The 142447-nt window shown below is 42.1% G+C and overlaps 10 protein-coding genes across 18 annotated transcripts in view; 5 read left to right on the forward strand and 5 right to left on the reverse strand.

The window, feature by feature from the left end:
* Nucleotides 1-8008: 8008 nt before the first annotated feature.
* Nucleotides 8009-13078, reverse strand: tmem176l.1 (transmembrane protein 176l.1). The gene is made up of 7 exons (XM_031786767.1): nucleotides 12937-13078; nucleotides 11569-11767; nucleotides 11342-11455; nucleotides 11036-11092; nucleotides 10627-10851; nucleotides 8576-8698; nucleotides 8009-8424 (listed from the first exon to the last, which is right to left on the reverse strand). The coding sequence occupies exons 2-7, from the start codon at nucleotides 11740-11742 to the stop codon at nucleotides 8359-8361; spliced, it is 759 nt and encodes a 252-aa protein (XP_031642627.1). The 5' UTR covers nucleotides 11743-11767; nucleotides 12937-13078; the 3' UTR covers nucleotides 8009-8358.
* Nucleotides 13079-13201: 123 nt separating this feature from the next.
* LOC109902038 (1-phosphatidylinositol phosphodiesterase) lies at nucleotides 13202-15751 on the reverse strand. Of its 2 annotated transcripts, XM_020498092.2 has the most exons (3): nucleotides 15411-15751; nucleotides 15181-15268; nucleotides 13202-14331 (listed from the first exon to the last, which is right to left on the reverse strand). In XM_020498092.2, exons 2-3 carry the CDS (start codon nucleotides 15234-15236, stop codon nucleotides 13488-13490), a joined length of 900 nt encoding a protein of 299 aa, XP_020353681.1. In that variant the 5' UTR covers nucleotides 15237-15268; nucleotides 15411-15751; the 3' UTR covers nucleotides 13202-13487. The 2 variants fall into 2 exon arrangements, with proteins under 2 accessions (XP_020353681.1, XP_020353685.1); XM_020498096.2 differs by lacking the exons at nucleotides 15181-15268; nucleotides 15411-15751 and adding an exon at nucleotides 14462-14732.
* Nucleotides 15752-25179: 9428 nt separating this feature from the next.
* On the reverse strand, nucleotides 25180-39901 carry LOC116353108 (uncharacterized). Of its 5 annotated transcripts, none has more exons than XM_031786761.1 (8): nucleotides 29919-30068; nucleotides 28554-28958; nucleotides 27136-27334; nucleotides 26905-27018; nucleotides 26597-26653; nucleotides 26187-26411; nucleotides 25762-25884; nucleotides 25180-25610 (listed from the first exon to the last, which is right to left on the reverse strand). In XM_031786761.1, the coding sequence occupies exons 3-8, from the start codon at nucleotides 27307-27309 to the stop codon at nucleotides 25545-25547; spliced, it is 759 nt and encodes a 252-aa protein (XP_031642621.1). In that variant the 5' UTR covers nucleotides 27310-27334; nucleotides 28554-28958; nucleotides 29919-30068; the 3' UTR covers nucleotides 25180-25544. The 5 variants fall into 5 exon arrangements, with proteins under 5 accessions (XP_031642621.1, XP_031642622.1, XP_031642624.1 ...); XM_031786762.1 differs by adding an exon at nucleotides 27857-27910 and having other exon boundaries at nucleotides 28554-29948; XM_031786764.1 differs by adding an exon at nucleotides 27833-27910 and having other exon boundaries at nucleotides 28554-29948.
* LOC109902037 (ubiquilin-4) lies at nucleotides 31822-38133 on the forward strand. The gene is made up of 11 exons (XM_020498091.2): nucleotides 31822-32260; nucleotides 33226-33377; nucleotides 33480-33631; nucleotides 33765-34027; nucleotides 34345-34503; nucleotides 34605-34830; nucleotides 34995-35134; nucleotides 35263-35346; nucleotides 35503-35618; nucleotides 35876-36056; nucleotides 36272-38133. The coding sequence occupies exons 1-11, from the start codon at nucleotides 32114-32116 to the stop codon at nucleotides 36422-36424; spliced, it is 1773 nt and encodes a 590-aa protein (XP_020353680.1). The 5' UTR covers nucleotides 31822-32113; the 3' UTR covers nucleotides 36425-38133.
* Nucleotides 38688-40882, forward strand: LOC109902041 (ragulator complex protein LAMTOR2). The gene is made up of 4 exons (XM_020498101.2): nucleotides 38688-38900; nucleotides 39067-39229; nucleotides 39492-39581; nucleotides 39767-40882. Exons 1-4 carry the CDS (start codon nucleotides 38833-38835, stop codon nucleotides 39821-39823), a joined length of 378 nt encoding a protein of 125 aa, XP_020353690.1. The 5' UTR covers nucleotides 38688-38832; the 3' UTR covers nucleotides 39824-40882.
* Nucleotides 40776-46524, forward strand: LOC109902040 (ras-related protein Rab-25). The gene is made up of 5 exons (XM_020498100.2): nucleotides 40776-41038; nucleotides 44080-44275; nucleotides 44956-45149; nucleotides 45617-45697; nucleotides 45976-46524. The coding sequence occupies exons 1-5, from the start codon at nucleotides 41002-41004 to the stop codon at nucleotides 46101-46103; spliced, it is 636 nt and encodes a 211-aa protein (XP_020353689.1). The 5' UTR covers nucleotides 40776-41001; the 3' UTR covers nucleotides 46104-46524.
* Nucleotides 46525-47879: 1355 nt separating this feature from the next.
* Nucleotides 47880-56636, forward strand: LOC109902036 (ras-related protein Rab-11A). Its single transcript, XM_020498090.2, has 6 exons — nucleotides 47880-47941; nucleotides 48148-48204; nucleotides 51311-51506; nucleotides 51961-52154; nucleotides 53132-53212; nucleotides 54956-56636. Exons 2-6 carry the CDS (start codon nucleotides 48165-48167, stop codon nucleotides 55093-55095), a joined length of 651 nt encoding a protein of 216 aa, XP_020353679.1. The 5' UTR covers nucleotides 47880-47941; nucleotides 48148-48164; the 3' UTR covers nucleotides 55096-56636.
* Nucleotides 56637-56889: 253 nt separating this feature from the next.
* On the reverse strand, nucleotides 56890-70138 carry LOC109903671 (RNA-binding protein MEX3A-like). The gene is made up of 2 exons (XM_031786768.1): nucleotides 69363-70138; nucleotides 56890-65702 (listed from the first exon to the last, which is right to left on the reverse strand). Exons 1-2 carry the CDS (start codon nucleotides 69784-69786, stop codon nucleotides 64576-64578), a joined length of 1551 nt encoding a protein of 516 aa, XP_031642628.1. The 5' UTR covers nucleotides 69787-70138; the 3' UTR covers nucleotides 56890-64575.
* Nucleotides 70139-84247: 14109 nt separating this feature from the next.
* LOC109902034 (lamin-A-like) lies at nucleotides 84248-114177 on the forward strand. 3 transcript variants are annotated; one of them, XM_020498088.2, is made up of 14 exons: nucleotides 84248-84497; nucleotides 89797-90027; nucleotides 92081-92472; nucleotides 107692-107848; nucleotides 108294-108419; nucleotides 108720-108893; nucleotides 109129-109254; nucleotides 109449-109669; nucleotides 109831-110167; nucleotides 110353-110460; nucleotides 110652-110771; nucleotides 110960-111016; nucleotides 111372-111575; nucleotides 111811-114177. In XM_020498088.2, exons 3-14 carry the CDS (start codon nucleotides 92117-92119, stop codon nucleotides 111844-111846), a joined length of 2022 nt encoding a protein of 673 aa, XP_020353677.1. In that variant the 5' UTR covers nucleotides 84248-84497; nucleotides 89797-90027; nucleotides 92081-92116; the 3' UTR covers nucleotides 111847-114177. The 3 variants fall into 3 exon arrangements, with proteins under 3 accessions (XP_020353677.1, XP_020353678.1, XP_031642632.1); XM_020498089.2 differs by having other exon boundaries at nucleotides 84296-84497; nucleotides 89892-90027; XM_031786772.1 differs by lacking the exon at nucleotides 84248-84497 and having other exon boundaries at nucleotides 89299-90027.
* A 99-nt stretch (nucleotides 114178-114276) lies between these two features.
* Nucleotides 114277-142447, reverse strand: part of LOC109901729 (platelet endothelial aggregation receptor 1) — a 39745-nt gene continuing 11574 nt past the window's right edge. The window contains exons 2-23 of one of the 2 annotated variants that reach the window (XM_031786770.1): nucleotides 130755-130865; nucleotides 130396-130497; nucleotides 130194-130294; nucleotides 129914-130006; nucleotides 126716-126962; nucleotides 120991-121096; nucleotides 120677-120813; nucleotides 120230-120442; nucleotides 119878-120052; nucleotides 119575-119695; nucleotides 118943-119106; nucleotides 118487-118589; nucleotides 118122-118268; nucleotides 117847-117978; nucleotides 117563-117691; nucleotides 117286-117411; nucleotides 116813-117022; nucleotides 116521-116627; nucleotides 116269-116392; nucleotides 116047-116109; nucleotides 115577-115780; nucleotides 114277-115082 (exon numbers count right to left, since the gene is read on the reverse strand). In XM_031786770.1, coding sequence (XP_031642630.1) covers nucleotides 114940-115082; nucleotides 115577-115780; nucleotides 116047-116109; nucleotides 116269-116392; nucleotides 116521-116627; nucleotides 116813-117022; nucleotides 117286-117411; nucleotides 117563-117691; nucleotides 117847-117978; nucleotides 118122-118268; nucleotides 118487-118589; nucleotides 118943-119106; nucleotides 119575-119695; nucleotides 119878-120052; nucleotides 120230-120442; nucleotides 120677-120813; nucleotides 120991-121096; nucleotides 126716-126962; nucleotides 129914-130006; nucleotides 130194-130294; nucleotides 130396-130497; nucleotides 130755-130861 — 3054 coding nt within the window. In that variant the 5' untranslated portion in view covers nucleotides 130862-130865 and the 3' untranslated portion in view covers nucleotides 114277-114939. The remainder of the gene's footprint in view (nucleotides 115083-115576; nucleotides 115781-116046; nucleotides 116110-116268; nucleotides 116393-116520; nucleotides 116628-116812; nucleotides 117023-117285; nucleotides 117412-117562; nucleotides 117692-117846; nucleotides 117979-118121; nucleotides 118269-118486; nucleotides 118590-118942; nucleotides 119107-119574; nucleotides 119696-119877; nucleotides 120053-120229; nucleotides 120443-120676; nucleotides 120814-120990; nucleotides 121097-126715; nucleotides 126963-129913; nucleotides 130007-130193; nucleotides 130295-130395; nucleotides 130498-130754; nucleotides 130866-142447) is intronic. The other variant, XM_031786771.1, reaches the window with a different exon arrangement.

Genomic DNA, 142447 nt, shown 5'->3' on the forward strand with positions numbered 1-142447 from the left:
CTCCCTTATGAAAGAGACCTTTGTCTCAATGGTGACTCCCTGCTTAAATAAAGGTAAAATACACAACAACAACAATGAGGAAAAATTCCAAATTTGCTCAAATGGAGTTGACATTTTCAGATTTTGTATACAAAAAGCATTACAAGAAAATTGACGTCTGGATTTTGTACAAAGTAATGGTTCTCAAAATCAGGTAAATTGATAAACACACTTTTTTTAACCTCAATGTCAACCTGCTTTGACATCGCATTGTTGTTGTTAGCTGTATAGATTATGGATTTTGGATGTTTTCAGTGTATTTTGAACTCTTTCAGACAATGCAATAAAGAAAGAGCACTAAAATGACAAAAGTTAACTTGAGTTAACTGATTTACTTTAACATGTTAAACGGTATAAATAAGGAGCGCTAGCTTCTCTGTTCTTTTCACCGACCTTCTTCCAACGACCGCTGACCAACGTATGAAGAAGAGACGTGTGCGCCTGCAGCAGTAACACCCCAAATTGATGGCTCAGAAATAGGAAATAATTATTTTTAACACATTTGAATTATTACGCTTAGGTAGGCTAAATTACCTTTTTACCGAATGGCATTGCAGAATTAGCTATTTCATATCTAGAAACATTGCTACTGCTATGTTTACACTACCTTTTCACATGTGAGGAGAATAACACTATTTCGCCACCACATGTGAACTTGAAATTCCACGTGTGAAAGTTAGATTTTGACATGGAGTCAATGTGAAACTGCAGCAAATAAGATTTTCACATGTGAATGGTTTCCACGTGTGAACTTCCATTTCCATATGTGAAAGTGAGATTCATGTGGTGTTCTTACATGTGAAACTGCACAGAGTTTGACTGACAGCTGACTCAGGCACCAGGAAGATTAGTTGGCATGATACCCTCAATGCAGTTTCTAAAATGGAGACAGATGTTGTAACTGCAGGCAATAGATATTAGCGAGTGTGTTGCCCTTTTAATTTGGGTTTGGGTTAGGGGTTAAAACTGAATTTAAATAAACTAATTAGGCCCTAATCTATGGATTTCACATGACTGGGAATAAGGATATGCATCTGTTGATCACAGATAGCTTTCAAAAAAATCTAGGAGTGTGTATCAGAAAACAGGTCAGTATCTGGTGTGACCACCATTTGCCTCATACAGCGCGACACACCTCCTTCGCATAGAGTTGATCAGGCTGTTGATTGTGGCCTGTGAAATGTTGTCCCACTCCTCTTCAATGGCTGTGTGAAGTTTCTGGATATTGGCGGGAACTGGAACATGCTGTTGTACACGTCGATCCAGAGCATCCCAAACGTACTCAATGGCTGACATGTCTGGTGAGTATGCAGGCCATGGAAGAACTGGGTCATTTTAATAACAAATTATTTTCAATGACAGCCTAGGAACAGTGGGTTAACTGCCTTGTTCAGGGTTAGAATGACAGATTTTTACCTTGTCAGCTCAGGGATTCAATCTTGCAACCTTTCGGTTACTAGTCCAATGCTCTAACCATTAGGCTACCTGGATGTATTCTTCTTGCCAAGAGAATCAACTTTTTTGCCAAGAAAATCCACTTTCACTTGCATATATGCATTATGATTGTTTAAACAGTTTATGTTTTGTGCAGTACAGTACAATAATGTACTGGGTGATAGGCTGTCTGTGTGCGTGTGATTTAACGTGTGTGCGTGTGATTTAATGTGAGTGCATGTGAAAGGATATCCCTACCGGCCAAACCCTCCCTAACCCGGGCGACGCTAGGCCAATTGGGCGTCGCCCCACGGACCTCCTGGTCGCGGCCGGTCACGACAGAGCCTGGGCGCAAACCCAGAGTCTCTGGTGGCACAGCTGGCGCTGCTGTACAGCGCCTTTAACCACTGCGCCACCCGGGAGGCCTGAGTGCGTAAGATGTAATGTCAGTGCCTGCGATATACGAGGAGCAGGGAAATACATTAAGTGGAGTCAGGAGGAACATTTATTTTTTATATTAACTTATACAAAGATCAGCTCTGTGATAATAAATATATGAGACAACATACTATGATCTCCCCTGTATTTGAATACGTCTGGTCTAGGCCTTCTGGGAGGAAAGGGTTTACCTTAATCCTAAACTCAACCCAAACAAATGAAAACTGGAATTATTTGAAAGAAATCATTCATACGGTGTCTTATCCATGGTTATTTTTCATTTGGTTTCCAAGGTGTAATATTCAAGGCACGTGGAAGGTTTATTTATGTACATTTGACCAGTATTGTCTTTGCAGAATAATCCTGTAGCAACACGATTTGAACGTTCAGTCCATAATGTTGCTTGATCGGTAGTTAGGCTATTAGCTGGACAATGTGCAATACTGTTAATATAACCATGTGTTAGTGTGGTTTTTGAGTAAATTTTCCTGCGGCATAGGAACATTCTCAGCAACAAAAGAGTCCTACATCTGTATGAACTAGTTAGATATAGTACCATCATGTGAATTTTTTGCACATATGCGTATAGCACTTGAATGTGGGTGGCATCTACCAAATCTGGTGTTGGATTTTGGGCTTGTCATTCCTTAAATGTTTTACTGGGCTTTACTAGACTATCTATTACACAAACTGTTATGCAGTTTATTCAAATTGAAGCAAGGTAAGAATGATGATATTGATATTACATCAATTTCCTCTCCTTTGATTTCCTCTTCTCTTCTCTAAAGACAATATTTATCATAGATCCTGCTGCACCCTGTGTTCTGGGATTGTAAACAATGTGCAGAATGGCAATGATATTTATATAACCCAAGGTTGTTACGCAGAGTGGAACAGGGGAACCCAAGATCAGACTCAGACGAAGGGACTTGGATGAAGTAACCAAGGTATTTATTAAAACACAGGGGGAAGATGGAGTGCAGGCCAGGGGAAGCTCGGGCGGGTTGCAGGAAACCGGGTGCAGAGGCTGAGGCTGGAGCGAGAGGGGCTGGGATAGGGTAAGCAGGTCCGGAGGGGAATCCAAGGGAGCAGTAGAGTGGGGAATCCAGGACAGAGTAACAGGATGACGAGACAAGACGTGGAACTGGAGACAGGGACCAGAGTCAGAGTGGGCGGAACTGTAGCGGCGATGAAAACAGCATCAGGCAAGAAAACCAGGATAACAGGATCTAATAGTAACAAACGGCTGGACGCGTGGACTGACTGAGCAGCTATTACGATCTGGCAGTGTGGAAGTGGCAGGACTGAGTATTTGTAGAGGTCTTGAACATGGAACAGGTTGCAGCTGGTGGGGATCTGCTCTGACTCCAGCACACCTGTCTCCGCCCACACACACACACACACACACAGACACACACAGACAGACAGAGAGGGAGAGAGAGAGTACTGGGGGAGTGGCGGCAGGTCAAGGAGACACAGGATGAGCAGTAGAGGGCGTTGCAGGAGCAGATGTGACAAAAGTGTCATTTATTTTTGATTTCACTGTTATTCTGTAATGGTAATGGTTACTTTTGTAATGAGGGCCTTTTCAAAATTATTTGAATTCCTTAGTCACACGACTGCAAAGCCTAGTCTCACTGATCTATTCACTTTGTATGTACAGGTAACTGACAAAATAAAGGAAACACTTGAGTAAATGAGGGCTACAAAGCATATTAAAAGCAGGTACTTCCAAGTCTGGTTCCTGAGTTAATTGAGCAATTAACATCCCATCATGCTTAGGGTTATGTATAAAAATTCCCGGTTGGCCATTATTTTGGCTACCATGGTTAGAAGTGACTGAAATTGGGGCCTCCTGAGTGGCGCAGTGGTCTAAGGCACTGCATCGAAGTGCTTGCTGTGCCAATAGAGATCCTGGTTCCAGTCAAGGTTCTGTCGCAGCCGGCCACAACCGGGAGACCCATGGGGCGGTGCACAATTGTTCCAGCATCTTCCGGGTTCGGGGAGGTTTTGTCCGGCAGGGATGTTCCGGTCCCATTGCGCAGTATTGACTCCTGTGGCAGGCCGGGCGGTCGCCAGGCGTATGGTGTTTCTTCCGACACATTGGTGCGGCTGGCTTCGGGGGAAGCGGGCAGTGTGTCCAGAAGCAGTGCAGCTTGGCTGGGTTGTGTTTCGGAGGACGCACGGCTCTCGACCTTCGCCTCTCCCAAGTCCATACGGGAGTTGCGGCGATAGGACAAGACTGTAACTACCAATTGGATACCATGAGATTGGGGGTAAAAAATAAATAGAAGTGACTGAAATAGGGGTCTGAAGTGGTGCCTGAGACAGCGTTTTCCACTACCATCAACAAAACACCAAATTATCTCATTTGTTGTGGAAGAATGGTGTCGCATCCCTCCAATAGAGTTCCAGACACACTCGAATCTATGCCAAGACGCATTGAAGCTGTTCTAGCTGCTCATGAAGGCCCAACGCCCTATTACAGTCGATTGACGCACCCTTGCATCACACGGTGACATAATTTTGAATATTGTGTTTATGCTAGAGACTTACAGCTTTATAATAGTGGCTGCAGCTTAATCGCCTCTTTCTGCCGACATAAAATGTACACTTATTCCAAATCATGGGGCTTGTGAAAGTGGTCTTTTTCTACACGTGAGAGGATCTGGACAAGAAAATCATCACAAAATTGTGTGTAAAACCCGAACCATTTGAGAAGTCCCCACCATTGAAAGAGGAGACTCTCATGAACAACAGTGTCGGATGTTTGGTTCTATGACATCAACAAGCTTTACGTCTGAACTCTCTGCTGTGGACATCCTCATTTCAAAAAGGTCTTCTCACAAAACCAACACTCTCATGAACACAAAGGTGTCGGCTGTTCTGCTCTATGAGCCACACAAGCTTCAGGGGAGTCATTTGAAGATAACCCTGTACTGGGCTGTAAAAATGGCAAAAGGTGCATTGGGGGTAAAATGTGCCACGAATAATGTGACCAAACATGGGTCGAGATTATTTTATTAATGTGTTTTCTTATATTTCTCAGATATAGGGCCACTGGCGTACCGGACACCCCTCCACAGTTACAGGGATTCTTTAAAAACAGCTTTATTGCAGTAGCAACATCAGGGAAACTGGGCAGAAGGTAGTGGTTCTTCAAATATTTCAGTTCTGCAACATCTTTAATTGGGTCTCTTATTCTCTTTAATTGTGGCGTCAACACGTTACAGAAAGAGATTAACTGTAGAGGATGCTCTGGGACAGGTCGTCTGGATACTGGACAGCCAATCAATTGGCAGATACAAACAGATGATCATTTTTAGTGGACAACAGTTGTTGAGGGCACAAACAAAAAAATCTGTTTGCGATTTTCTTCATACTGGTTAACCGGGGTTTGAGTTGTGTGGTTGTAATATCAACAGTCCTTTAGTAGACCAGAGGAGTCTCTCAAGTTGGATTTAATCTAATTGACTTTGATTGCAGGCCATTTGTGTATACTATTAGCCAGACAAAACCTGCTGAGATCAACAATAAATAATGGCTACATTTATCCTCAAGCTGAATACTTTTTTCCTCATTGTTAGGCTATTTGATGTGTAATTTTTATAAAAAGTTTATAAATAGCAGCTAAATAAAATATATAGCTATAGATAGTAGGCTACTGTCGTGGAAACTCAGTACTGAGAGAGATTTGGTCATTTCTTCAAACAGTCATCTTTATTTAATATAGATTCATTATTGCAATAATGAGGCTGGTTGACCCCACACTCTTGCGTTTTGGACCGAGTAAACTAACCTTTACACAAATGCAGAGTACTATATATAGCTGACACTAACGATGCTCAGCCATGGTTGGTTCAACCCCCCTCATGCTGACCAAGGAGCATCATAAGTCACTCTGGGTTCATCCTGTTGTTTTCTGCATCTGGGTTGTTGTCTTAACCCCACCCTGGCTTAGCTTCCCAGATGCAAGGATGATTTTGAGACAATGAGGGATTTTTCTACTCCTAATCTACAGTTGAAGTCGGAAGTTTACATACACCTTAACCAAATACATTTAAACTCAGTTTTTCCCAATTCCTGACATTTAATCCTAGTAACAATTCCCTGTCTTAGGTCAGTTAGGATCACCACTATATTTGAAGAATGTGAAATGTCAGAATAATAGTAGAGAGAATTATTTATTTCAGCTTGTATTTCTTTCATCACATTCCCAGTGGGTCAGAAGTTTACATTCACTCAAATAGTATTTAGTAGCATTGCCTTTAAATTGTTTAACTTGGGTCAAAAGTTTTTGGTAGCCTTCCACAACAATAATTCCACACACAATAAATTGGGTGAATTTTGGCCCATTCCTCCTGACAGAGCTGATGTAACTGAGTCGAGGTTTGTAGTAGGCTTCCTTGGTTGCTTTTTCAGTTCTGCCCACAAACATCCTATAGGATTGAGGTCAGGTCTTTGTGATGGCCACTCCCATACCTTGACTTTGTTGTCCTTAAGCCATTTTGCCACAACTTTGGAAGTATGCTTGGGGTCATTGTCCATTTGGAAGACCCATTTGCGACCAAGCTTTAACTTCCTGACTGATGTCTTGAGATGTTGCTTCAATATATCCACATAATTTTCCTACCTCATGATGCCATCTATTTTGTGAAGTGCACCAGTCCCTCCTGCAGCAAAGCACCCCCACAACATGATGCTGCTTCCCCCGTGCTTCACGGTTGGGATGGTGTCTTCGGCTTGCAAGGCTACCCCATTTTCCTCCAAACGTAATGATGGTCATTATAGCCAAACAGTTCTATTTCTGTTTCATCAGACCAGAGGACATTTCTCCAAAAAGTACGATGTTTGTCCCCATGTGCAGTTGCAAACCGTAGTTTGGCTTTTTTTATGGCGGTTTTGGAGCAGTGGCTTCTTACTTGCCCAGCGGTCTTTCAGGTTATGTCAATATAGGACTCATTTTACTGTGGATATAGATACTTGTGTACCTATTTCCGCCAACATCTTCACAAGTTAGTTTTACTGTGCTGTTCTGGGATTTATTTGCAATTTTCGCACTAAAGTACCTTCAACTCTAGGAGACAGAACGCGTCTCCTTCCTGAGCGGTATGACGGCTGCGTGGTCCCATGGTGTTTATACTTGCGTACTATTGTTTGTACAGATGAACTTGGTACCTTCAGGCATTTGGAAATGGCTCCCAAGGATGAACCAGACTTGTGGAGGTTTAAAAAAATGTTTCTGTGGTCTTGGTTGATTTCTTTTGATTTTCCCATGGTGTCAAGCAAAGAGGCACTGAGTTTGAAGGCAAGACTTGAAATACATCCACAGGTATGCCTCCAATTGACTCAAATGATGTCAATTAGCCTATCAGAAGTTTCTAAAGCCATGACATAATTTTCTGGAATTTTCCAAGCTGTTTAAATGCAGTCAACTTCGTGTATGTAACTTCCGACCCACTGGAATTGTGATACAATGAGTTATAAGTGAAATAATCTGTCTGTAAATTATTATAAAAATGACTTGTGTCATGCACAAAGTAGATGTCCCAATTTCAGCACCATGGACAGAGGTTGGTAGTGGCTCTCTGGCTGACGCATTTTATGTTTATTGTAGGGAGTGGGGGCCCACTCCAACCTTGCAGGGGTCCAGAGAAACTGCGTCGGTGTATAAGACAGGCACTTCAAAACCTTATTCCTGACAATTTATTTTTGGACCATCTGTTTTGCCATGTACAAATGTGTTAATAAATGTGTTTCTATGGGTTATAGCAGTCCAAATTCAATGTTTCATCAAATATATATTTTTTTTTTATACCGACAGGGTCCTCAAATTCAAAATCAAGTGGCTAAATTATCAATTTGATGACCATTATAAAACAATTCCATATATTAACCTAGTAGATAAAGTGTCACATTATGCTGGTGTTTTCTTTATTTTGGCAGTTACCTGTATATACCTCCAAGAAAACCTATGAGCAACCAATGGTTCATGTTTGTATGGGAATGACTGCCAAAAAACTGGAGACAAAAGAATAAAAGATAGTAAGAAATAATCAAAATTCAGAAGATTTAAAAAAATATATACAACAGTCAATTCAGTAATTAACTTGATATAGTCCCCTTTATAACTGTCCTTTCAGTTTTGGAAAAATGACAAATACAAAACGCATGAAGACATACAATCAGTGTCAGTTGTCATTTACACAAAGCAAAGTCACAGTAGGCGTTACAGTAAATTAAGTAAGTGAACTATATGTACTACATACTGTATGTATAACAACAAATGTGTGGGTGTGGAGGTGGTTGTATGATGATCCATTTATGAAGAATACATTTGATTCTATTTATTTATATAATCCATGTGGAAGCAGCACCACTCTTTAATCGTCCATGACAAATTTCCCCACGTGGTCAATAAAGTATATCAGATCAGATCAGTGCTCTTTAAGCTGCAGGGTTAGTGGTGACCTCCTCCAGCAGAGGCTTATACTGCTCCAGGTCCCGGATGTTCTGCAACATATCAGAGCAAAGTTACACATTACTTGGCAGGACACAACAAACATTACCTTGGTTGTGTGTCTGTGTGCACCTACATATCCGTATTCTACTTCCATTTGTATGGCCGTTGTATTCGCTCTGTTCAAGGGTTCTCTGTTCATACCTCTTTTCCCTCCTTTCCATTCTTGTACAAAGCCTTGAGACCCAACACCGCAGAGCTTATGGTGACACAAAGCTGAAGAACTGCAAGGACGATGAGCACAATGTCCAAGGCATTCATCAACATCTAATGGTAGAACAAACACACGGAGGAGGATTTGAACATATTGACAGTTGACTGGATTGTTTAGCAAGATAGTGGTGTTGGTGAACACTGGAAAATAAAGAAACAGACTGGCATACCAGCTATTAAAATGTGCTTTAAACATGGTACCCACTATCTCTGTTAATGGACACACATGTTCATTGCTAAATTAAGCAGTTTGATCCATCTAATCAAATGTTCATATTCAGTGCCTGGCGAAAGTATTCGGCCCCCTTGAACTTTGCGACCTTTTGCCACATTTCAGGCTTCAAACAAAGATATAAAACTGTATTTTTTTGTGAAGAATCAACAACAAGTGGGACATAATCATGAAGTGGAACGACATTTATTGGATATTTCAAACTTTTTTAACAAATCAAAAACTGAATAATTGGGCGTGCAAAATTATTCAGCCCCTTTACTTTCAGTGCAGCAAACTCTCTCCAGAAGTTCAGTGAGGATCTCTGAATGATCCAATGTTGACCTAAATGACTAATGATGATAAATACAATCCACCTGTGTGTAATCAAGTCTCCGTATAAATGCACCTGCACTGTGATAGTCTCAGAGGTCCGTTAAAAGCGCAGAGAGCATCATGAAGAACAAGGAACACACCAGGCAGGTCCGAGATACTGTTGTGAAGAAGTTTAAAGCCGGATTTGGATACAAAAAGATTTCCCAAGCTTTAAACATCCCAAGGAGCACTGTGCAAGCGATAATATTGAAATGGAAGGAGTATCAGACCACTGCAAATCTACCAAGACCTGGCCGTCCCTCTAAACTTTCAGCTCATACAAGGAGAAGACTGATCAGAGATGCAGCCAAGAGGCCCATGATCACTCTGGATGAACTGCAGAGATCTACAGCTGAGGTGGGAGACTCTGTCCATAGGACAACAATCAGTCGTATATTGCACAAATCTGGCCTTTATGGAAGAGTGGCAAGAAGAAAGCCATTTCTTAAAGATATCCATAAAAAGTGTCGTTTAAAGTTTGCCACAAGCCACCTGGGAGACACACCAAACATGTGGAAGAAGATGCTCTGGTCAGATGAAACCAAAATTGAACTTTTTGGCAACAATGCAAAACGTTATGTTTGGCGTAAAAGCAACACAGCTCATCACCCTGAACACACCATCCCCACTGTCAAACATGGTGGTGGCAGCATCATGGTTTGGGCCTGCTTTTCTTCAGCAGGGACAGGGAAGATGGTTAAAATTGATGGGAAGATGGATGGAGCCAAATACAGGACCATTCTGGAAGAAAACCTGATGGAGTCAGCAAAAGACCTGAGACTGGGATGGAGATTTGTCTTCCAACAAGACAATGATCCAAAACATAAAGCAAAATCTACAATGGAATGGTTCAAAAATAAACATATCCAGGTGTTAGAATGGCCAAGTCAAAGTCCAGACCTGAATCCAATCGAGAATCTGTGGAAAGAACTGAAAACTGCTGTTCACAAATGCTCTCCATCCAACCTCACTGAGCTCGAGCTGTTTTGTAAGGAGGAATGGGAAAAAATGTCAGTCTCTCGATGTGCAAAACTGATAGAGACATACCCCAAGCGACTTACAGCTGTAATCGCAGCAAAAGGTGGCGCTACAAAGTATTAACTTAAGGGGGCTGAATAATTTTGCACGCCCAATTTTCAGTTTTGATTTGTTAAAAAAGTTTGAAATATCCAATAAATGTTGTTCCACTTCATGATTGTGTCCCACTTGTTGTTGATTCTTCACAAAAAAATACAGTTTTATATCTTTATGTTTGAAGCCTGAAATGTGGCAAAAGGTCGCAAAGTTAAAGGGGGCCGAATACTTTCGCAAGGCACTGTATTTTACTTAGAACAGACCAGGGACACCTTCCTCACATGATGAATATCATTAAAAAACTTCATTGTAAAGCACTCACCTGTGAAATCTGCTTGGCATCTTTGCATTTCGCCAAGAGTCTATCCCTCTCCGGATCACTGGGGGGTTTTGTCACCTGGCCGCCATAGTAGTCATTTTGCCAGTAGTAGTGGTCATCATTGCAAATCCACCAGAAATGGTAGTTTGCCAGGTCTACAGCATACAGCACAATTCCAGTAATGGCCAGAGCTGCACCTGACAGGTTCATCAACACATTGATGCCCACCTAAACACAATCAGGGAATATAAAACCAGTTTGACTCAACTGAGTCAGTACTAGATGTCTCAGATATTCAGTTGATCATTATAATTCAGCTGGATCAGATTGAATGATTGTTCAATGGAGGAAGGGAATGAGGCTAAGGAATGACAGGAAAGAGTTAAGGTATGTGCATCAGTGAACAACTCACCAAGCAGGGACTGGGGAACTTCTCTGCCAAGATACACATGATGCCAACTGCTATAAACTAAGGAGAAGGCACACATATCAAAATCAAATACGAACAACCTAAACAAACGACACATTATTTGTCCTAATAAATAAAACATTTTGACATTAACTGTGCATTTTTTTTAAAGACTACTTAAGTGTGGGTCAGCAGTTACTTATATGTTTCCTGGTTTTGTTTACTGTGGTTATAACTGCAAATGAAATCCTGTGTTTGCATACTAAACATGATGACATGGTAAACGATAACAAAATAAAGTAAGCTTACCACACCACCAAGCCAATAAGGAACCCCATTCCATCGCAGTAAGCTAGTATAATCAGTGCTAACAAGGATCGCTCCCAAGCCAATGTTGAGTACTCCCACCATGATCTGTATAGTCTGTTTAAATAAGAAAATAATAATTTTAGAAAACTCTCACTTCGGTTGACAAATGCAACCCATTGATGATAGACATGTATGCTGTGGTGTGTGTGTTATTTTAGTTCACCCACCCCCAGAGCTGACTGGGAACTTGCTTGGAGCCTCCTCAGTCCCTGGGACACAGAGCATGCTGGGCTGTAGCACAAGGTCCCAAGTATTTGACACAGCAGGGGCCAACTGCTTCCTTCTTTAGAGTTCACTGTAAATACAGTCACCCCTCCACCTTTGGTCACAGTCACTGACATGCTGGCCACTCTTGGTTACACAGCTCTAAAACAAAAGGCAGAACAATCATCTTAATGTTAAAATAAGTGTATGCCTTATACTGTAAGTCATGATGTTAAAAGGTGCACATTCATTCCAATAACATCTGATGAAGTCTGTGTTGTATCTGTAGATGCAATACATTCTCAAACGAAATGGATAGGCCTTAAAAAAAAAGTTGTATTGTACCGCACTGAATTTGCCCTAAATAAAGGCTATCTTACTGTCATGGCTACAGTGTGTATTGGGTAATAGTGACAAACAGGTTCCATCCCATGTGGACAACATTAAAGTGAATCTACCCATTATTTTGTTGCTCTGCTTTACTAAATTGCAGTTATCTCTTGCCTCATTGAAATATGATAGGAGATAGGGCATGTCATAAAGTGTGGTGATGAGTGGGTGTAGAGCCTCTGCTACACATGAGCAGGAAGTGCACAACATAAAACAGCAATTGTATTACCATGTTGCTCAATTAACTAATGAATTCAATCAATTCAGTACAGCACAAATTTCTGCAGTACTTTACAGTAAAGCATTTAGGCTACTGATTGTTTATTTAGATATGCGGGAAACTCACGTCATCCACTTACAATGTATAGCACCCACCTGGGCGATGCCATCAATGGCAGCCATTTTGAATTAGAAAGCACTCCACCCATTTTGTACCAAGTAGGCTACAGGTATTTACAAATAGTGTTTATTTTTAGTTAGCAGCAGAAAGTACACATACCATATAATGTCCCAGTAAACCAGAGTAAACAGTAGTGTAAAATACAGTACTACCAAGGAGTTATACATCTGTCTGTCAGTGGTGGAGTTCGTTTTGAATGTCCCGGTGCCCCGGGTGTGTAGAGATTTCACATAAGGATCAATTGAATGGTGTAAAATGAGCAAACTCTGCCCCCCAGGCCCACCCAGCCATGCAAAACAAACTCAACCATTGGGTGTTCCCCAATCAAATCCATCCCCTGACTCACGAGAGAATGTAAACCATGACAAATGTTTGCATAGATTATAACTGCTGAACTTTGCAAGTGTGAATTGTTTAATATAATCTATTTATTTACATCATTTCTTTTTGAGAGCATGAAACAACTACACACATACTTAAGATTTAAATTCACTCAAAACGTATAATTCTACAACACAAATTTTAGAGAAAGTGAGCTCACCCGTTCCTGCAATTGAGATGGACACCTTTACAGATCCTGTGCAATCACAGTGCTTGTTGTGCAGTTTGGTTTCCTTACAGGGAAGTAGCTGGTAGGGAAGGCTCAGCCAGTCTCAGCTAGTTCCCAACAGGCCCTCCTCCTCACATTAAAGAGATCCAGGAAGTTAACCATTCCCTCACTGAATCATAAACATATAATGGATTCCTGTCATTTCCTGCCATACTGAAGAACCTCCCCACCACACACACAAAGTAAGGACTCAACAGTTGTTCTTTGCCATTTTAATGATTTTCGTTGTTTTTAATACAGCAAGCAGGGGCAAAGTACAAAGACGTGTAGTGCTAAGTCTTCATTATTGTTGTTTAAGAGCGCATGCCAATACTACGTTCCAATCATTAAATTCTTTACTTTGTCAGTCTTCTATCTCGCTCCTTTTCAATATGAGCACAATTAAGTGTAGTATGTGTCATGTGTTGTTGCTGCACTTAATCTAATTGCGTAAACTAACATTTCAGAAAGCAATATAATCATGACTTCCATGGGTGAACACTTCACCAATCATTGATCTTGATGACTGTTTGAATGAGGTCGATACCAGGAAAGTCCATGGCAATCACCCCGAAACATACACTGCTGTGGTCCCTGGAGAACTGTCTAAGATACTGATCGAGCCATGGGTTAATCTTTTCAGCCACCTTCTTGGGAGTTAGAAACATGCCCAACAATGTGCCAATGCCAGTGCCACTGGAGTAGCTCAGAACGATATAATCCCCACCACAATCACCTGAAGCTTGTGTCAAGTGTTTCACTATTTTGTTCTCCTTGTCTGCAATATGAGTAACTTCATAGTCACCTTTGCTGTCTGTTTCCAAGAGAGGAATGCCCAGCTTAAAGCTGGATTTCTGTACAAATATCATCTTTCCTCTTGCCTCAGCCATAGTTGGCATGTCAGACTTCACCCATACATCTGTATCATCAATAATCATTTTTCCAACCAGCTCCTCAACATTCTCTTTATCAAACAAATCAGGCTTTACTCTAACGAGAACCGCCTCACTTCTGAATTCAGACAAAAATGCTCTGATCGTGTCAAGGACCTCATAGAACGACTTGTGTTGGTAGACAACCCAGTGCATGACATAGAGTTTGTTTTCAAAGGCGAATATCCTGAGGTCCAGATAGCGTATGCCGGCCCTCAGCTGATCCCCCAAATCCCAGGCCTGACACTCTGCCGCTGGGCCTCCATAGAGAGCCATGGTGTCATGGGTACCAGGTATGGTGATGTCAGAGATTAATTTGTCGTCATCAATAGCCTCCATCCAGCCAATCTTGTAGGATTCTGGGAGTAGGAGTCCTTTGTCATTGAAGAAGAGGTCCTTTCCTTGGCAAAAACCTCTAAAAGTAAATCATACAACAAAGGATTGACTCATTTGTCATCGAAATATTGGTGTTAGAGGGTTATGAATGGTGTATAAACTCAGTCTAAAAAGATGTCACCTTGCACTTTCCTGAGCAGTGTACTCACTTTACCAACGTCACCTTGTTCTGCAATTAATGTCGTAGCATTTATCAAAGGTCATCAGCTAGATAATAGAGACTGAAATGTTGGAGGCTTTACTCAGGTACCATGCTGTTTCATTCACAGATGGGAGAATATAATCAGCCAATGGAGCATGGGGTTGGGGGTGGTAAAATATTGAAAAGCCAAATAAAGAAACTATGATAAAAAAATATTAATATATTTTTTTAAACAATCAGTCCAGACTATGCTTACTTTTTCATTAAATATCTGTGTATCCCTGGGAATTACGTCATTGCACCAAAGCCATATGTCACGTACACTCGGGGTCGCTCATTATTACACACACCTGTCATCAGACTCACCTGGACTCAATCACCTGCCTGATTACCTTATATAAAATCACTCCCTTTAGTTCAATCCCTAGGCGTTAACGTTTCATGTCGGTATGCCACTCCTGTTTATGTCCATGTTCATTTATACACTCGCTGAACTTGCTTCCCAACTCCCAGTGTACACGTTACACCATATGTATGGTATACCACAAAAAAAACATGAATTGACTCACAGCATTCTGCTCACTTTTCATAAACTTTATTTGTTCCATTAAGTTCAAACTAAAAGAAGAAATGGTAGTTTCAATTTAGAGTGGACAATGTAAACCCCTACAATACACGTTATGGAATTAATGGGGACTTATTTTAAATACCTGTAGCCAAACTTACACAAAAAGCAGTAACATGTAGAGGTGGCAAAACAGAGCATTCTCAGCGGTCCTCATGGTCACGTTAAAGGAGGAAAATATGCAACAACCTGCCAAAAAAAACAAGAATAATATAATGCAAATCCAAAAATCATACTCCTGATTTCCTATATAGCCTACCTTTTCTAGATGGCTTTCCTATACCAAGACTGAAATCAAATGTTTCACCTGGCTAAAGACTGGGATACTCACATACAGCTCTGGCGTAAGGAGTTTCACACAGGTGCTGGTGTTCTGACCTCTGCAGATTGGCAACAAAATTATAGCATACTGATGAAGGATAGGTGTGGCCTCGTAGTGTTTACATACTGTTTTTCCTTTGAGAAAGATAAGCAAACTTTTAAAAAAAACATCAAATAGTACATTCTCCCCTTTGATCTGCGTCACCAATGTGAGACGAGCGTCGATAGCTAGGTTTCCAGCAAATTGGCAACCGATTTTCACATGAATATTCTCAAATACACAAAGAAAGATATGCACATTTTCCCACCAGTGGTGTTTCCACCAAACAGGCTTGTTGTGGATAAAAGTCCATACGTGGTAATGTAGTGCACACAAAATGTACTTTTTCGCTTAAAGCTACAATATGTAACTTGTTACTGTCATTCCCATTGAAAGCAAGTCTACGATGTTTTACATGTTAGTCATTTCGCATGCAAAGACTTAAAGTAGTGAGGGCATTCTTTTTCCTACTAAGAAGCGGTAGAACAGTTTTATGTGGGCTATGGCTCCCGGTTTTAAGGTTCGTTTTTGCGTCTTTTACTTTCGGTTTTGTAGGCTACTCCAGCTTCAAACAGCTGAAAATTCTATATTTTTGGTTATGGGAAAATATATATTTCACAGCAGTTTAGATCACGTGTCTAACTCATTCCACGGAGAGCCGGGCTTTCGCTCCACCCTTGTACTTGAATAACTAATTAAGGTTTGTAATTAGAATGAAACTCCCTTGACCTGGTTGTCTAGGTCTTAATTGAAAGGAAAAAACAAATACCCGCAGACACTCTGCCCTCCATGGAATGAGTTGAACACCCCCGGTTTAGATAGTATGCCTACAACGATTATCTACACCAGGGGATCCCAACCCCCCTGCGCGCGCGCAACATCCAAATGTACTTTCATATGATAGTTATTATATCAAATCAATATTTGCGCATAAAGGCGCGTAATTAATTTTACCGACACAAAAAGATCCCACCATGTCCAATGAACAAATTATCTGTTGGCGTTTATAAAATGTATTAAAAAAAACAAAACAAGATATGACGTTAGGTAAAATGCATTAGGGTCGTACAGTGCTTTGATTTAGTTATTAGGCCTAATAGGCTGTTATTCACATTCTAAACCTAATTCTCATGTCATTAAATAATTAAATGAATGCATGTGGGATTTTATGCTCATTACCACACAAAAAAACCTCAAATAATTTAAAGGGCCAATTTGCAGTTAAAACAATAACAAAGTAGACACCCCAACTCTGTAATGGTATGGTAAAAAAGCTGAGGGATGGGCCAGGAGAAATATAACCACTCTCACATTCATAAACATGATGGTGCAAGGACTGACCATCCATGATATTAACATTTTCTTTTCAACCAAGTTTTTAGAATGCGGTGTTTGTTTACATTTACATTGTTTACAAACATTGGAGTAAAACAATCTTATGTTTTGGGTTTTGATAGGGTGTCATAGTTGAACTAAGATCATGAGGCATAAATTATATTCTTCAAGAATCAATTGATATAATTAATTCTTAAGTCCAAAAATCTATGTAGCAACTGCGAATTGCCCCTTTAAATATTATATTTTATATATAAAGTATTTGCCCACTTTTTTCTCAGCATTACAATTTTAGATTTGGCAGTATAGGACCAATGATTTATATCTGGGTTTATATACATAAGTGAGTAGCACACATATATTTTGGTCAAATGCAATGACACCCCCACACCACTAGACCTCAACGTTGCAAAACCTCAGGTAATACTGCTTTCATCTCAGTTTGAGAATCTTGTTCGCTGGTTTTGTGATGTAGCAAAGATTGTTTGATATATTGACAAGATAGTAAAGTGACCGCTATAACAATGGAAATACATGTCCTCGAAGATGGAAGGCGGGCGATGCGAGAGCAGGTGGAACCACTCTAGCCAATGAGAGGGCCGACACACGTGTGAACAACAAGCCATAGATTTAGATTGAGGACTCATCTTTGTGCATGTGAGATTATAGTGTCTGTGACAGCCATCTCCATTTTAATGTAGTAAATTATCTTCTTCTTCATTGGCTGATTGCTCCCGACTCATAGGAATACCCACCTAGTTGACCGCTTTAATGGTAGAAGCCCTCAATGGCAATGTCCATGCTTGAATGAGTCCTCTATCTATCTCTATGACAACAGGCCCAACTCCGATATCAAGTCATTTTTTTCAAAGTTGCAGAAATGCCACGTCCGTATACCATTGCGAAACTTCTATTTGATCAAATAATCCTCACATAGCAAATAAAATATACACATTTTTGTTGACAAAATTCGACACTCAATGGCCATACAAACAAATCTTATTTTCGTGGACGGATTTTGGGCTGAGTAAAACCTCTCACTTCGCCTCTTCCTCTCTAGATGTAGCGAATTTGAAGAGGAGTAACGATGGTGGAGAACAGCGACACAGATCCCACTGTGGACCATGATCTTGGTCACAGTAAAAACTCTGAAAGATAAATAGGAGATAGAGATCTCGGAGTATTCTTCTGTCGCACAGGTTTTCTAATTTACTTACACAGTTATGCAAGTCATGCTGTGGCTAACAAACATAAATTGAAGTTAGCTAACCAACTTGTTAACTATTGCAAAGAATTATCCCAATTTCCTGACTAGTAATCTTTCTTTTCACCTTGTCCATTTCCTTGAAAATCGGTTCCTACTAGCAGTTTGACTCGTGTTTTGCACAATCAGCACTGTGTAAAGACATATATATATATATATATATATATATATATATATATATATATATATATATATATATATATATATATATATATGTATGTGTATATATATATATATATATATATATATATATATATATATATATGTATGTGTATATATATATATATATATATATATATATATATATATATATATGTATGTGTATATATATGTATGTGTATATATATATGTATGTGTGTATATATATATATATATGTGTGTGTGTGTGTATATATAGCAAGCATGAGCTAGCTAACGTTAGCTTGTGAGTATTTTGGCTACCATGGTTAGATGTGACTGAAATAGGGTCTTCCTGAGTGGCGCAGTGGTCTAAGGTGTCACTAGAAGTCCAGGCTCTGTCGCAGGCGGCCCCGCCTGGGAGATCCATTGGGCGGTGCACAATTGTCGCAGCGTCGTCCGGGTTAGGGGTCGGTTTGGACGGCAGGGATTTTGTTGTCCCATCGCGCACTAGCGACTCATGTGGCGGGCCAAGCGCAGTGCACACTGACACTCGGACAGTGTGTCAAGAAGCAGTGCAGCTTGGCTGGGTTGGTTTCGGAGGACGCACGGCTCTCGACCTTTGCCTCTCCAGAGTCCGTACGGGAGTTGCAGCAATGGGACAAGACTGTAACTACCGATTGGATACCATGAGATTGGGGAGAAAAAGTGGTAAAAACAACAACAAAATAGAAGTGACTGAAATAGGGGTCTGAAGTGGTGCCTGAGACAGCGTTTTCCACTACCATCAACAAAACACCAAATTATCTCATTTGTTGTGGAAGAATGGTGTCGCATCCCTCCAATAGAGTTCCAGACACACTAGAATCTATGCCAAGGCGCATTGAAGCTGTTCTAGCTGCTCGTGAAGGCCCAACACCCTATTACAGTCGATTGACGTACCCGTGCATCACACTGTGACATCATTTTGAATATTGAACAGCTCCCCGTGTGATTATGCTAGAGACTTACAGCTTTATTGTAGTGGCTGCAGCGCAATCCCCTCTTTCTGCCGATATAAAGTTTGCGCTTCTTCCAAATCATGGGGCTTGTGAAAGTGGTATGTTTCTACACATGAATCCTGACAAGAAAATCGTCACAAAATCGGTCTAAAAAAAAAAGCATTCTAAAATGCTCATTTAGAAGAGGTCTTCTCACAAAACCGAGACTCTCATGAACACAAAGGTGTCGGCTGTTCTGCTCTATGAGCCACACAAGCTTCAGTGGAGGCATTTGAAGGTAACCCTGTAAAAATTGCAAAAAGTGCATAGGGGGTCAAATGTGCCACGAATAACACGACCAAACATGAGTAGATTATTTTATTTAAGTGTTTTGTTATATTTCTCAGATATAGGACCACTGGCGTACCGGACACCCTTCCACAGTTACAGAGAGGGTTAAAAAACGCTTTATTGCCGTAGCAACATCAGGGAAACTAGGCAGAAGGTAGTGGTTCTTCAAATATAGCACTTCTGCAACATCTTTAATTGAGTCTCTTATTCTCTTTAATTGTGGTGCCAACACGTTACAGAAAGAGATTAACTGTAGAGGATGCTCTGGGGCAGGTCATCTGGATACTGGACAGCCAATAAATTGGCAGATGCATTGTTAGGCTATTGGATGTGTAATTTTTGTATAAATAGCAGCTAAATAATGTATATAGCTATAGGCTATATAGGCTACACTGCTAAATGAAACAATCCATAGTAAACTAGTGTTTTGAGGGTGGACTGACTGTGTGTTATTTGGCATTAATAGACAGACTGGTTTTACACCCAACAACTTTCTATCCAAGCTGGGAGAGAGCACGTGGACTGCTCATGTCATGCAGGTTCAGGTAGGATATACAGGACAGTTGTATGTCTTTTTAAATAAATTGGTTGCTGATTAGTATTCTGTTGTATCGAAAATAAATGTTAAAATCTGCAATGTTTAACCTTTTTACACGTACCACGTACGGGTGTGATCATTCTATAGTGGTCCCTGTTACGTACGATCAAACCGGTGTGATTAGAACACTTATTTAGAAAGTCCATTTTCGATTGACGCAACAATCAGCATTTGAGCTGGCAACACTTTTTTTCACAGAAACATTTTGCACAAACACAAAGTTATGTCCAAAATGTGACCAGTTTATTTTTGGATGCAATGTTCAGACATTCACCGAAGTAGCTGGAATTTTACACAATCTTCAAACCAGAAAATGTAGGCCACATTTGTCCTAGCACTAACTGAGGAAAGATTGACGTAACAAAAGCGGTCATATGTTTATACGTCTCAGCTGATAGAAACTACAATATGAATTAGCTAATAGCAATTACTATTTAGAATTAATCACATCACAGGTGAGCTCACCATTGATCTAAATAATTGAGTAAAACACTTTCTAGAAACCGAAAGTAATCCGATGATGGGTAGTTTGTGCCCACCTGAATGTTTGTTTTTTCTCATCAACCAAAGATAATAAGAGGAGACAAGATGAGTTTGGTCTGTTTACAGTATGCATGTTGAAGGGGGTGTGTCGTCTACCATCATTCACATCCGGAAGTGTACCCGAAAGATAAGTGGACCATTCCTTCACCTCAAAACATCTTTGGTCACACAGAATGCATTGTATAATGTCAACAAACATGGTAGCTGGCAAATAGCTTAGCTCATTATAATCAGTACAACCTTCAAAAAAGTATTTTACACACATCATAGGTGTCCATTACAATATATGCAATAATCGGAATGCATTATTTGTCACCAGTACTTGTGAATAAAACTGTAAAAAAAGAAATGTCCTCTCACTGTCAACTGTGTTTATTTTCAGCAAACTTAACATGTGTAAATATTTGTATGAACATAACAAGATTCAACAACTGAGAAATAAACTGAACAAGTTCCACAGACATGTGACTAACATAAATGGAATAATGTGTCCCTGAACAAAGGGGGGTCAAAATCAAAAGTAACAGTCAGCATCTGGTGTGGCCACCAAGTATTGCAGTGCATCTCCTCCTCATGGACTGAACCAGATTTGCCAGTTCTTTGCAGTTCTTGCCTGCAATGACAACAAGCTCAGTCCAATGATGCTGTGACACATCGCCCCAGACCATGGTGGATCCTCCACCTCCAAATCGATCCTGCTCCAGAGTACAGGCCTCGGTGTAACACTCATTCCTTCGACGATGAACGTGAATCCGAACATCACCCCTGAAGAGACAAAACCGCATCACGTCAGTGAAGAGTATGTTTTGCCAGTCCTGCCTGGATCAATGACGGTGGGTTTGTGCCCATAGGCGACGCTGTTTCCAGTGATGTCTGTTGAGGACCTGCCTTACAACTGGCATACAAGCCCTCAGTCCACCCTCTCGCAGCCTATTGCGGACAGTCTGAGCACTAATGGAGGGATTGTGCGTTCCTGGTGTAACTCGGGCAGTTGTTGCCATCCTGTACCTGTCCCGCAGGTGTGATGTTCGGATGTACCGATCCTGTGCAGGTGTTGTTATACGTGGTCTGCCACTGCGAGGACGATCAGCTGTCCTTCCTGTATTCCTGTAGCGCTGTCTTAGGCATCTCACAGTACGGACATTGCAATTTATTGCCCGAGCCACATCCTTGCAGCATGCATAAGGCACGTTCACGCAGATGAGCAGGGATCCTGGGCATCTTTTTTTTGGTGTTTTTCAGAGTCAGTAGAAATGCGTCTTTAGTGTCCTAAGTTTTCATAACTGTGACCTTAATTGCCTACCATCTGTAAGCTGTTAGTGTCTTAACGACCGTTCCACAAGTGCATGTTCATTAACTGTTTATGGTTCATTGAACAAGCATTGGAAACAGTCTTTAAACCCTTAACAATGAAGATCTGTGAAGTTATTTGGATTCTTACAAATTATCTTTGAAAGACAGGGTCCTGAAAAAAGGAGTTTACATACATACATACATACATACATACATACATACATACATACATACATACATACATACATACATACATACATACATACATACATACACACAGTTGAAGTCAGAAGTTTATGTACACCGTAGCCAAATACATTTAGCCTCAGTTTTTCACAATTCCTTACATTTAATCCTAGTAAAAATTCCCTGACTTAGGTCAGTTAGGATCACCACTTCATTTTATGTCAGAAAATAGTAGAGAGAGTGATTTATTTCAGCTTTTATTTCTTTCATCACATTCCCAGTGGGTCATAAGTTTACATACACTTAATAAGTATTTGGTTGCATTGCCTTTTAAATTGTTTAACTTGGGTCAAACATTTCGGGTAGCCTTCCACAAGCTTCCCACGATAAGTTGGGTGAATTTTGTCCCATTCCTCCTGACAGAGCTGGTGTAACTGAGTCAGGTTTGTAGGCCTCCTTGCTCGTGCATGCTTTTTCAGTTCTGCCCACAAACATTCTATAGGTTTGAGGTCAGGACTTTGTGATGGCCACTCCAATACCTTGACTTGTTGTCCTTAAGCCATTTTGCCACAACTTTGGAAGTATGCTTGGGGTCATTGTCCATTTGGAAGACCCATTTGCGACCAAGCTTTAACTTCCTGACTGACGTCTTGAGATGTTGCTTCAATATATCCACATAATTTTCCTACCTCATGATGCCATCTATTTTGTGAAGTACACCAGTCCCTCCTGCAGCAAAGCACCCCCACAACATGGTGCTGCCACCCCCGTGCTTCACGGTTGTGATGGTGTTCTTTCACTTGCAAGCCTCCCCCTTTTTCCTCCAAACATAGCGATGGTCATTATGGCCAAACAGTTCTATTTCTGTTTCATCAGACCAGAGGACATTTGTCAAGAAAGTAAGATCTTTATCCCCGTGTGTAGTTGTAAACCGTAGTCTGGCTTTTTTATGGCGGTTTTGGAGCAGTGACTTCTTCCTTGCTGAGCAGCCTTTCAGGTTCTGTCTATATAGGATTCTTTTTACTGTGGATATAGATACTTTAGTACCTGTTTCCTCCAGCACCTTCACAAGTTCCTTTGATGTTGTTCTGGGATTGATTTGCACTTTTCGCACCAAAGTACGTTCATCTCTAGAAGACAGAATGTGCCTCCTTCCTGAGCGGTGTGACAACTGCGTGGTCCCAAGGTGTTTATACTTGTGTACTATTGTTTGTACAGATGAACGTTGTACCTTCAGACGTTTGGAAATTGCTCCAATGGATGAACCAGACTTGTGGAGGTCTACAAATTTTGGGATTTCTTTAGATTTCTCCCATGATGTCAAGCAAAGAGGCAATGAGTTTGAAGGTAGACCTTGAAATACATCCACAGGTATGCCTGCAATTGACTCAAATGATGTCAAATAGCCTATCAGAAGCTTCTAAAGCCATGACATAATTTTCTAGAATTTCCCAAGCTGTTTAAAGGCACAGTCAGCTTAGTGTATGTAAACTTCTGACCCACTGGAATTGTGATACAGTGAATTATAAGGGTAATAATATGTCTGTAAACAATTGTTGGAAAAATTGCTTGTGTCATGCACAAAGTAGATGTCCTAACCGACTTGCCAATGCTGTAGTTTGTTAGCAAGAAATTTGTGGAGTGGTTGAAAAACAAGTTTTAATGACTCCAACATAAGTGTATATAAAATTCAGACTTCAAATGTACATGCAGTATGCGCCTTCAGTAGAAACGACAACACGATATACAGAAAAGAAGGAACTTACTTTGATAGGAACTCACATATGTCCAAAGTTATTATTTGTAAGGAAAACAACAAGTTAGGCAACGGGAGCGCCAGCAAGAACATTTTCCAATTCTTGCAAGACTGAGCAAATATATGCATACATGATTTGCACAAACATGAGTGAAGTGCGGTGGGCTCTCCTTGAAGAGAAAAGTTTATCTGGCTCAGTAAATCCTCAAACATAAATAGTACACAACACTGAATGTGAATTAATGAGGAGGCTTAACACACCTCTATTCAAAATGTTGTTAGAAAATACAACTGGTTTGAAAATAATCTGAAACTGACAAGTTGAAACACAGCCTATAGATAATTAGTAGGCAGCGCGTGTTAACTGTTCTGTTGTGTAATAATCACATTTTGGAACAGTGAGTGCATTCTGACATCACATGCATAACACAACTCAAGCTGGAGCGACTGTTTCACACTCACTGTGTGAAAAGGTTAAATTTCCAACTTTAATTACATTGTTGCCACCAGCCAGAATGTTAAATCATGGCAGCCTTGCGGCACTGTGTACAGCTTTGTGAAATGTTAAGCTTAACATGAGAAAATGACAACCAAATAGGCCTACCAATAAACATGTATCCATTTGCTAAAGCAAAGCTGTACGCTACATGCCCTGGCACCACAGAAACCCTATCATGAATCCGATAGGCAACCGCATAGATATGTCTCAATTTCAGCTCCATGGACCGTGGTTGGTAGTCTAATTTTTGTGAGTAGCTCTCTGCCTGATGCATTTGATGTTTATTGTAGGGAGTGGGGGGCCCACTCCAACCCTGCAGGGGTCCAGAGAAACGGCATAACGCCAGGGTATAGGACAGATACTTCAAAACCTTATTCCTTACGATTTATTTCTGGACTGTTTGTTTTGCCATGTACAAATGTGTTAATGTTTCTATGGGTTATAGCAGTAAAGGCCAAATTCAATGTTTCATCAAATATATATATTTTTTATATACCTACAGGGACCCTCAAATTCAAATGGCTAAATTATCAATTTTATGACCATCTTAAAACAATTGCATATATTAACTTAGTAGATATTGCGACCTATGGGCTTAGACCTTAAGACACTGTTTTCTTTATTTTGGCAGTTACCTGTTTATGCCTCCAAGAAACACCATTGGTTGCTCATAGGTTATGTTTGTATGGGAATGACTGCCACCTGATGTCAATGTTTAGTAAAACTGTTTTGAAACTGTATTTTTTTTAAGGGAGGGAGGGGGGACGACAACAGAATAAAAGATAGTAAGAAATTATCAAAATGCAGAAAAAAATTAATATACAACAGTCAATTCAGTAATTTACTTGATATAGTCCCCTTTATAACTGTCCTTTCAGTTTTGGAAAAATGACAAATATGAAACGCATGAAGACATACAATCAGTGTCAGTTGTCATTTACACAAAGTAAAGTCACAGCAGGCATTACAGTAAATTAAGTAGGTGAACTATATGTACTACATACTGTATGTATAACAACAAATGTGAGGGTGGGGAGGTGGTTGTAGGATGATCCATTTATGAAGAATACATTTGATTCTATTTATTTATATAATCCATGTGGAAGCAACACCACTCTTTAATCGTCCATGACAAATTTCCCCACGTGGTCAATAAAGTATATCAGATCAGATCAGTGCTCTTTAAGCTGCAGGGTTAGTGGTGACCTCCTCCAGCAGAGGCTTATACTGCTCCAGGTCCCGGATGTTCTGCAACATATCAGAGCAAAGTTACACATTACTTGGCAGGACACAACAAACATTACCTTGGTTGTGTGTCTGTGTGCACCTACATATCCGTATTCTACTTCCATTTGTATGGCCGTTGTATTCGCTCTGTTCAAGGGTTCTCTGTTCATACCTCTTTTCCCTCCTTTCCATTCTTGTACAAAGCCTTGAGACCCAACACCGCAGAGCTTATGGTGACACAAAGCTGAAGAACTGCAAGGACGATGAGCACAATGTCCAAGGCATTCATCAACATCTAATGGTAGAACAAACACACGGAGGAGGATTTGAACATATTGACAGTTGACTGGATTGTTTAGCAAGATAGTGGTGTTGGTGAACACTGGAAAATACAGAAACAGACTGGCATACCAGCTATTAGAATGTGCTTTAAACATGGTACCCACTATCTCTGTTTATGGACACACATGTTCATTGCTAAATTAAGCAGTTTGATCCATCTAATCAAATGTTCATATATTTTTACTTAGAACAGACTAGGGACACCTTCCTCACATGATGAATATCATTAAAAAAACTTCATTGTAAAGCACTCACCTGTGCAATCTGCTTGGCACCTTTGCATTTCGCCAAGAGTCTATCCCTCTCCGGATCACTGGGGGGTTTTGTCACCTGGCCACCATAGTAGTCATCTTGCCAATTGTAATGGTCATCATTGCAAATCCACCAGAAATTGTAGTTTGCCAGGTCTACAGCATACAGCACAATTCCAGTAATGGCCAGAGCAGCACCTGACAGGTTCATCAACACATTGATGCCCACCTAAAACACAATCAGGGAATATAAAACCAGTTTGACTCAACTGAGTAAGTACTAGATGTCTCAGATATTCAGTTGATCATTATAATTCAGCTGGATCATATTGAATGATTGTTCAATGGAGGAAGGGAATGAGGCTAAGGAATGACAGGAAAGAGTTAAGGTATCTGCATCAGTGAACAACTCACCAAGCAGGGACTGGGGAACTTCTCAGCCAAGATACACATGATGCCAACTGCTATAAACTAAGGAGAAGGCACACATATCAAAATCAAATACGAACAACCTAAACAAACGACACATTATTTGTCCTAATAAATAAAACATTTTGACTTCAATCCTCCATTTTATAAAATAAGACTACTTAAGTGTGGGTCAGCAGTTACTTATATGTTTCCTGGTTTTGTTTACTGTGGTTATAACTGCAAATGAAATCCTGTGTTTGCATACTAAACATGATGACATGGTAAACGATAACAAAATAAAGTAAGCTTACCACACCACCAAGCCAATAAGGAACCCCATTCCATCGCAGTAAGCTAGTATAATCAGTGCTAACAAGGATCGCTCCCAAGCCAATGTTGAGAACTCCCACCATGATCTGTATAGTCTGTTTAAATAAGAAAATAATAATTTTAGAAAACTCTCACTTCGGTTGACAAATGCAACCCATTGATGATAGACATGTATGTTCTGGTGTGTGTGTGTGTTATTTTAGTTCACCCACCCCCAGAGCTGACTGGGAACTTGATTGGAGCCTCCTCAGTCCCTGGGACACAGAGCATGCTGGGCTGTAGCACAAGGTCCCAAGTATTTGACACAGCAGGGGCCAACTGCTTCCTTCTTTAGAGTTCACTGTAAATACAGTCACCCCTCCACCTTTGGTCACAGTCACTGACATGCTGGCCACTCTTGGTTACACAGCTCTAAAACAAAAGGCAGAACAATCATCTTAATGTTAAAATAAGTGTATGCCTTATACTGTAAGTCATGATGTTAAAAGGTGCACATTCATTCCAATAACATCTGATGAAGTCTGTGTTGTATCTGGAGGATACAACTTTTTTTTAAAGAACCAACTATCTATTTCGTTTGAGGATGTATTGCATTGTACAGCACTCTGAATTTGCCCTAAATAAGGGCTATCTTACTGTCACTGCTACAGTGTGTATTGGGTCATAGTGACAAAAAGTTTCCATCCCATGTGGACAACATTAAAGTGAATCTACCCATTATTTTGTTGCTCTGCTTTACTAAATTGCAGTTATCTCTTGCCTTATTGAAAGATGATAGGAGATAGGGCATGACATGAAGTGTGGTGATGAGTGGGTTTAGAGCTTCTGCGACACATGAAGGTAGTGAACAACATGAAACCCCATCTTCTGGGAAACACACATCATCCGCTTACAATGTATAGCACCCACCTGGGTGGTTTTATTTCATTTCACCTTTATTTAACTAGGTAGGATAGTTGAGAACCAGTTCTCATGTACAACTGCGACCTGGCCAAGATAAAGCACAGCATATTGACACAACACAGTTACACATGGAATAAACAAACATACAGTCAATAATAAAGTATTTTTTTAAGACATCAATGACAACCATTTTGAATTAGAAAGCACTCCACCCATTTTGTACCAAGTAGGCTACAGATATTTACAAATGGTGTTTATTTTTAGTTAGCAGCAGAAAGTACACATACCATATAATGTCCCAGTAAACCAGAGTAAACAGTAGTGTAAAATACAGTACTACCAAGGAGTTATACATCTGTCTGTCAGTGGTGGAGTTCGTTTTGAATGTCCCGGTGCCCCGGGTGTGTAGAGATTTCACTTAAGGACCAATTGAATGGTCTAAAATGAGCAAACTCTGCCCCCCAGGCCCACCCAGCCATGCAAAACAAACTCAACCATTGGGTGTTCCCCAATCAAATCCATCCCCTGACTCACGAGAGAATGTAAACCATGACAAATGTTTGCATTGATTATAACTGCTTTACGTTGCAGTGTGAATTGTTTAATATCATCTATTTTTATACTATTTTGTAATTACATAATTTATTTTTGAGAGCATGAAACTACACAGATTTAAATTCACTCAAAACGTATTATTCAACATATATTTTAGAGAAAGTGAGCTCACCCGTTCCTGCAATTGAGATGGACACCTCTACAGGTCCTGTGCAATCACAGTGGCAGACTAGTCTGCTTGTTGCGCAGTTTGGTTTTCTTACAGGGAAGTAGCTTGTAGGGAGGGCTCAGCCAGTCTCAGCTAGTTCCCAGCAGGCCCTCCTCCTCACTTTAAAGAGATCCGGAGAGGTTAACCCTTCCCTCACTGAATCATAAACATATAATGGATTCCTGTCATACTGAAGAACCTCCCCACCACACACACACAAAGCGAGGACTCAACAGTTGTTCTTTGCCAGGTATGGTGATAGAGATTAATTTGTCGTCAACAATAGCCTCCATCCAGCCAATCTTGTAGGATTCTGGGAGTAGGAGTCCTTTGTCATTGAAGAAGAGGTCCTTTCCTTGGCAAAAACCTCTAAAAGTAAATCATACAACAAAGGATTGACTCGTTTGTCATCGAAATATTGGTGTTAGAGGGTTATGAATGGTGTATAAACTCAGTCTAAAAAGATGTCACCTTGCACTTTCCTGAGCAGTGTACTCACTTATCCAAAGTCACCTTGTTCTGCAATTAATGTCGTAGCATTTATCAAAGGTGATTAGCTAGATAGAGACTGAAATGTTGAAGAGAGGCTTTACTCAGGTACCATGCTGTTTCATACACAGATGGGAGAATATAATCAGCCAATGGAGCATGGGATTGAGGGTGGTAGTGGTGGTAAAATATTGAAAAGCCAAATAAAGACGCCATGATAAAAAATTAATATTAATATCAGTCCAGACTATGCTTACTTTTTCATAAATATCTGTGTATCCCTGTGAATTACATCATCGCACCAAAGCCATATATATATATATATATATATATATATATATATAAACAGACATTTCTCAGTGGTCACGTTAAAGGAGGAAAACATGCAACAACCTGCCAAAAAACATGAATAATATAATGCAAATCCAAAAATCATACTCCTGATTTCCTATATAGCCTACCTTTTCTAGATGGCTTTCCTATACCAAGACTGAAATCAAATGTTTCACCTGGCTAAAGACTGGGATAGTCACATACAGCTCTGGCCTAAGGAGTTTCACACAGGTGCTGTTGTTCTGACCTCTGCAGATTGACAACAAAATTATAGCATACTGATAAAGGATAGGTGTTGCCTCGTAGTGTTTACATACTTTTTTGAGAAATATAAGCAAACTTTTTAAAAAATAAAGTCAAATGTTACATTCTCAGCTTTGATCTGCGGTCACCAATGTGAGACGAGCCTCGTTAAGAACGTCGATAGCTAGGTTTCCAGCAAATTGGCAACAGATTTCCATATGAATATTCTCAAATACACAAAGAAAGATATACACATTTTCCCACCAGTTGTGTTTCCACCAAACAGGCTTGTTGTGGATAAAAGTCCATGCGTGAGGATGTAGTGCACACAAAATGTACTTCTTCGCTTAAAGCTGCATATGTAAATTGTTACTGTCATTCCCATTGAAAGCAAGTCTACGATGTTTTACATGTTAGTCATTTCGCAAAGACTTGTGGGGAGTGCATTCTTTTTCCTACTAAGAAGCGGTAGAACAGTTTTATGTGGGCTATGGCTCCCGGTTTTAAGGCTCATTTTTACGTCTTTTACTTTCGGTTTTGTAGGCTACTCCAGCTTCAAACAGCTGAAAATTCTATATTTTTGGTCATGGAAAAAATATATATTTCACAGCAGTTTAGGTCACGTGTCAAACTCATTCCACGGAGAGCCGGGCTTTCGCTCCACCCTTGTACTTGATTGACTAATTAAGGTTAGTAATTAGAATGAAACTCCCTTGACCTGGTTGTCTAGGTCTTAATTGAAAGGAAAAAACAAATACCCGCAGACACTCTGCCCTCCATGGAATGAGTTTGACACCCCCGGTTTAGATAGTATGCCTACAATGATTATCTACACCAGGGGATCCCAACCCCCCTGCGCGCGCGCAACATCCAAATGTACTTTCATATGATAATTATTATATCAAATCAATATTTGCGCATAAAGGCGTTTCCACCGCCATTTCTCGCGTAATTAATTTTACCGACACAAAAAGATCCCACTATGCCCAATGAACAAATTATCTGTTGGCATTTATAAAATTGAAGCCTACCGAAACATCCTGTTTCCATCACAGCTTTCATTAATATTTAAAAAAAACAAGATATGACTTTAGGTAAAATGCATTAGGGTCATGCAGTGCTTTGATTTAGTTATCAGGCCTAATAGGCTGTTATTCACATTCTAAACCTAATTCTCATGTCATTAAATCATTAAATGAATGCATGTGGGATTTTATGCTCATTGCCACACGAAAAAACTCCAATAATTTAAAGGGCCAATTTGCAGTTAAAACAATAACAAAGTAGACACCCCAACTCTGTAATGGTATGGTAAAAAAAGCTGAGGGATGGGCCAGGAGAAATATAACCACTCTCACATTCATAAACATGATGGTGCAAGGACTGACCATCCATGAGTTAACATTTTCTTTTCAACCAAGTTTTTAGGATGCAGTGTTTGTTTGCATTGTTTACAAAAATTGTTTTATATTTTGGGTTTTGATAGGGTGTGACAGTTAAACTAAGATCATGAGGCATAAATGATATTCTTCAAGAATCAATTTATATAATTCATTCTTAAGTCCAAAAATGCATGTAGCAACTACAGATTGCCCCTTTAAATATAATATTTAAAGTATTTACCCACTTTTTTTCTCAGCATTACAATTTTAGATTTGACAGTGTTGGACCAAGGATTTACATCTGTGTTTATATACATCATTGAGTAGCACACATACATTTTAGTGAAATGCAATGACACCACCACACCACTAGACTTCAACGTTGCAAAAACCTCAGGTAATACTGCTTTCATCTCAGCTTGAGAATCTTGTTAGCTAGTTTTGTGATGTAGTAAAGACTGTTTATTATATTGACAAGATAGTAAAGTGACCGCTATAACAATGGAAATACATGTTCTCAAAGATGGAAGGCGGGCGATGTGAGAGCAGGTGGGAACATTCTAGCCAATGAAAGGCCCGAAACGAGTGTGTACAACAGGCTATAGAGATAGATAGAGGACTCATCTTTGTATGTGCGATTATAGTGTCTGTGACAGCGCCTTTGAGGCTATCTACATTTTAAAGTAGTAAATTATCTTCTTCATCGGCTAACTGCTCCCAACTCATAGGAATCCCCACCTAGTTGACCGCTTTAATGGTAGAAGTCCTCAATATGGCAATGTCGTCCATGCTTGAACGTATATATGATGAGTCCTTTATCTATCTCTATGATAACAAGCACAACTCCGATATTAAGTCGTTTTTTTTTCAAAGATGCCACGTCCGTACACCATTACGAAACTTCTATTGATAAAATCCCCCACATAGCAAATAAAATATACACCATTTTGTTAACCAAATTTGACACTCAATGACCATACAAACGAATCGTATTTTCGTGGACATATTTTGGGCTGAGTAAAACCTCTCGATTCACCTCTTCCTCTCTGGATGTAGTGAATTTGAAGAGGTGTAAAGATGGCGGAGAACAGCGGCACAGATCCCACTGTGGATTCCAACGTTGTTGAAAATGCTGCCTCAGACGGGACCATGATCGTGGTCACGGTAAAAACTCCGAAAGATAAAGAGGAGATAGCAATCTCGGAGGATTCTTCTGTCGCACAGGTATTCGCATTTATTTACACAGTCAGTTATGCAAGTCATGCTGTGGCTAACAAGCATACATCGAAGTTAGCTAGCCAACTTGCTAACTATTACCTAGCTAGTTTACGATGTTAAGTGGGAAGAATTATCCCATTTTCCCAACTAGTAATCTTTCTTTTCACCTCGACCATTTCCTTAAATCGGTAGTTTGATTCGTGTTTTGCACAATCGGCAATGTATAAATACATATATAACAAGCATGAGCTAGCTAACGTTAGCTTGTGAGCAAGCTAGCCAGCTACGTTTGTCGCTGTCAGTCTCATCTAGCTAGCTAATTTTAGCTGCGGTCAGGCTAGCTGATAACCGGCTAGCCAATGGAGGCTCCGGCCATTGGGAAAGCCAATTGGGAAACTGGTGAGTATAATTTGTGGAACGTTCCAACAGGAAACAACGCATACAGTAGCATGATCAATTTAACTAGCTGCCAAATAGCCATCAACTCACCACGTAGCTTATTCTTAATGTTTATCCACCAGAGTGAGGACAGACGTTTTTCGGAGTAAATGTGGTGAGTGAAAAAATTTGTGAAATAGCCCACACCCTACCCGGTATCTTATTCTGCCGATATACAACTTTGTATGTGTTGTTTGTGGGCAACCTTGTTATGGAACATATTCATGTTGGAAGGTTCCACAAATTATACCCACCCTCTGGAATCTGGTCGTAATCTTACGGCTAGCGACACTGTTAATGCTGTATTTGGTGACTTCCTAAACCATTAACATTTGACCTCATGGTTCTTATAAAACTAAAAGCGACAGCTAGTAGATTCACGTAGTTCGCTAGCTAACGATAGATTTCGAGATAGCTAAGCCAATATAACTTTAAAAAATGTTTTACCAACATTGAATACATTTGGGTGTGTATCTATCCTCTTTATTCCCATTTGTCTTCACCTGCCACTTCATTCTGTCTCTTGCATACAGTTTAAAGAGGAGATATCCAAAAGGTTTAATGCCAAGCAGGACCAGCTGGTGTTGATTTTTGCTGGCAAAATCTTAAAGGATGGAGACACACTGAACCAACACGGCATCAAGGACGGACTCACTGTTCACCTTGTCATCAAGACTGCTCCCAAGTAAGACGATTTGCTTGCCCACTATTCTAGTAACCCCATTGTATGTGTGAGTGATAGATAATGGGAACATTTAGGTTGATAATGACCTTGCTTTTTCTCCAGGACCACAGTTGGTGGCACATCCCAGTCCTCTGCATCCAGCTCTGGGACCCCCCAGGCCAACAGCAGCATCAATCCTAGCGCAGTGCCCAATGCCAGCACAACACCAGGCACTGGGCCTACCCCAGCCTCCACACAGCCACCCAACTTACTGAGTTAGTGACCCAGTCCCCACTAAACCATCTCACAGAAAGACGACCATATCGCCTTACACCTACTCAACATCCACACAACTAGGCATTAACCTATATCCTTCCAGTAATCCACCGCCCCCTTGTGTCTGCATAGGTGGGTTTGGTGACCTATCTAGCCTGTCAGGCATGGGCATGGGCTCAGCCAACTTCATGGAGATGCAGCAGCAGATGCAGAGACAGCTGATGTCCAACCCGGAGATGCTGTCTCAGATCATGGACAACCCTCTGGTGCAGAACATGATGTCTAACCCAGACCTGATGAGGCAGATGATTGTGACCAACCCTCAGATGCAGCAGCTGATGGAGCGTAACCCTGAGATTTCCCACATGCTCAACAACCCTGAACTTATGAGACAGGTCAGGTCTGGTGCTCAGATGGGTCCTTTGCCCAAGGTGTAATAGACTTGGTTTTGGGTTTTCATTGTGTGTCTTGTCTTTACTTGAATCCCTCTAAAGAACCAATGCTTGAAGAGCATATTACTCCAACCATTTTGCTTTTTTATGTAGTTAGCTTGCAATGTAGTTTAAATGTAAAAAGGTGTCTATGTAACATTGCAAATGTACATAGGCCCAAACCCTTAAACTAGACCGCACCACTCTCAAAACGGTGGGTGGAATGGATGTGAGGAGGCTCATGCGCAGATGCATAATGTTAACTCCCTTCCTCTCTTCAGACCATGGAGTTGGCAAGGAACCCAGCCATGATGCAAGAGATGATGCGTAACCAGGACCGGGCGCTTAGCAACCTGGAGAGCATTCCTGGGGGATACAACGCCCTCCGGAGGATGTACACAGACATCCAGGAGCCCATGTTCAGTGCCGCTAGAGAGCAGGTAGCTATTATTCCTGCGAATACCATATGTAGACAATCGTCTTGAATCAAGTCCGGTTGTGTGACTTAGTCCACTTTCCTTCTTTTTATTTTCATCCATAGTTTGGAAACAATCCCTTCTCTGCTTTGGGGGGCAACTTAGACTCTGGCGTGCAGCCCTCTAGAACAGAGAACAGGGAACCCTTACCAAACCCATGGGGACCCCCTGGAACATCCCCCTCAGAAAGCAGGGGGACTGGCGCTTCCACGACGACAACCTCCTCCGCTGGCGGGACTGCACCCAGTGCCTCCAACCCCCTGGGCATCAACGCCTCTGGGCTGGGCAATGGTAAGACCACTACCTCAGAAGAAGCACTTTCACCTTTTAGTCAATCTGCAAAACTATATTTCCCTTTACATCTGTAATAACATACCACCCTTGAGTATAACCCTTGTTTTGCTGCTTAGCTGATTCGTCTGTTTCTCTCATTCCACTCCCTATAATCTGTCCAGGTGTGTTCGGTAGCCCTGGCATGCAGAGTCTGATGCAGCAGATCTCTGAGAACCCCCAGCTCATGCAGAACATGCTGTCTGCGCCCTACATGCGCAGTATGATGCAGTCGCTGGCGCAGAACCCTGAACTCGCCTCGCAGGTCTGCACAACTTTATCCTTCTCTGCAGTAGGATTCAGAAGTCCTGAATCATACTGATAAGATGAATATTCTAGGCTATTTTGTGTGACGAGTAGAATCATTGCTTAATCCTTTACTATTTTCCTCAGGCAATGCTGAACAACCCCCTCTTTGCCGGAAACACCCAGTTACAGGAACAGTTGAGGCATCAGATGCCGGTCTTTCTCCAACAGGTCAGATTTCTGTCTCTAGTTATGCACTTTAGTTCCACATAGTGACAAAATAAGAAAAAAAAGAAAGATGACAGAGTGTTATGGAAGGCATTGAGTTTCTAACTGTGACTAAATGGAACATCATTTGGATTGACCAAATGGATGGTTATTTTACAGATGCAGAATCCTGAGTCACTGTCCATGATGACTAACCCCCGGGCCATGCAGGCTCTCATGCAGATCCAGCAGGGCCTGCAGACCCTACAGACGGAAGCCCCCGGGCTCATGCCCAGGTACTGTACCATCTGTTATCCAGTAGATGTTTACTGGAGAGACTCGTGCTTTATACATTTGATTTTCTTGATGATGCCACTTTAACTTCTTTGGGACAGTTTATCTTTAAAATGGTGTGAAATACTTGTATGTTTGATTTTTAATTATGTGATTTTCTGTTTTGAATTTGGCGCCCTGCACTTTCACTGGCTGTTGTTGAGGTGGGACGCTACCGTCCCGAATATCCCAGAGAGGTTAACTATGGTTCTTCTCCTAGTTTGGCTCCTGGTGAGATCCCAGTGATTCCTCCAACCACAGGAGGCAGTGTGGCCCCAGAAAACCTTCCTCCCCCAACACAGGGCTCAAATCCCACCGCTGCCACTAACCCATCCCAGCAACAGCAGCAGCTCATGCAGCAGATGTTACAGATGTTTGCTGGGGGAGGAGGCGGCTCATTGGTATGTCATTGAGCTGTAAACACAATTTCTGACTTTCTACTTGGTATTGTCCAGTGGGTTAGCATTAGCTTTGTGTTTCAACTTGCTTCATTGACCTAAAACCAATTAATACTGGCACTGAGACTTGTCTCCTAACAGTCACTCAAATAGGACCCTCGCAACATTTTTCATGCGGGCTCATATAAAAATGACTTTGGCTATGCTCCCTTTCATAGACCCTAACCCCGGAGGTGCGGTTTCAGCAGCAACTGGACCAGCTCAGCGCCATGGGCTTCATCAACCGCGAGGCCAACCTGCAGGCCCTCATCGCCACGGGGGGAGACATCAATGCTGCCATTGAGAGACTGCTGGGCTCCCAGCCCTCCTAACTCCCTTAGCCCCCTGAGATTACCGGGAGAGAAGGGTTAGGGAGGGGGGGTGCTGGAGTGGGAGATGACAAATGAACACAGTCCATCACAGTCTGACAAGCCCCTCAGATAGACTCAATTGAATTCCAATTACTATTCATCTCTTTGGCTGATCTGTGAATCGTAGGAAAGATATGGGGGCAGGAAGTGGGTGTTCAGATTCAAGTTTCTATTGGAGAGACCTCATATCAACCCTGTGGAATGATGACATCGCTGCAAAATGACGCCACCACTAACATGACTACTTCCTCTGTTGACTATGGGAGACTATTTCTGAAATGACTGTGCCCATTTGCTGGAAATGCATGAGGTTGCCAACTTAACCCATCTTAATGGATTGTGTTTAGCCGGTAACGAGTTGAAATTTGGAGGGATGTGAGTGTTGAAATCATAGAATGAGGGATTCCTCTGACCTTTTATTTTCATGAGAGCCTGCTTGTTTTTACTTAATTTCACTCTATCATGCCTGATTGGCTAGTATTTATTATAGGAGCTGTAGAAGTTACCTTCTCTTTTCTTTACCACTCACCTTCAGTTTACCTTCTGCTTTAAGAATTTCTTGACATTTTGATGTGTTCCTTCAAAACTGATACAGGCTGTTGGACTCTCTGTTTGAGCACTATAGCGCCCCTGGTTCAGCTGTTTGCTTACACTTTCAGGTTTTTTGGAAGGGATGATTTTCAGATTGGAAGGTCAAGCAAGGTAGCTTGGTTAGCTCTGTAGTTAATGCTACATTGAGTCAATGAGTGCTATTTAGTGTAAATTCTTCAACAGTTTAGGCTCTGGTTAAGTGATCAGACTTAATGTTTTTAATCTGAACAATGATAAAAATGCAGACACCTTTTACGTTAACCATTTTGTGTATTTTCATACAAGCAGTGGTGTAGTGCCTGATAAAAATGTATGTATTGGTTTCAGCAATATATTCCAAAATAATTTGTTGAATCTATAATGACAAAGTGTACTAATGGCATAGAGAATTATTTTTCTTAAACCCATACATATTAGTTGCAGTACCTACAGTTAAAGAAAATCTGTTCAGCTCTGCCTTTTCTTGGAGTCCCTTCACTCTGTTATCTATTCTAATAATACCTTTCAAGAAATGTGCTCAAGTGTGGTGGTGATTCATTTAGTTCAAAAGCATGGTCTACACTAGTAGTCTTCACTCCTGATCCTGGAGGGATGTACCCTATGCTGAATTCAGATGATCAATCCTTCTCAAAATGCACACTTGTTCATCACACCTCAGATTTAAAAGCACTAGACTGGACTGCAGTGAGAAATGTGGTGGAAACTCCATTTAGCCCAAGCTTATGCCAATCCACACCCTTTTGGCAAAGTAAAATTGAAATTGAGTGCAAGCCCAGCACAAACACATCTGATTCAGCTTTTCATGATCTTGATGAGTAGTTAGTGTTGTAGACTAAGCCTGTTCACACTGACTGCAACCCTCTTGGACCAGGTGTGTGATTAACACTAGTCTACATTGTCTATGTTATGAAATTACATGAACTTGATATGGATGATTTGTTCAACATGTATGGGATTTGTTGTGTGTAGTCTGAGAGGTGGGAAAGTTAGTGGTGACCATGCATATTTGGTAGCTCATGAAAGGACCAAGCTTGAAAATATAAATTGTGAACTGTAATAAACATTTAAGTATCTTAATGGAAATTAAGCTGTTTTAACATTCACCAGAGTGGAGCTTGGATTCGTTTATGTTCCTCCATGATGACCAAATGAATAATAAGCATGGATATCTTAGATCTTCAATTTATGATAATTTCATATAACTTTGAAGATCCTGGACTAAAATGGTGGCTAAAGGAAAGCTGTGTAAGTTATAAACATGATGGGCTAGCTCAGTCTCATCAATTATGCTTGGGTTGTGAAGTTTAAAGCAATGCTAGTGTTAGACTCATCCGGCCTCTGCAAAGAGATTACTCGGGGTAGCTATTAAGAATTTTTAACTGATATGCCATTTTGTTCCTTTCAATAATGGCAATTAGCCACAGTCAGGATAGTGCAGTTAACTCTGTTCTTCTAATACAGATTCCCCCCCAGTCCTCTTACTCAGACAAGTGTTTAACATCTCAGGAGCAACATGAAAAGGATATACATTCTATAATTGGGGCAGATCTGAGCTGAAAAGGTGCACTTTGAATATATTATTCCAGTGACCGGTTTCAATCGTCTGGAACGCACCCACAGCCATTCCCATAATGCATTACTATTTGTATCAGGAAGTTGAAGGAGTCAGCTGACTGGATTGTGTTGTTGTAGAAGAAGTCACTGAACTGGATGATAAAAACACTTCATAATTTCGCCTAAATTATTTCAGTTGCTGCAAAGTATTGCTCACTCCAACCATGTTGCGGCCAAAAGCATTGACGCAAGTTCTCAGCCAGGCAAATACAAGCGGAGTACAAAGCACACTGTAAGTACTGAGTGGCAGAAGCACGTGAATATAGCGTTATTTTCTTCTAACTACCTAAATCGGTTAATTATTTGTTCTTAAGATGACTTGTAACGACAGCTACCTACATGGAGGTAAGTCTTAGCTAACACTCTCTGGCTAACTTATTTACATGTTCTCCCCGCAGATTGTTAAATAATGAAGGGTCTCTTTTGGCTTACTCTGGCTATGGGGACACTGACGCTCGAGTGACCGCTGCCATTGCAAGCAACATCTGGTCGGCCTATGACAAGAACGGGCATCAAGCTTTTAACGAAGATAAACTGAAATTCATTCTGATGGATTGCATGGTTAGTTTGAACTATATGGTCTAGTTACCATGCAGGAACAACATGTTTGTTACATCATTCTGCCTTGCGTTGGTTATCCATTGAGTATCACAGTCAGAGGCTCCAGAGAAATTAAGCTGTATGCCCGATAACGTTAGTTAAATAGTGGTAGAAAAGATTGACCTAGGCTATTTGGCAGCTTGGGAGGTAGTACCACCAAAGGTCAATTGAAATTCAATGTACATGCATTTTTATCAATTCCTTTCTTATCTTATCTTTGCAGGAAGGCAGGGTGGCCATCACACGGGTAGCTAACCTACTGCTGTGCATGTATGCCAAAGAGACAGTGGGCTTTGGAATGCTTAAAGCCAAGGTGAGGAAGAATACTTTGAGTGTGGATGACATTGGTGTGCAAATTGTGTTGTATTTGAAATGACAAAACACCAATGATTAATTCCTGAAGAGAACAGGTATGTATGTCATTTAAAGAGCCATGAGCACAGACCATGTCTGCATACCATACTAAGCATATATCTCCTGTCTGTATGGTATTTCTAGGCTGAAGCGTTGGTACTGTACCTGGAGGAACCTTTAACCCAAGTTGCGGCATCATAGGGGAAGTCTGGCTGGAGTGTTGTCTTCAATTTTGTCTCCCGTGATAATACATGAACACTTGTTGCTTATGTGAATGCTTCACCTGGTCTTCATGAAACGCTGCAGTCTGTGTATGAATGAACTGAGTATTTGTCTTCTGATTACTGTATTTATACTCCGTATGCTCTAACTTAATGCTTGAGGTTAGTAATTTGGTCGTTTGTGGCATACAGTTCAAATGTCAAGTTCACACATTGTGTAAGGCGGGCTATGTAAATCTTTAATGAATTTCACTGCCTGTAAGAGGACTCCTTTCTCAACTGCTGAAAATGCTGACACATTAACTTTAAGGCATTCGCTGTTTACCCTAGTCAGAATATTACATTTGTCTGTTGCCACGCAATAACATTTATGATATCCTTTTGTAACAGGCTATCCATAAACTCTGTTTTTTTTTTCAATGAAAAATCAATATGTATTTGTCTTCAAAGATATGAAATACATAAAACCATTTGATTCATGTTAGATTTTTAGTTCCAGGGGTACCAAGGAGTTTTTTGCAGAACACAGACCTAATATTGCATTACCTTGTCAGTTGTTTGACAGTATTGTTATTACTGATATATATTTGTGTTTGTCAATTCAGAACTTTATCAATACTGTTTCTAGGTCCCTTTTGCTGTTACTTTGTGTTCCTGGTTTGAGATGAACAGAACCAGGGGTTTATTCATTAGTTGCATACCATAGCAAAACGTTTTGCAATAAATTAGGTTCTATTTGACAGGTAGGTCCTGTGAATACACCTCAGAGGAAGCAATGGTTGTCTTTCGCCATGTAAAAGGGATAGGGAAACAGTAATTTCCTGAAGACAATCATTTGGTTTGTCCAGCAGGTGGCATGTATCTATTTTTTTCATACAGTTGCTCATGTGGTTGTCCTACCTGTTCAACCTGCCATAGACTTACACCAAGCCACTCCCCCAACCTCCACCATTCCTCAGCAGAACTACCTGATGACACAGCGGAGCAAGTTCCTTGTAAACAATCTAGGTTTCTATTAAACGTAGAGGGGGACAGGTGACTTGCGTGTTTGTGCGGCTCTTTTAAATCTGAAGATTAGGGTGAGTGGCTTCTGGGGAAGTGTCATCTTTCCTTTCTCCCCTCACACTCTTGAGAGCTGGACCACTGAAGGTGTACCTCATGGGTTCAGATGAGGCCTACAACTTTGTCTTTAAGGGTGAGTCCTTGTTCTTTCACATTTAACAGATTGATGTTCTACATTTACATAATGTAGCACACACTCTTATTCAGTAGTGATTGCATACATGTTCAGACTTTTTTGCTTACTGGTCTTTTATGGGAATTGAAATCACAACCCTGGTGTTGCAAGTGCCATGCTCTACTAACTGAGCCACCATGATGATATAATGTATATGTCAACAGAGTGACTCTGAAACCTACTTTGTTTGTAGCTAGTGCAGTGTTGCTCAGTACAGACAACCATTGAATTATGTTACTTGGTGTGTGTGTGCTAAGGCTAGAAGCTAAGTGCCAGCACAGTATCAAAAGCACACCGTAGATTGTTAGTAACACATCTACCACACAGAAATGATGCAGGTCACTCCCACCTGTGTTGAAATTACAGAAAAAGTCTAGGGTGTGTCCTGAAACAGGGCTGTAGTACAGGGCGTCTCAGAGTAGGAGTACTGATCTAGGATCTGTTTAACATGTTAGGTCATGATGAATATGACTGTATGAACAGATCCTAGATCAGCATTCCTACTCTTAGACGCTTTGTGGATACGAGCCCAGGTCTAGGAGTTTTAGCCATTACTTTTAAGAATGCATCTAACCTTGAGGTTCATTAATATGCTACTGTTGGTATTTTACAAGTCAAGACAGTGCTACTTCAAGAATGTTGCTATTTCTATGAACTTGAATGCTATTTCTGTATGTAACTGAATACATTCTTGACCTCCAACTGTTATTGTGGTGAGTTTCACAAGCTTGTCAATATCATTCCATGAAAACACACATTCCTGAATATTTGATCCTATCACTCTTTCCATTATGTCTATAGTCACACCAGAGAAGCATGTGTACTGTTTCACTACATGACTTACTAAGTCCTATATGCTACAGGCATGGTAGAGGAGGTGGTGATGTGCATGATGAGGTGAAGTGATTTGTCGATTAGGGAAACAAGAAAACCCAGTTAGTTGGGCCAGGGGATGTTGATGAAGTTAAATTTTATGTTTTCACTGAACCACATGGAAGTTTCTGCCATTCATTCTGGAACGAAGGACTAGGCCTACTTCTACTATAGCTTTATTTTTGAAACCATCCAGACATCATGAAGTAAAATCTAAATGAGTCCCTGCTTTGATTGTCTAAACGTAAATGAAGCTTTTATATGTAAATAAGTTCAGGGAACTGCTCAGTCATAAATCAATTCAAGTAAATCTGAATTATTATTAAATGAGGAGTTTTTTCCCGAAACTTTACTTAATACCTTTTTGCCTCAGAACAAAGTCAAACCAGGCCAGTAAAGTGCTTCAAGGCCTCTTATCCTATTTGCCTTGGAAACCAGGGATATTGTTTGCATAAGAGGTTACTGAGTATGGGAGGGGGAAATGGCAACATTTTCATCTCACCTAATAAAAAAACAAAAGCAGAACAATGATCTGCCAATGCCGTGAACAATTACCCAAAACAAACCAAAGTAGAACATCTCGTAAACGTTCTTTCCTGCTGCCTGTTTTACACCTCAGGTTAAATCTAAACTGGGTTCGGAGACCAGAAGCTGGATAGTTGCTTTAGAATGTAAGTCTGGGAACATGAACAGGCATGATCCCAACATTTTTGCTTTTGACAAATGTCTTATTGCCTGTTAAAAGCTCTGTAGCATAAATCAGCATGCAGGGAAGATAATCAATACTTGCTAATCTTATCCCCACTAGTGGTTTGGAGGGCAATAAATAGAATATGCATTAAAGGTGACCGTACTGAATAAACATGTCACTTTTTTTTAACCTTCTGCACACTGCCGTTTATCACATTCTTGGTTTCCTTAGATCTTTCTTGCTGGTGCGCCATGGAACTTGGATGCTTATCTTGTTTCAGCTCACATTCTCATGGTTGAGATTAAAGCAGAAATTGGTGTTTGGCTCAGCTCAGTCAGCTGTGTTGAAATCATGGTGTCATTGTGACATGTGGTCATATTTTCCTATATGTTTGTCAAGTAGGCCAAGGCTGGCTTTCTGAGTCAGCTGCTCACACTCTAGAAGCAAACACATGAGTCACTGAAACATATAGGGGGGCATCATTGTTCCTTGTACCTCATCTGTTTGGACTCAGTATTGCTCACAGCAAGATAGAGGGAAGTATCAGTGTGAACTGTACCACCTGATTTTATTAGTTGCTTCCTCTTTTGAAGGCCTGTTTCACTACAGGAAATTCCCCAAGAGCAATGCAATAAATCCACCCCCCCCCCCCCCCCCCCCCCACGACTCGCTGGTTCTCCTTTGGTTCTCTTCAACAACTGACCCCTCATCACTGTTAATACTACATATCTCTTAACCTACACAGCGTGATAATAACATATTAGCTCCCATTTCCTAGATGATAATTAACACGAACAAGCATGATCATTTATTTTAAAGACACCTGAGCCATGATTTTGATGCTACTTCTCAGATGGTTTGTTCTACATTCCTCACTTAACATAATTGTCCCAGTAACTTTTTGCACAGGTGTGGTGCTGTTTCTGTCATAGAACACGTTGTGAAGAGAGTAGTAATGATATAATGAGCAGCAGACTAAGACTGAGGGTTTAGGGTAGGGTTTAGTGATATTGAGTGGGCTGTTTGAGGACACACCTAGGCCTCACCTAAGAGTTATGCTATTTGCAGAAAGTTCAGGGAGCAGCCTTATTGTAGTTATGAGTTGGTGTTAATCAATGGGATGACATGAGCTAGATTCTAACAGTAAAGAAAGAGAGACATTGAAGAGTCATTGTTTTAGTGTGAAAAAAAACATTACTTACTCTCATTATTGTAATTCCATATGTTGTGCCCTGAAATGGTACCTTGAGGTTCTACACCTGATACTATTGTGCATCTGCACTATGGCAATATAAAGTGTTCTACATCTAGGATGAAACACCTAGTCCCCTTCATTCACATAATAGAGACTCACGGGGGATGTAAAGCACATATTAAAACATGTTTCTGGTGCACTAGAACTCATGCCCTCCTCTCCCCCATCTTTCTTCTCCAGTGGTTCTCATAGGTGAGTCTGGCGTTGGCAAGAGCAACCTGCTCTCCCGCTTCACCAAGAACGAGTTCAACCACGACAGCCGCACCACCATCGGGGTGGAGTTCAGCACACGCACAATTCAACTGAAAAGTCTCATAATCAAGGCTCAAATCTGGGACACGGCTGGGCTGGAGCGGTACAGGGCCATCACCTCTGCGTGAGTTATCTGGGTGAAACTGTGGACCCACGTACACACATACAAAGGGACCATTTCTCACTATTGTGTGGGCATCTTGGGTGGTATTATAGGCCCAAACACTCCACGTGGAGAGGCACTGGTTTTACACTTTGCCCAGCTAGCCTGGAAGAATAAACAGCAGGTTCACTGTTCCAGTCATTTACTACTTGTGCATTTTGGTCTAAATATCTATTATGGCTGGGCATTATTCAATACACATCCAGACCCAAACATTTTTCTTCTCTGACTTAAGGAATTCCTGACTTGTTCTTTTGTAAAGACTCTGGAAGGGTTAATGGCATGGAAACACATTTCAAAATAATAAAACTGTGTCCATTCAATTTAATGACATGGAAAATCTGAGGATATGTTATACCACAGCAGGATTAATTCTTCTCTGTCAAGAGTTTAGTGAATACTTTACTGAATAATTCCCTCATGCACATTTCCTTCCCTAGAAATGTCTTTCTGCAATCAAAAACCAAGTCTATTAGAATATTACAATGCTTTTGTCGGTTCAATGTATCGTACTATGGAGGCCTACATGGCATTTCAAGAGAAAAATGGGATATGGATACTCAGAGGGTATCACCCATCACATACTTTATAAATATGAATAAAAACATCAGGTTACATATTTTTTCATATTTTCTCCCTAGTTATTATAGAGGAGCTGTCGGAGCGCTATTGGTCTATGACATCACCAAGCATCTGACCTATGAGAGTGTGGAGCGCTGGCTTAAGGAGCTATATGACCATGCAGACCCTCACATCGTAGTCATGCTGGTGGGCAACAAAACTGATCTGGGGTCAGAGCGATCAGTGCCCACTGAGGATGCCAAGGACTTTGCAGGTACAGCTGCCAGGACTCTGACACCATGAATATATCCTAGGATAATAACAATGACTCCATTGTAATAAACATAATAAATTGCATAAACTTCAAAATGTTGTTCCCTTATATAGTGAATTGTGGTTTTGCCTTGTTAATATACTAATATTCACAACAGCCAATAGGCCAATAGCCTTTATTGGTCCAAATTTGTAGCTTGAGCAGTGCTTGACTTGGGATCTGAGTACCGCCACCACAAATGTTCTACTGCTTGAGCACCTGTTCCTCTTATAGAACATTAGCTCAAAGGTATTGTTGAGCTCCTGCACCTACTGTAAATATAAACAGTATCAGCACCCAAAATGAGTACCAGAACCTATTTCAGTCCATGTCAAGCACTGGGCTTGAGTCACTAGTTCATCCCAAATTTGACAAACCTACATTTTGAGAAAATACTCAGTAAACACTACCTCTCTTGCTCTATGCAGAAAAGAATGGCCTATTGTTCTTAGAGACATCAGCCTTGGAGTCCACAAACGTTGAGACTGCATTCCAAAATGTCCTTGGAGGTAATTGACTTTTATATATTTACAGTACCAACCCTATTATTGATTTGTTTGTTTTTAGCTCTCTAGCTAATCTTGTTTTTTGGTGTAAAAGTAGTGCAATCAATACTCAGTAATTAATCAGTTAAACGGAGTGGAAAGTTGGCATTGCAGAACAAAATGCTTGTGCCACGTTTATTGCTTTGTGTAAGCAGTTGTCACTGGCAGTTTGTGGTCAATGTTTTTTTGTCACTGTTTGTTGCACCAGAATTCACACTGTTTTCCTGTGCCTCTTCCATCAGAGATTCACAGGAAGGTGAGCAGTAAAGAGGTGACCCGGGGGTCCATTAGTGCCGTGTCTCTGGCCAGCCCCGTCCCCAGAGCTGCAGGCGACCCTGAAGAGAAGAAGCCCTGCTGTAGGAACCTCTGATGGGACAAACCACCCCCTCATGTGGAATAGAGCACTCCATCTTCCTCTAGTTAGTGTGCCCAAAGGGTGCAAGCCTGATTGAAAAGAATGATGCTGAGCAAGACCACTCTGATGTGACATAGTTACATGTTGGCAGACAGAATGAGTTTTCCATTCCTAAAGATTATGTAATGTGTATGTACATGGCTGGGGGTACATTTCCCCCCCAAAGAATCCAGCAATCATTTGAATATAAAAATATATCAAACAGCATTTTTGTGTAAACTTCTAAGATTCAACGTTGCTTAGGATGATTTTATTTTTAAAGGTAGTCAACTGATGTACAGAATATTTGCATTTTTAGTGACTGTGAGGTTGGACAACATGTGCCAAAACCATGTTTTTACACAAAGCTTGATTAATTAAATTTGCTGTCACTGTTGTTTGTGCTCTGTTTACTTAAAGTACAGTTACATGTCATTTTTGATCTTTTGCTTTAATTGTTCCAAAACTGCGTATTCTTATTGTGGTGTGATTTTTCAACAATACAGGAATATTTTTTTGCACTCAAATGCCAGGTTCATTATTACTTGCCTTATAATTATCACTTTTTACATTTTATTTCCTTCACAATAATAGCCAATTCATCATAATAATACATCTGCCAATAAGTACAATACACAAATGGCAACTGATAGACAACATAATGGAATAGCCTACATTTTCCATCTGTGAGGATTACTTTTGATTATAATGAAGATATCCCATTAATGATCAGACATTGACCATATTGATCTCATAAGTCGCCCTTAGCTAAACCTATAATAATTCATTTAATTTGTAAAGTGCTTTTTTTTCAGACCCAAGGTGCAAAAAAGCCTGCAGTTCAAGTGCTGCAGTGCTGTGATGTCATTACGATACTGTGCTAAGGATCCATTAAACCTGAGGGTCATGGTGCTTTCAAGACAGCTGGGAACTTTGAAATAATGTGGTCAAATCCTGACGTCGGAGCTGTAGAAAGAGGTCCGAGTTCCCGACCTGGAATTCCAAGTTGGATGACCGTTCAAAAAGATTTGTCCCAGTCAGAATTATTTTTTCCTGAGTTTTGCATTTGTATTTATTATGGATCCCCATTAGCTGCTGCCTACTACTGTGGTCCAGCAAAATTAAGATAGTAATACATTTTAAAACATTAAAATACATTCATAACATATTGTGTGCCCTCAGGCCTCTACTCTACTACCACATATATATAACACAAAATCCAAGTGTATATGTGTGTGTATAGTGCGTATGTTATCGTGTTTGTATGCATGTGTCTATGTTTGTGTTGCTTCACAGTACCTGCTGTTCCATAAGGTGTATTTATCTGTTTTTTAAATCAAATTTTACTGCTGACCTGAGTTACTTGATGTGGAATAGAGTTCCATGTAGTCATGGCTCTATAGTACTGTGCGCCTCCCATAGTCTGTTCTGGACTTGGCGACTGTGAAGAGACCTCTGGTTGCATGTCTTGTGGGGAATGCATGGGTGTCCGAGCTGTGTGCCATTAGTTCCCAGTTTTCTTGAACGCACTGATATCCGAAGTCGGAGATTTCCGAGATCCGAGTCCCCAGTTGTTCTGAACGCAGCATCAGCATACCTGGAAGGCTTGAGACCGAAGACGTCACCCAAGAGGCGATGAGTAGGATCAATGGAGGCAAATCATGAATAACAACAAAATAGACCAATCACAGGAAAGCCAGTGACCGGTATCTGTCGTCGATTGGGTAAAGGGCGGGGCTAGAAACTCGATGTTACGTCGCTCGGAAATGGCAAATTACAAGTGGTAGGGAAGAGGAGTCGAAAGTTTGTGAAAGGTAGTTTGTTGTCTTTTAAAATTTCACAGTCAAATATGAGACCTATAGTCGAATAATATATTAGAGACGTTGATATAGTGATAATTTACCTTTTTGACCTAGTTGTTCGTTCTACCGAAGCGGTCGGTTGCGAGATAAATGGTCAAGAAGTTTTGTCGAATTGAACAGAGAAACCACCACGGGTTTGAACATTTCACATTCCATAGGTAGAAACGTTGAAGAAATGACGAATAGAGAAGACGAATATGACTATCTTTTCAAAGGTGAGTGTGTTTACGATACTTTACTAGGACATTGCCATGTCGTGAGTGTAGTCATTTCGACCTAGAGTCGGTTCAGCGCCACACCGATTTCAATATAATACATTTATTTTGTCGCCGCTTCCGCCCTGTCAAAAGTAATCGGACTGTGTTGCTGCAACTACGTAACGAGCGCTGCCAAAATCAATTCTCAATGACATAAGGTAATGCGTAGCAGTTACAGTAACAACTTCACTCGGAATTTCTGTAACTATTGTTTCAATTCAGTAGAAATATGGATACAACTGTGTAGTAGGCTAGTTGATTGCAACAGCACTCACTGCACACAGACATTTAATAAGCACCATGTAGCTATCCCGAGTGACATCTGTTTAGTCATCTTGTGGTGGGCCTATGACGCAATCATCAGGAGAGGAAGTATTGGTCAACAGGAGTCATATAGCCCACTGATTATGGCAGGATGACACCTCAAAATATATTTACTCAAACCGATTGCCCTAAGGTGACCAGTGACCACATGGTTTAGCCTTTAAGCACTATTCTGTTTGTAGGGATTCCATTGACCTGGTGTCGTGATGGGTCACTCTGGGTATAGAGAAAGCGGTCATCTCCATGATCTGTTTACATCTGAATGAAGTGGAGTAAAGATGACCTTGGCCAAATGATACCTAATTCATCTAACCGATAGCATAGAGTGAAAGCTTATTGTCCCCTTCTCAACATGACTTGTCTGGTCCTTGGGTTCTATGTTGTCTAGTCGTACCTTTCCCAGACTTTTCTGTGCACATGCACTGTAGCCTATTGTTTGGCCTACATTTGTAAGAATACAGCAACAATTGGTATTTTACAATGATAGTGGATACTTACTGCTCCCCTGTACTTACTTACACTAACTACTTTCATTGTGGGTTGTTTCTGTCCTGGACAAGGGAAATAAAGAGCACAGTGTCCTTTGTTTGTTTGGGGTTCTACATTTGAACATGCGTTGTCAAACTGGAAAGACCTGCATGATTCAAGTGAGTGTGTGTGTGTGTCCCTATACAAAAGGGCTCTGACAGTAGGGAAGATGAGCGTAACTTCACTTTCAGATAAAATACCTTGGTGCTGGCCAAATAGCACAATTATCTGAATTCAGTGCTACACAGCTAGAATGCACTGCCCCATAGAGCCTAAAGTGAGGACTGTCAGTAGGCCACATAACCAGTAGGTTCCTCCCCCTCCAGTTTCCTGCATTTAGTTTCTTTCTTTACTGCACCCTCACTGTTTAGGCATGAGTCAGTCAGGTGAGTGGTTGAATCACTGCTTCCGACAAGGAGCCTGTAGATGTTGCACAGCAAGTTGACCAGCTTTCTTGTTTAAGTGACTGAGTGCTTATTTAAACAGAGTGCTCTCTTTACAGATAATGAAATGCTTTCTTGTTGATTTGACTTCTAGATAAGATAGACCTACTTAAAATAACTTCCTTATACTGTATTGGGAAATAGAATTTAGATATATCTTTTTTTGTACCCTGTTACTCCCTCATTTTGTGGTATCCAATTGGTAGTTAGTCTTGTCTCATCGCTGCAACTCCAGTTACGGACTCGGGAGAGGCGAAGGTTGAGAGCCGTACATCCTCCGAAACACAACCCAACCAAGCCGCACTGCTTCTTGACACAATACCCACTTAACCTGGAAGCCAGCCGCACCACTGTGTTGGAAGAAACACTGTGCACCTGGTTACCGTGTCAGCGTGCACGGCTCCCGGCCTGCCACAGGAGTTGCTAGTGCATGATGAAACAAGGACTTCACTGCCGGCCAAACCCTCCCCTAACCCGGACAACTCTGGGCCAATTGTGCGACGCCCCATGGGTCTCCCGGTCTTGGCTGGCTGCGATAGAGCCTGGACTCAAACCTAGAATCTATAGTGGCACTGCGATGCTGTGCCACTCTGGAGGCCAGAATTGAGATTTTTAAGGAATAGGGACTAGACTGTATAGGCCTAAGCTATGTGATGATGGCATCCAATAATGAAACAATGGTTGTAGCTTTAGAACTCTGAAATGCAGCCTACACAATACCGTAGCCTAAATTGGTGATCTTATGTTTCTGGTGACAAGTACACTAAAAGTTGCATAATGCTTTTGTTCGTTCCTCAGCCACCGTATTATCACGGTTACCAGATAGGCTAGTCTAATGGAATTGTAGTTCAGAGTCCTTCTTGCAGCTGACAAGGATATTCTTGGAACTACAAAGTCACAGTTCTCATGTTACTAACTTATATGGAGAGTTGCCGATGAATTGCCTGTGGAACAAGTTAACTTTTGTTAGGTTCTCCTAGCTTGAGTCAGTCGGCGCAATTGTCAATTGGTAGGCAGGTTTCTACCTGTGTCTGCTGCACCACTGTAGTATTTTCATGTGATGAGCTTTGCCTACATTCTGTGGGAGATGTGTCAATAAGGCCTCGTCAACACACAACCAGTTCCTATTTCCTAATAACAAGGTGGTGAGCTTATGAGTTTAGGATTTTCCTCCTGACTCACCTGGATTTCAGTTCTTGTAAAATCCTCTTTCCCAACACACCCCCGTTTATGTTTGGAAATGAATGGGTGTCAAAATGGGAACATGTGCCAAATGTTTCATTGCTCCATAAGGGCAGGGTTCAGAGGTGGTGCTGCTAAGTGAATAGTCTGAACTTCACAAGGCATCACCTTCTTGGTCAATTAAATCAATCTTTGGTCATTCAAGACAATACTTAGCCTAGGCGCTCCCTCACAAAGTTTGAAACTTCATGTCATGGGTCTTTTGTCTATAGCAAAAACAAGCCAGATGGCCTGTGTTTTGCACAAATATTGTTTATTGAACTACAGTCAAGTACAGTCAGGCCCTCTCAGTAGACCGTTAATCACTAACAGAGCAGCAGACACATGGCACAATGCAATTAGACCCAATCAGGAGCTGTCATCTCCCATGATTGTCTTTGTCAGACCTGTTTTACCCCCACTGAGTGTTCCTATTCTGACATCGTAGGAAACAAGTTGTCAACACCTGTACAGTGTGTAACATATTGTATCGTTATTCTGGTGGTGTCTGTCTGACTCATGCCCTCGCTCCTCTCTCTGTGCTCCAGTGGTGCTGATTGGGGACTCTGGAGTGGGGAAGAGTAATCTGCTGTCCCGCTTCACCCGTAACGAGTTCAACCTGGAGAGCAAGAGCACCATTGGGGTGGAGTTTGCCACTCGCAGCATCCATGTGGAGGGCAAGACCGTCAAGGCCCAGATCTGGGACACAGCAGGACAGGAGCGCTACAGAGCCATCACCTCCGCGTGAGTATTAACACAGCTTGCACGCATAGAGATTTTTGTTTTGTGTCTGTCTGCCAGGTATCTTTTGACATATTTGCAACATTTAGACAAGCAGCCCAATTCTGATCTTTAGTTAACTAATTGGTCATTTGACCAATCCTGTAGATCTTTTCACAAATGAGCTCTGAAAGATCTGATGGGATTGGTCAAATGACTGACTAATAGAAAAAATATCAGACTTGGGTTTCCTGTGTAAACCCAGCCATTGTGGATGTTTGTGCGTACAGAACATTCCAGCCTACTTCTGATAATTTACTAATGTTCTCATCTTGTTGACAACTTTGAGTCCTTTGCTTATGATGTATGCAATAGCATTTCATGTAGGGAACGTCAAACTAAATCTACCACTCCATTGACTCAGCCAATGCTCAGCTGCTCCCAGTAACACTTAGTTCTTCTCCTGTCCCCTGGGTAGGTACTACCGTGGGGCAGTGGGGGCTCTGCTGGTGTACGACATCGCCAAGCACCTGACGTATGAAAACGCTGAACGCTGGCTGAAGGAGCTGCAGGACCACGCTGACAGCAACATCGTCATCATGCTGGTGGGCAACAAGAGTGACCTGCGCCACCTCAGGGCCGTGCCCACGGACGAGGCCAAGGCCTTGGCAGGTACCCTTACATCAACTGGTTTTTATAGCTACTTGATCTGTTTGTGTTGATTCTACTACAGCATTACAAGCCAAGGGGACAGTACAGGAGTTGTTTCTCCCTCAATAATTTTTACTTTTTTATTTGCGATAGCAGTGGATATAAAGCGATGTGGCAAGTTGAACAACATAATACAATTTTTTTGATAAGTATTACCATAATATTGCTTTCCCTATTGGAACAAGGGCATTTCAAACACATTTAAATAATCTGGGCCTGGGGAAAGTGATGTACCTGATCCTCTCAGTGGACAAGGGAATGCCCTCCACTCTCTGTCACTGTCTACTTCCCACTTAGGGCTGCTCTTTGATGTGGAGACAACAGAGCTCCTATCAGGCTGCCTCTGTCAGTGATTAACAGCTGTTTCTGGTTCTGAATGCACATCCCCAGCAATTGAAAAAAAGCCAGTTGAGTTGGCTCCATTATGACTTGTGATTTTAGCTACTCTACACACTCCAATGTGACATTTCCAGCTTATCACACTTATCATTTGTAGCTCTGCATAATGGTTCAAGTGTTTACTTATGACCTTGAGTCTTATTTCATGCATGGAATACACTTTGACTTGTAAATTGCTCTTGATAAGAGTGGCTATATATGAATGAATGGAATTGTTCTAGAAGACGTCATTGTGTAGAGTAAACAAGCATGCCATGTGATACCACAGGCTCTCGTTCAATTTCTGTTATTGATTTGTCACCAGGGTTGGCTCATGCAGCACGACTACGAAGGGTCATCGACATCATGTCATGTTTATCAGTTAGCCTATTCTGTGGTGGCTGTTGAAAATAGCCTCATTGGTGACGTATAATGGCTGGATGGCTGTTTTTATGAAGTGCCTAGTACGGACAATGAATAATACCAGAGGTATTTTTTTTTTTATTTTTATTTTTTTTAAATATATATATATATTTTAAAAAATTCTCCACTTTCCACAGAGAAGCATGGACTGTCTTTCCTGGAGACCTCAGCGTTAGACTCCTCTAATGTGGAGCTGGCTTTCCAGACCATTCTCACAGGTTAGTGTACACTGCCTACCATATACACTAGAACTGCTTGTGAATTTAACAAGGGGCGGTTCCATCGTTACGGAATTACACTGCTACTCCGATTTTTCACTTTAAAATGGTTGCCAAACAAAAACCATTGATTACATTTTTTTACAGTAAATTATTGGAACAACTGCAGAATTATGGTAAAATCTCCCTCAGTTTTATTCTGTTACCAAACTTTGTATCTACACAGTTCTTCCTGTAAATGTGTTTTTGTAACATTTTCGATGGAAATTGTTACATTTATTTTTTATGTATAGGGTTCTATGGTTTGTTCAACTTTGAAATCAATGGTCTTTGTTTGGTATACATTTTAAAGTGAAATTGCCCCAAAGCAGCCCTGTAGTCACCCTGTAGTGCACACAGAATCATGCCATCTTGTGAAAGAGCTGGCCTACTCTAACACTTAAAAGGCTTAAAGAGTCACTTGTCCACGTAAAGGCCCCCCCTTCACACATCATCTTATATTAACGGCCATACCAAACGTTCCTTTAGTGTATATATACTTATTTATTTGTACTCAGAGCATTGTAATCCATTTGTTCAGCGGTGACTCATCTTCCACCAATAGATGGCAGCAAAATCCAGGTTATTACGAGGCCTCTACTGTAAGATTACTCTGCAGTAAATTGAACAGTACCTGACATTTTTATTAAGGTCAAAAGCATCTGTAATTGGCATGCTCAAAGGACACTCAGACAATCACAGTTTGTGTGATCCTCAATCAGATCTGATGTTTGTCAGGAAACCACTAAAGCATTTATTTTGGGTCTGGTTGCAATATGTATATTGGAATGCAAATATGAGCTTTCCAGATGTCTCATCGTTTTAGGAAGACACAATTTAGTCCCTCATACCCAGAACAACTCACATTAAGTACTTCTACAAGAGCAACTTACTGACGTATTAGCCACACCTTAGAAAGGCCCTTGTTAATGCGTGGCCGCTATAAAATAGAAAATGAGCAACGGCCAACTCAAAAACCCAAGAGTGTCTGAGGAACAAGCCTCTCACTGAGGCCTTCAAATCAGTTGATAAATGGCTGTCGGCATGCTCCCTGCTATTTGTGTTCTGCTTTCCCCCTCCACATACAATTCCCACTGCCTGCATTTGTACAATTAGTCATTCTACTCTTCAACAAATTTTTCATTCATAGAAACTTGAGCTAATGATGGTTCTAATTAGCTAATTTAAGAGAGGAGAACAGAGTGCATAGCAGTGCTCAAACACAGCCATGTAGGAATTGAACTAGAGACTCCCTGACCTGTGAAGCATGCTGACTGTAGCTAGTCATTGAAATACCAGATCAAGGGTTAGTTTAGGTCATCTTGTCTGCTTGTTTTCAAGCTCTTGCTAATTTAGAGGCGGGGAAGTGACTTGGGGATTCACCATCAGTCAGTGGCATGTATGAGTCAGTCTGAAGTTAGTTTTGCGTGCCAGACTCGAGTAATCCTAGGGAAGGTGCAGAGTTCAGTCCCTAGGAGCCACAGGGTGCTGCTGGTTTCTATGACAACTTGTCTCCATTTTATGTTTGTTTTGGTATTTATTTACACAACCCTGGAAAGTGAAATGCTGTTAGGTCCCCATTGCATTACCATCTTGTTGTGAGTTTTGTATCCACTGTAGTGTTTGACGAAACACGCTCCTTTCTCATCACCTAACAACCCAACAGCGACTGTGTTCTCACTTGTCTCTGTCTGTCTCCTGCAGCCATCTACAACATCGTGTCCCAGAGGCAAATGACGGGCCGCAGCGACACCGACTTCTCGCCCAACTCCAATGTGGTGCCGATCACTGTGCAGCCCACGCAGAACGCTGCCAAGTCGAGTGCCTGCTGCCAGAACAACTGAGGCCTCACCACCGCCAGGGAGAGTCAGGGACAGACAGGTAGACGGGGAGGGAGGACTGGGAGATGAAGAGAAACCTAGAGACAAGGATACAGGCAGACAGAAACAAGGGGAGAGATACGGGGGGGGGGGGGGCAACCAAGTGTTTCTGTAGCCTCTTTGCATTGTTTCTTCTGTGAAGTCTGTCCCCATTTAATTCAATAAGCTTTATGGTTATGCCTTGACTTGATCAGTTTTAAATATGAAAGAGGACATGATTTGAATTAATTTACATGAATTGAGAAATTGAGCGTGTTAGGGCATGGTCCGCCATATCTTTACACAGTTTTTGTCTCACTCATTGTGAACTGATTTCCCCCCCCCCCCCCCCCCCCCCCCATTGTCAGCTCAATTTAATAAGCCTGTGAACACACCCAATTCAATAGCAAAAGGGCAATAAGATTCGGCAGCGAAGACCTGACTTCACTGCGAAGACCCCCCCCCCCCCCCACTATATTGAGGTCTTCTTTGACCAAAGGGTTTGTGCTAACATGCAACACTGGGTGGGTTTGATCTGAAGCTGCTTACTATATATGAAGGGTGTCCTATCTTTTTGTTCTTGATTTCACTGGTAATCAAATCCTTTTATGATGGAGTTATTAAATGTAACTACCCTTGGCTAATGGGGAAACGAGGAGTTATGCCATCTCATCCCAAATGTACCTGGTCGAATGTCAGGCCAATCTAAACTGCACAAAATGGGGGTCCGTGGAGAACTTTTCATGTCCATTTTATCAGTGCACTTCGACTTCCCTTTTGTCTTTACACAGAATAAAGTTTGCTCTTCTGATGAAACCCATTACAAAGTACTTTGTGCGCAGCAATTTCTCACATCGGCCTTTCTTCTTTGCTAACAAACCAGTCTTGCCCCTTTACTGCCGTGAACCATCCTTTTTTTTCTGGTTTAACTGAATTGTCATTTTCCCTGTGGCTGTGGAGATATGGGAGGGTGATGAGGGGATATTGGTTGTAGTGGTGCTGGTCATATACCATGGTCTCAGTGGAGCCCTCCCTGCTCTCCTGGATGGACGGACAGCTCATGTTGCAAGAGATGGGTAGTAAGGACACTCAGCCTTGCCCGCTGCTGGGTCTCTGATGTACACAAGACGGCTTGTTTTACTGTAAATTAACTCCATTGTAAACTGGAACAGTATCATGCCTTCTGGGATATCCCATAAGAGTATCCCAGGTCTCTTTGTATGGTTTTATTTAATCTTTTCTGGGTGAGTAGTTCTGTCATGTTGGTAAGAGTAAGCACTACGGAGGATGCTAGCCCTTATAGATCTGATAGATTGGCAAAAGAGGGGAGGTGTGGGGAAAGTTTCAGGGTGCCATTACCACAGCCAAAAGGTCAAGTGTGAACAGTCATTATCCTGCTGAGTTTTTTTTTTCGCCCTTGTGACATTCCCAATAGTAAATTGGGTAGTAAAGGTTAGGTTTTTAAAAATGTTAATTCTCATGTGTATATTTAGATTGCATATGTATAAATAAATGTAATTTCTTAAGTCTTGCTCCTTATTTTATGCCTTATGTGCCTACTTTTCATTGAAAAATGGCATACTGTGGAGTTACTGTATGGTAATTGTTTGCCATTTCACAACTGCAACTTTTTTAAATACTCATGAGACAAAGCAGAGCATCCATCGGAAATGATTTCATTTTTGTTTTATTAGAAACATTTACAATACATCTTGAATCTTTGAAAAAAAAAACAGAAACCAAAACTAATATGGCGCAGATACAATAATAAAATATCAAATTATTCACAAAAACATGTGCTAAGAAATAAACCTGCAATATCACATGCCTCTTGCGGGCATGACACACTGTAACAGTTCAAAGAAGACTTTATTTTATCAAAGTGACGGCCAGCCACATGGCAAACCCCCTCTCACTGATCACAGAGAAACCAGAAACTAAAGCCAGGAGATGCTGACCCAAAACTAATGCACTAAGACCACTATAAGACCGGTATGAAACACTTCTACGGTGCCGGGAGAATCTGAAGAAACACTACCAAAGACTGTCAGACTGCGGTGGCCCCTTCAGAAGAAGAGGACGACGTGAAGGTCATTTCAGTCCCCCTGCTTCAGTCAGTTGTGGCGGAAAATACCGTCCTGACATGTTGAATTGTACGACAAATATTCACTTTTAACTACGTAGTTTTGAGATTAAATACATTTTTAGGTTCATCCATATGTGAAGGAATGACAATCAAGCTTTCCTTCCCTTTTTATAGAACTGGGATGAGAAAATGAAAAGGGTAAAATACTGACCGTGTCACATGGGGACAGAAACGGCCTCTCTTTGCTTCACCTGAAACACATGTCCTTTTCTGTTTTCTGAAGGGGCGCCAACTATGAAAATCTACAAGGAACAACCAGCCCCAGACCCCTTGTGTTAAAACCAAACACAAAGGATCTGTGGTGTTTATCCAGTCTAGGTGACCATACAAGATACATGCAAACTAGTACGGATATGAATGTGTGTGTGTGTGGCTGGTTACCATAGATCTACTACACAGTGTGCCTATGTGCTAAACTATTGATCACTCAGCTCAGTTCTCAGCCTGTCGTGTTCACAAAGAAACTTGAGCCCAATTTTCAGGTAATCATTCATTAAGGCTTTGATGATGTCCTCTCTTGCCTTTCCAATCACAAAGGGTCCCAAGTAGTAGACATATGAATGTGTTTATCTGAATGTGTTTAACATGTGCCCCTGTGGGACATCTGAATCACTCGTTCTCAGCATTGCAATCACAACTGAAGCTGTGTTAGCATAAAAAGTTAGAGATTAATAAAAGCAAGTTAAGACTCCAGAGGAAATGTGTAATGGGGCCAGTCAGTATGGGGTTAGTCAAAGGGGAAAAGGTAAGCAGGCAGCATAGAGAGAGTGCTGATGCAAGAAATACATGTGTAATTGAGGCACAATATTGATGCTCAGTGACTAAAATACCTCCAAATCCTAAAAATATTATATTATTTTCTGTCATAATTCCACTGTGAATGCACTGATGTTCTTTTAAATAGTGCATATCGGAAGTTAAAATATAAGCTATGGGGAACCCACATCAGCTTATATTTCATTTACAATGAAATACAGTGTGGAGGTGAGTCCATAACTTTCATAAATAAAACGTATTTTATTTTTTTAACCGTTAGTAGAAACCAACTTTCCTGTGTTTAGAAATATATTAACTTCTTGTATTTTTAATTAAAAAACAAATTTCTTGAGGTTACTCATAAATATGTTTTCTTCATTTTAAGATTTTCATAAATAACATCCTGAAACTGACTTATTCCCCGTCTTTCTATGAAATAATAACCCATGTTAGCAAAATAGATTTAAGAAACTGTAATAATATTCATTTTTAAAGTTGCTTTCTATAAATGTATGTGGAAGAACTCTATAGACTGCGGTGAAACCTTCTCACAAATTCTTTCCAGCTCACTTTAAAATGTATAAACCAAAAGGTAAAAAGAGTGCAATGGTCATTTGTTTTACATTCAAATGCATTACTTGCTCATCTTGTGATTATGATAGGTCAGAATAATTGCTTAAGTGCATCAATTTAAAGGATTTCCTATCACTCCTTGAAAGGGGTGCTATTATTGTTATACATAATGCATAAAGAGTTGTACATTTGTTAAAGAGAAGGAAACTGTTCATAGTTTTTACGGTTACTTTAATAATATTATAAAGAACACTAACAATTGAAAAAAAGTTAATGAAATAGACATCCCACCAAGAGTTCTCATCGCCATCTAAAGGAAGTGGAGTACTTCATATACTGGGTGACTGGGTGCATATATCAAGCTATACCTCATCTTATAAGACAGTCATTATTTGAATTTCTATATCAATTACACCTCAAGGTAAATATATGGAATTAAATATATGTCCATCTTAATTTCTTTAAAGCTTGATGAAATATGTTAATGCCATGGGATCTTGATTTTACTCTTATGTACTGTACTAAACTTCAGCTATCATACTTCAACATGGAGAATAAAGTTAACTAGAAACAATATTAAATTAAAACCGCAGTATTATTTTTGAACTCTAACAAAGGTACTGCAGGGTATTTGTGTAATCTTAACAACTTTCTTATGCATTATTCAACTATTGTTCAGTCTGGGGTCTTTGAGACAAATCTAGCCCTTCAGCTGAAATTCAACATGAATTTGAACAGAATTGTAAACAAAGACAAATCTCTAACCCTTATTTTTCTCATTATGTGTCCCTGCCCCATACTGAAGAAACATAAACTTCCTAAGACAAGTCTAGCGTTTTCATATTAAGAGCTGTGACGAAGCAAAACTTATTGACATCATTATTCATAAATCTAAGTTGGCAATAATACCAATATAAATACAACTTAAGAGGGTGATGCATTAGGACTGGTGTCTTTGGGCAGTGATTGGGCAGTTGATCACTGAAGCTACTGTAGCATAAAAAAAGGACCAAACTGAAACAGGATGTCTTTATTGAGACAAGCTCCATTTCACAGATATTGACTGAAGCTTGTATGCTGTATGACTTTTGACAAAACTATCACTAGCGGGTTATTAAAAACAAAAGCTGATTAATATTGTATTGACCTCAGCCACCTTCATCAATAAATCCAAACTATGATAAGGTCGAAATGTGTTAACATTCGTAGAATTGTAAGCTTACGATTAGCAATATAATTTCTATAGATGTCCTCGAACCTCTTCCAAGGTTTTGTTCTTTGGCTACCATTTGACCTTTTATTTTAAATCAGCTAAATGCTGGATAATGACTACTTATAACAGACAGCATAAAGAAATAATTAAATTGTGCCATCAAATCAGCTACATATGTTTTGGAACCAATCTAAAAACTGAAATATATTCTCATGATATGCTTATGGTAACTATAAACGTTTCCCCCTAAACATGAATAAATACAGAGTAATACATGTTAAATAAATGCTACTTTCCCAAGTGATGAAAATGTTTGGCTCAATGCATTGGGCATCAGTATAAGTTCATATGGAAGAGGTCTTAGATAGATCCTATGGAAATAATCCAACCTTCTGTCTTGCCATTGTGTCTACTTTAGTGTGTGATTTAAGTTGTTATGACTTCCTGCTTTCGACAGACAGGAAATGCCTCAATTGTTCATGTTATGTTCCTGAAAAGCATTGTATGTTTACACTGAAAAGCTTACTTGTACAATGCAATTGGTTTCTTCCAAATAATAGGTATTGTGATCTCAAAATTCCACAACTCTTCAGGTTGCACTGGTGTTGGCACACCCTGTATTTGAGGTATACTTGCAATGTGCAGTCTTATTAATATTCAATGTTAAAAAGACGGGATTAAGCAGTCAAAAATTACTAAAAGCAAGACGTAGGAAAGCAACAAAAACATGCTATTGTGCCTGAAACTGTTACTAATTAATTACATTTCTCATCCTACATTGGCATAAATCCATATGCATTTTTAGAAGATATTAACCAAAAATGGAATAATATTCAAATGAATCAAGGTTGCGTTATGGATGGTGCTGAATTCTATGAATTTACTAAACTGGCTCTTTTGTTTACTGTTGCAGTATTGACATTATTGCTTTTCATCCTAATGTACATAAAACCTGATTCATCCAAAAGGATCTAGGAATATTTTAGAACACATGTCTTCACATATTTGAGAGAATGTATTGGTATATGTCAGTGGAAACATCAATACAGCCCTGTATTCATCATTACAGTATGTGGTATTGTGGTATTCTTATCTATATATTTGACTTGATGAAATGCTTAAGTTTATTAGATCCATACATATAAGTAGCCTATCAATATACTTCTTTATGTTTAAGGATGAGGGGACATTATATATATATATATATATATATAAATCAAAGTGATCTTAAAAGTCCATAAACAAACAAATTCAAAATGATATTTTCACCTTGTAAAAATAATCAAAATCCCACTTATATAGCAGGCATTTGACTGGATGTAAATTACTGATATATATATATATATATACACAGATGTGCAGAATCCTTTCTCATAAAGCACAATGCAAATTTCTCCCACAGCCTCTAAAACAGTGAGACTCTCTAAAAAGCCCTCTACATTAAACCAGTGCAAACTCAACCAAGTCATCAGTACTGACTGAATGGATGAGAGGTCTCCCATAATACCACTACTACAAGGAATAACAATAATTATATTATAAAAACATGATAGGGAAACCTTATGTGCATGTCTTTCAAAATCTATAAAGAAATATTCACCATCAGTGGTCGGTTTGGTATTAATTATATGTGTTTTCTTATAATAACGTGCTTTACTCTATATTTTAATGTAAAGGGTTTAAGAGCCTAATTTCCCAATTCCATTTAATCCCACCCAACCCGGTTGATTCACATTCTTTTCTGACAAATAGTTACGTGAATGTTTTTTTAAGGGGCAATACTATTGAAGGCCTACTGTATGTCACTAAACTTTCATGCCAAAGTGAAAGCAATATTTATCTTTTAATAGAAAATATTCAGGCTTAAAACAAAATAAAAAATAATAGAAAATACTATATTCAGTTAACAGCGTTATACTGCCTTGAAATTGTCATTGACAGTTCAGACCAAACCACTGTGCAGTTCTCCCCATTAATAAATAGTCAATTAATTTCTAAATATGTAATAGAATTTAGATGCTCTGAAAGTACAGTTCTATTTCTTCACAGTCCATGGACAACAGGAGTGGTCTGCTGACAATACAATGGGGGAAAGGGGGGCTCTGTTGCTGCCTAGACTAGGGACAACAGTCTATTGTAACTATTCATTATATTTTGATGGACAAAAGTTGAGCAAAAGAGTTCTCCTGAAAAAACAACTTAATAGAGCGATCTGATGCAGTGTTAGTGGGAGACCAGCTGAATCACCAGCATATCCTTGTTCACCTGCCACCACCAGCAAACATGAGGCAGCAGCCTTCTAACTACCCCTCTCACAAAGACTAGATCTGCAGGTTCTCTTTTCTTTGAGAGCAGCCTTCTCTCTCTCTCCACCACAAAAAGCCCCCCTCTTATCATCCAACGGCTCTAATCCCCCCTCCCTCCCTCTGAAATCCCCAGGCTGGGGCTAAGGCAGAGGCAAAGGGTGTGTAATTTGATTCAGCATGAGTGGTGGCTAAATGGGGCGTTTCCTCCGCTTTCCTGTCAATTACAATCGTCTGATTTCATTCTGAAGGCCCAGTGCTAGCCTGCCATTGGCTAAGCCTGTGTGTCTGTGGTGAGTGGGCAGCTGCAGGATGTCCCATACAGACAGGAGATAAAGGGGGGGGGGGCTCTCTATGGAAACTTCGATCTGCACTCACTCTGTCACAAAGGCCTCCATCCAAATTGGGGGGGGGCGATGAACTCCAAGTGATCAGACTCCTCGTACTCTTAAATGATATATGTCTGCATGTGTTCATACCCTTATCTTATTGAGAACACATGGAGACATCTAGTTCAGTGGGGCATTTCAAAGAATTGGATCTGTGTGTCCGAATTGTACACTAGGTAATTACTGAATCTACTGACACTGTAGATATCCTTTCTTTCTCCAAAGTCCCCTCACTCTCATTTCAGAGCTGGCAGCCTGTTCAGTTGGTCTCTTTCTTTCATATGCTGCTTTTTTCCTGAGTGTTGGGACAAAGGAGGCCCCTCTCCCCAGTAGGGATAGCTCAGAGCAGCAGAGAAGGAAAGAGGGAGGGGGATATGGAAGGAGGGGTCCCATTTGCCCAGCTGCACCCAGACTGGACCTTCTGTGCCTGTGACAGAGGGGTGGGGCGGTCAGCAGCCCACGCCGGGACTCTGTCTCACCCCCCCCATTCAGCACCAGGGTCGCCACATGGTCCGCACCTGGACCGGCCAATTTGCCTAATTATCAATGAGTCTCTCCGGGCCGTGTCCGAGCACTCCGGGCCCACGCCACCGCTGGGCCCAGACAATACGCCCCACTCAGGGAGGCAATGCATTCTGGGTCAGCTGCAGTCATTACTACCTTCAACAGCCAACGATCGAACAGTAAGCGGGGGGGGGGGGTAGGCCACTCCCAAAGAAAATAGAAAAAGAGGGGGCTATTCAACACCTGCTTCTGCACAGCTCTGATAATTAGAGGCCTCTGAGCTAAAATACAAAGCTGCTGGACGGGGGTGGCGAGGGAGCTCTGTGGATGGTGGTACTGTATTCTAGGAGCTTTTTGCCCATTTAGGCACACTCTATTACCAATTCAGAGAACAGCTCAGTGTTTTCCTCAGCTTCTGTCCACTCTAATGGCTGACGCTCTAACTGCGCAAACCTCAGAGAGATGCCTGTCAAAAGTGGCTCTCGTTTTTGTCCTACATCATTCAGATAACAGCTAAATTACCACGTAAGACAATAAAGTGGGTATAAGTTGGCTTTGAAACTAGTCCGTCGGGGAGACGGATCTCCCAAATTAGCCAACTGGACGAATTCCAAGGCTTTTGACCTCACAAATGAAATCAGTGCTTAACACCGGCGAAAGAAACATGCTTTTCAAGTGCCACGAGGAACAGGCATCGCTGAAACTTTTCACCAAACTGCAGTGATATTTCAGCAATACAATGTGTAGCATTCATTCATTCACCTCTTTGTGAAAAAGGAAATCTGTAAGACATATCTGCATAAAGAAAGGCGTTTGTCTGCTATTCTGTCCCATATTGTTACCATTCTAACAGGTGTTTAGGGAGGACTACCAGGTATAACAACGAGCTTGTAAAGGGACACAAATGTCAGAAAGATGACAATGATGGAATAGTCTGTCCTTCGATTGGAACACATTTTGACTTTCAATGACAATATCAAAGCTTGTTCCATTTTTTCGAGCCACATTGAGGGATTTGCCTTTTCATCAGCTACGTCATTTTTCTGGATGATTGACAATCATTAATCTGACTATCCGAAACTAAGACGATTATAAGGTGCAATGAAAGATTCAATCTTTTTCCTTCTGTTTGATTTTGACTTCCCATATCATTCAGGTACAGATAAGATACCAGGGAGTTAAACTAAACCTCAATGATCACCTCCTTCCTTTTCTCCATATAAAACCACTTCATGGTAAAATAAATCTGAATCGTAAAATGTTCACGTTCCTACTACTCCGCCCATACTGTGATTCGTGAATGAAAAACAGCAGCAGTAAAAAAAACTGAAAAAATGCTAGGTACTATACTTTTCTTATAAACAAAACTTTTATAAAATATATATGTATATATATAAAAGAAAAAATTCAAAATATTTCTTATACTTTTTAGTAAAGCAAGCAGTGCCTTCTAAAATATCTGCTTGTTTTTTTAAAACATTTTCTGAGAAAAGAAAATTATAATAATAATAATAATAATAGTAAATAATTGTAGAACAAACACTGTGATAAAACGAATGTTAAAAACTGACGTGGTGTTTTTTAGGAGAATATTCGGATAGCCTGAGAGACCAGGGTGTGGCACACCGGGCACTCTGGATGGTTGAGCTCACAGATGCGGATGGCACACTCCATGCAGAAGAGGTTGTGGCCACAGGGCACCAGGGCGGCCGTCACTTTGCTCTCGAAGCAGGTCATGCAGTCCCGGAGGATGGCTGGTGGCGAGTCTGGTACAGGGAGGCGTCCAGGGAACCCTGCGCCCGAGGTTGGCTCGCTGTGGGCACGGCGGGCCTGGGCATGAGGAGAGCCAGACAGAATAGTGATGCTGGTGCCCGAGGAGTTGCCGTTGTTCCCTCCACAGGGGTCAGGAAGGCCTGGAGAGAGTCTGGTCAGGGGCAGGGGCAGGCCTCCAAAGCTCTTGGAGCGCTGCTGGGCATAGAAGGCCACCTGTTTTGGGTAGTCTGGGTCTCCCCAACTCTGGGTGCCCTCTGAGCCAAAGTAGGAACAGGGCTTCTCTCCAGGGCTGTTGAAGTTGCCCTTGCTGTAGATTACGCCACCTCCTTCTCCTCCAACCATGGCATCTGAGAAGTTCTGGCGGAAGCTGCTGGTCAACGGCTTGCGCTGGCCCCCCTGCAGACCCCACACCTGCTGCAGGCGGCTCTCCAGACCCCCGGAGCCTACTGGGCTGCCGCCATCCGGCCCCAAGCAGTCATTCTCGTTGTTGTGGTCATGCAGACCTCCCGTTCGGAATGCAATGTGCGCCTCGATCTCCTCACGGGCCCTCTCGGCGTTGCTAGGTGATCCTGTGATCTCGAAGACGGGGTCACGGTCTCGGCTAGGGGTGACGATGTAGGTGCAGGTTTGCTGTTGGATGCGTTTGATGGTGGAACCCTTGGGCCCCACCACCAGCCCCACCACGCGGTAGGGCACCCTCACCTGGATGGTGGTTTGGCCCGGCAGGGGCGCAGGCGGGGAACCGCTGAAGGACACACCCAGCTTGTTGCGGGAAGCTCGGAGCATGGAGAAGTGCTCGGCGGCAGAGATGATCTCGCGCCGGGCCAGGGCCACATCCTCCTTTCGGCCCGTGATGAGAAACACAGGCTCCTCGCCCCTCACGGGGGTCTTGATGTAGGTGTTGGTCTTGGCCCGCAAGGCTTTGATCTTGCAACCTGCAGAAACAAAAGACAACGTTTTTAAAAAGCCAAGGACACAATTTTTATGCAATTTTCTGATACACTCATCAAAGATGAGGAATTTGGAATAGCTAAGATTGTTTCTACTACATGGTAATGCAAAGCAATTTTTTATGTTTTTTTCTTCTTCTATGGAAACAAAGACAGAATTTATAGTTGACCTTTGACATACCTTTTTAAAAGATGGCAAATGTTGGTCTAAAATGCTCACAACTTCAGAGTTTTTAGACAGTCCAGCAATGTTCACTAGTCATTATCCCCTTTACAACATTTTACATCATTACACTTTTTTCCCCCATTTCTGCCAAGATTATCATTACTAAGTTACATGTTTTCACATGGCATCAAGTCTCAATCTGCTGTACAATCTGAAATAATTGAAGAGACTGTTGACCTCAAAATAGAACACCCCATTATTTGATTTCCTATATCTAACATTGCTAAACAGATGAGTTATTGTACCCATTTCCAAAGGACATCAGAACTATTCTGTGCTAAGGCTACAGTTATGGATGCATTCAACAGTGTTGCCACGAACAACCTGCCCCCCTCTTTGAACTGACAAGTCTGGTACCTCCGGTCCACACATACATCATTTTTGGGTCATCTATTGCAGTGCATATGTTCTGATTTTGATCAGTGTGTAAAAGCTGACAATATTAAGTGCTTTTAGCGAGAGTCTAGATTTGAGAGAGTACAGGCTATATCATGTCAAATTACCTTCGGCTCTAATACTGAGACGAGGTAATAATACAAGAGGGGAATAAAAAATGAGTAATTGTAGAGTAGGGTGGTTAAGAGCTCTTGAGGTCAAGAGGGATATGGTAAACACAGCCGTACACTGTATATTACACCAAACAGGAAACGGCATGCAACGCCCCACTACGGCAGCCTGTGGTGACATATACGCAGGTGTGCAGCTACCGTTCTCATTCTGAAATGCAAGTTTATGTTCCACCCCTAAGAATCCCTGAGTGTCTCCCCTTAGCAGTGACTTTAAGAGGCTTATGTATGTCCGTGGTCTGGTAACAATAACTAGCAATTTATTCAATGGTCAGGTCTCAGCTCGTCTTTCTGAGTAGCACTACAAATCACAGCACACCATTACATCAGTAGCCTAAACACGCTTTACTTTACTTTCTTTATTAAAATGATGTTTTACCAGGGACAGTACACATTAATCAACATTACTATAAAAGTGCCCATTTTAGCCAGCCTGCTTATTTTCAACTGCAGTCCCTGGGCAGGGACTTTAGCAGTGTGGATCAAATGTCTGAACACCTCTAACCGAGGGAGGTGTGCTTCCCTAATGCTACTAAATAGCCCCACTTACTAGGGCACTAACTTCAGAAGCCTGGATGGCACTGACTGAGTGACTCAGTGAGGCTCTGAGGGCTGAAGAGTTCAAACTACATTTATTATTTATTTATTGAGGACGATGGCGGTCGTGATATTAGTTGGGGTTCAAGCATGATGGTGTTAGATGGAACACTCAGGCTTTATAATATGTATGATAGTTATTTAACATATATGTATGACAGTTATAACTCATGCAATAACCACAATGTTATTATATTAAACCATGTGTTAACTTAGGATAGATGTAAGGTTTTGTGATCCTTTGTAGCAGGAAGGTGAATATTTAAGTTGAGACCAATAGGCGACTTAAAACTATGAACAGAGGAGACAAAGAAAAGGACTCCACTGGAACCTTTACAATGATCATTCTAGATCATTCCACAACTGTATGTCATGTCTTTTATTTGGAGAGCATGCTTTCCAGTACTGTGTGCATTGTTAGTGGCGCATGCACAGCAAACCCACCCTTGACCTAAAGTCGTAATAATTACAGCCCTAGACGACACAAAAAGCATCCCCCGGAATCATTTCAAATGACTTTGACAAAGGAGAAAATGATAACATTCGCCTCTCCAGGACGGGACATTGACTTGCCAGATTCACCAGGCAGTAGTCGACCCTGGGAAGGAGGGCATTGAATGTGAACTAACTAACGAGGCCCTGAATCAAAAGAGCTCATCCCCAATCCCCCAAATCAGTACTTCTCAGTCAACACAAAGCCCTCTGCTGCACTTGTGCTCACTGGATCCACCCTCCGGCTGTCTTCAGTTACCCTATTAAAACACTTCAGAGTAACGAACAGGAGACGCACAGGAAGATGAGGGCACTTAACGGCACAACAAAAACCAGATCCCCACATCTGTGGAAAAAATAGAGTTGAAGCAAATGGTCTCTGCTGCCTTGGACCCACTTGACATTGTGGGGACCTGTGGATTTGTGTAACCCCAAAAACATGAATTAGGATCCACTGGCTGAATTGGTTTCCCTTACCCCCCCCCCCCCCCCCCCCCATTAGGTGAGGGAGTCCTTGGTTTGGGTGTGACTCCCTTTTAATGCCCAGTGCCTCTGACCCACCAACAATCGACCCATCCATTTATCCCTGCTTGTTTAACCAACCCCTCTGTATCGTTTGGACTCATCACAACAGAGCCAGTCAACAATAGGTGCAGTCAAACAAAAACAACCATGTAGCACAAAGCAATAAGTTGCTGGTTCTGAGAGTTGTACAGGTTACAAGCAATCTGGAGAATCAATATATTACAGTCTGATAAATAGGCAATTTGAGTTGATCACAATAACAATATGGGCAATAGGTTTTAAAAAGGCAACATATTTTGTTATTATTTGTTCTTATTTTATATCAGAAAATATAAGAACCACACAACATTCAACTGGACACGTTGGTCCAACTTCTGGCTGAGTCACGCTTCGATTCCTATGATCATCCCAAGTGTCTACTGGTAACACTGCCTAATAAGGTACCCCTCCCCTCACTTTCACACCTTTGTTTGACAGCTGCTGTCATTCAAGTTCATGTCGAGGTCTTCGACAATTACTCAATACACAGATAAATCCATCTTAAATCTGGGAATTCACTTTTAAACTGCTCAAGAAAAGAGAATATAAAGAAACACACTTGCCATTGTCTAATTGTGTCACTGGGGCAGTCAGCAACAAAAACAATTAACATAATTTGAATTTACGAAACCGAAAACAACAGCTTGAAAACATCAATCGTCACTCAAATACAAGCTCTATTCGCAATAAAGAGAGTAAATCATTTGTAAACATTTCAGGGCGAACGAGATTCCTCCGTTACCAGCAGCACGTTGCGTTTTTTTTAACAGTCTCGCGCGTTCAGACGACAAAGGAAGCAAGTGCTATCCCTGCCTGAAGTGTGCGTCTGTGAGCTGACATTGATGGCTGGATGTAGAATAATGCGCCCATGAGGTAACGGTTACAGTCCTGCTTTGTGTCTCTCCACGTTTGAAATTCACTAGACAGACAATAGAACTGAGCCTAGTTGCAACAATGTTGCAGTTTCTGCCACTGTGTGTTAACTTGAAACAGATTTGTTACCATGGCCAAAGAGTGGTAAGGAAGCCTGTGTAGAAGAATACAACAAAAAATAACACCACTCCCTTTTCTATATCAATAACACCAGCTAACGTAACAGTTATAGAGCGTTATCAAAACACCCTACAAACTACAGGGAGACACATTAAGCTCAGAACTGCAACATAACTTTCAATAGGAACATTTGGTTGGAATCTTTACCTTGTCTCCCCACTATTTCGGCCACATGTTCTGAGCTGGGCACGGGGACGCATTCTGTTATGTTGCAGCCTCGTCCTTTCGTCTCACTTGAAGAACCCTCGTACAGGACACATAACTTGTTCTTCCCTTGCAAAAGCCCTGTGTCACCAATACCTACGCCAATATTATTGGTATGGTTGTGATGGTTATTGTTATTGTTACTCCGATCCTGTACTCCCGTTCCAGGAGCCCCACCACCGTCCTCGCCTTCACCAAGCCCCAGTAGAGACAGCTGGCCCAGCGCGACCCTCAGGGCACGGGAGTCGTCTTCTTCCTCGTCGGGTGGCACTAGGAGACCTTCGCTTCCGTACCCGGAGCCGGCTAGATCCCCGCCGTAGCCCCCATTTTTCTCCATGATCCCTGCTAGAACCAGCAGGCTAGGCATGGCTAACAAAAGAGTGTGAGACAAAGACAGGGGAAAGAGACTGGAGAAACAGCACCCGTGCCGCCTCCCCGCCCCCTCCTCCTTCCAATTCTGCCTCTGCGCTAGTCCCTCCCATAGACCTGCCCCTCTCTCTGTCTGCTATAGGCCTACTTGCAATACAGTATTCTCTCAGCTCTAGGCAAACGGGACACAAGGCCGTCTGAACGGAGAGGGGCTAGGCGATGCATCACTCCACCCCGTCTGGTACACAGTCCCCTCCTTGCTGAGACAAAACGCACCGCCCTCCCGTTATACCATTCCGTCTCAGGTTCCCAAGCCTGTGGCATCTTAAAAACCAACCCCCGCGTTTTTCCTCACGTATGGAAAAAAATATAAAAAATATTCCCTCCACCTTTCCTTTGTCCATATCAGCCATGCGTTAGATCCAAGCAACGCTACTCATTCCCCATCCCTGCAATGCAAGACAGCAACGGTATTTTTACTGTAGGCTACTTGTACAAGGATGCATGGGCTATAGTTTAATAATTCCCCCTCAATAAAATGTCAAAAGTGGATGCATTTAGGATTGTTTCCCGATTCAAGTTACTATTTGGGCACCATAGCGTACTGTTTTTGTATATTGCCAATGTTGTATTATCTATGGTGGGACGTAGTAGCCTACTGAGGGATAGATGGACTTTGGATGGAGTTTATTTGTGAAACCTTAACGACTTCGTTCAATGTATTGGGGAGGATTTGCGTTATTCTGTCTATCGAGAATGAAGGAGTTAAGTGACATATTTCGGGGTTCCGCCCACCCCACTCGTCGTGGGTTGCGGCAGGTCACCGCGTTGTTGTCTCGGGCGCCGTTGCGCATGGGGGCTGTAACGTAGGAGGAGGGGGTGAGGAGGAGAGGAGAAAGGGAGTTGTCAGACAGGCGTTGCAGACCCTGTGCAGCAGGGATCTTTAAAAAAAATGTCCTTACATATTTCCCGTAAGCAGAGCTCTTGCTTGCATCATTTCTTGCCTGGCGCGAACAAAGAACCGCGTTTGCCTCGCGAAATCTACATACCAAAATGTCCTCTAGAGAAGCCACGCCTGGCGGCATGGTTGTATAATAACACAAAGACACATGTGCTTAGTAGTAATAATAATAATACAAATAATAGTACAATTGAATAATACAATCTATCTCCAGTGTTTTAAGTTAAAATGTCTCCAATGTCTCATTTCACAAGTGAACAATACAAACTCTCAATAGTAAATTGGAGCGGAACAGTAGTCAATATCTAATGTAGCCTATAGTGCCTGTCGCGGGCGCAGTGTGGGTGCGCATGGCAGTGTTGTGGCAAACTGTGGGGGGCATCACTGCTTGTTCTCTTACCAACCACGATACGGTTCATTTGATCGGTAATTTACCGTTTCCATTACTTCTTACTGTGCACTTCGCATAAGAAATTATGTTATCTTGCTGTTTCTGGTGTCCTTCGAACTAACTGTGGAAACCTTGACGTTTGTCACCAAAGCCACCCTCAAATGGGTGATATGTTCAGCACTGACAAAACTATAGTTAGCCTAACCGATTATGAATATCATCGAATGATTTGATGCTCTCATTGTATTATCAAAGTGGATATGGTTTGGCTGGACTGGTTTAACCAGATTATTTGAGGACTTGAACCCCACTGAGTGAGTTCAATTAATCACTTGTCACCATGTACTGTATGTGGCTGTCATGCATTACATTACTGATAACAACAACAACTCTCCTTCATTTGGGATGTGACAGACTGGGTATGTGATCGGACAGTCTGCCACTAATTTCATGGGCACAAATCCCTATACAATAACTATACCTAATAATGTGGTAATCCAGCAGTATTACATGTTCATATTGAATGTTTAGCCTAATACATTGATAAAACACTCATTTATAACCATGATGATGTTTACGCCGTTTTTTACAACCATTACAATTTGAGTATGTATGAAACTGAGAAACAATTACTCAATAAATCATTATTTAATTAATTATTTATTTAGTTATATGCCATTTATTTAACAGGGACAGTTCACATGAATCAGTAAATGTTCCAGTGTTCACATTAATGTACTGTAAATGTACCTGAGTCTGCAGATGAGCTCATTTTTTCATCCATAATCTCTGCAATTAATTTGTAAATAGTTCAAACATTTATTTTTTAAATCCCTCAACTTTCTCTTCTGTTCACATGAGACACTGACTGAGTCACTACAGATGAGTAGGCTATGTCATGTGTTGAAAGACACTGTCACAACAAAGGTCAGTTCAGGTGTACCTGTGCATAAAATCATAGTCTAGAGAGTCTAGACTCTGACACCTGCCCTGGGTGCTAATCAGAAAGGGGTGCTCTCCCAAGGCTGGCCCATGAGGAGAGGGGAACTAATATGTACAAAGGAATACAGGATTAAAAACCCTGTATTAGTCCACCTCACCCCAATGCCTCTATGACAACAACAGCACCAACAGCCGGATTGCTGGGGATGAATAAAGGACTGGGGGAGGGGGTCTGTATCCCCCTAGCACAGCAGAGAGGCTTGAGGGCTGGGGAGAGTGTGAGGATGGGGGAGAGGCTTTGTGGCAGACGCTGGAGAAGGAACAGCTTCTCAGTGACACACAGAGCCAGTGTTGTCCAAGAGGTCATCTGCCTCCATTAATGGGGTCTGCAGGGAGCCTAAGTCCCAATCAATAAAGAGGACAGATCAGGGATAATCTTTCCCCCCCACCCCAGTCGGTCTGGGTGTCTGGGGCTCTGGGTTATGGGCCTGTTTGTGATGATACTGTATTCCTTACATTATTTCTCTCCATAAACCTACATTTAGGGATCCTGATCTGACCCCAGCCAGTACAAGTTTCACACAGTATGCCGCTAAAAGGTCAGGCACAGCAGGCCTGGTTTACATCCAGATGTTATTACCTAGTAGTTTGAGTGTACAAACTCATCAGCTGTGCGTGTATGGAGGATGCTTGATAAAACCCAGAGTGCTGAGGTCATGTTACATGCCCACATAAAAAACTCTCAATGATCTTGACCATCTGGCTGTTTGATTATGCCTGTCTCCCTTCTGCACCCTCTGAAAGGGAAGCTGCATCTGTGGGGAGGTGCTTTGGTTTACTGTGCCACAGAGACAGACAACAATCTCTTTGTCCAACAACTCATGCAAACACCGTATCCACCTATGGACAGTGTCTGTCTTTCAAAGTGGACTTAATGGAGTGTAAAGACATCTTTAAGAAACCCCCAAGGGGCATCCCTTTGATTTTCATGTCCAGATGTCCTTTCATGACATGTTTGGTGCCCCGCTGTCTCCTGAATGATGCTATGAGCACAATGGAGATGTTGGCCTGGCGCCAAATGCTGATGTCATACAGTGAACCAGCACATGTGGATGACGTAACTCCTCCTGCATATGATGACACCATGTCATATCTTGCACTAATGTCTCATTCTAAGCTGAATATAGCCTAAAATGCCCTGCATTGCATCAGCTTTGTGCAGACAAGACAGCAATAGAATCCTCTGTAAGAGGATCAGTTTAATATTGCAGATTATTTCACATAAACCATAATCAGTTATCTTGACTTAGACAAACATGACACTTATCAATATGTTATTCACTTAAACCTGGTCCTTACTGGTTTTATTTGCCTCTTTGACTTTATCCACATGATTGTGTTTTTTCCCTGAACACTCTAGAAGTTGTCAATGAAACGGCAGCATTTTCTCAATGAACGGCAATCCATAAATACAGCCCCATAAAACTTCTTTGTGAGTGAGGCTGTTAATGTGTTTCTCTCACTACAAGGCAAGCTCCATTTACTGAATGTGAGGGAATGTGTTTGTAACAGGAGAGTGGTAGGATTGGTGTGACAAACATATCCACACCAAGGTTTATTCAACACCCTCTTTCACTATTAAAGGCATGATCCTCCCCAACAACTCCCTGGACAGGCATACACTCACTCACTCACTTTCTCTCTTGCACACACACACACACACACACACACACACACACACACACACACACACACACACACACACACACACACACACACACACACACACACACACACAGGCTTATGGAGATTGGGAAAACTGGTCTCAGCTGGGAATATGAGTCAGGTGGCTATGACTTCATCGCTTTTCTTGGGTATTAGGTCACCCCCCCCCTCTCTCTCTTAGCAAACTGATCACATCGATGCTCAGCAGGTAGTGACACACCTAGTGATGAGTACGGTTCACCTCACCTCATGTTTTCCGCTCTCTCTTGACATCACCCATAAGAGACTGAAGTCAGATTGATATCAAATATGGCCTATAATGAATTACAATGTGTAAAATAGTTTTCCTTTCAAAAAACAGTAATGAAATATGTTAAAAATAAGTTTTTCTGTGTTTTTTGTATACATATTTTTTTCACTGACTCTATGCACACTCACTAGACTCTCACCACACACACACACATCCACATTGACGCCAAACACACACAGACAGTTTTTTATACTCTTTCACACTCCTCACATGCGCTGCTGCTACTCTGTTTATTATCTATCCTGATTGCCGATTCACTTTTACCCCTACCTACATGTACATATTACCTCAATTACCTCAACTACCTCATACCCCTGCACATTGACTTGGTACCGGTACTCCTTGCATATAGACTCGTTATTGTTGTTTTATTGTGTTACTATTTTCCTTGTTTTATTTAGCACATTTGTATTATTACTTATACATTTTTCTTACTTTTAACACTGCATTGTTGGGAAAGGGCTCGTAAATAAGCATTTCACAGTAAAGTCTACACATGTTCTATTCGGCTCTTGTGACAAATACAATTTGATTAGATTTGAAATGTTTCGGGAGTACCTCAACAACAGAATGGTGTGGGCATATACTGATCATAAAGAATATTATTGACAGTAGACCACTGATTGGCCAGCTGAGGATGACATCATTCTCTATGAGGAACTAGCAAGCATTTTTTTAAATGGTCTGTTTGAGATACAAGTGTTTTTTCCCACTTTATGCTTTCATTATTTGGGGTTATGAGTTAACAGAACAGAGTTAACAGAATATAAAACATTTAAATGGAGACTTTCACTGGACAGTTACCAGTTGTCACAGGCGTCGTAAGAAGGAGACCAAGGTGCAGCGTGGTGAGCATACATTTCTGTTAATTAGGTAAATGTCGCCAACAAAACACAGACATGACAATGAAGCTTAACTTAGGCTATGATGCCTCTAACAAAGTAAACTACCCACAAAGACAGGTGGGAAAAAGGGTTACCTAAGTATGGTTCCCAATCAGAGACAACGATAGACAGCTGTCCCTGATTGAGAACCATACCCGGCCAAAATAAACAAAAAACAAAAACATAGAAAATCGAACATAGAATGCCCACCCCACCCCACCACACACCCTGACCTAACCAAATAGAGAAATAAAACGGCTCTCTAAGGTCAGGGCGTGACACCAGTGGTGGAAAAAGTACCCAACTGTCATACTTGAGTAAAAGTTAAAGATACCTTAATAGAAAATGAATCAAGTAAAAGTAAAAGTCACCCAGTAAAATTGTACTTGAGTAAAAGTCTAAAAGTATTTGGTTTAAAATATACTTAAGTATTGAAAGTAAAAGTATAAATAATTTCAAATTCTTTATATTAAGCAAACCACACTCCAACACTCATCATTTACAAACAAAGCATGTTGGTTTAGTGAGTCCGCCAGATCAGAGGCAGTAGGGATGATATAGTATGTTCGGTTGATAAGGGCGTGAATTGGGACTATTTTCCTGTCCTGCTAAGCATTCAAAATGTAAAGAGTACTTTTGGGTGTCAAGGAAAATGTATGGAGTAAAAAGTACAATATTTTCTTCAGGAATGTAGTGAAGTAAAAGTAGTCAAACATATAAATAGTAAAGTACAGATACCCCCAAAAACTGCTTAAGTAGTACTTTAAACTATTTGTACTTAAGTACTTTACACCACTGACAGTTACTTTAACCTATTGTACTTTTTCTGGTCTTTTTCTGTGTTTTTTCTAGGTGAACAAAGTCATAATGCCTAACAAAGCAGTGTGTACATACATAGAAAGTTGGGTTACAGATGTAACTTTGGTTCTCTGAGTAGAATAAGGGGCCGCCAAATGACCTATGGGAACTCCTTCACCTTCACGGGATGTGATTTAGATGCTTAACATCAAATATGTATACATCTAAAGTCACGCCACACCCTTACTGTACCTACGTGACCTATCACTATAAAAGGCAGTGTGACATACTGTCGATTACATCACTTGAACTCCACGGAGGTGGAGGAACGACATGAAAGCTTGGTGACCCATTACTCTACTCAGAGAACCAAGGTTACATCCATAATCCACCGTTCTCTTTCATTTTCATAACTGGTCACCAAACGACCTATGGGAAAGGCTGTACCAAAGAGATCTTTCGAACAACAGAGAGGGATGACTCACCATTTAACTTATTCCAGATGAGTCCCTGGGATGTCCTTATATCCCCCACAGGATGCAACATAATATAATTACTCAACAGGGTAACACAAAATTTCAACTGTGGTATACAACCGTATACACACGCAAGCTGAAAGCTAGAACTTACAACATGAGGCTTCAATTGGGTGCAACAGCACCAAGACTAGACGACCTCTGTATTCATTTTCTCAATGATGGTTGATAAGTACAAGGTTCACGGTATGTTCACTTATCTGTGTTCAAAGAGCGTGCAGTGTCCAGAACCACAGACGCCACTGATGATGTGGACATAACATTGAGTCTTTAGTTCCTCATGAAAGTCATGGTTGTTGCCCAACTTGCAGCAGCACACATAGAGTCCAGTGAAGCCCCTCTAAACAGTGCCCATGAAGTGGCTGTCTGGAGTTGGTCTACTTGCTGCAGCGTGTGATTTTGACACTGCATTGGTAATCCAATGTGCCAGTCTCTGCTTCCCCTTTGGTGTTAGCCCGATAACACACAAAAAGCTGTTCTGTTTGACAAACAGTTCTTGTTGTAGCAAGATAGGCACTCAATGCCCTAACCGGGCAAAGTGAATGCAACTCACAACTCTCCTGTGAGAAGTGGGGAGGTGGGTGAAATGCTGCTATGATTAAGGGCTGGTTAGCATGTGATGATGAAAGCACATTAGGAAATAATACTGGTTTTGTCAGTCTTGAATGAGAGCTCGCATAGCTCAAGTGAAGAGTGGCTCAAATGGTGGGCTCATAAGTGATAGTAGGACAACACCTGACTCCCATGAGGGTACTGAAGGAGCCTTGGGGGGCCGTAGCCTGTGGGCACCTTTCATGAATTGCGATACTAGAGGGTGTGCCCATGATGATGCAACCGCAATCTGGTCATGACCCATAGAGATGGCTTCCATATACACCTTCAATGTAGATGGGGACTTCCCTGCAGTCATAAGCTCCTGGAGGAAAGTCAAAATGACAGAAATTGGTCAGGAAGATGGCGATTCTGTATGGTCGACACATCACCTCCTGAACACGTTCCACTTTTAGGAATACAGGGTTCACGTAGAGCAGGCCTGGGCAATTCCAGTCCTTCAGGGGCCTGATTGGTGTTACACTTTCCCCCATCCCTAGCAAACACAGCTGATTTAAACTAATTTCATTTCTAACTGAAGATCATGATTAGTTGATTATTGGAGTCAGGTGTGTTAGTTGGGGCTGAATTTGCCTAGGCTTGGCGTAGAGGATGCTCTGGCTGCCTGAATTGTATCAATTACCAAGGAGGGCAACACTGCAGCTACAAGGCGGTCACATTTGGAGGCCACACCCACAACTTTAGTATGCTGGGTTTGGGGTGCCAAAGCTTGCCGTTCGCTTGTGACAGGAGGTCCGCTCGAAGAGGGAGTTCCCATGGTTGGGAGGTTGTCAGCTATACAAGGTCTGAAAACCAGTGCTGCTGTGGCCAATGTGGAGCAACAAGTAGAACTGACTCGCTCATGAGACTGATCTTTCTCAAGACCTGAGGGAGCAAGAGAATTGGTGGAAACGCATACAGCAGACCCCTTGGCCATCTGTGTGGCCGAGGCGGCCTGATTGACCCTTTATTGAGAACCAAATAGGACAATAGGTTGAGTCTTGCTATGCAGATCGACGTTGGCCCTTCCGAAACGCACCCAGATCTTCTCCACTACTGTGGGATGTATCCTCTAGTCTGAAGGAAGAGGGCCTCCTCTGGAGAGAAGGTCTGCTGCCTGATTCTCCACCCCTGGCAGGTGTATCACCTTTGTTATCTGGTACAGTGCCATTGACCTCAGTCCGCCCCGTGGTTGATGTGTGCAACCACGGATGTGTTGTCTGTCCATATCAGTACATGTTGTCCTCTCAATACTGGGAGGAAGTGCCAGAATGCAAGGTGAACCGCATTGAGCTCCAGTACGTTGATGTGAGGCATTGTCCATGGTGCTGACCATACATCATGGACCACTGACTGGTTCAAGACTGCTCCTCATCCCTGTAGGGAGGCATCTGTGGTCATAGTAACCCGGTGTCATGTCTACTCCTGCTCCCCCGCTCCGGCACTCGACATCGCCGGTCTACTAACTACCGGTCCTGGCAACTCATCATTAGGCACACCTGTGCCCCATCATTAGGCACACCTGGACTTCATCACTACCCTGATTACTTCCACTTTATCTAGCACTCCGTTGTATCACCCATCAGGCAGTATTGTTTCTGTTTTCATGTTCAGACGCTTCTCCTGTTTTTGTATTCTCTCTATGTTCATTCTGGTTAAACTCACCGACTGCACCTGCTTCCTGACTCCCTGTGTCTATGTCACAACTGGTTGTGAACTGCACCTAGGAGAACTCAACTTGGAGTTTGAAATGCTAGGGGCCACCATTGTATTGCTCTCCAGCAACTCATTGAAATTGCCAGCGTTTTGTGTTTGTCCCTTCTGTCATACCAACGCTGTATTGGCCGCATGTGGAGCAAGCCTAATGGTACGAAATGGACTGCAGCAGCTAGGCGTCCTAGGAGCCTCTGACTCTCTAGTGCTGTCACCTGTTTTCTCAGTTTGAATGTTGAAAGACAATTTGTCAAAGATACCACTCTTTCTGGAGAGTGTTTCTCGAAAGATTTGATTGTCCAATGTCAAGCCCAGAAAGTGCACACATTGAGTGGGGACTAGATAACTCTTTTCCGAGTGAATTGTTAGTCCCAACTCGGAGAGGTGATGTGAGACCATGGATGTGTGTGCCAAGGCTTTGTGACCCTGCACATATTACACATCGTGTGGAGTTCCCATAGGTTGTTTAGCGACCCGTTACGAAAACGAAAGAAAACCACAGATAAATGTAGGTAATAAAGTAATCAATGTAGCCTACAGTATCAATATTAATGCAGATTCTGTATTCATACATTTTTTCTTTCAATTCTATGAGCATGGTCATTATTTTCTGGCATTTAGATTAGGTATATTAAATAATCCAGACCCTTGTTTCAAACAACATTATGGATAGATTTCAGTTATTGCATTTATGGAAATCTGATGACACCAAATGCTGTTATATGCTAATTGATCAGTGCAATGGGAAAAAGTGGAAATGTCACCTCACCTCCTCTGTCTGGCCTTGCCCTTGACCCATGGTGATATGGGCCCGGTTTCCAAAAAGCATCTTATGGCTAAATTCATCTTAGAATCATAGGATCTTATGGTTCTAACAATGAATTTAGCCTTAAGATGCTCTTTGGAAACCGGGCCCAGATCTACCATGGGATTTCGGGCCCAGATCAGAAACCGAACCCAGATGCCGTAGCCTACTACGTTGGCTGATAATTTAAGAAAAGTCTCAACTTAAACTAAGAAACACACAGAGCTTGACTACAGATAATCTGCCTTATATTTAACCCCATTTTCTATTAAAAACAAACTGTTTTACTGTGAAATGATCGACAATTCAGTCGACAATTCAGGGTGCTCGCCTCTTGAATTGGAATTTGAACTAGTTACGAAGTATTTTTACGTAATCTACTACCTGCCACTTCAGGGACCAGTGGGAGGAAAGTTTTTGGAGAAAGTGGACCCCTGCCTTTTGGCTGATCCATATGTAGCCTTAGGCTGGGTAGAAAATAAGTTGGGTACTTTTAAATAGGTGAAGGTGTGAGGACAGATGCTGGGAGACGAGAAGCAAGTACATGGAGTGAAGATTTAATGGATAAATGGACATATAACAAAATAAGAACAGCGTCTGGACCGGGAACAAAATGACATTAATGCAGACGGGGAAGAAACTGAGGAAGTGACAGATATAAGGGAGGCAATCAATAAAGTAATAGAGTCCAGGTGAGTCCCATGAAGCGCTGATGCGCCTAACGATGGTGACAGGTGTGCGTGATGATGGGCGACATGGTGCCCTCGAGCGCAGAGAGGAGAACAGGAGCAGGCGTGTCAGTACCTGACGTCCCACCTGGGCGAGCCTGACGGGCTTGCCTGCAGTGTGGAAGCCCGACGAGCCAGCTGAGGCTTGGGAGCCCGATGAGCCGGCTGAGGCATGGGAGCCTGACGTGCCTGCTGAGGCGTGGGAGCCCGACGAGCCAGCTGAGACATGATGTGGGATGGGAGCCTGATGAGCCGGCTGAGGCGTGGGAGCCCGATGAGCCGGCTGAGGCATGACGTGGGATGGGAGCCTGCCGAGCCAACCGAGGCAAGAAAACCTCTAGAGCCAGCTAAGGCATGGAAGCCTGACGAGCCAGCTGAGGTACCCCTGGTTCCTTCGGCAGTGGCACCCGGACCCGACGTAACCAACCCCCCCCAAAAATTTTTTAACTCCCTGATGCTTGCAATATTGGTACTGCATTCTGTGTGGACAGACGCTGGGAGACGAGAAGCAAGTACAGGGAGTGAATATTTTATGGACAAACGGACATAGAACAAAATAAGAACCGCGTCTGGACAGGGGGAACAAAACAACATTAATGCAGACACGGGGAAGAAACTGAGGAAGTGACAGATATAGGGGAGGCAATGAATAAAGTAATAGAGTCCAGGTGAGTCCCATGAAGTGCTGATGCGCGTAACGATGGTGACAGGTGTGTGTAATGATGGGCCGCCTGGCACCCTCGAGCGCCAGAGAGGGGAGCGGGAGCAGACATGACAGAAGGTAGCTCGAAATGGACGTGACGATTTTCTGTGTTTCATCCGTCCAGAGGAAGCAGACTCTTCACGTCACGTGACTAGGGACAAGACCTGTGACTTGCTTTGCTCTCCGGAGCAGTACACCTTTGAAAGGAGTGATTACTGGGGTGGCATTAATTGTTGAGATTAGACAACTGAAATTGAAAATTCCCTGTTTCTGTGATGCCCGCCATTTTTGTGAGATGCAGTCCTTGTGGTGAAACTGAGAAGACATTACATTGTCTGTCCTTTTGAGTTTTGAAGCAGACCTGATAAAATAATGTAAAGATATGTAGTTATCCAGTGAGAGCTTTTGTGCCGAACACATTAAGGTGTTAGAGATGCCAAGCTTATGATCATGTTGCAGCAGTGTGTAGGAAGGAGATTCCAAGATGTGAGATGTGTGTAGGAGGGCATGGGACGAAGGAATGTGTAGTATTGGTGTAAAAAACTGTGTGTCAATTGTCGGGGTGCCCATGTTGCTGGGGATCAGATGTGCCCGGTGCGAGAAAGACAGGTTGAGATTGCCAGGGTTAGAGTAGAACAGAAAGTGTTGTATGCTGAGACAGTGAAAAGAGTAGAGGATGATGGGTCAAGTGTGAGTAGTAGGCCTAGGGTCAATACAGAGTGATACGAATTTGTGCTTCAGTAAGGTTGGCTTCTTAGTGTTCATTGCCATGGTTATCAACTGTACTGCAGAAATGGAACGTAAATCACAGAAAATAGATGTTGTGGTGGCAGCTGCAGAGAAGTACTTGGGTGTAAGAGGTTTTACTGCAGAAGAGTTACAAGGTTTGTTGAACGTAAGAGTCCCGTCCTACCTGGCCATTGGCCCGGTGTAGGATCAGTTAGATGATTAATCTTCACGTTTTACTGGTGAAACTGCATCTGCACGTCAATCATTTGATTGATCTCAACCAGTTTCATGGGAATTACCTATGCATTTCGATCTTCTTGAATTATTGTTTCGTGAGTGAATTAGAGTAGATGGTGTCATCAAACTATTAGCCTTTCTTGTATTTTGTTTCAATGAAAGCATATATCCTTCCTAGTGGCTCTGTTGAGTTTTGGCTTAGGATATTTTGTTGTTGGTTAGGATGGTTAGCTTCAGCTAACCATCCTAAAATCTAGTTTGAAATAAGGAGGTGCTTTTGGTGTAACAGTAACGTTGTAGACATGCTATGCTATTATATTCGGTTCTGTTATGTGATCTTGCGAGACATTGATTCAGCTTTGACCTAACTTTACTAAACGAGCACCATTGTGAAAAGTGATAATCTTCTATTCGTAATAATATAATAAGTGATGAGCAGGACTATTAGGTATAGCTAACAGATAATGATGATTGTGATTTTAAATGATTGGAGCACCCTTGGTAGTTCTAAAAGGACAGCGCTAAATTAACTTTGATTTAATTAGCTTGAACACATGGTTACAATATACCCTATTACAGAATAAAATAAAACAGAGGTGAATTATCAATTCATAGAATTTATTTGCATAGATTTAATCATCAACATAATTTGCAGGCAATTCATTTTAAAACAACCATAAAATCAAGCTTTTGGTGTGGTGTAGCCTATTCATGCATCTCATTGGACTATAATCTAAATCCATTATTACCTCCATCTTGGCCCGATTCACATTTCCAATTTCCCACCCTGACATACCAAGCTAGAACAGGCCCTGCACAAGAGGGGGTCTTGGAGTTTTATTGAACATCAAAGTTGAATTAAGATTTTTTTTCAACGGGCCTTCGCAGTACACACATGTAGCCTACAGTTTTTCATCATTCTCACCACCGAGAGAAGACAGGGAAGAAACCATAATTTACACTACCTAGCCCGCTGTAGCCTACATATTTACAGTGCATTCGAGAATTATTCAGACCCCTTCCCTTTCTCCACATTTTGTTACGTTACAGCCTTATTCTAAATATAAATCTACACACAATATCCCATAATGACAAAGCGAAAACGGTTTTATTTTTTTATTTGAGCAAATGTATTAAAAATAACAAACAGAAATACCTGATTTACATAAGTATTTAGACTCTTTGCTATGAGACTCGAAATTGAGCTCAGGTACATCCTGTTTCCATTGATCATCCTTGAGATGTTTCTACATCTTGATTGGAGTACACCTGTGGTAAATTCAATTAATTTGACATGATTTGGAAAGGCACACACCTGTCTATATAAGGTTCCACAGTGCATGTCAGAGCAAAAAAAACAAGCCATGAGGTTGAAGGAATTGTCCGTTAGAGCTCCGAGACAGAATTGTGTCGAGGCACAGATCTGGGGAAGGGTACCAAAAAGAATTCTGCAGCATTGAAGGTCCCAAAGAACCCAGTGGCCTCCATCATTCTTAAATGGAAGATGTTTGGAACCACCAACATTCTTCCTTGAGCTGGTTGCCTGGCTAAACTGAGCAATCGGTGGAGAAGGGCCTTGGTTAGGGAGCTCCACAATTCCTCTGTGGAGAACCTTCCAGAAGGACATCCATCTCTGCAGCACTCCACCAATCAGGCCTTTTGGTAGAGTGGCCAGACGGAAGCCACTCATCAGTAAAAAGGCACATAACAGCCCGCTTGGAGTTTGCCAAAAGGAACCTGAAGAACTCTCAGACCATGAGAAACAAAATTCTTTGGCCTGAATGCCAAGCATCATGTGTGAAGGGAACCTGGCACCATCCCTACGGTGAAGCATGGTGGTGGCAGCATCATGCAGTGGGAATGTTTTTCAGCAGTTTTGATAACTGTGTAAATATGTGTAACCATGTAAATTGCATGATGTCTACTTTGATGCTAATTAGCATTTTTGAATCTGATAGTAAATAGAGCTGAAAATATTGGTAAACATCACCTTGTCTGAGAAAGATTTACATGGTTATCAAAAATTCACGCCAGGGTAAGACTACACTAAATAAAGCCCCTTTTTAAGTGTTTCTAAAATTCCCTGTGGGAAAAATTTAATGCTGAAAAAACTATTGGAACTATTTCCCTGTTTGAAACCAAGATTTCCACACCTCCACTGTGGATCTCTATTTGGTTTGTCACTATTATTTTTCATGGAATTTTTGTGGTAATTGAATATAATTGATTCAGAATTTACAATAATTAATTTCCTGTCTATTCTCAAAATGAAAAAGCTTCCTCAGCACTACACACCTGTTTATAGGTGCAGGGTTCGTGGTGACATTTTTTTCCCTTTTCCCCCTTCCTTTTTTATTTTTGTATCACAAAATGAATATAACGTGATTGACCACACTACCGCACAGCAGGTGGCGGCATGCACAAACAAAATGAGCAAACGCCATGATACCAAAGAAGAAGACGTTAGCGGGCGCAGCAACGTAATTAATCAAATTTGCAGATGGCTGTAACACCGTATGCCAGGTAGTTTACAATTAGGCTACATCAGTATTTCAAACAAATTGTAGGCTACTTACATTTGGGTGACAAATGCGTATGTTTTTGAAGTGACTTTCTTTCATCAGTCAACAAACCAAAAAGTCCCCAACTGGTTGTGGTAAGTTTTATCATAGAAGCCAATCTGGTCATATTCTGTTGAGGTGAAATGGTTTGCTGTTTTCAATCAGCATGTTTCCGTCACAATTTTTCCTTCTATAATATGTTTCCTAAAATGTAATTCCTGCACTTTACGTCAGTCAGAGTTCTCATCAACAGTTGGCCGGTGGGTGGCGCCTATGCCTTTGTTTCTGCCTGTGTTTACTGAAGGAGGAATAATTGTCTTGACTGGATGGATAACAGAAGGCAGGGGGCGCGGCCACGTGTCTCTCAAACGTCAAGTACTACCTACCAAAATGTCCATTCCAGACGAATGGAATAATGAGATGAATTACTTTTTTTGCGAATTATGAGAGATGAATTACATTAAATTCCCAACCCATATTTTGGGCCTGCTCATCAGCCTCAGTAGTCATTCACTAGATATTCAGCCAGCCATTAAAACAAGTGGTTAGGATTAGGAAGAGGCACATTGGAGCTCTTTTTTCCATTTTGAGCCCTATACCCTCTTTATCTGTTCCTATGGGATACTTCATAATCACATCATGTTCCTAATTATGCTAAATGGGACCTTGGGCTTGATCCTTTGTCCCTTGTGGTCCTGTATCTTTTGGACCCACCCAAAGGGAGGATGCCTGTACAAAACAAAGTTAGCACATCGTCTGCCAATGTAGTCCTACTGTACTCTGCTGATACATTTTGTAAATCAGGAGCAGAAGAGTAGAGCATCTGAAGTGAACCCTGCCATTCTTCCCCTGAGGGTAAAGGATTTACAGTTAATACTAGTCGGACAATGCATCAAAAGCCATTCATACAACAGAGTATAAACCATTTTAGCATACACTGAAACTTTAATACAAAGTAGGCTAATGTATCTTTACATTTATTTTTGTTGAACTTTGTAGAGATTGATCCTGGTCACAAAAATGACACCAGAGCAAACAGCCTATAGCAACCTGTCTCAGCTGCATGTCAAATTTATTTTCTGTAGCCATTTGTTCATTTTATAAGCTAACACAAAATAAACCAAGGTGGAAGTATGAAATAAACTAGGATATGCCTTGCAGGGAGAAATGTAACAAGTGATACTACTGTTAAGGGTGAATATTCCATACTTTGATTATTAGTTGCAGTTTTACTGTGGCCTTAGATGATATGTGACTCACCACCTGGATTCGGTCTTATGTAGCAACATTTGAAATAGTGTTTTTTACTTTGGATAAAAGTAGAGACTCGAAGCTACAAAATTATATATCATGCACAGCATTTTTTTAGGAACTATGGGAAAGTAATTCTGCTTTGAATGTTATACGCTTGTAAAATCACTTTTGAGAAAAGGGCCTTTGAATGTTTTGGTACCTACTGGAGAGCTTTCCTTTGTCTACATCCATTCAGTATTGTTCACATCCTCTTAAGCCAGGCCCACCCATCTCTTTAAGGATTCACATGAGGTCATGTGCTAAAGAGTGAGTAGTGTAGTAAAGATTAAGACTTAAAGTGGTAGTAGCCTACAATAAGGAAAAGTTCCAGGTAAACAGTGTCCAGATAAAAATATTAGATGAAGCTTACCCAGACACACTTGTCTAAATTGATGCTATAACCCCAGCCACATCCTGTACGTAGTGCATCAGCATTCAATAGAGTATCTCATTCGTAAAAAAGAAAACATTTAGATTGCTCAACAGTGTCTTGTTTTTTGCTGCCCTCTTGGAATGGAAAGAGAATGAAACAGAAAGAAAGGCTGACTGCAGAGTTAACATGCCACATGTTGCCTGTCATGTCTCGTAAGTTGCATCACAGGCTGTCATTCCTGTTCCTGCCTGTTGACTGGATGAGTGCCTCAGAGAGTTAGAGCATTCACTCCTGACCCTGGATTTCAGCGGACCCGCTTTGTGTGTTGGTTTTACATCAAGCAACAGCCTTCATCCAAAAGTCTGATCTCTCTGTTTAGGGCTGTGAGGATACCAGTATCATATTTTTTTTTTACATGGCAAAAATGAGAACACGAAGCAGAACAAAGTCTTTGGTCCTTTAAAACCTGATATACAATTGAAGTCGGAAGTTTACATACACCTTAGCCAAATACATTTAAACTCAGTTTTTCGCAATTCCTGACATTTAATCCTAGTAAAAATTACCTGTTTTAGGTCAGTTTGGATCACCACTTCATTTTACAAATGTGAAATGTCAGAATAATAGAGTGATTTATTTCAGCTTGTATTTCTTTCATCACATTCCCAGTGGTTCAGAAGTTTACACACACTCAATTAGTATTTGGTAGCATTGCCTTTAAATTGTTTAACTTGAGTGAAATGTTTCGGGTAGCCTTCCACAAGCTTCCCACAATAAGTTGGGTGAATTTTGGCCCATTGCTCCTGACAGAGCTGGTGTAACTGAGTCAGGTTTGTAGGCCTCCTTGCTCGCTCTCACACCTTTTCAGTTCTACCCACAAACATTCTATAGGATTGAGGTCAGGGATTTGTGATGGCCACTCCCATACCTTGACATTGTTGTCCTTAAGCCATTTTGCCACAACTTTGGAAGTATGCTTGGGGTCATTGTCCATTTGGAGGACCCATTTGCGACCAAGCTTTAACTTTAACTGATGTCTTGAGACGTTGCTTCAATATATCCACATAATTTCCCTCCCTCATGATGCCATTTATTTTGTGAAGTGCACCAGTCCCTCCTGCAGCAAATCACCCCACAACATGAGGCTGCCACCCCTGTGCTTCACGGTTGAGATGGTATTCTTTGGCTTGCAAGCCTCCTCCTTTTTCCTCCAAACATAATGATGGTCATTATGGCCAAACAGTTCTATTTTTGTTTCATCAGACCAGAGGACATTTCTCCAAAAAGTACGATCTTTGTCCCCATGTGCAGTTGCAAACCCTAGTCTGGCTTTTTTTTATGGCTGTTTTGGAGCAGTGGCTTCTTCCTTGCTGAGCAACCTTTCAGGTTATGTTGATATAGGACTTGTTTTACTGTGGATATAGATACTTTTGTACCTGTTTCCTCCAGCATCTTCACAAGGTCCTTTGCTGTTGTTCTGGGATTGATTTGCACTTTTCACACCAAAGTACATTCAACTCTAGGAGACAGAACGCGTCTCCTTCCTGAGCGGTATGACGGCTGCGTGGTCCCATGGTGTTTGTACTTGCGTACTATTGTTTGTACAGATGAACGTGGTACCTTCAGGCATTTGGAAATTGCTCCCAAGGATGACCCAGACTTATGGACGTCTACAATTTTCTTTCTGAGGTCTTGGCCAATTTCTTTAGATTTTCCCATGATGTCAAGCAAAGAGACACTGAGTTTGAAGGTAGGCCTTGAAATACATCCACAGGTACACCTCCAATCTACTCGAATTATGTCAAATAGCCTATCAGAAGCTTCTAAAGCCATGACATCATTTTCTGGAATTTTCCAAGCTGTTTAAAGGCACAGTCAACTTAGTGTATGTAAACTTCGTGTGATACAGTGAGTTATAAGTGAAATAATCTGTGTAAACAATTGTTGGAAAAATGACTTGTGTCATGCACAAAGTAGATGTCCTAACCAACTTGCCAAAACTATAGTTTGTTAACAAGACATTTGTGGAATGGTTGAAAAATGAGTTTTAATGACTCCAACCTAAGTGTATGTTAACTTCCAACTTCAACTGTATGTAAAATATTATGTGCTATAGTTTGGAAAATAAATAAATGTTTCTCTGGATGACATAATGTTTTTTTCCCGAAATTAGGGCTGTTTTCCTAAAGATGTCAAATCCATTTTGTGTTTGGTTTCCTTGCCACGATACTAATGAGTATTGTGATTCTGGTATCGTCTCGGTCCTACTATTGTTAACCCAAAGGATTTTATGGTTCTGTTATTTGTGCAGGTACCAAAATGAAGTGAATTTTTATGTAACCTTTCATTTGACTTGGCAAGTCCGTTAAGAACAAATTCTTATTTACAATGACGGTCTAGGAACAGGCCGTCAGTTGTTCAGGGGCAGAACGACAGATTTTTACCTTGTCAGTTCGGGGATTCGCTCTAGCAACCTTTCGGTTACTGGCCCAATGCTAAAACCACTAGGCTACCTGCCGCCTCAATTTGAAGCAAACCCAGTAGTAGCTTCTTAGTACTATGTTTTGAGTCCTCTATGGTTCAGGCACAGATGCAGTCCACCCAAAGAGTTGGCTATTTGCTGCTTTTTTAGTATAGTCCAATGTCCAGTATAAGAGTTTGGGGTAAATACTTCATTTGGAACAAGCTTGTTGTTTGTTAGGGGAAGTGGTGTAAAGTACATAAGTAAACATACTTTTATGTACTACTTAAGTCGTTTTTTGGAGTGTCTTTACATTACTTTACTATTTATATAGTACTCAAGTATGACAATTAGGTACTTTTCCCACCACTTTTTAGGGTGAATGCCTAAGGAGAAAGAACAGTGAGCGGGAGGGAGAGAAATGGGAGAGAGGGAGGGGTAAAAAAAAGGGTGCAGCGCTGAACACAGTGAGCTGTTTTTGCTGGGATATGTGACTCAGAGAGAGAAGGCCACAGAATTACAGGCCCTTTCCACTGCTAGGGCTTCGCCAGGGTACTCCCATAGCTACTGGGCCTGTCCAATGCCATGCCCACACTCTCCATCAACAGTACACACACACACACACACACACACACACACACACACACACACACACACACACACACACACTCCAGAATAACCATCCTCTCCTGACATTGGACTTGATTGGACCTGTTCTTTCATTAACTCCACCCCGAGGCAATAAATACAAGATCCATCTTCGAGCAGAGATGATAAAGAGACCTGGGAGCTTGAAGATGACCTATGGGAATTACTGTATTGGTGTACTGTGCTGTACCCTTCATTGGAAATATAGCAGTAACATAGACTATTTTCTTTGGGATTTTTGGTCTTTTGATAAAAAAAAATGGTGCAAACAAAATCTTTTTTTTGTGAGCTGACAGTAAGGTGAATATTTGCAATTACAGAATAATTTGTACAGCTCTGTACAGTTAAAGAATGGATCAGTGTGGATTTTCCATCCAACCATTTTTCTGTCTGTTTGCACTTGAAAGTGGAGCTTTCACTGACAGGCCACATGTCCAAGCAGTTGGGATCACTGTGTCTGTGAGCCCACTGTGAATGAAAGAGAAAGGAAAAGAGAGTAAGAGAGACACCAGGGAGCTGAGTAGTTGCTGTGCTGTGTGTGGGCTCTATCTGTATTAGTCCAGCCTGGCTCCTCCTTGCCCCACCCTCTCCCTACTTCCCGCTCTCTTTCTCTCTTCAGCGATACATGTGCAGGGAGAGACTGTGACGCAGCCATTCCAGAGCGTGAGCCAAAGGCACACAGACAGCACTGATCCTCCTCCCTAAACTCCACAGGGGCACCTCAGACCCAGAGAAGAACACCTATCTACAACACACAGCGGCAGCTGAACTTCCACAGAGGTCCGGCTGTGCAGACACACACACTGCTCCACCAGGAGGCTTCCACTCACAACCTCACACTCTCACTAAGGTAAGGTAAAGACGTTTTGGCTCTGGTTGTACTTTGACTGACAGTTGTGAATGTCAGCCCACACTAACAGAGATGTGAGAATAGGTTCCCGCTTGTACTTTGATCTTGACGGCTACAGTGTACAGTTCAAATTTCATTTCACTTTCGTTGTTGACCGGTTGGGGGTGTAGGATAACAACTCGGCTGTGACCTTTTCAAAGTATATAAGTCATTCAGTGTAAGTTACTCTAATACATGGTTATTGGGGAAAGTAATGTAGTAGTTACTCTTTCCAAAGGTACCTCATTATCTATGGAAAGGGCTTGACACATGTACATTATATGTAGTGCTAAGGTGTTCACATTCATCAGTTACTTATTTATCATATATGCTGTATCATTGCACGAGTAATGAAATAGTTTACATCTGAGTGATTCCTCACAAAACCCAGACAAAAAAGACCATGCTTTTGGGGATTTTCTCAAAATGAAATTCATACAACAGTCCTTTGGAAGAAGGATTGTTAACGTACAATGAGTGTACAAAACATTAGGAACACCTGCTCTTTCCATGACCGACTGACCAGGTGAAAGCTATAATCCATTATTGATGAAACCTGTTAAATCCACTTCAATCAGGGCAGTTGAAGGGGAGAAGACGAGTTAAAGAAGGATTTTTAAGCCTAGAGACAATTGAGGTATGGATTGTGTATGTGTGCCATTCAGAGGGTGAATAGGCTAGAGCATTATTTCAGTTCCTTTGAATAGGGTATTGTAGTAGGTGCCAGGCGCACCGGTTTGTGTGTCAAACTGCAACGCTGCTGGGCTTTTCACTCTCAAGTTTCTCGTGTGTATCAAGAACGGCCCACCAACCAAAGGACATCCAGCCAACTTGGCACAACTGTCGGCACCATTGGAGTCGACATGGGCCAGCATCCCTGTGGAACGCTTTCAACACCTTGTAGAGTCTGTGCCCCGATGATTTGAGGCTGTTCTGAGGGCTAAAGGGGGTGGAATATTAGGAAGGTGTTCCTAATGTTTGGTACATTCAATGTGTATTTAAAATGTGTATCTAAAAGCATAATTAAGAAATACTTAGTCAAAGTTGGCATATATATGAAATTTCGGGCATACCAAGGCCTCCTTTAAGACTCCATAATGTTTAATCTGTAGATGCTACAAAGCAAGAATTGGTGGCATAAGAAGCTTTACAGCGTGCTCTGTAATAGGAGTAGTATTTCGATTTCAATATTTATTTTTAACATAAATTTTTTAATATTGAAAAATATATACATGGATATTGAAAATATATATACTTTTTTGTATTGCTAATTGTCAATATATTGTGGAAACATAATTTACTCTACTGCGATATCAAAGTTCCAGAGTGGAATCTCAGCTAGTTTTTTGGGCTTCGAAAGCCTTTCATCCAGTACTTTCTGACAGTCATTTTACTGCTGCCTCTGCCCATCTAAACATTGAGAAAGTGGTTATTCATCTCCTAATCAGGGCATCCTGCTGTGTTTGTTTATGTAGTGAGTCAAGGCCATGGTGTAATGACTGAGATTTAGGCAAGCCGAATGTAAGTGGAGGGAGACAGCCATCGGACAGATTTCTCCGAATTAGTGACTCTGGCATAATTAGCAGGCTGTTAGTACTTCTTCACTCTGTCTCAACAAGCAGTTGGCGGACAAGGGAGATGATGCAGGTTTTCTTTGCTTGTGTAATGTTTGTTCATTGTTTTGTATGCTTCTGTAGTTCTTGAATACATATTTTGTGTGTTATCAAAATTGTCTAATTGCCTGTTCACTGCAGACGCCAGACGGTGGGAATTAGACTTGCTCAGGAGAGAGCTAAAGTTGCTCAACCACCCAAACAGCATTTTTAGTAGGGCTTCTCTGATGGTGAGAGAGATTCGTAGCTGTTATACGCCTAAGCCCCAACCCCCCCCTCCTTTACTATTTTCTATTTTGGCACATGCTAACTCACATGGTTCCTCCCTCAGGCTTCGCTATACTTGTTCTAACATTTGCTGTATCAGATGTTGATTAATTAATTAATCCTTCCCTCCACAGCCTGTCTCCCAGCCAACCACCTGAACCACCTGCTGGATGTCCACTATGGAATCTCCGGGTCAGAAACGAGCCAGCCGCGGTGGGACTGCCACTCCACTCTCCCCAACCCGCATCTCTCGCCTGCAGGAGAAGGACGACCTGTGCAACCTCAACGACCGGCTGGCCGTCTACATCGACAAGGTGCGCTCGCTGGAGATAGAGAATGCTGGGCTGCGGCTGCGCATCACAGAGTCCGAGACCGAGATCAGCCGTGAGGTGACGGGCATGAAGGTGGCCTATGAGACGGAGCTTGCCGACGCCCGCAAGACCCTCGACTCGGTGGCCAAGGAGCGCGCCCGACTGCAGCTGGAGCTAGGCAAAGTCAAGGAGGATTACAAGGAGCTCAAAGTCAGGTAGGACACATTGGGTTGGCAGGGTTTAGGTCATTTTTTTTGTAGGCAGCATGCAAAGGCTGCAAAAACAAATGTTCAGTTGAATTGAGTATTAGGGGAAACCCTGGGATGGGGACAGAAAGGCAGGAGGTTTATGGGTAATCCTGTATCAAATTGTGCTGTCATAAAGTTAGTCTATTGCCATGCTCACTGTTGTAAGTTTCTGGCCGAGGGACACATTGGGTTTTGGCCAAGGGGCTAATAATTTTGTCTAAATTTGAAAGTGATTGTGATTCAGCATGTAATCTCACTGACACACATTTAACTGCCTACAACCTCCTATATGATGATAGGGAGGGGCATATTCAAACCAGAGGACGAGACACCATCTAATTTCATTATACCTAATTTGTGGTGACGTTATTTCCCTGTACTGGCTCTGACTCATCAACCAGTGCAGGTCTGCTCTTACTCCAGTCCTTCACTACAGTCATTCTCAATGAAGTAGATTTACACTACTATATCATGTTCCTCTTTCTCTTCCAAACCATAAGTACACCAGCCCTGAAACCATTTTCACCTTGGACTGGATACCTAGTATGCTGGCACAATTGTCAGAGTGTTGGTCAGATAAGCCTTTACTAATAAATAATTGAGTTTAACCCATTGCAACCTTTAATTCCAAGGCAGTTTGCCACTGAGGATGTGAGTGGTAGAGCTTCTAATCCACACCTGGGTGATGCAACATCCATTTTGCACCAGAATGCACACTACCTTAAACTCCGACTTCTAAAATCCTTTAGAGGTGTGGAGAGCGACATGCCTGACATTAGTTGTGTACATTCCTGGTGGTTTTCAGCAGGTTCAGCATTCCCCTACATGGTAATGACAAAGGGCCCAGCCACGGGGCCACGCCCTGACAAACAGCTCGCTCTGTTTAGCTTGACTTACGAGTGTAATGACAGTCAACACTCCCACAATCCCATGCATGCAATGCATTATTACACAGCGCATTTCAATCAGCCTGTAAGCAGGTTTCCAGGTTAAGATAAAATATGCTTTAATCCAAACTCTGGTGTTAGCACCATTCTCCAACCAACTGAGCCATCGGAACTGGCTGGGTAGGTTAGACTTAGACCTTTGGGAGAATGTTAAAGGGATCTGTCTACCAGAGTTAAGTGGGTAAATGTGCCCACAGACTAGACAATAGCTCACATCTCTCTCTCTCTCTCTCTCTCTCTCTCTCTCTCCTACGAGCAGGCAACGGCCTGCAAATGACTCCACAGGAATGTTTGAATGTCTTGGCAAAGTGCAAATCGGGTTGCAGTGTGTCTGAGAAAATGAAAGACAGTTGAAAGTGTTAGTTGTATTTACTTGTTATTTTACTATTTTTTTTAAACTTCACGTACCCTCGTTTATGCATGGGGCTTCCCTCCGCAGGGAGTAGCAAACAGAGAATAGGAATATTTTAAGCTATGCAAACACTGTCTTCAACAGCTTCTCATTGGCATGACTCTGGTTTTCAACACCGTGCAATTGCAATGTTGAAGCAATGGTGTCTGTACAGAGACGTGAGGGTGGAGTCTTACTTGTTCAACCATAGTGCCATTGTGTTTTTACTGGGTTAATGTTTCAATTAATGTTTGCAGTGTATCTGTCAAGATGGAATGTACAGTGTTTGGTGTGCCCAACGTTGCAGGTGAGGGTGTGGCTCTGGGGTGGGTTTGTGTTTGAGTGCCGACCTTGGTCAGGGTGTGGACTTCTGGGTCTTGACTTGAGTGTGTTGAGTGAGTTGGGCTGTCTGAGTAGTGACTCTCTTTAAAAACCAAGTCTGTTTGGTGAGTGAATGGAATTTTACAGTTCATTTAGAATTCTCTTTCCCATTGTGCCGTAAGGTCCCTAGCTGAGTGAAGAATAGCAACAGTGCCTATAACTTCCGTTGGAAACCAATCATTTGTTACACGTGTGGTGGAAATGTATCACTGAGGCCTGCGTGGGCAGCCTCGGTCTCTTACGCTGCAGCCGGTGTGTTTGCCAGTGTTTGGTTGCCATGGTAGCTGGGGAGTCTTGGCATGGGCGTGTGACAGGGTGGTGACTCAGAGGTTTTTCAGGGCCTTGATTGTGGGAAGGGAGCTGCTGGCTGTGGCCTTTCTTTAGGTCTGGATCTCTGGGGCAGAGCAGCGAGCCATCTTTATTAATAGTTCATACGTATCATCTAGTTCCCTATGAACACCATGTTATTACCTTTTGACTGGTGCCCTATGAGGACTTGCAAGTAAATGTAACTTTCTTATCAGAGACAGAGCAGTATACCGTCCCAACAAATGTCCCTTTCAACAATATTCTTAGTCATTCAAATATTACCCCATTACTGTAGGCCCTACATTATACAGTTCCAAGCCCTCTAATCCTATTTTGTAGTGTGCTACAGCAGATGTAACTGTCACTTACCACGGCCTGTGACTATACACACCTGTTCTTAGACATGCCATTGGGCCACGCCACACAGTAGTCTTTGTCGCAACAGACGCATGCAACTCCCCTGAGGACAGACCATCGCCATTGGGCTACTAGGATGTAAACTGCTCGTCTACAACCCAGTCTAGCTTGTAAATGATTTGCCAGGGGGGATAAAAACAAACCTTATTTGGCTAAAGCAAGTTCCACTGTTAGGATAGAGTAAGAATCGCTAGGCTAGAACACAAGCGGGCTAGCCTAAAAATATTGACTACCCACCTAACATGAGCCCCAAGGCTTGGCCCACACTCCCACATTTGTCAAGGTCTAGTTATCCACTGTGGATGCTCCTCCTCTGGAACCTAAGAGGGGCGGCGGACGTTAGTCTCATGCCACAGTGCCTTCCATCTGTGGCTGTGAAATAGGAGCATGTGTGGGGGAACCTGCTCCTGGTTGTCATTGGCAGGACAATCCCTTGTCTCCCCATCCAGACGATGAATAGGCTGCTTTGTGTTGACAATATACAGGGAGACCCATGCAAGCTCTGCAGATACGGTGTTCTTTCTAGATCTTATTGTTGGTTCACCTGTTGAAAAATGCCACTTTGAATTATTTTGTCAACCTATTGCTTTTTGACTTTCACTCCCTGGAAGTAAAGATGGTTCGCTAATCTATTGCAAACTGTAGAACAATTATTTTTATGGTCGGAGTTGTAGGCATTCGGGATCAAAGGTGGTGGAATGGGCTAGATCATTGAGGGAGTTCAAAAGTCAATACCCACTCCCATTTCCAGACTCTTTTTCCAAGGTTGCTGTGTGTAACACCTGTTGGCAAAGAGTAACAGATAAGTGTAGCTAATGGTGGGCCAGGACAGAACAGAACATCTTCTAACACACGTAGATGTTTTGTCTGTTTATTGAGGGTACGGTATGCAGGATAAATGTTCTTTAGAATTAATATGGTTTGCAGTGTGAAGTTTCCCAATGTATTTTCTTTTTTAACCGTCATTTCATTCCAATGACCTGAATGATGGAAAATCTAATATGAAGTCGTTTGACTTCTTTATGTACTGTAATGTATTTTGTGTTGGAGTGGCTGCCATGCCAACTTGTAGCACTTTGGGGCTATCAGAGAACACAGCAGGAAGTACACTTATCATATAGCATGAACACATTTCCTTCATTAAGAGAGTTTTTGTCTGTTTCATTTCTGCGCTCGTGCTCGCACACACAGCGTATGTTTTACTATATTTGTGGGGACCTAAAATAGATTATTAGACTATTTTCTCTAAACCTAACCTTAACCCGCAACCCTAAACCTAACCCGTAAGCTTCAAATAGCCTTTGTCCTGGTGGGGAGAATTTCTTGTTTTACTGTCCTTTTGGGGATTTCCGGTACCCACAAGGATGGTAATACAAGGAGGCTAAGTGGTCTATTTGTAGGCCCAAATATTTTATAAACACATAGTTTGGTTACCACTAGTAACCAAGGGCTGTACTGCTACTTTTAGCTTAGGGAAACTCTAAACAATTCGCTGACGTCTACTGCACTCGACTTCCATTTAATCATGTGAATGTTCTGCCGGGCTGACACACAGCTGGACAACAGGAGGAACCCATTGAAGTCCATTTGTTATGCTAAAGTGTTTGAATTAAGTCACTCTCCCTTTTAAAATGGACAAGAGCAAACATCCACTCCCCACCAATGAATGATGATGTATCAAAGCTGTTCAAATACTCTGTGGTTCTGCACTCAAACAACCTCTCAATAAAGGCTTTTGGCTCAATCCCTCCGGATATGAATGTCTAAAGTTCACAATAGAAGTACACCTCAGAGAAAGCAATAGTTGGTGCCCATCCTTAATTGTGCAGAACATAACTTGAATTGAATATAAGAAGAAAAATGTCTTATTCAACATAGAATCCATCTTTGCTACAGTTCGTGAGGCACAAAGAATCAATATTTGGTTTCTAAAGAGCTCGCTCTTCATGGAACAGATAGAAACTCAGCAGTGTGTGCAGCCTTTTCCCCACTCATTTTCCTCGGGGACGACAGTTTATTATACTACAGCTTCTCCCAGGAGGTTTGGATCTCTATTCTCTCGGAAAACTCCCTCGAGGGCAGCGTCATTCTACCAGCATGACCTCAGCCTGTATCATGTGACACAGTGTGACCTTCTCAAGTTATACAGAACCAAGTCTGTCTGGACCACAGGCTCCCTGGATTTGGGTGACACACTTTATTTTAGCCACAACGGTGTGTAGGCCACAAATGAAACCTGTTCTGTGACCTGCTATTAGAGAGACAGGTTCAGGCTTATTGAAATGTTTATGTATATTTAAAAAATGTGTTATAGAAACAACATTGTTTGTCTTCATTTTGGGGTGGCAGGGTAGCCTAGTGGTTAGAGTGTTGGACTAGCAACCGGAAGGTTGGCAAGTCTGTCATTCTGCCCCTGAATAGGCAGTTAACCCACTGTTCCTAGGCCGTCATTGTAAATAAGAATTTGTTCTTAACTGACTTGCCTAGGTAAAATTAAAAATAAATAAATGAACGGCCAGTTTTCATGTCGTTAATTTTTATTTAAAAAATTGCACCTTTTTAATTAACTAGGTAAGTCAGTTAAGAACAAATTCTTATTTACAATGACGGCCTAGGTTAACTGCCTTGTTCAGGGGCAGAACGACAGTTGTCAGGTTGGGGATTCGATCCAGCAAACGTTTGGTCACTGGCCCAACGCTCTAACCACTAGGCTATCCTGCCGCCCCATTGAGAGCATTTTACAAGTGTTTACTGTGTCATTAGTAGTTAGTTCAGCAGCTGTTCAACTAGTTTATTGATTAGTAATGAATAGGGAGCTTGAAGGCTGACTGTTCCAGTGGCTGTAGTTATAAAACATGGAAGGTTGTTAATAGTAAGTCTGATATGAAGGTTCTACAATTGATGGCTATTCTCATAGATTGTTTTGTCTTTCAACTTCGTGTTCCCTAGGCTCCTGGGGTCTCCAAAGGCCAGAGTGGGGCCAGTGGGAGTATACCTAGCCTAGTCTCGTGGCTACTCGCTCCACTGGCCCTAACAAAGTACATGGCAATGGAAAACACATGTGCTAAGACTGTACATGTGATGTCTGCTATATAGAGCTCTCTTTGTTGGGCTGAGTTTTGATAATTAAAGAGTAGTGTTTGGCCTTTCAGTAGACCAGTACTGTGTTCGGAGAAGGCATTGGCGGGCTGGAACGAGTGTGTGTGTGTGTGTGTGGATAAGAGTTTCCATAGCACTTTGATTATTTTCAAGACCCAGCCAAGCTGAATGAGTCATCCGCTCTCTAACAGGGTAAATCACTTTAAGATGCTGGGCCTCTGCACACATGCTCACTCCACACGAACACACATCATACTTAGAGACACACATTGCATGTACCCAAATTAAAACACACACTCACCTCAAAGTAAGTTACACACACAACACACTGAGAAGTTCCCATTTGGTAGTGGATGAAGTGGATGCGACCCCCAAATGTTCTTATCTGATCAGTAATGTAACTGCCAGTGGATTACCACAACTCTGAATGATCAATATGTCTGAAGCGTTTTCATTTCCTTCAACATAGTTTGATGTTTGCACGGAACATTTTGAACATTCAGGAAGACCTCCAGATGTTTAGCATTTTGTGTCACTAAACATCACTCTTGTTTACTGGAGCCTATACAAGCCAAGCTTTAAAAGGATTGTAATGTTTAACCAGGTGCAGGCCAGGTCAATTAAATTTACAATATCAAACAAGATAATATAAATCATAAGACAGTTATGTATATCAAATTATATATACATGAACTTAATTTCCTTTAAAGACTCAGACATTAGTTATGCACTGTTATAGACTACTCCCCAATGCAAGTGTTCACTAAGGAAATGTTTACTGACGTTTACATACCGTAATGCAGAAGGGAACTAATCTTAACCGATTAAAGATGGAATATGTAACTTTTTGGGCGACTTGACCAAATTCACATATAAATGTGGGTTATAGATCTGTCATTCTCGTTGAAAGTAAGTCTAAGAAGCGGAAGATCTGTTCTATGCACTACTTCTATGCTTCCTGTTCTTAAGTTTAGTTTTTGCATTGTTTACTTTTCGGTTTTGTACACCAGCTTCCAACAGCTGAAAATACAATATTTTTGGTTATGAAAAATATATTTCACAGCAATTTAGATGGTACAATGATTCTCTACACTATACTTGCTTGTTTTGTCACAAACTGAAATTAAGCGAACTATTAGAATTTTAGCAACCAGGAAATGGTGGCGCGATTTCTGCATAGTGCATCTAACAGTTGGGTGCTGTTACAGACATATTCCCATTGGCTAGAATAGGCTAAAGAATGTTAAAGCTAACACTGCTCCTCCTATTATAGGCGCCACACAGTCTGCTGTATTAGTTCCATAATGCTAACGTTAGCACCACTCCCCATCTATTCACATGGCACCACTGCAGAGCTTTCATTGTAACTCAATGCAGCTGCATGGGGTAATTGGCCTCAGATAAGTTAAGCTCTGAATCTGTTCAGTGGCGTGCCCAGAACATTTTGAATGGGGTGGCCAAGGTGGGACACAGACCCAGTTTAGGGGGATCATGCCATTTTGAACCTGATTTGTATATTTTTTTTGGGGGGGGGTTGTACAAATTTCAATTATAATGGTTCAACACATATTAAATGTTTAAGTTTGGTACATTTCCCTGTTCAAATAAATCATGTTTGCATTTGAGTTCAGGATTTTATAGAAAAGCAGCATACAGCAGTAAATTCACTTGAAAGTGATAACCAGAGAGCAAATTTATACCGTGACATTCAGTGGGGTGTCGTTTTTTCTTAAGCGACCTATGTGTGCTTGTGCGGGCACAAATTTATTTTTATCGGCTTTATAGTAAATTAATGTAATTTAACTGTAGAAATATTCCCTTTTTAATGTGTCATGAACACAACCAGTCTGATGTTATCACCTGATTGGTAAACAAATCACATCAAAAAGTAGGTCAAGTAGGTTACCTGCACATGTTTGTCTACTCCAAAGTCCAGCATCCGAACAGTGCACTGTACCGCCACTATTTGAATGGAAAGGATCTTACAAACGCCATAAGTGTAATGACATTCAGCCTACAAAGTCTCCAAAAATGAACAATAAAAAAAAGAAACACTTATAAAATGATTTCTCATTTGTGTCTAAACGGTATTTCATAATTTTCCTTCAATTCACCAGAGAAAGCATCGAAAGCGAGGCGAACAGCGCCCCTCTGTCTTCGTATCTGTAGCCCATGTATCTGATGCTGTATGGACATGTCATACTCTTTTTGGCCAGACAAGATCAGATACATGGGCTACACATACTAAGACAGAGGGGTGCTGTTTCGCTCACTCGGATGCTTTTTCCGGTGAGATGCTCTGTGCCCGTCATGTCAATATATTTTCAGAGAAGACCGATCAGATCAGTTAAGCTCTGTCCCCACTGACTCTGTTTGCTCTGTCAAAGCCAGTCACACACTGTTTGCTGTTTATCTACACATGGAGCGTATGTTCTACCAAGGTTAAAATGTATTTAAACTTTGTCAGTATGCAGTAGTTTGATTCCAAGCAATCTCAATTCATTTCATTAGTGTTATCGTCTGAAATTTGACTAAAGCTCATAGGTGATACAGGCTCCTACAGGTTTAAAATACATTTAGAGCTGTAAGAATTGATTTACATAGTTACATCACTTTCTGTGTGTAGGTAACACTCCTGACAGTTGAAGTATTATAAAATTAGTCTTACAAGTGGTGAAAAGACAAGGACAAACTGGCTAACCTGTGTTCTCTACCTTATCGGGGCTAGACAATCAAACAATAGCTAGCTTTTATGCCAACATGCTGAATGAAAGGGCACCAGGCTTCTGACTCATGTCATGATGAATCACTAACTAATCATTAAAAGTGGAACCAGGCCTGTGTCACATACACACAGAGCCAGAGCTACATAAAAAGCTTTATCTGTGGGAGAGATGCTTTCTTTTGGTCATTGCTGGCCATGTGTTTGAATGGGGGGGGACACACTACCTACTGAGCATGACCCATGTGTAGGCTGTTTATGGCCTCCCCTCTGTAACACCCCCCCCCCCCCCCCCCCTGCTTGTCTATTTGAGACACATAGGAAGATAGCAGTCTTGAGCACCATGATGCTGGTGGTGAAACACTAGGAACTCTATTCCCATCTGTCCATATGGATGTGGTGAGTGGGTGGCTTCTGGCTATGGCTGGGTTGTTTTCCCCTTGTGATTTATCTCTCTTTCTCTCTCTCACACACACACACACACACACACACACACACACACACACGGAATGAAAACAATCCTTTCCATTGTTTTATTCCCAGAAGAGACATGATCATGTGCCAGCCTGTACTTTGGATTATATTATTTTCTTTTAATGTCAGAGATCTCCATGTCCTCTTAACAGTGCTTCTAAATGATGTTCACATAAACAACCTTTTAGTTGAAATAATACATTACATACCTAAACATTTTGTTGAATCAGTACAGAAGTAAGTTGAACCAATCCATGGTGTGAATACTTAACTTTAAATATGAACTGCACATTTTTTCATTTAATCAATGCTGTTTTCAGCATTCTCCTGAAACTCTTACACATTGTGTAGTCTGGCTGTTGGTCTTGGAGAAACTATCTACTGCTATTTCTGGACCGTGTTTGCACTAAGACCCCATTATTCAACAGCCTTTTCCCCTCTAGGCTCTCTGTGTCCTAAACTTACCACGTTGGTATTGGGAAAATGGGATTGTGAAGGATAGCAATTAATAGGGATGGGAGCCCAAAGATCGTCTTTAGGGACGGAGGACCCCTGGTAATTTCCAACTTCCAAGGAAACCCACCCACACGTGTTCACACATGCCAGCCAGACGGGCGGGGTGTCGTTCCTTAGTTGCGCACCGTACCAATAAGATCAATCAACCATTACAACTCTGTGCAGTGGAAGACTGTGTAGTAACACGGGAGGGGGGGGATTACATTCTCATTCCTAACAGACCCCCTAATAGCACAGAGAGGCCAGAGGGCCTTTTGCACTGCCTGATTGACTGTGTGACTCCATTGAGATTTGGCCTTTCCCATTAGTGGGGTGATTTAGCATTGACTGCCTCACTACAGTGCACTGTTAGCCTGCACTGATAGGGAAATGGCTGTGTTTACAAGGTCGGGGAACTGGGCAAGTAATTTACTGTGTGTGTGTGTGTGTGTGTGAGAGTCAGAAAGTGGGTGTGGTAGTCTGAGGGGACCAGAGGATGGGTGCGGACACACACAGGGTATAGGAGCGTTCATAGAGGATGGGTGCGGACACACACAGGGTATAGGAGCGTTCATAGTTGTCTATAATCATGCCGCTGTAGTAGTTGTGTAAAAAGTCATTTGGATGTGAACTATATGTATCCCTGGTTAAAATGAAGTGTCTAGTATTGTTCATATGCTTCCTACCCTTTAAAATATGATGAATGATCTGTTTTAACATCAACTTCATGGGAAACAGATACGGTCTCTGGTTTCTGGCTGGTCTTCATAGTGAATCATTATTTAGGTATTACTGCTGCCAGGACATTAAAATACTTTAAGACTTTGTGGGTATTCCCGCATGATGCATCTGTCATATTATAGTAATTATAGGCTAGATTTTCCACCAGGAGCCTAACGGGAAAGCTTTTCGAAATAGGCCTATGAGGGAGGAAACTTTTTCGATTGAGTTTAGCTCTGAAATATGCTCAAAGTAAGCATCGGCAGTGAAATTCTACGTGTTTATCCATTATATCAAAAATGTGGGGAAATGCCATACTTTAGATGAGTAGGCCTCTGTTGTCATAGCAACATCACAGCAAAATAGCCAGGATTGTGGGTTTTCCGTAGTTTTTTTTTTTTTTTGATGGTGGGCTCTCTCCATTGTCGTCAATGAGGTGGACAAAGATAGCAGTGAGTCACCCAAGAGTGGAGGAATGAGGTGGACAAAGATAGCAGTGAGTCACCCAAGAGTGGAGGAATGAGGTGGACAAAGATAGCAGTGAGTCACCCAAGAGTGGAGGCTGAACCAACACATTCCTCCATTTTTATTATTCCTCCCCTTTTCTCTCTCTCCTCACCTTTCTGTCTCCCTCTCTCTCTCACACTCACTAAACTGTCCTTCGGCAGTAGCTCTGCTGCTCACTATGTATACTGGAAAACGTTTTGAGACAGCTCTTTGTCCTTTGCCCTTTTTTAAAGTTGTGTGAGCTTTGATATAACACTGTTGTCACAACAGTAATCTCTCGTGGACAGATTCTGGTGGACAGATGAAACGGCAGGAATCTGTCAAGGCTCACAGAATTATTTGATTACGAGCAGCAGCAGTTCCTGGTTTATGGTTTTCGTCGTTGATTACTTGGACGAATCAGGATTGGGTGACGGCGGTGCTTAAACTGGTGTGGTCGATTTTTCAAGCCCATGTGTGGATGATAAACGGTTTCCACTAGATCACACAGCCACAAAGTCAAATTGTCTCTCTGTAAAAATTCATGAAATATAAAATGTGCATTTTGGCCATGATTAACATTGGGGGAATTAGCGGAAGGCAGGGGTTTGGCCGAGAGTTTCCATTTCCGAGGGAGGAAACTTTGCTTCCTTCCTTTACACAAAGATAATCACAATTGTTAACGCCATTCCCCCCCAGAAGTAAAACAGGAATTGGCCAACTTTCGCAAGAGAATTTTACTTCTGAGTAACCAAGATTATCACATATCATTATAACAGTAATGTGCACAGGAGAAACAGTCGGGCTACTGTGTGTTTTGAAGTGTCATCTACTATTTCTCTTATCTAAATAGATCGTTAACTTATTTTCTTTACATGGTATCTAGATGCCTGGATCAATGTCCTATGAGTAATTGTGACAATTGAACACATCATACCCTATATGCTATAAATACAGTACACCGGTTTGGTTCTTTTATCCCCTAAAATTCAGTTGCATAAACTGTCCACATCCAACACATGCTGTTTTGATAAACAGACTTCCATCCACACCGGTTTCTGAGGTGTGGTCCAAGTTTGGATGGATTCAAATGTAAACTTTATTCGAAGTACATTTTGCTCTACAAATGTATTCAGTTTGCACACACACATTCACGCTCTCAGGCATGACGTTCAGCCAGGTCATGCATTCTGTTAAGTCGACATCCTGGAGCAAACAAACGCATTGCAGGCTTACTGGCAGTTATGGATACACAGGCTTCCATATCCTCAACACTAGAGCGGATCAACAATGCCATTCATATTCATTATCACCTATATCCTCAGCACTACAGCTGATGAACAAAGTTACTGACACACATCACAGCCAATATTGCCATACTCAGGTCATTCACATTCTATGTCATCACAGCCAGGCTGCCTGTATTACTATGTCCTATATCATCTTATAGTCATTCGATGTTACATTTTAAAACATGTAATAAAAAAATGTAACTAGGCAAGCCAGTTAAGAACAAATTCTTATTTACAATGATGGCCAAACCCTAACCCGGACGACGCTGTGCCAATTGTGCGCCGCCCTATGGGACTCCCAATCACAACCGGATTGTGATACAGCCTGGAATCGAACCAGGGTCTGTAGTGACGCCTCTAGCACGGAGATGCAGTGCCATAGACCGCTGCGCCACTCGGGAGCTACCAGCCATTCACGAGAGAATATCATATACATGCTTATTATTTACATTCTATATCACCATAGGTTCAGTACCAGAGCTGATCCACATAGCCCATTTAGTCATAATAAGTGGCCCACCACCCACACACAAGCTACAGTTCTGGAGGCATTAATGTAGCCCCAACATGAAATGTTTACATGTCTTATTTAAACACAATGTCTGGACACAAGTGCTTTACTGTTCCAACTCAGTGTGCAAGTTGGGCTAAACACACGTGCCGACACACAAACTCACACACATGCCTCATAACACAGGACTAACAGCCCTACGTTGGGTTATTCTGGGTTCTCCCATGTCTATTATATTTAAATTACTATTATAAAATATTCCACACAAACACCCTCCTAACCATTGGAACAGTGAGAACTTCATTAAGGCCACAGTTAGGCTATAAGCCAGAGGGAACTTGGCCCCACCAAAGGTGGTTAAACGTAACAAATATTGTTGAACGTAGGTTGTAAAAAAGACAATAACAGTAGAGTAACTGCTGTTTCATTTGTCCCCAGTCACTAAGCTGTCCACCTTGATTTGCTTGTTTTTGGTTGAGAGGTTGCTATTTAGTGGGACATGTCTTCACACTACCTTGTCTCATGCCCTCCAAGTAGCTGGGTGTATGAGGGCCTGTGTATGTGTGAGGCCTAGCTCTTATGTCACAGATGCTATCTAAAACAGTGACACTTTTTGCAGTTCAGTGGAAATATTTCAGCACAGGAGCTGACCGGAAATAATTCCTTTCTTCTTATCCCTCTCTTCCAGGAACCCCCCCCCCCCCCCCCCTTCCATCCCTCCTCACTTTTGCCTGGCCTTGTCCGGCAACAGTACCAGCACATTCCTCACATGACTCCTTGTTTCCATCCCATTGAGCTCTCCTGTGTTTCTCTGTCAGTCAGGCTTATCAGTACAAGCTGTTAGACTGGTCCTCTCCATCCACACAGGTGTAAAATAAGCTAAATATGACCCCAGTGTCTGTCATAAAGTCTAACGAGTAATCAAATCTAGATCAAATCAAATCTAGACCGGGGGAGAGTTTCTTTAAGCCTCTAGAAATCAAGAATAATGGTTGAATTAATTCCGATCAGAGTAGGCAGTTTACTGCCACATATATAGCTAAGCTATTATTGATTAAATATGCAGACTATGTTTTTAAATGGACCCTTCAGACTAATATGCCTCTACATTTTAATTGCTGGATCTTGTCCATTATCACTGTAATATATGTGTTGGTGTTCCTGTGCATGAAGGATGCTGTGTTGGGCGTTTGTTTTCATGCAAATGTTGGGGGCTGTGTGGGTGGCCGGTGCCGGTAAATGTGGTTGGATGCCAACTGTTAGTCCATCAATCACTCATCCTGCTGAACATTAGTGCTCTCTGGGTCTTTGTGAAATCTGAGATGGGACAAGGGCTAGTCTGTATGTGGCAGAGCATATTTCTACTCCATTGTATACTTTGTGTGTTCTTGTACTGGTGTAGGCTATAATGGCGTATACATATGGTTCTGATTTTGTGTCTTTTTATTGAATTCATGCATACATTTGGAAGGAGAGGGGATTATTGTAGGCTGGCAGTGGCTGGGGGAGCATGAGTGTGGTGGGTTAGCCGTCTGGAAGCCATCTCCCAAGCAGATGGGCGTCATTAGTGATCATGAACATTGAAATGCAAGGGCCAAATGTAATAACGGGGAATCTATTTCCTGCTCGGCTTTCAATGAGCGCCTTTGCCAAACTGGTATGATGCTCAAGCTACCACTTTCCCATCCTCTTCTGTTTGGCTACATAGTTTTTCCACGGTCCGGGACCAAGTTTTTCATTTTTTTTTTTTCCCACTACGGCAAATTGATGCCTGCTTTAGAGGTCTGACACAAAACAACACACACATGCAAACAACAAATGTTAACGTTTTTGATTTAGGCCGTGGCTGCGGTCCAAATTTCCGGAAAGCCTCGAAGCTTCTGTGCATGTTTATTTTCAACTTTTCGCGCATATCTCTGCTCTAATCGTAGAGAACAGGCTACTTTGGCGGATAGTGCTCGTTTTAATAAAGTTAGACCAAAGCTGAATCAATGGCTGCAAGATCACATAATGATCGTATTCTACATAACCGAATATAATAGCATAGTATAACGTTACTGTAAGGACAAAACACCACATTTTTCTCTCGTGGCCAAAACTCAAAAGCGTGCGCCACTAGGCAAAATACACAAGTAGGCTCTGCTACAGTTTAACACCATCTGCTCTTGAATCTGCTCACTGATATCATTCAAAACAACACTGTAGACAACTTCGTAACTCAAGATCTAATTGCATATCCCCATGAAGTACGTTGGGCCAATAACCGAAAGGTAGCTGTTTCGAATCCCTGAGCTGACCTAGGTTAAAAATCTGTTGATGGCCTTTGAGTAAGGCACTTAACCCTAATTGCTCTGGATAAGAATATCTGCTAAATGACTAAAATGTAAACATTTAACTGAATTGATCTCAAATGGTTGGAATGCAGATGCTGCATGGGCGTTTCAGCATTAACACTTGAAGAATTATCACACCACAAAAATGTGTGTGTAAAGAAGAGGTAAAGAAACACATGCGCAGAATGTGGTCAGGATATGTGCTGAGGGAAAAGTTGGATCTCTGCAGCCAGTGTTTGATTTAACTGAGATTCCCTCAGGAGTGCCTGTTGGCCTTTTATTTAGAACACGTGAGCTTGATTCAATTATGTCCCTGTCAATTAATTTATTCAATATGATGGGAGTTCAGTTAAGGACAGCTCAAGGCATTCATGAGTCTTTTATAGGTAGTGGTAGTGAGTACGTTATCCCAGAATTGGAACCTGTGGATAATGTTGGTCAATGGGAAGTTTATGTACAGAGGTTACTAAACAGTTGGACTCTTTTTGTAAGAGCCTAAATGCATAACAGCCTTTATTGTAATCATACTGCATTAGACACAAGTTGCTCAAACACAGACCGTGTTAGTGAAACAGGAAACTGATATATTTGTCTACTATGTCTCAACAGAAATGGGAAGAAGGAGTCAGACCTAGAGGCAGCTCTGGCCCGGCTGAGGGATCTAGAGGCTCTGTTGAACTCTAAAGATGCCTCTTTGTCAACTGCCCTGGGGGAGAAACGCTCTCTAGATGCTGAGGTCAGGGACCTAAAGGCCCAGCTAGCCAAGGTAAGAGACTAGTGGTAAAGGCCAACTCTGAATTCTACACATACTACATACTCTCTCCTCAGGTACAGGGTTCAAACTGCATATGATTGAAAAAACATGTTTTATAATCTTCCAGTGTATATAAAGAAAAACAGTTCTTTAAAAAGTAACATCAACTGTGAATATGACTTTTGGGTGAGTGCTGTAACAAGGTCAGTGCATCACCATGGATTGTTCTCAATGAACTCTGAAATGAATAATATTCCTACGCCACCTTCTGGTCACATAATTGAACTATCGTTTCACCCAGTCATGCTTTGACATCTTATATGCAGCTCCTCTATTCCTCTTCGCTAAAGCGATTTTGATAACTCTAGCGATTTCAGATCAACAAATGATTAATAATTGATCTAATCTAACAGAACCCTAAAGGTGAACATCAAACTTTAAACTCTCTGTCCCTTAGCTGGAGACAGGTCTGAGCGATGCTAAGAAGCAGCTTCAGGATGAGATGCTGAGGAGAGTGGACGCTGAGAACCGCCTGCAGACCCTCAAGGAAGAACTGCAGTTCCAGAAGAACATCTACGGAGAGGTGAGGCTCTCTCTCTCTCCCTCTTTTTTACCTTACACTCTTACACTAGCGCTCCTTTTCCCCCTTGACCTCTCTCTCTCTTTTTACCTCAGACTTTCTTTTTTCTCTTTTTCTCCCTCTGATCTGCTCCTCCTTATCTCTCACTCTTTTTTTTCTCTCCCTTTTGTTTCCCCATTTGTCCTCTTCACTAGCCTTACAAACTAGACTGATGGAACACCGAGATCAGTCTGTTTTATGAGGTTACCTCTTCACCCCCTCTTCTATAACTCAAGTATGCCTGTACCGTCTATCTCCCTGCAGGAGCTGAGGGAGTCCAAGCGCAGGCACGAGTCTCGCATGGTGGAGATTGACAGTGCAGGAACAAAGCAAGATTATGAGAGTAAGCTGGCTGAGGCCCTGATGGAGCTGAGAGCCCAGCACGAGGAGCAGGTCCGCATCTATAAGGAGGAGATCGAGAAGACCTACACCTCCAAGGTAGGGAGCACAACCCACTGGTCCACACTACCAGCTAAAACGTGGACTAGAAGTAAATCAGTTCAAATCGATAGTGTTATTTCATTTTAATTTCACTAAGCTGTCCATCCAGTTGAAATCGGTAGTATTGTCCATGCATCATTCAACATCCTTTCACTGGCCCAGTGCCAACCTAGCACAGACACATGTAGTGTGGTTTCGTTCTGACCTCTGGCCCTGTGTGTGTGTGTCTCAGCTGGAGAACGCCCGTCACTCCGCAGACAGGAACAGTACCCTGGTGGGGGCGGCTCACGAGGAGCTGCAGCAGACCCGCGTGCGGATGGAGGGCATGTCCTCCCAGCTCAGCCAGCTGCAGAAACAGGTACGGCTGACAGGTGGACAGGGTGCAATCACAGAAGTCTCTTACCGTACATCTCCGTACTGTGGAGCTCTGACAGCTGTTATCTTAGCTCTAGTGTTGGCTCTAATGCAAAGTATTAGCGCAGTTCATCTCGTCTCTGTCAAATATGGCCCTTTTGGTTGGTCTAACCGGGGTATCAACCCTCTGTGTGTTAGCTGGCGGCGAGGGAGGCCAGGGTGCGTGAGCTGGAGGAGTCTCTGGCCCGGGAGCGGGACACGATGCGCCGGCGCCTGGAGGACAAGGAGAGGGAGATGGGGGACATGCGCATGCGAATGCAGCAACAGCTGGATGAATACCAGGAGCTGCTGGACATCAAACTGGCCCTGGACATGGAGATCAGCGCCTATCGTAAACTGCTGGAGGGAGAGGAGGAGAGGTGAGGAGACATGACAGATATGCACAATACACATCATGCATACACGAGCACTGAAAGCCACACACAGACATTTACACACAGACTGAAGTAAATAAACTCATGTAACCTACACACCCACACTAGATTTGTATCAACAATCTTCTTCTCTGCCACCCCCCCAGACTGCGTCTGTCTCCCAGCCCTCCCCCAACCCGAGTCACCGTGTCCCGTACCACCGGCTCGGGTTCAGCACACACCCATACCACCCGTACCTCGGGCTCAGGACACAGCCACAGCGCCCGAGTGGTCCAGTCCACCAGCGGCAGCCGCAACTCCTCAGGCACGGCTAGCGCCAAGAAGAGACGGCTCAATGACAACGACAGCGAGGCCTCCAGCCTGGCGGGGGGCGCCGTGACGCGTACACGCATTGCCCAGCAGGCCTCCGCTAGCGGCCGCGTCACCGTGGACGAGGTGGACCTGGAGGGGAAGTACGTCCGCCTCAGCAACAAGGCCAACGAGGTATGGAGTTCATCGGTCAGCTTGACATGCATCGTAGCAGAAAGCACCCATTGTCGCATTCTTTCTGTTATGGTCAAATGCACAGGTTTTGTAAGGAAGCTACTGTAGTAAAAACACCATGTTAGGCTGATGTTGTAAAAGGACAATCACTGAAACACACTTGATGCTTGTCTGTTCTCCTTTAGGACCAGCTTCTGGGCCACTGGCAGGTGAAGAGACAGGTGGGCACCAGCACCCCCATCGTCTACAAGTTCCCCCCCAAATTCAACCTCAAGGCAGGACAGACCGTCACAGTGAGTAAAACCTTCATCATGTCTGCACTGTCATCAACTATGCTTGTGTTCAGTTTTTAGTACACCATGTTGAGAGAAGTGTGTATTCTAACAGAGAGCAGAATGTTTGTCACAATGTGGGCCTGTGTGTAAACCATCTATAGTATGTGATCAGGTCATAACAGACAGTCCTGTACCTCTTCCCTCTGTAGATTTGGGCTTCAGGAGCAGGCGGCACCCACAACGCCCCCTCAGACCTGGTGTGGAAGACCCAGAACTCATGGGGCAGCGGAGACCTGTTCCAAACCATCCTGGTCAGCGCCAATGGAGAGGTGAGTGGCACACGTTTCATGCACCTGTTTGTAGTTGTACCTTCCCATTGACTGTTCAGTCTTTCTCTTGGCAACATCATCCCACTTCCTATCCTACATATTTGAATACATGTGAGATTTGGTAAAAAACCTTACTCATGTCATAGCCGGTTGACAAACTGACTGTTCTGCGCTTCTCTTTCCCATAGGAAATGGCACAGAGGAAGGTTACACGCACCCTGTTCCAGGAAGATGATGACGATGACGTGAGTCTCACATTTTATGAAAGACACAGGCTCAGGATGATAAATAAATTACTCAAACTATACTTGCACTGTGAGGAAGGCTATTGAGCCAAAACGTTGTTCAGGATCCCCTGTTTCAGATGAAAATAGGTTCATTTATGTAGAGTACTTATTTAGTCACCGAACAAGGCCAGGGGTGTGTGATGATACACTTAAATACTTCTCTAAAGGGTGACAAGAAAAATTGAAATACTTTTTTTTATTTACCATTACTGGGTCTCCGTTCTAAAAAGTGTAGGAACCACTGCCTCACAGTGGCTACAGTTAGTATTTACCAGTAATGTTGGAACCTTCTGTTCTCTGTCTCCCTCTGCAGGGCAACCACAGTGCGTGCGGTGTGGACAGTGACTACAACCTACGGAGCCGCACGGTGGTCTGTGGCTCATGTGGCCAGCCGTCTGATAAGAGCTGTGCCACCTCAGGGGTGTCCAGTGGCTCCTGCTCCATCAGCAGTGGAGGAGGTCTGCCTGAGGGCCTGATGTCTCCCCTCTTTATAATGGGTAGCAACTCACCCAGACAGGTACTGTAGGACTGTTTGATCATGTATATTGTTTTAACACACACTATTTCTGTTTTAAAGCACAAACACCCCGCATTCTCTCTCTCTCTCTCTCTCTCTCTCTGACACATGAACGCTCATGCGCACAGCAACACTGTTATCCCAGTTTTCCTGTGTCTCCTGCTGTTATGACAACAGCCCCTTCCTGTCCCCTCACTTCCTCTAACGCCCCTATGTCACTTCCTGTCTTTCTCAGGGAGGTCCCAGACCGGAGAACTGCTCCATCATGTAAAGCCAGGCAGGCACCAACTTACCTGGACAAGTACCCCCCACACCACACATGGATGGGAGATGCCTTTTTTTGTTAATTACTTTTTTATTTCCTTTGTTTGATGTATGATCTGTCTTATTTTGTATAACATAATCTGCAGGTTAGATTGCCTTTGGTGTTTGGCAAAAGCTGTGTATTCACTTCAGATATATGAGCTTGTATATTCTAGTTATTGCATGTGGGCTGGGCAGATGCTTTCACTGTTTAGGGCCATATCTAGGGAGAGAGGCACAGAAAGCACCTTTAACCATTACAGTGGACTTTGATCCATAGTGGGCTTTTGCATCATGTCTAAACTGTCACAACACTAAACACGCACAGCAGCAAACCCTGCTATGAATCAGTGGATATGGGGGCTGGAACCAGGGATCTCTGGCCTGGTATTCCAAATACACTACCATAGAATGTCACTAAATGGAGATGGAGTGAACCCCCTCTGACCGCTAGAGGATTATGGGGGTTTGTATTAGACTGAGCGATGGGATTGGTCATTCTAAAGCCATAGTTACAAAGAGGAGCTCAAACTTGACACTGCCATCAAGTGGTTTATATTTCTGAACACAAGACAGTAGTTTTTTATGGAATGACATCTATATTATTACTCATGAAACAGACAACTATGGTAATATGGATATAGGTTCCAAATTGTGACTTGTTTTCACAGGCTTGAAAGAGGTATGTAGTTGTTAAAGAAAGGATACCAAAACGAGATGAGCACAGACATGGGGAAGACCAAGTAGTACTGTATTGTAAAGTTGAGTACGGTCTTGACATGACCTCTGACCTCCAGAAATAGTTTCCTCTTAGAGGCTGATAATTATTGTCTGACCTCACCTTTGTCTTGTATGACAAAACAGTTCTGCCACGCTTTTTTGTTTACGTAGTTATACTGTAGGGCAACTCATCAGATCTAGACAAAAAAATATGATTTGTATGGATTATTTTGCTTTTTGAATCTGAGATAATTGCCAGATGGATTATAGTAATGTTACTGTAACCTTCTAATATTGACCTTCCATTTTTAGGTTTGAGGGAATGTGGCAGCTTGAGAAATAGATGTTATAGTTTGTCAGACTCTAAAGACAGAAATCGTCTGAGTTGGAAGTGTGTTGATTTTAAATGAAAGTACAATGCTTACCTTCTCGTGACAGCAGTGCAACAATGTGTACATTCTGTAACTTTGTATCAGGTGTAGTGTCAGAAAGAATGGGTACAGATAGAAAGTAAACCTTGGACAAGTAAGCCTGAGCCTGAATGGCCCGTAGGGGTAGTTGGACTATATGGTATTATCTGGCCAAAAGTTATAAAAGTTACTTTATTTATGAACTACACAGTATGTTGCATTGGCAAACATGTTGGTGCCATATTTTCAGTGTAATCAATTATCAAGGTGTCACTTTGACAAGGTCAGAAAGAGTATTTAACTTGAGAAGGAAACCTAAATTAAACTTAAACCATCTATTCCTCACATGATACCAATTTTACATTGACATTCTCTGTATTCATGTATTGTAGTCTTGAAACTATTGTCCAGAGGCCTCTCTCCCACTTTTCTGAGCTTAGCGTCTTTTCTTTTGGGCATGTTTATTCTTTTTTTTCAGGGGGGGGGGGGCGCGTCTTATTTCTTTACAATTACCGGTATGTCGAAAAAGAGCTACAATCATCTACAAAGATTTATCCACTGAATATATTAATAGAGGCATGTACAGTAGTTTGGCAGTAGTCTGGCAGTAGTCTGGCAGTAGTCTGGCAGCCTTTTATAGGATGTATAAGCAGTGAAGAGTTTCTGAGAATACTTGATACTTTATGAAACATTTTAGTTTTTTTTGTACTTCATACACATTTCTATCACTACCAATTTGGAGAAAATGTGATTATTCTCACTGCTCCAGACATACCTTAGAGAAGCTCAATAATATTTTTTACTTATACATATATAATTACTTTTGTCACTTTTCAGCATTTCTTTTCTCATCATGTCTCAAGTGCCTTATTGATACCTGCTAGTGATCATTGGAAATTATGTATTCTTTTTGCATTATGAGGTGTCAATTCCAAAGATATGCGACATTTTGTCTTTAAAGACAATGGAATTTATAGATTTACACAGTATGTTGGCTATAGTTGCATATTTGTACGGAAATTGCCCTTGTACATAATGCTCAATTGAATTTGTAAGAAATTATTATACCTAATATGGGAAAACCATGCAATCCAGGGAGAATGAATTAGTGATGATTTACCAGCCTTTTCTGTTCAAGAAGACACAATGAAAAATATTTTCCCAACAAATGCCGTCTTGTGGTTGACTTCTTAATAAAATGTCATCTGTGGTTTGATGTGTGATATTAGAGTAGCTACCTGAGCACAACATGCTTCTGAACAAGTGCATACAATGTTAAGCCATTTAATGTACATTATATACAACATATTGCATGATTACATTGAAAAACATTCTGAGGCGCTAGCTGTACAAATGTGGTCTGGATTTCCCCTAATTGGAAGCTGACATTCTATTGTCTATAGGGGAGGGGAAAAGGGGCTTGAGAGGACATCATACTAAACTACTGACATCATGGAGATATAAAAATGTCTTTCAATTGCCATCCCGGTTTGTCATTCTGGTCAAAAGGCTTGTATGCCAAATCAAGTGCTCCAAAAGCCAAGTCCCTTCAGCTGCAGTTTGAAAATACCATTTGAAAGAATCCCAAGTTGGGTCAAACTCGAATGCATGCATGTATGTCCTCAAACTGCGATACTGGCATTCTCAAAGCCTATCCCCACATGCCTTGGCCCTTGAGTCTGGATCACAAGAGTGTAACGGTGGATAAAATGCCACCTTTAATCCACCAGGGGGCAGTGTTACTATGTAAACCTACTGACAGAAGCATCGGCATAATCTGCTGTCTTTGTCAGGTTGCACTGACTGTCAAAGCTGCAACTGACTTTTGTAGCCTTGAATAACCCCAAGACAACTTCCTACCAATGTTTTTGAATGGCAGTAACGTTTAAAAGTAGTTCTTCTGAGTTGTGATGTTCAGAGTAGGGCTGGTGTCATTGGGGCAGTCTCCTGCGTACGGGAGAGGGTGGGCGTCGGACAGGTGGCAGGTCATAGTGTCCTGGGATGTGGCTGTTCACAGGTAGGTCATAGTGATTATGGGGCTCCTGCTCTGGGACCTGCCCAAGGGAACTACGCTCTGAAAAATTTGAAATAAACATTGTAAGTGTAATTGTCATCCGTCTACTGGAGTTTATATTTCTGATTTTCTTTAAATAATGTGAATGGTAAATTTAAGGATCATACTATGAAATATACAGTATGATTCTCCTGGCCTAGGAATGAGGTTAATGCTATGGTCAACCCTTTCTCCAGCCCTCATACTGAGACTTTCCAATCCATTCCTGTGGTTTCCTCCCCTCTCCCTTTCCTCACATGACCTCCTTTCATTTCCATGAAAACAGTACTGCCCATTCAACCATGTGTTACGGAAACCCATCCATCTCAGTTGTCTATTTGCACAGTCTAATATTTATTCTTTTTTTTTCTGAGTATGCTATGTGAAACCTAAACATTTTACATAGTGATAGAGAATTGTCTGTTTTGTTGTTTTACATGCTAGCATAGCCAGATATTCTGTGTATACTACTGATATAAATTGGAAGGGTCTTGAACAACAGTATAGTAACCCACCTCTGCGTAATGTTGCTGTGCTGAATGGTGGAGGGCTGATCTCGGTGTAGGACCTGTCATGGGGTACGGCTGTCCTCATCTCCATGTAGCTGCTCTCAGGAGGGACGAAGGGCAGGCCGGGCAGGTCTTTAATGGTGGCGTAGGGGTTCTCACTGTTCAGAGAACTGCTGCTAGCTGCAACCCCAGTGTCCTTTAGTTCTGTCACTAACAAGGGGCAGAGTGTAAAAGTTAACAGAGGAGCTGACTGGCTCTGGGTCAGCCAAGTCACATGTAGTTTGTCATCTGGTGATGGGTTGACAGTTCAGGCATGATTTATGTTAAATGTTCCACAAAAGGAAGGCATGTGTGAAAATGGATTGATGGACATGTTGCCTAGAGTAGTTCTAGAGAAAAGCAAGCATATTTCATGTTAACTTGGAGTTTCTGGAAATGAAGGAGAAAAGGGATATATAGGAAGCATGGAAAACTACCTTTGTTGTAATATTTCCCAAGGCTGGCACTGTAGCTATAACTGCGGTCAATGCTGAAAGCTCCTGTAAACATGAAACATTTAGCATAATCTATTTATTTATAGCAAACTCATAAAATACAAATATCCTGTCTTGGTATTAAATCAATATCAGGTGATGAAATGGAGGATGAAAGGTGGCGAAGAACGGGCAGTTTGAAACAGGCAGTAAAAAAAGACGGACCTGGTTCTTTGCGAGCCTCGTGGTGTTTCCAGTCTGCAGGCAAAGTGGCATTGCTCTCCACCCCGAACAGGCCTCTCTCCCTCTCCATGTTCTTCACATCACAGAAGAGCTGGTTATTGGTGTTCTGTTTGAAAGACACCAATATTAACCAATCGGAAATCATACAGCTCCTCTCAAACAAGCATATCCTGTATAAAGGACACGGGTGTAACAGAGTTGACTCGAGACGGAGGTGACGGTAATGACACTTGCCTTGATGGCGCGGTCCTGGTTGTTGGGGACGTGTGGTAGAGGGGGTCTGCTCCAAGTCAATGTGTGATAGCTGGGGTTGTAGTAGTGGTGGTAGCTGTGAGGAACATCTGAGCAAGAAGGGACATGACATCAATAACCAGCACTGTGTATAAAATACATTACTGTGTATGAATCCTAACCAAAACCGTAACCTAGCCAGTGCTACAGTATGGATACATTATGTGGTCAAACTATTCGCAAACATTTGTTTTTTAACGTAATCTTTTAAACCAACGCTGTATCAATACAGTACCTGGTATTGCGTATTCGGAGTTGACGGTGCGTGAGGTGGAGAAGGAGACTGTTGGTGTGTTGGCTTGCTTGTCTTTCTGCCGGCGGCGGTAGAGCAGTAGCAGGGCCAGCAGCAGCACCACCAGCATGACCAGCACCACGATGCCTGCGATGGCCCCCCACGAGTCCCTCTCCCCCGGGGACACGGGCACCATCATACTCACAAAGCGTTCTGTGTGGAGCACAGAGAACAAGGGTCATCACCGTCACAGGCCCTCCAGTCATCACCGTCACAATATTTAATGCTGAATAGTCTTAGGTAGATAATAACCACAGTTTCATTACCGTCTTATTTAACTGGATTGTAGCAGATTCAATAGACAACTCAATAGACAACTATTATAGCCTGGTAGCTATGGGTAACAGTATGTCATTACTAGCTTGTAAACAGATGTATGGTTCGTAACTGTTCATTGGGTAAAGGGGAGACCATACCTTTTTTGCAGTCGATCCCTGGTCCTGATTCACACACACACTCCCCTGTCTGTGGGTCGCAGTAGAAGTTGGGTGGGCAGGAGCAGACTTGGGCACAGTTAAGGCCAAACATCCCATGGTGGCATTCTAGAGGCACATGCAGATATTCAAAGTATGACTTGTGAATTTGAACTCTTTATTTTTTTTTAAATGTCATTGATGGCATTGATTTCAATCAGCAAAGGTCAAGTTGGGCATATGTTGTGATACAGTAAAAACTCAATTGAGCCAGACTTACGTAGAGTACAGTCAGGGCCTGTCCATCCTGGGGGGCAGAGGCAGGACCCATCCTGATGGTGGCACGATGAGTTGTGGGCACATCTACACACTCCAGTACATTGCTTACCATAGAGACCCCCTGGACAGGCTAGGAATTACACCAAAACACACGTCAAGGTCAAATATAATACACACATCAAAAAATGACCATGTAAAGCACTAAAGTATGCCAAGATGCTGCGGGTCTTCTATATATATATATACACTAGTTTGACTATAGGTGAGATATGATTTAGTGCTGACCTTGTTCACAAAGGGCTCCAGTGTACCCGGGGGTACACACACACTGGCCTGTGACATGGTGGCAGGAGGAGGAGTGGGCACAGGAAGGGCATGTTATACTGCACTGGTCACCATACACACCTGCACTGCACACTGAGAGAAAGAGAGAGATTATGGTGATTCATAACAATTTAGCAACTTGACACACAACTTAGCATATGAATGAGATTGATGGTGATAGTGACATTTTCTACTTATTTATACAGGCATGAATATCAAACATTTTCTGTACTCACTTTGTTGACAGGTGGGTCCCCAGTAACCAGGGAGACAAACGCAGGCACCGCTGTGTGGCAGACATGTGGCACTGTTCTGACAGAAGCAGCTCTGGTTACAGTGACGTCCCCATGTACCCTCTGAGCATGTCTGGGCACAGCGGGCACCTAGGAGAGAAAAGCACACACAAGACAGACAGAGAGACACACAGAGAGAGAGAGAGACAGAGAGTGGGACAGAGAGACAGCGAGAGAGAGACAGAGAGAGACAGACACAGAGAGAGAGAGACACAGAGGGAGGTTAAAACCTGTAGATCACATTGGACTGACTCATTTCCAGGTCCATCCCAAGCTGACACAAACTCAACGGGGGCGTCGGTGCTTACCAGTCCACCCTGGCAGACACTGGCACTGCCCGCTGGCACCCTGGCAGCCGTCTGCGTTTAGGCAGTCACACCTCTTCAGGCAGCCTGGCCCGAACGTGCCCATCTGTACAGCAAACACATGCCAACCACAAAAGCATCGTCAAGGGAATCCCTGAACCATTTGGCCAGCACAGTCAGAGTCAAGCAAACTGTACTTTGGCAAGATACACTGTAAATACATCATAGTTGGCAGATTAGCCTCATTGAGGAAAAGGAGGACTGAAGATAAGGGGAAGTCCAGAATATAGGCTTATGGATGCACAGAATGAGCTACAGTAAAGAGATAAAGACAGTGATTATAGTATGAGTAACATTACTAATATATGCAATGAAAAAAATCACATCAGGCCCAAGTTACGTTAAGATCATGTTTCCTTTTAACAAACGTTATAGCTACAGTATCACACTGGCACTTACGGGACATGGTTGGTCGCACAGGGGCCCCTGCCAGCCTGGAGAGCAAGTGCAGGATCCGTCTGCTGGGTTACACAATGCCCCATTGGCACACTGGCACGTGGCGTTGCAACCCGGGCCCCAGGTGCCCTTAGAACAGGGCATGGAGCAGTACCGCCCTCGCCAGCCTGGAGAGAGACAGAGAGGGACCTTTTGTAAAGGAATCATACATGTCTGTGTCTGTCAGCCTGTATGTTTGTCTAAATGTCTTTCTGTAAAGAGGAGCAGCTATTTTGGAACAAAACACAGGTCTGCTTCTGAGACCTATGGCTGGATTCAAACGGTGTCGCGGAGGTTCAAGGTTACAGCGTGATTGAACTTTAAAGGCAATGCTCCCACGTTAGCTAGCGGTGACTGCGTTCACGGTAAACGCTGCATACGTCGGCTCAAAAGGAAGTCCTGTTTCAATTTCGATTTCAATTTCGAACGCTTCAGCGACACAGATGGAATCGCGTTCTAACTGACTGGTTCACACAATAAGGTAGCCACAGACATACTCACACCGTTGAGTATGTCTGCGTGTTTGTTTGTCCCATCGGAGTAGAGATATTATGACTATTCTCGCTCAGTCAGAATGTCTCTTATCAGTGACTCACCCTCTTTGCAGAAGCAGGTCCCATCAATGGGAGAGCAGTACACTGAGTTGGAACAGGAGCACTCCAGAGAACAGTCCTTCCCATAGGTACCACTCTTACAGGGACTCTCACAGTGAGCACCCTACGCAACAGACATAAGCAGGTTATAACAGCTCACAACATCAGAAAAGCAGAATATATGCAATATGAGTATACATTTCTGCATGCATGTTTATTACCTTACGTAAATAACCCAAATAAATGTAGCTTTAGTTATTGTCAGTGCTATTCTGTGCCCCAGTGTTGCCTGTCCTCCTCACTCACCGTGTACCCAGGGGCACAGTGGCAGCCCCCGCTCACACTGTCACACACCCCTCCGTTGACACACAGGCAGGGCTCCAGGCAACCATGGCCGTAGTAACCACGGGCGCAGGTCTCGTTGCAGTAAAGCCCCGCCCAGCCAGGCTGGCACGTGCACTCGCCTTTCAGTGGGTGACAGCTAGCCAATGGACAGAGGAGAACATGGTCACATGGGTGAGCACAATTAATACAGAATTAAACAAATCTAAGAATTATAAACGACAAAATAATGTAAAAACTATTATGGGCTTGTGTGTATGTGTGTGTGAATTGTTATATGTGGCAGTGTGTGTGTGTACCCTTTCTTGATCCATACCTGAGTGTGTGTGTGTCGTGGCAGCGACAGGTGCGTTCACATTGAAGGCCGTAGGTGCCGTGCCTACACATCCTCTCTCTGCACTGGGGTCCACTGAAGCCAGGCTCACACAGACAGCCTCCGTCTATGTTATAGCAGCGAGACCCGTTGGCACAGTCGCACACACCCTTACAGTCCCGCCCATAACTACCCACCCTGCACTCCTCACTGCACCTGTGGAGATACCACACATACACACAAATCAGGACAAGCTCCGCAACCAAAGTGGAATAACATATATCTGGCTCGAACTGAATCAGAAACTATTCTGTTTGTATCCTATTTAATATCCTGTATGACAGATACATGAACTGTATGATATAAACAACTTCTACCCAACCATGGGCGCAGGTTGAGTATTCAGCACATGTATCTGTCTCTACTGCAGAGAGTTAGATAAACACACACCTGTTTCCAGTGAAGCCTTCAGCACACTGGCAATGGCCTGTCTCAGGGTCGCAGTGGCCCCGGTTGTGACACACACACTCGTGGGCACAGTTAGGACCAAACCTGCCCTCTGCACAGCGCTCTGTACACACCTCACCCTGAGGAAGAGAGAGAAAGACAGAGAAAGAGAGAGGAAACAAAGAGAGAAAGAGAGAGAGTGTACATGGTACAATGACATTAAAAGAGGGATCTGATTGATAACCTCAAAAGACAAAGATTTCCACGTTGACCCACTGATGCTGTGTTTGAGTCAATGTAGGGATCAGGAAACATACCGTCCACCCAGGGGGGCACGCACAGATCCCCTTCCCCTGGCAGATTCCCCCATTCTGGCACGGGCATCGCAGTGGGCACGGACTCCTTGGGCATGCCTTCTCACAGCTGAGGAACATGGAGGAAAGAACTCTGAGTGGCAGCTCAACTCAGATTGTGTAGAGATGGAAATGTAGGGTACAAGTTAACGAGTTCCTATCTTTTTCAATTTAGTGGAACCTCTTTGCGATCCAGTGCGTAAGCATACAGAGAAAGTTGTTCAAGGACAAATAAAATTACTGCACTTGCAACATTACTCAACTGTACACAGTAGAATTCATCAATAGTGGTACATTGCCAAACACTTCTACTAGGGCTTATTGTCAAAGGGCCTCCCACCAGAAAAAGGCTTCAGAAAAGGCATTCAGTGACCCAGGAAACAAACATCATTACGCAGATCATTTTATGAGTATGAGGACTGTGTGTTTCAAAACTTGTAAACGTTGCACGTTGCTTAAATATTACAAATCAAAGATACAATTTCAAAATCATAGCATTTTGGGTCATTTCCCCTAGCAACATAATGAGGTTGGCATGCTACACCTTGGTTACATTTGTTACACACTTTCCGTTGTCCACGCTTGCAGAAAGCAACTTATGTACCGGACCGGAGAAATCCCAGAATAATACAAGATCAGAAGCTGTTGAAAGGTGCTAAATAGATTTTTGTATCAGATTTCAGAACATCGCATTATGTAGCTGTCGGGACCGTGAATGTTTTGAGAGCTGTGTTAGCTGGCAAATGTGCTGTCTTTAGTTTGGCTAGAAGGCAAAAGCAATGATGGTCCTTGTAAGTTAAATACAGCTGACAAAACATCTTATACGGGTTCATCTGGATCAGTGAAGGACCGGTACGTTGCTAGGAACGTTGCTAGGGATATATTATCGTTGCTAGGGATATTATCCAGAACGTTGCTAGGAGCGTTGCTAGGGATATTATCCAAGTTGCGCTATGATTTTGATGCTAAAGACATAACTTACATTTTTTTAAACAAATTAATATGCAACTTTTTTACAAGTTTTGAATCACACAGTGTTCATATCACAAGATTATCTACCTAGTTGCTGACATTTTGCAGTTTTGTTTCCTGGGTCATGGATCAACACATTTTTTGAGGGTGGACCTTGGACTATTAGAGTACTGTGTTGATTTCTGACGTTGGCAGCTGCCTCATGTAAATAGTTCCCACTAATTCCTAGTGGTTCTCTACTCATCCTCAGAGGCATCTAAAACACAGGTTGTAACTAATGACTCATCCTCAGAGGCATCTAAAACACAGGTTGTAACTAATGACTCATCCTCAGAGGCATCTAAAACACAGGTTGTAACTAATGACTCATCCTCAGAGGCATCTAAAACACAGGTTGTAACTAATGACTCATCCTCAGAGGCATCTAAAACACAGGTTGTAACTAATGACTCATCCTCAGAGGCATCTAAAACACAGGTTGTAACTAATGACTCATCCTCAGAGGCATCTAAAACACAGGTTGTAACTAATGACTCATCCTCAGAGGCATCTAAAACACAGGTTGTAACTAATGACTCATCCTCAGAGGCATCTAAAACACAGGTTGTAACTAATGACTCATCCTCAGGGGCATCTAAAACACAGGTTGTAACTAATGACTCATCCTCAGGGGCATCTAAAACACAGGTTGTAACTAATGACTCATCCTCAGGGGCATCTAAAACACAGGTTGTAACTAATGACTCATCCTCAGAGGCATCTAAAACACAGGTTGTAACTAATGACTCATCCTCAGAGGCATCTAAAACACAGGTTGTAACTAATGACTCATCCTCAGAGGCATCTAAAACACAGGTTGTAACTAATGACTCATCCTCAGAGGCATCTAAAACACAGGTTGTAACTAATGACTCATCCTCAGGGGCATCTAAAACACAGGTTGTAACTAATGACTCATCCTCAGGGGCATCTAAAACACAGGTTGTAACTAATGACTCATCCTCAGGGGCATCTAAAACACAGGTTGTAACTAATGACTCATCCTCAGGGGCATCTAAAACACAGGTTGTAACTAATGACTCATCCTCAGAGGCATCTAAAACACAGGTTGTAACTAATGACTCATCCTCAGGGGCATCTAAAACACAGGTTGTAACTAATGACTCATCCTCAGAGGCATCTAAAACACAGGTTGTAACTAATGACTCATCCTCAGAGGCATCTAAAACACAGGTTGTAACTAATGACTCATCCTCAGAGGCATCTAAAACACAGGTTGTAACTAATGACTCATCCTCAGGGGCATCTAAAACACAGGTTGTAACTAATGACTCATCCTCAGGGGCATCTAAAACACAGGTTGTAACTAATGACTCATCCTCAGAGGCATCTAAAACACAGGTTGTAACTAATGACTCATCCTCAGAGGCATCTAAAACACAGGTTGTAACTAATGACTCATCCTCAGGGGCATCTAAAACACAGGTTGTAACTAATGACTCATCCTCAGGGGCATCTAAAACACAGGTTGTAACTAATGACTCATCCTCAGGGGCATCTAAAACACAGGTTGTAACTAATGACTCATCCTCAGAGGCATCTAAAACACAGGTTGTAACTAATGACTCATCCTCAGAGGCATCTAAAACACAGGTTGTAACTAATGACTCATCCTCAGAGGCATCTAAAACACAGGTTGTAACTAATGACTCATCCTCAGAGGCATCTAAAACACAGGTTGTAACTAATGACTCATCCTCAGGGGCATCTAAAACACAGGTTGTAACTAATGACTCATCCTCAGAGGCATCTAAAACACAGGTTGTAACTAATGACTCATCCTCAGGGGCATCTAAAACACAGGTTGTAACTAATGACTCATCCTCAGAGGCATCTAAAACACAGGTTGTAACTAATGACTCATCCTCAGAGGCATCTAAAACACAGGTTGTAACTAATGACTCATCCTCAGGGGCATCTAAAACACAGGTTGTAACTAATGACTCATCCTCAGGGGCATCTAAAACACAGGTTGTAACTAATGACTCATCCTCAGAGGCATCTAAAACACAGGTTGTAACTAATGACTCATCCTCAGAGGCATCTAAAACACAGGTTGTAACTAATGACTCATCCTCAGGGGCATCTAAAACACAGGTTGTAACTAATGACTCATCCTCAGAGGCATCTAAAACACAGGTTGTAACTAATGACTCATCCTCAGAGGCATCTAAAACACAGGTTGTAACTAATGACTCATCCTCAGAGGCATCTAAAACACAGGTTGTAACTAATGACTCATCCTCAGGGGCATCTAAAACACAGGTTGTAACTAATGACTCATCCTCAGAGGCATCTAAAACACAGGTTGTAACTAATGACTCATCCTCAGGGGCATCTAAAACACAGGTTGTAACTAATGACTCATCCTCAGGGGCATCTAAAACACAGGTTGTAACTAATGACTCATCCTCAGAGGCATCTAAAACACAGGTTGTAACTAATGACTCATCCTCAGAGGCATCTAAAACACAGGTTGTAACTAATGACTCATCCTCAGGGGCATCTAAAACACAGGTTGTAACTAATGACTCATCCTCAGGGGCATCTAAAACACAGGTTGTAACTAATGACTCATCCTCAGGGGCATCTAAAACACAGGTTGTAACTAATGACTCATCCTCAGAGGCATCTAAAACACAGGTTGTAACTAATGACTCATCCTCAGAGGCATCTAAAACACAGGTTGTAACTAATGACTCATCCTCAGAGGCATCTAAAACACAGGTTGTAACTAATGACTCATCCTCAGAGGCATCTAAAACACAGGTTGTAACTAATGACTCATCCTCAGGGGCATCTAAAACACAGGTTGTAACTAATGACTCATCCTCAGAGGCATCTAAAACACAGGTTGTAACTAATGACTCATCCTCAGGGGCATCTAAAACACAGGTTGTAACTAATGACTCATCCTCAGAGGCATCTAAAACACAGGTTGTAACTAATGACTCATCCTCAGAGGCATCTAAAACACAGGTTGTAACTAATGACTCATCCTCAGGGGCATCTAAAACACAGGTTGTAACTAATGACTCATCCTCAGGGGCATCTAAAACACAGGTTGTAACTAATGACTCATCCTCAGAGGCATCTAAAACACAGGTTGTAACTAATGACTCATCCTCAGGGGCATCTAAAACACAGGTTGTAACTAATGACTCATCCTCAGGGGCATCTAAAACACAGGTTGTAACTAATGACTCATCCTCAGGGGCATCTAAAACACAGGTTGTAACTAATGACTCATCCTCAGGGGCATCTAAAACACAGGTTGTAACTAATGACTCATCCTCAGGGGCATCTAAAACACAGGTTGTAACTAATGACTCATCCTCAGAGGCATCTAAAACACAGGTTGTAACTAATGACTCATCCTCAGAGGCATCTAAAACACAGGTTGTAACTAATGACTCATCCTCAGGGGCATCTAAAACACAGGTTGTAACTAATGACTCATCCTCAGAGGCATCTAAAACACAGGTTGTAACTAATGACTCATCCTCAGAGGCATCTAAAACACAGGTTGTAACTAATGACTCATCCTCAGGGGCATCTAAAACACAGGTTGTAACTAATGACTCATCCTCAGAGGCATCTAAAACACAGGTTGTAACTAATGACTCATCCTCAGGGGCATCTAAAACACAGGTTGTAACTAATGACTCATCCTCAGAGGCATCTAAAACACAGGTTGTAACTAATGACTCATCCTCAGGGGCATCTAAAACACAGGTTGTAACTAATGACTCATCCTCAGGGGCATCTAAAACACAGGTTGTAACTAATGACTCATCCTCAGAGGCATCTAAAACACAGGTTGTAACTAATGACTCATCCTCAGGGGCATCTAAAACACAGGTTGTAACTAATGACTCATCCTCAGGGGCATCTAAAACACAGGTTGTAACTAATGACTCATCCTCAGGGGCATCTAAAACACAGGTTGTAACTAATGACTCATCCTCAGGGGCATCTAAAACACAGGTTGTAACTAATGACTCATCCTCAGAGGCATCTAAAACACAGGTTGTAACTAATGACTCATCCTCAGAGGCATCTAAAACACAGGTTGTAACTAATGACTCATCCTCAGGGGCATCTAAAACACAGGTTGTAACTAATGACTCATCCTCAGGGGCATCTAAAACACAGGTTGTAACTAATGACTCATCCTCAGGGGCATCTAAAACACAGGTTGTAACTAATGACTCATCCTCAGAGGCATCCAAAACACAGGTTGTAACTAATGACTCATCCTCAGGGGCATCTAAAACACAGGTTGTAACTAATGACTCATCCTCAGAGGCATCTAAAACACAGGTTGTAACTAATGACTCATCCTCAGGGGCATCTAAAACACAGGGTGTAACTAATGACTCATCCTCAGAGGCATCTAAAACACAGGTTGTAACTAATGACTCATCCTCAGGGGCATCTAAAACACAGGGTGTAACTAATGACTCATGCTCTAACCTAGTGTTCCAAGAGGGGCTCTTTTCCTGCATTGGTAGGATGGAATAAGGCCATAGGATATGGTATAACAATTAGTCTACTGCCTCTGCATTTTGTCTTTCCAACCTTAACATTCTATTTACTTTATATTGATACATACTGCTGAAGGCCTATTTGAGAGAGCGTTAGTTCTACAACTCACAATGTCCCAGTGAAATTTTCTCGACACAGGCACTCTCCGGTCACTTTATTGCAGGAACCCCCAGTTCCACACTGGCACTTCTGAAGACAGCCCTTGCCAAAGGTGCCTGGTGGGCAGGGGTCCTCGCAGCGGCGCCCAATGTAGCCTGGAGGACACTGGCAGGTACCGGTCACAGGATTGCACAGGCCACCGTTCTCACACTTACACAGCTGACCACAACCTGGACCCCAGTGTTGGTCATCGCAGGCTGGAAAACACACACAGACACAGACGATAACAGACATGTAAAAAAAGAAACCCCATACAGTGGACTTGTGGGCCAGTGTACAATGTTTTCCATCTGATATCTCTGAAAAGGTTTTCTATACATTAACTTAACCTGATGTAGTTGTATGGTGTTACACTGTATACTATATGTGATGTCATTGCAATGCACATTAACAAAAACAAATCCAATGAAATTCAATTTGGACCATTGGGACTGTCATGTTTCATCCCAACAACAACAGCACAGGAACCTGAGTAGAAGACAATGGTAAAGATCACTCCCCCAGGGACAATAAATCTATACATGTATAGTCATGAATTTCCAACAAACAGAGACATAGTCTATGTCCAACTCTAGCCCTAATAGCTCCAGAATCTTATGTAACAGACTTGTGAATCACGATTGACAGGGCGATTTGCATGGAGCCAACAAGATGGATGAGGTTAAAATTGAGAATTTGACAGTGGCCTTTCGGGATGGCTCCGGCGGCTATCGCCAACCGGTGATTCGCACAGGGTTTGGATTTCAATCAGAGTTAAGGAGCGTCAGGGGGGGATCATTCCTGATTCCACGAGAACCAGGATCCCACATGGACACACACTGACTCCTCCAATGTCTCATCAATAATGCAGACGGACTATTCAATGGAAAAAAAGATATCCAATACAGGTGATGTAACTGATGCTTTGCACACAAGTGATGATCTCACTAACTATCATGATGACAACCATTCAATGATAGATTGATACTTGTCTCATTGAGGTTATTGGGGAATGATCACAAACAAATCATAGGGTTCTAAATGGATTCTAGTGTGCTTGCTTCAGTCACAACTACTATTGCAGTAAAAACTACTACTACTTCTTCCACTATGAGAAAAATACTTTTAGACAGCTGAAGCAAGCACACACATTTTCTACAGGAACGGTATCTTTTCTACGTAGTTTATCGTGAGATCTTCCACCCACCTCTCTTTCCTTCAGTCACATACAGTATGTACTGTGTCACAGTTTCAAGCAGGACTTCTTTGACAATTAAATGGAGGGGACAGTATGGCCAAATTAGGGTTTGGAGCGTAAACTACCACATAGCAGAGAAATGTTTATTACTCAGAACAAGACCCTTTTCTCATTTCTTTGTTTAAATGAATCAAACGTTTACTCATTCCCTGTGTGGGCAGAGACGCTGAGAGGCTGCAGTTGGAGTGTGTGTGACACATTGAGTTATGGGAAGCTCAGCTGGAGCAGCAATAATGTTTGCACAGGCGTTCTCCAGGACGCCAATGGAGATTTAGGACCTGCAGGGTACTAGGCCTTGTACTATCTGCTATCATAGTCCAGGCCTGACAAGGCCAGCCATGAGTGTGGGTGAGTGAAACATGATGGATTGGACACCTATGCTTTGAAGAGCTGTGCTAGGACCAGCTGGCTGTGCCCAAGCCTCTGCACTTACTCAACTTATAACAGAACCCAGACCTGTTCTCAGGGAGATTGTCGATATGTTTGTTTACATCTGATCAGGGTTCAAAAGTGACATTTTTTCGATTGATGCGCTCTTTAAAAATGGCAAGTCTCCATTGTACTGTAAATGGAATGCATTAAGATAAGGTGGGACACTTGTCTTCTTTCCCAAAGTGTATTGTCCAAGTGGTGGTGGAGATCACGTCTGCATCCAACCACAGCATTATCTCCCACCTATCTAAATGAACCACATCCAGTCCTTCTCTCCCCCATACCCTTCTTTCTCACACACCCTTCTAGAGTATATCACTCTATTCTTAAGTATCAAAACTCAACCAGTCTTCTTTTTCTGTATCCAAACCCCCCGACCTCACCAAATATGTATTATTCCATCACAATCGCTCTTCCCAAAACAATCTCTTATTAAACTACATTTATTTCTCTCTCTTTCTTCCTCTTTCGTTCTCTTTGTCCACTTCTTTCTCTCGCACTCTCTCTGGCTGCCTCTGCCCCCCCTTCTCCCCCTCTCTCTTGGTCTCTCTCTCTCCCTCTTCCTCTGTTTTTCTCTCAGCTCCCTGTGCTAAACCTCAGCCTTTCTCTCTCATTTCCCACAGCTAGCTCAACACATAAGAATCTATTCCAGGAAGTGTCAGCTCTCATTCTGCCAGTGGGCTTTATTATAGGACTCAGCAGTATGGGGCCGAGGCCAGCACTTGTTTGCCCAGAGAGAGAAGGAGAGAGAGACAAAGTGGGAAAGGGGTAACATTTTCCATTTCCCCTTCCCATCATCCCCTCTGAAAGCATCACACACCACCAGCTTAAGTTAAGCCCTCCATTCAGCACTGTACTAGTGACCTGGTTGAGTTCAGAAGAACACTGGCATTGATTAACTAGAAGTTTCTGGGTTAATAAAATGCTTCTGGGATAAATAAAATGTAAAACATTAATCCTGTGCTGAGATAAAGCTTTTTTTAAAACTATACATTTTTTAGCATAGGATTCCAAAAGTGTATACTTGCAGAATACGGAAAATATAGATTTTACATCCCGGGCCCTGGGTCTAAGCATGCAGGATAAGCTTTGAGGATGTTATATACTTGATGTAGCATAAAATGGCAGGTGAAAGGAAGGGAAGGCAGTGGGACATAGTGTCCTTCTGGACTGTGGCTTACTTCAATGACGCATCACTGTTTATTTGGTCCCTTGCTGTTTCCATTGGAAAGCCCTATGTGTGATTGAGTGTTGTGTGTGAGGATCAGTTTTTGAGTAATGGTCATTTGTCCTTTCCTGCAGTGTGTGTGTGTGTGTGTGTGTGTGTGTGTGTGTGTGTGTGTGTGTGTGTGTGTGTGTGTGTGTGTGTGTGTGTGTGTGTGTGTGTGTGTGTGTGTGTGTGTGTGTGTGTGTGTGTGTGTGTGTGTGTGTGTGTGTGTGTGTGTGGTGTGTGTGTGTGTGTGTGTTGATGTAACGCACCACTGGAGCAGTCGTCGCCACGCCAGCCTCCCTCACACTGGCAGCGGTCTGGAGCAACACATCTCCCATGGACACACTCCTTAGTACAGCGGGCTAGTGATGAAAAACACACACAAACACACTCTTACTAGACTAGAAGGTTTGTGGAGAGTATATATATTATGTAAGCCATGCATGTCAACTCTGCAGAATGTAACCAACTCAGCAATCAAGCACAAAACTGGATGAATTTTGTTTGTTTTGATATGCTAATAAAGAAAAGCCATGGCATTAAACTTACGGACACATTTGTCTCTGCTCTCGTAGTAGCCAGGGCAACACTGGTACCTCCGGCGGTAGTCCATCTTCACCGCCTGTCTGTATGCTGTCTTATAGGTGATCCTGGCCAACACAAAGTCAAATAGAGAATACTTCCTGTTACCCTCTGACCTCATGGACACAACCAGGAAGTAAACATGAAGTGAGTCGGCAGACTGTGTTACCTGTGACGGGTGCATCTGTAGGAGGTGCGTGGCTCAGAGCAAGGTTCCTCTGTCACCTGGTCATAAGGGTGGGCATATGACTCCTTCACTGAGGTTGTGAAGCTGCATGAAAGGACAAAATATACACAGACATAATAATACATTGACAGAACGGACCCAACATGGTCTAGAGTTGAGACAACCTGAAGTTGATATTTTGTGCTACATCTTCAATGATAAGTGCAACAACGAACAACAAGTTATCTACAATGAAACCTGCTGCTACTTCTATTTCTTTATCACAAACTAAACAGTATAAACAAAAAACGTGCTCCCTTCTATTCTGGTACAATGACATGAGATGAGCTACACTGACTTACCTCTCCCATAGGCTACACACGTTGGGGTCCCTGGGGTTCAGAGACCAGGACAGGCCAATCAGAACGCTCAGAACCAGCAGGACAGTACAGGTCTGCAGTGACTGCATGGTCCTGAGGAGAGAAAGGGAGGAAAAAGGTTATGGAGGATATTTATAATGCCTGTCTATGGGAGAAATAGCAGTGATAATAGGCTACAGATCGAAAGCATGAGGACCAACATTTGAGGAGAGGGTTAGTTATTAAGGATCAGGTTATTAGCAGGAAAGGGGATAATCAAATACCTATCTTTTTTTCTCTCATTAAACAGCAAATCAAATCATACGGACTTTGATAAACTGATACTTGTCTGTTTTTTGTTTGGCACTGCTTTTAGCCCGCCATCTGAATTACAAAGATATCAAACACTTCACAATGTAAAGAATATGAACATTTATCTGAAACCTTCCTGTAGTTTCACTCCAAGGGGAATCTAATGATATTTTCAGCATCTATAAAGCATGGTAAGCATTACCCCTTGTAAAAGAGTTCATTAAACACTAAGCAGAGGTAAGGCAGCGGGCCAGCATTGAGCCGCGTACCAAAACCCTCCCCATCGCGCTCCCTACTCTCCCCATATGGCAACTTAGAACAGAGGAATCTGAGCAGTGGTGTAGAGTCCTTAAGTAAAAATACTTTAAGGTACAACTTAAGTCATTTTCTGTACTACACCATTTATATTTTTGACAACATTTCCTTTTACTTCATTACGTTCCTAAAGACAATTGTGTACTTTTTACTCCATACATTTTCCCTCAACCCGAAAAGTACTTACATTTTGAATGCTTAGCAGGACAGGAAAATTGTCCAATTCACACATGAATCAAGATCCCTGGTCATCCCTACTGCCTCTGATCTGGCGGACTCACTAAACACAAATGCTTAGTTTGTAAATTGTGTTGGGAGTGTGCCGCTGTCTATCCGTAAAAAAAACATTGTGCTGTCTGGTTTGCTTAATATAAGGAATTTGAAATGATTGTATGTTTAACCATTTACATTTACTTTTGATACTTAAGCATATTTAAAACCAAATACATTTAGACTTTTACTCAAGTAGTATTTTACTGAGTGACTTTCACTTTTTCTAGAGACATTTTCTGTGAAGGAATCTTTACTTTTACTCAAGTATGACAATTGGATACTTTTTCCACCACTGAATCTGTGAGAGAGCGAGAAAGAGCAAGTGAGCGAGCGAGACAGAAATGGATTTGGGGGGAGGAATACGACTCCAGCTACCATCCTAGCTATTATCAATCAGAGCTGGAGAGAAGTCTCCACACTCTTCTGCCATGTCCCCTTCCACACTCACACCATCTGGATCCAATCAAAACGCAGACCCAGGGCAACGCCCAGTGATGGGGACCGGAGAAGGCTCTCAAGGTGCGGTAGGGAGGCCGGCACAGAGAAAGTATTTTCCCCCAAAAACTCCCATGGACATTTTGGGAAGTTCAGGAGCACTATAGCATGGGTGTCGACTGAAGGGCCAGTCCCCTCATCTTGGGAAAAAGACGGTCTTTGGAGGATGGACTCATGTTGACATAAAATTGGTCAAGGGGTATTCAGCTATTTCTATGGTTATTCCAAATGAGATATTTAGCATTTTTGTTCAGCCAAGCAAAGAGAGGAACAACAAGCCACTTCAATAAGTCTAGGTCTAGCCCTTCACAAGGTCTCTTTCTCCCCCCACAATGTAAGGGTGTGGTTCTTCAACAATGCCATGCTGGGATCCCTTTTAGGGGCTTCAGCCTAAGCATTCTCCTAATCAGAGTAACAAACAAACTGCAGCCACACCACAGCAGTCACACTAAACCTACAGCTGTAGCTATGAGTTGATTTGGCACAATTCTCCTTGTAACATAAATCATGTTCATTCACTGATCTGCTGCTTTTGATATATCACCCCTCACAACCCTCCTGTCCTCTGTGTCAGGAGATAATACACATTCTGGCACACACTCTAACGCCTTAAAAAGCTGCACCACAAAAACAGAATTTTATAAGAACAGGCATATGGTTTTTATTAAGAGGAGCAATCGACTTCAGCAGCCACTTCATTGGACTGGAGTAAATATTTTTCATTAGCTTTTTTCTTTTTAATTGATCTTCATTAGACAAAGTCTTGAAACCGCATGGGAATGCTTAAGTGCTGAGAAAGAGAACGTAGGTTTAATGAGTGCAGACGTGAAGAGAGACAGCTCTGGCTGAAAGTAAAGGCAGCGCAGTTCACATTACATGTTTGGGTTACCTTTAAATTGAACGGTAGGTCGGTAGACATAACTGGTACGTAGGTAGCAGACCCCTGCTCAGAGAGGGTAAAATGGTTCAGGCCCCCCCCCCCCCAAAAGTAGTCTTTTATTTGCAACTCCACCCATACATGTGGGTTGATTACTGATTCCTGCCCAAACCTTTGCTGCTGAGAGCACACTCTTATAAAATTCAACTTACAGTTATTAGCTTAATCCTCATCGTCTTTTTTTCCATCGTCTTTTATAAAAATCAAGATTATTCTTCTGTGTTGCTTCATGTAATCAACATAAGATAAAAACATACACAGATGACAAAATATATTTATTATTATTATTTATTATGTTAAAAGTGCAGATGGGCACCAGATTTGGCTCTACTTATCTATTAGGTCCGGGGTGTAGTCTGGACCAGAGGTACGTCTCTATGTGCCTTGAATGGTACAGAGGTGGTTCTGGACCTCTAATGCAGCGGCCTGCACTCGAAGGCTTTTTTGGTTAGTTTCAATGAGCAAAGCAGACCATCTCAATTGGACTTTCATGTGGCTCAATAAAAAAAAGAGTCTAGGAATACACAGCACAACGCACACACTTTCTAATAGTTTCATCGACAGCTCATTTGTTTTTCATGTTCTTAAAACGTTCCATGCACAAAATGAGTCTCATACATTGAAACGAGTACAGAGAGACTATTTATAGTATCTGAGTATATTCACAAATTCATTGGACTCTTCTTGGCTCACAATGTCAAGCGTCACAGATCTAAACAAGTGGCCCACGCGTGTGCCGATCGTACCAACTGGAGAATGTCCTAATGTTTAAAAGGGCCCCACAATGCTCTTTCCAGAACTGCACAGGGACTTCAATGGAAACAAGGCCCAAATGAAAACAGATGTACTCGTGTCACATTAATCTTGCAAGACCGAGACACTCTTATGCATGTTATTACCATTCAATTTCAGTCATGACTCTTGCAAAAGCCTCAGAAATGAGACTAAGGAAAAATATTTGATTTGGTTTCACACAGATTGCGTTCACAGTTTTCATTTAATGACAGCTCAGGAGGCTACTCACACATATTTATTATTTCATCTTTACCATCATTTGAACCATGAAATATTCATGCAATAGTGATTCATTCACATTTACTGAGCATCCTAAAGCATCTTGTCTTCCAAGACAATCCAGTCCTGAGTGGGGTGGGGTCTTAATGGTCGCTATTGGATAACATGCTCCTTAAATAAGAGTAGAGAGTTTTTTAAATTTAATTTTATATTATTTCTTTATTATTCGAAACATACAATATACTTGCATTGAAGCCGCTCAACAACTACATCATACCAGTCATCCAACAGATTCTCATTCAAAGCGACACACAGAAGCAACCAGAGTCAATGCCCTGCTCAAGGGCAAATTGACCGATCTACCACCAGGCCAAAAACGTGAACCCGAACCCTCCAAGATCCCCCCCACAGTTCCCTAATAGTTGTCCCTCAACCATTCGAGACCCCTCCCACAGTCCCCCCCAAGGAATATTTTTTTATGTATTTTTAAATACAATTAATTCCATTCCCCACCCCCAAGAACCCCACCCAATGCACCAACAACCAAGAGAATGGACTAAAGAGAAAAAAGCAAAAGACAGAAGAAAACAGCAAACAACAAGGCAAAACAAACAAAGGACATCAAGGACAACTAAAATCACAACAGCAATGTGAACTGTATATGTTTATGTGCATGTCTGGCACTATTACATGTATGTGTGTGTTCTTTTATGTGTTTATTTGAATGAGAGTGTGTGTATATGCATGTGTACAAACACCTACATGGCATCAGCCTCAGGCAAACCGGCATTAGTTGTAAAAACACTGCCACTTAGTGTCATTCAAATGTTCTTTAGAGTAGAGAGTTGTTTTTATACTGTCAGTATATGGTGAAATTCTAGACACTGCACATGGCACTGTTCAAATGTAGCTTGCCTTTTTTCCTCCCCTCTACTCCTCTCTCTCTTTGGGGTTGAAATGTTAATAGAGGTAGAAAATATTAGTCACTCTTTGGAACAGAGCGTCGCAAAGGAAAATAAAATTGAGAGAAAAACATTGGCTGTGGATTGGTGACAGGTCGAGTGAGAAAGAGAAAATAGAAAAGGAGAATAGAGAGAGAGAGACAGCGAGAGAGACAGCGAGAGAGAGAGAGAGAGAGAGAGAGAGAGAGAGAGAGAGAGACAGCGAGAGAGAGAGAGAGAGACAGTGAGAGAGACAGTGTGAGAGACAGTGAGAGAGACAGTGTGAGAGACAGTGAGAGAGAGAGAGAGAGAGACAGCGAGAGAGAGAGAGAGAGAGAGAGAGAGAGAGCGAGAGAGAGAGACAGCGAGAGAGAGAGAGAGAGAGCGAGAGGGAGAGAGAGAGAGACAGCGAGAGAGAAAGAGAGAGAGAGAGACAGCGAGAGGGAGAGAGAGACAGCGAGAGAGAGAGAAAGAGAGAGAGCGAGAGAGAGAGAGAGAGAGAGAGAGAGAGGGAGAGCGACAGAGAAAGATAGAGACAGTGAGAGAGACAGTGTGAGAGACAGTGAGAGAGAGAGAGAGAGAGAGAGAGAGAGAGAGAGAGACAGCGAGAGAGAGAGAGAGAGAGAGAGACAGCGAGAGAGAAAGAGAGAGAGAGAGAGCGAGAGGGAGAGAGAGACAGCGAGAGAGAGAGAAAGAGAGGGAGAGAGACAGCGAGAGAGAGAGAGAGAGAGACAGCGAGAGAGAGAGAGAGAGAGAGAGAGAGAGAGAGAGAGAGAGAGAGAGAGAGAGAGAGAGAGAGAGAGCGAGAGAAAGAGAGAAAGAGAGAAAGAGAGAGAGAGAGAGAGAGAGAGAGAGAGAGAGAGAGAGAGAGAGAGAGAGAGAGAGAGAGAGAGAGAGAGAGAGAGAGAAAAGAGAGAGGGAGGAGAGATGGACGCCAATAAAAACTTGATTTTCATATAGAGGGGTGCAATATCTAAGCCAGACTAAGAAACTAAACTACACACTATGAAGTCTCAAGTTCACAGTCATTTCTCAAAGTTACTCTTGGGAATCTCCTGTCATTGTAAAATGCTATAATAATGTTACATGATCAATAATATGAATGCCATTTCTAAATGTCCAAATGTCCCAAATTATTGAAGCCAAAGAGAGAAAATTACACAGGAAAACTGTTTATTCACTTCAGTATTGCATTCGCCACGTCTGCACTGCGCAAAACGATGGGCTAAGAGTCAACACTTTATAATGAGGTTGATATCCATTCAACAGCCAACTCCTATATATGATTCTATGATACTTATAAGGTAACAACAACCAATCAAAGGTCAATGTCACCAGCTGCACTATTTTCATAATAGATGACATTCAGAAGCTGAACATTATACACTATAGTTGAACATTATACACAATAGTTGAACATTATAGTTGAACATTATAGTTGAACATTATACACTATAGTTGAACATTATAGTTGAACATTATACACTATAGTTGAACATTATAGTTGAACATTATAGTTGAACACTATAGTTGAACATTATAGTTGAACACTATAGTTGAACATTATAGTTGAACACTATAGTTGAACACTATAGTTGAACACTATAGTTGAACACTATAGTTGAACATTATAGTTGAACACTATAGTTGAACATTATAGTTGAACACTATAGTTGAACATTATAGTTGAACACTATAGTTGAACACTATAGTTGAACACTATAGTTGAACACTATAGTTGAACACTATAGTTGAACACTATAGTTGAACACTATAGTTGAACACTATAGTTGAACATTATAGTTGAACATTATAGTTGAACACTATAGTTGAACATTATAGTTGAACACTATAGTTGAACATTATAGTTGAACACTATAGTTGAACATTATAGTTGAACATTATAGTTGAACACTATAGTTGAACATTATAGTTGAACACTATAGTTGAACATTATAGTTGAACACTATAGTTGAACATTATACAGAAAATATTATTCAAAAAGCTTGAGCTAAATCATATATGAGTTTCAATGCATATCACTTAGGTAATGTAACAACCAAAACTTAAACTATAATTGGCTGAACGCTTCTGAATGTCAATTCCCCTGATTAGTGGTATCAAGAGCCTTTTTAGGACAAATATAACCATTTCAAGCTTTAGACTTTGTGTCATCAATTTACATATGAACTGTAAGAACAAATCCATAAAAGTGCTCTCAAGCTGACAGGCATTGCCAGTTGGAGTGAATAAGATGGAGAGCTTGATGTGTCACTCTAACCACAGTCTATAGTCCCGAATCTGCAGCATTAGCCCCCACCCCCTTTCCCCCCTATACCCTCCATTAAAACACAGTTACTGTAAACTAGATATATCATCCCATAATCCTTTGCATCTGGAATTTCTTCATGACGTGCATGAGAGATTCGGCTCCTTCGACCACGGGTAGGCTGGCACACACTCCCTAGACGCTGTAATGCCACATGTTAGGTGGGCGGGCGGGTGTGGGGGCAAAGGGAGTAGGCACCATCAACAACCCTTTGGGAGAATGGGGACTTGACGGAACAACTACACACCACCCCACACCCAATCTTTCAAATTCATACTTTCTGAAACATGAACGTTTTTTGCAAATCAGAAATATATGTGGTGCGTAATTGTTGATTTGGTCAATTTCTTGCATTTATCCATTACATCTTTTATTGTTTCTTGAACATGACACATTTTGCGGGTATTCACAGTGATACCGGTGATACCGGACCACAAGTCTCATCCCCTACACACTGAAACATTCTGAGTGGAAAGTCTTGTCCTGGCAGCTCATATGCTGTTGATGGCTGTCATATGATTTGCGTGACAAAGGGATGATATGGAGGGAAAGAGGAGGGGTTCATCTTTTGGGAAGTTACTTTTCAGAAGGCTGTATTTTGCTGAGTGAGCTTGGAGCTGCAGAGTGTGCTGTCTTCTGTAGGATTCATGCGAATTAACTAAGAGTTCTTGAACTTTGACCTTTGACCCGGAGAGAAAAAAAGACACCTTTAACTTTTGGGTGTCTGCTTCTTTTGTCTTCCTTTTACAGAATTGTTATTGTATCTCAGCAGATCTGTTTGATGCTTTTGTTTCGCTGAATGTTCTCGAAAAAGCACAGACGTAAACATTTTGGATGCGATTCAACGCAACACAGTCTCTCCAATACAGTGACATATGCGTAATGGTGTCTGCTAATCTATGCTAAGGTTTGAGTCATAGAACATCTCTCTAATTCTACGTTAAATCAGGGTAGTTGCTATTGAAAAACAAATCAAATGGTCCCTATGTCAACTGTATGTCATCCCTATGTCTAATTTCCTCAATCATAATGTTGTACTTCTTATTTTCTTCATGACTCTTCAACTCAACTTCTGTCTTGTTTTGGGACCAGAGTATTGTGGGAACCTCTACTTGAGTGAAGTATTCTAGATGATGTGTATCGTCCTCGGCTGATCTTAGTGGCCCGTTTTTGTAGACCCACGGAGCAACCTAAAATTAAATAAAACATGTATATTTTAAACTCAGTCGGGGTCTCAACTTACTGTTGAGAGTGAGAATAGTAGAATTTGGAAATTTGGTCGTGCATCAGATGTCACTGACCGTCACTCATTTAGCCCATGTCATCAAATCAAATAATTGATTGGTAAATTAGTCTAGCCAGTTATCTAAACCAGTAGTAATCATGGTCTAATTACAGACCCGGGGGGGGCATTGATTTTATTAGTCACTCTCACTCTGATATCATATTAAAAACTGCAAACATTTCTCTCCACCCTACAGCTAAACATGTCACTTAGGGCCCCCAAAAAATGTCACTTAGAGCCGCCAAAAGGCTAGGGCTGGCTCTGACTGCGTGTGTGAATATGGATGTGGGTACGCAGACCCGCGAGCCACTGCAGCCCCTCGTGATGAGTTCAGATGGTGGCCCCCAGCCCCATCACAGTTGCCCATTCCTGGTTTAAGTTTATCAACTGGCCACTAGTTCAACTTTTATGGCAAAAGATAAAAGACCAAAAATAATTTATTGAACTTGACCTGTTCTTAACTTTTGATATATCACTTTTGGGTGTCTGTTTCTTTAAAAATGTTATGGAACCTCAGGAAATCTGTTTGATTTGGTCAGCCTTTTGGATATGATTCAACACAACCCTTCTCAGCAACAGCCTCTTCAATACAGTAACATTCTGTATACTTAATGATGTCTGCCAATCTATGCCACGGTTTGAGTCATAAAACACTTCTCTAACGCTTTGTTAAATCAGAGTAGTTGCTATGGAAAAATAAAACAGAACCTACGTCTGTATGTCAACTCTATTGCCTCACACTTCTCTTCTTCTGCCTCACATACAGTGAGATACCGCATACACATACCGCATTTGGGGCCCTGGGCCACCGACCTCCAGGGGAAATAAGGGGAAATAAGCCATGGTGCAGAGAGAACAATGTGCAGTTTCATAATACTATTCTACACATTCTGTCATAAGGCTGAGAGAACATTTAGCAGTTTTAAAGCTAATTTCCAGCAATTCTACACATTTTGCTATCATATGCTATCTAGGGGAAAGGAGGGACACGCACCATATCATTTTCTGTCAGGCAACGGGCCCATGGCCTGTGTGTGAGCAGGGCCGGATTACCGAACGGGCATGCAGGGCACACATATTGCAAACATATGCTATCTAAATCAAACTGTATTTGTCACATGCACCGAATACAACAAGTGTAGACCTTGCAGTGAAATGCTTACTTAGAAGCCCTTAACCCTTTACCAAATGAACTAAAGTAAAACATTTAAAATAATACAAAGTAACACAATAAAATAACAATAACGAGGATATATACAGCGGGTACCGGTACCGAGTCAGAGTGTGTGGGAGTACAGGTTAGTTGAGGTAATTTGTACATGTACAGTAGGTAGGGGTGAAGTGACTATGCATAGATAATAAACAGCGAGTAGTAGCAGTGTACAAAACAAATGGATGCGCTAGACTTGGTGCTCCGGTACCGCTTGCCATGCGGTAGCAGAGAAAACAGTCTATGACTTGGGTGACTGGAGTCTTTGACAATTTTATGGGCTTTCCTCTGACACCCCCTATTATATAGGTCCTGGATGGCAGGAAGCTTGGCAACAGTGATGTACTGGGCCGTACGCACCACCCTGTCAGGAAGTTCAGAATCCAGTTGCAGAGGGAGGTGTTTAGTCCCAGGGTCCTTAGCTTAGTGATGAGGTTTGTGGGCACTATGGTGTTGAACGCTGAGTTGTAGTCAATGAACAGTATTCTCACATAGGTGTTCCTTTTGTCCAGGTGGGAAAAGGCAGTGTGGAGTGTGATTGAGATTGTGTCATCTGTGGATCTGTTTAGGCTGTATGCGAATTGGAGTGGGTCTAGGGTATCTGGGAGGATGCTGTTGATGTGAGCCATGACCAGCCTTTCAAAGCACCTCATGGTTACCGACATGAGTGCTACAGGGCGCTAATCATTTAGGCAGGTTACCTTCGCCTCCTTGTGCACAGGGACTATGGCGCTCTGCTTGAAACATGTAAGTATTACAGACTTGGTCAGGGAGAGGTTGAAAATGTCAGCGAAGACACTTGCCAGTTGGTCCGTGCATGCTAGTACACTTACTGGTAATCCATCTGGCCCCATGGCTTTGTGAATGTTAAACTGTTTAAAGGTCTTGCTCACATTGGCTACCGAGAGTGTTATCACACAGTCATCCAGAACAGCTGGTGCTCTTGTGCATGCGTCAGTGTTGCTTGCCTCGATGCGAGCATAAAAGGCATTTCGCTCGTCTGGTAGGCTCGCATCACTGTGCAGCTCGCTTCTGGGATTCCCTTTGTAGTCCGTAATAGTTTTCAAGCCCTGCCACATCTGACGAGCGTCAGAGCCAGTGTAGTAGGATTCAATCTTAATCCTGTATTGACATTTTGCTTGTTTGATGGTTCTTCTGAGGGCATAGCGGGATTTCTTAAAAGCGTCCAGATTAGTGTCCTGCTCCTTGAAAGTGGCAGCTCTAGCCTTTAGCTCGATGCAGATGTTGCCTGTAATCCATGGCTTCTAGTTGGGATATATAAGTATGGTCACTGTGGGGACGACATTCTCGATGCACTTTCTGATGAAGCCGATGACTGAGGTGGTATACTCCTCAATGCCATTGGATGAACATATTCCCGTCTGTGCTAGAAAAACAGTCCTGTAGTGTAGCATCCGCGTTATCTGACCACTTCCGTATTGACCGAGTCACTGGTACTTCCTGCTTAAGTTTTTGTTTGTAAGTAGGAATCAGGAGGATAGAATTACGCTCAGATTTGCCAAATGGAGGGCGGGGAAGAGCTTCGTATTCATCTCTGTGTGTGGAGAAAAGGTGGTCTACAGTTTCTATTCCTCTGGTTGCACAACATTTTGTAAAACTGATTTAAGTTTGCCTGCATTAAATTCCCCGGCCACTAGGAGCACCGCTTCTGGATGAGCATTTTCTTGTTTGCTTATGGCCTTATAGAGTTGGTTGAGTGCGGTCTTAGTGCCAGCATCGGTCTGTGGTGGTAAATAGATGGCTACAAATAATATAGATGAGAACTCTCTTGGAAGATAGTATGGTCTACAGCTTATCATAAGGTACTCTATCTCAGGCGAGTAATACCTCAAGACTTCTTTAATATTAGACATCGCGCACCAGCTGTTATTGACAAAAAGACACGCACCCCCACCCCTCGTCTTACCAGACGTAGCTTCTTCTCTGTTCTGCCGGTGCATGGAAAATCCCGCCAGCTCTATATTATCTGTGACGCTGTTCAGTTACGACTCTGTGAAACATTAAGATATTACAGTTTTTAATGTCCTGTTGGTAGGATAATCATAATTGTAGGTCATCAATTTTATTTTCAAATAATTGCATGTTAGCAAGTAGAACGGATGGCAGTGGGAGTTTACTCACCCGCCTACGGATTCTCAGAAGGCAGTCCAGCCTGCGCCCTCTTTTTCTCCGTCTTTTCTTTACGCAAATGACTGGGATTTGGGCCTGTTCCCCCCGGGAAAGCAGTATATCCTTCTCATCGGACTCGTTAAAGGAAAAAGCTTCTTACAGTTTGTGGTGAGTAATTGCTGTTCTGATGTCCATGTAAAACGTCAGTCATCCTCTTCGGCGTCATCTTATAGATAAGGTTGGTATCAATGCCTGGCCAACTGAAACGTGTTGTACTGACACTCTGGGAACATATTCTCTCTTGTTGTGTTGGGCATTTGGCCAAGTTGAGGCCTCTCTCTCCAAGTTGAGTACATCCCTGCGGCATTGCTCCACAGTGAGGGCTTGTGTGTTCTCGTCTGCAACCAGCTAGCCACATAATGTAAACTACCTCTAGGGCCGGCACACTCCAGACC

The sequence above is a fragment of the Oncorhynchus kisutch genome, linkage group LG13, assembly GCF_002021735.2.
Source record: "Oncorhynchus kisutch isolate 150728-3 linkage group LG13, Okis_V2, whole genome shotgun sequence".
Lineage (NCBI taxonomy): Eukaryota > Metazoa > Chordata > Actinopteri > Salmoniformes > Salmonidae > Oncorhynchus > Oncorhynchus kisutch.

What these genes read in the sequence shown, in the direction of transcription:
- tmem176l.1 (XM_031786767.1), bottom strand. Translation starts at nt 11,742, where the DNA reads ATGTCAGTGACTGTGACCAAAGGTGGAGGGGTGACTGTATTTACAGTG. An exon ending in GTTCCCAGTCAGCTCTGGGG is followed by an intron (nt 11,456 to 11,568) that starts GTGGGTGAACTA and finishes TTATTTAAACAG; the next exon opens with ACTATACAGATCATGGTGGG. An exon ending in CTTATTGGCTTGGTGGTGTG is followed by an intron (nt 11,093 to 11,341) that starts GTAAGCTTACTT and finishes CCTTCTCCTTAG; the next exon opens with TTTATAGCAGTTGGCATCAT.
- LOC109902038 (XM_020498092.2), bottom strand. Translation starts at nt 15,236, where the DNA reads ATGAGGACCGCTGAGAATGCTCTGTTTTGCCACCTCTACATGTTACTG. An exon ending in TACATGTTACTGCTTTTTGT is followed by an intron (nt 14,332 to 15,180) that starts GTAAGTTTGGCT and finishes ATTTACTTTTAG; the next exon opens with AGGTTTTTGCCAAGGAAAGG.
- LOC116353108 (XM_031786761.1), bottom strand. Translation starts at nt 27,309, where the DNA reads ATGTCAGTGACTGTGACCAAAGGTGGAGGGGTGACTGTATTTACAGTG. An exon ending in CTTATTGGCTTGGTGGTGTG is followed by an intron (nt 26,654 to 26,904) that starts GTAAGCTTACTT and finishes CCTTCTCCTTAG; the next exon opens with TTTATAGCAGTTGGCATCAT. An exon ending in ATGGAAAGGAGGGAAAAGAG is followed by an intron (nt 25,611 to 25,761) that starts GTATGAACAGAG and finishes GATATGTTGCAG; the next exon opens with AACATCCGGGACCTGGAGCA.
- LOC109902037 (XM_020498091.2), top strand. Translation starts at nt 32,114, where the DNA reads ATGGCGGAGAACAGCGGCACAGATCCCACTGTGGATTCCAACGTTGTT. An exon ending in ACCCTGAACTCGCCTCGCAG is followed by an intron (nt 35,135 to 35,262) that starts GTCTGCACAACT and finishes TATTTTCCTCAG; the next exon opens with GCAATGCTGAACAACCCCCT. An exon ending in TGCCGGTCTTTCTCCAACAG is followed by an intron (nt 35,347 to 35,502) that starts GTCAGATTTCTG and finishes GTTATTTTACAG; the next exon opens with ATGCAGAATCCTGAGTCACT.
- LOC109902041 (XM_020498101.2), top strand. Translation starts at nt 38,833, where the DNA reads ATGTTGCGGCCAAAAGCATTGACGCAAGTTCTCAGCCAGGCAAATACA. An exon ending in AGCGGAGTACAAAGCACACT is followed by an intron (nt 38,901 to 39,066) that starts GTAAGTACTGAG and finishes TTCTCCCCGCAG; the next exon opens with ATTGTTAAATAATGAAGGGT. An exon ending in TCATTCTGATGGATTGCATG is followed by an intron (nt 39,230 to 39,491) that starts GTTAGTTTGAAC and finishes TTATCTTTGCAG; the next exon opens with GAAGGCAGGGTGGCCATCAC.
- LOC109902040 (XM_020498100.2), top strand. Translation starts at nt 41,002, where the DNA reads ATGGGTTCAGATGAGGCCTACAACTTTGTCTTTAAGG. An exon ending in TACAGGGCCATCACCTCTGC is followed by an intron (nt 44,276 to 44,955) that starts GTGAGTTATCTG and finishes TTTTCTCCCTAG; the next exon opens with TTATTATAGAGGAGCTGTCG. An exon ending in GGATGCCAAGGACTTTGCAG is followed by an intron (nt 45,150 to 45,616) that starts GTACAGCTGCCA and finishes TGCTCTATGCAG; the next exon opens with AAAAGAATGGCCTATTGTTC.
- LOC109902036 (XM_020498090.2), top strand. Translation starts at nt 48,165, where the DNA reads ATGACGAATAGAGAAGACGAATATGACTATCTTTTCAAAG. An exon ending in TACAGAGCCATCACCTCCGC is followed by an intron (nt 51,507 to 51,960) that starts GTGAGTATTAAC and finishes TCCCCTGGGTAG; the next exon opens with GTACTACCGTGGGGCAGTGG. An exon ending in CGAGGCCAAGGCCTTGGCAG is followed by an intron (nt 52,155 to 53,131) that starts GTACCCTTACAT and finishes CACTTTCCACAG; the next exon opens with AGAAGCATGGACTGTCTTTC.
- LOC109903671 (XM_031786768.1), bottom strand. Translation starts at nt 69,786, where the DNA reads ATGCCTAGCCTGCTGGTTCTAGCAGGGATCATGGAGAAAAATGGGGGC. An exon ending in CGAAATAGTGGGGAGACAAG is followed by an intron (nt 65,703 to 69,362) that starts GTAAAGATTCCA and finishes TTGTTTCTGCAG; the next exon opens with GTTGCAAGATCAAAGCCTTG.
- LOC109902034 (XM_020498088.2), top strand. Translation starts at nt 92,117, where the DNA reads ATGTCCACTATGGAATCTCCGGGTCAGAAACGAGCCAGCCGCGGTGGG. An exon ending in AGGAAGATGATGACGATGAC is followed by an intron (nt 111,017 to 111,371) that starts GTGAGTCTCACA and finishes CTCCCTCTGCAG; the next exon opens with GGCAACCACAGTGCGTGCGG. An exon ending in GTAGCAACTCACCCAGACAG is followed by an intron (nt 111,576 to 111,810) that starts GTACTGTAGGAC and finishes TGTCTTTCTCAG; the next exon opens with GGAGGTCCCAGACCGGAGAA.